Here is a 142,471-nt window from a genome sequence, read left to right as displayed (position 1 = left end):
ACATGAATGGTAGTGATATCAGTTTAATGAGCACTCTGAAATATGCACTTAGGTGAACTTGCAATCAAATCTGACTTGGCCAAATCTTTAGATAAAACTTTGTACAATAACACCCATTGGAGTTTTTTAGATGATAACTGGTAAGCATTCAATAAACATTGATTTGCATTATCGGAGGTATAATCAGGATCACTTAAATTGCCAAGGTAGACAGAGACGTGCCTGGTATATGTCCCTCAGCATTGCTACATGTTTATGCAGGTTGGGCACTATATAGCCCCCAGACAGACACCAGGTGAATAGCTCCCCCTGGGGTTGTGCAGTGCACAGCCTGCAGACAGCTTGCTAATTTCAACGCATCGGTTTTCACAGGTGAGTCACCTTGTTCATCCGTCCCCAGGACTGAGTGAGCGGGTCTGGTTAACTGCGTGTGTGGGCTCTCTCTTCCTCGCTTCTTCCTCATTCCCCACCTCCCCCTACGAGCTCATGCTCTGGTCAAAGACGTTGCCCTTCCCAGAGAGAGCGCCCTCCAGTCAAGGGGGTGCTTCCAACTCTGCCTGAGCTCTGACTCAAACTCCAAGGGCCTCCTGTGATCCTGGAGCAACGAGTCCCTCGAGACCAGACCTGAATGTTCTTCCCCTTTTTCTAATGAGGCCCTTTTGCACACATACCTGGCTCTCTTCTGACCCCACTTTTTAAGGTTTGCCTTTTAAATGCCAAGATTCGCCTTAGCTCAGCTGACCATGTCACGAATTCAAATACGTTTCCCTTTACTGGCCTCCAAAAAGGCGTCAGCTGGGTCCTTCATGTTCCAAAGGCCAATTTTAAACATCCTAGCTTTACGGGCCCAACCTTTTGTATTCTAAAATTAAGGAACCATCATTTCAGTTATGGAAAAATAATTATAAAAAGAAAAGAAAAACACGGCCCTCATTCAGCCTGACTTTGTGCACACTCACTGCATGTAATGCGGTCCTATTTCTTCCTGTTGAAGCAACAGGAGCCCTGATATTTCTGATAGAAAGTAGAAGACCATGGTCTTGAGAAAACAGGGGTGGACACTAACAAACGCGAGTCACCAGCAGGAGCAAAATACCTGCGATGGTAGTCTATTTCCAAATTAGGTGAACTTGTAATCAAACCCGACTTAGCCAACAACTAAAAGTGTGACCCTGGCCCAGCCCGGTTCCCACCTTAAGCTTTAGTTTCCTTATCTGAACCAATGCCAACAGTATAGGGTTGATGGGGGATTGATTAACTGAGCTAATGAATGGAATGTATTAAGTTCCCGATATGTGGTAGGTCTTTCATACCTCATCGCCACTCTTTCATTCATTCGTTATTTCAAGTACCTACTTATTACCGGCATAATACTAGGGTATCGCTTTATGAGAATCAAAGAAATGTAATAGCGTTGTTCCTTCATGGCGCTTATAATACATTCATTCATTCAATAAACGAGTATTGAGTGTCCACCTTGTGCCAGACAACCTGGTAGGTGTTAGAGTTACAAACATGAATAAAATAAGCCAAGGCCCCAGCCTTCCAGTAGCTCACATTCCCGTGGGGAAGATAAGACATGTAAATACATGCTACCACTTCAGAGTAAGCAAGCATTGCTTGATCTTTTTCAAAGACTCCTCTTTACATAATTTTCCCCTATTCTGGGAACAACATCAGATACATCTGCCAATTATCTCATCCCTAACATCTGAAAAATCTCTCATTCTAGGACCCCAATAGCAGTGCAGAAACGACTACCTCTTCTTCCCTGGACCTCTTACTTCTTACTCTGCTCAGGATCACATGCTACTGCCAAAGCCTTCTTCCATGGCATGAGTGTGACGTGTAATTTCAGGTGCATTTTAGAGCAGTCCAAGATTTATGGAGAACCCGTAACTTGCCAGAAAATCTTAAGTTCGGAGTTATAAGCAAGGTAAAGTCTGCTCCTAACAACTTTATGAAATAGGCAGGGTGCCCACTCAGCCAATTCAATGGCTGGTTGTTCAGTAGCGTTGCAGTTCTGAGGAAGGTGCCGGAAATGCAAAGTGGAGGTAGCATGATTCCTGCCATTAAAGAGTTTTACAGTCTGATGGAGAAGGCAAATAAATCAAACTTTAACAGGATGGGTAATAAGTGCTGTGTTAGACCATAAGATGTTAGAATCGGGGCAGCTAATCTATACATGGATGTTCAGAGCAGCTTTCTGTAGGTGACATGTGCGTAAATCACAGAGCACAAAGTCTTCGAGGAACAGTGCCCCAAGCAAGGTGTACCGGTTAATAATGCGGATTTTTTTTTCAATAGATGGAGTTACACATATGTTGATATATATGCGATTTGATATGTATGCTGTTTTGTTGTATTGACAGCAAGCTTCAAAACTTCACGTGTCAAATTTTCTGAAGGTGTTAACATCATAGATATTTTTATGCTTAAAAATGTCGAATTTCGTGCCAAAAAAAGAGCATTTGCGGGAAGTTTTAATTCATTACTTTATTTTGAAGAAAAGTGCTGCTGAAAGTTGTTGTATACTTCAGGAAGCTTATGGTGAACATGCTCCATCTCAAGATACTTGTGAATGCTGGTTTAAATGCTTTAAAAGTGATGATTTCAATGTGAAAGACAAAGAATGGCCCTGGCTGGTTTGGATCAGCGGATTGAGCGTCAGCCTGCGGACTGAAGGGTCCCAGGTTCGATTCCGGTCCAGGGCATGTACCTTGGTTTCGGGCACATCCCCAGCGTGGGGTGTGCAGGAGGCAGCTGATCGATGTTTCTCTCTCATCAATGTTTCTATCTCTCTATCCCTCTCCCTTCCTCTCTGTAAAAATCAATAAAATATGTTATAAAAAAAAAAAAAAGACAGAGCACGTCCAGGTCAACCGAAAAAGTTTGAAGACCAACAATGACAAACATTATTGGATGAAAATGCGTGTCAAACTCAAAAACAACTTGCAGAAAGATTAAACGTTGCTCAGCAAACAATTTCTGATTGTTTACAAGCAATGGGAAAGATTTATAGGAAGGAAAATGGGTGCCACATCAACTGAACGAAAGACAAATGGAAAACCGAAGTCATCAGTCAAATGTTGCTTCAACAGCACGAAAGAAAGTCTTTTTTGCATTGAATTGTGACTGGCGATGAAAAGTGGATTTATTTTGAGAATTCCAAATGCACAAAATCATGGGTTGATCCAGGTCAACCATCAACATTGACTGCAAGGCCAAATTGCTTCGGAAAGAAGACAATGCTCTGCGTTTGGTGGGATCAGGAAAGTGTAGTGTATTATGAGCTTCTAAAACCAGGTGAAACCATTAATACTGATGGCTACTGACAACAAACAATCAATTTGAACCATGCTTTGTTTGTAAAACAACCAAAATGGGCCAGAAGACATGGCAAAGTAATTTTGCTTCATGATAATGCACCATCACACACTTCGAAACCAGTTAAAGACATGTTAAAAGATCTTGCCTGGGAAGTATTAACCCACCCCCTGTATTCACCAGAGCTTGCTCCTTCAGAGGACCACTTGTTCGGATCGATGGCACACGCACTTTCTGAGCAGCACTTCAAAATGTACAAAGAGATGGAAAATTGGGTCTCTGAATGGTTTGCCTCAAAACAAGAAAGTTCTAGTGGGACAGTATCCACAAATTACCTGAAAGATGGGGGAAATGTGTAGCTAGCGATGGACATTACTTTGAAACTTGGAAGGGTTAAGTGAATGAATTCATGGAAAGAACATGGGAAACAGAAGGGCATGTTTGAGGAATAGGTGGGGTCCTTGACCTGCATCAGGTTTAGGTTCGGGGCTACAAGACAGGGAGGGAGACAGACATATTAACAGCAAATCTAGAGTGAAGTAGCACTACCGCACTGGAGAACTGCTGGGAGGAGGGATGGGCAGCTAAGTTAGGAGAGCTGAGCACCAGTCTGAGGAATGACTCGGTCACCAGGGCACCTGCATCCTAAGGTGGCTGCACAGCCTTGAGGTCTGGAAAGACATTCCTGCCTGCTCAGTGGACACGGCATGTAGGGCACGGCTATAGGTTAAGCCTCAGACTGACCTGTTGGCAAAGTCACAAACAAGTCCCAGCTTAGAGGGCACAGTCCTCTTAGCAAAATTAGGCTTGACCTTAGCTGCTTAGATCTTATCTGGGAAGCTAATGGGCTGAGGGAGGTGCAGCAAGCGCTGCCAAAACAAGTGAAACTCACAAGAACAGTGTAACTATGGTAACCACTACCTTGTTTACCTCCGACTATAAAATAAAGGCTCAGCTTGCCTCTGGATCTCTCTCTGTGGCCTCAGCCTGGCACAGGAAGATCCACGGAGAATAGAGAGAGAACCTGGCTATGCTGATCATCTGAACGCTGTCTCCATGTCCCTGGACCGCTGGGGCTGGAACCCGGCAACGGCATCCACCTTGGTTCACTCATTTAATCTCTCCCCACTAGCTAGATATTTGCACATTCTTGTCCCTGTGTTTAAACGTTAACCAAAACTTTAGAGCAAACTTCCACCCTACAGGAACTTTGGAAAAGCGCCATCTGTTCCTCGTTCAGACGCCAATGAAGAAAGAAGCCAATCAACTGCCTTTGGGGAGTTGCCCCAGGGCTGCCCGGCTCTGAGGTACCTAACCAAACTTCTGCAGGAATGGGGGGGGGGGGGGGGCTGAAAAAGATGCCCAGGGAGCAAAGGGAGCTCGGTGGGCTCCTGGATTTCCCCTCTCCAGAGGGAGGGCCAGGTGAGACAGTACTGAGTTGGAAGCCTGGGTCTCAGCCACCACCTGACAGTGACTGAGTCATTCATTTAACCTTTGCAATCTCTGCGCCCTGTGTCCCCATTGGTGGAGTAAGGAGGCTGTGGGCTCCACACCAAGGTATGTAGGGTCTACCCGGTGCCCGTGAGGCGTTTTCCACCTTCTCTTTCAATCTTCCCAAGCTCCGTGGCAGATTTTACTGGGCCCCTTCTACTCAAGACTTCCAGTTCAGAGTGTTTCACTAACATGTCCAAGGTCACGCGGCCTCAGGGGCCGGGCCACACGGCAATACGAGGTTGACTACCGCGGTCCTGGTTGGACAAGGGTAAACCTCCCCTACACTGGGGACCCGGGTTCCCATCCCTCAACTACCCCACCGCCCCCTCCTCTTTCTCCCTAAACTCCCGGGCAACGCACCCTCTCGCCACCAGCGCTCGGCCGCAGAGGAAAGGCTCTCATTCTACCTCGGGACATTTCTCACGCAGCTCTCCCGCCGAGCCTGCCCCGCCCACGGCGCCCTCGCACAGGATTGTCGAACTCAGGGAAGCGACCAGGCGGCCCCGATGACCTACACCCCAACCCCCCCGCCAGCGCTCTAGGCGCACGCGCTCCGTGCGTGCGTGCGTGCGTGCGTACGTACGTGCGTGCGTGTGAGTGAGCACGTGAGGTCCCGGAACGTGCACAGGGGGCGGAGGGGCAGGAAATGGGAATCGAGGGGCGGGGCTGCCGTTGCCATGACAGTGACGTCAGGCGTCGGGGAGCGAACCCGGCCCCTTCCCCACGCGCGCGCACGCGCGCACACACGGGCTTGCACACACACGCGCGCGCATCGCCGCTCTCCTCAGACACGCTGGAGGGAAAGGTCAAACTAAAGGCGAGGGAATGGGGAGGCCGGAGGAGCCGCCGCCGCCGCCGCCGCCGCCGCCGCGGCCATGACGGACACGGTCGAGGCGGCTTTCTCTCCGCGGACGCCGCAGAGCCGTTGCTCTCGTCGCGCCCCCTGCCCCCGCCCCCCCTCTCGTGTCCGTTCTCCCCCGCGCCCCCTCCCCCCTGGCGCTCGCGCGGCCACGTGCGCCCTCCCCCCGCCCCCCCGGCGCCTCAGGCGCGCGTCGGGCCTGGGGCGCGCGCTGGCGGGGAGCGGGTGCCGGAGGGTGGGGGCCGCCGCGGCCGGGCTGGCGGCCTGCTCGCGCGACCCCCGACCCCCGCGGCCGGAGCCCGCCAGGTGAGTGCGGTTGGTGGGGAGAGGTTGTCAGGGAGGACGGGGCACCCGGCAAGCTCAGCCCCCCGGCTGACCCCTTCCGGGGGCGCTGACAGGCGCTCGGGACCCGGCCTCTGGGGGGCGTCGCGGGGTCAGCCGGTCGCGGGGCCTTTTTGGCGCCTCTGCCACTCGAGGTCGGGCCCCAGAGCGGAGGGGGCTGGGGGCAGGGGGCGTGCAGCCCCCGGGCAGGAGTTGGCCGGGCGTAGGCACCGGCGACGGGAGGCAGGTGGGGCGCGGGGAGGGCGGGAGGGGGCGCGGGCCGGCCAGGTGCGCGCGGGGCAGTTGGGAGAAACTCTGCCCTTGGGACGAGGCGCCTCGGTCGGCCCCCGCCAGCTCAGGGGGCGGGTTTCAGCAAAACTCGGGGGGAGCGGGCAGCACCGGCTGGACGCGAGCGGGACCGGGAGGACCCGTCTGGGTGGGAACCAGCCCGGAGCGGCTCGGAGCGCGGGCAGCACCGGGGCACGGTGTGTGGACGTTGCCATGCCAATGCTCGGTGTTTGTTGCTTCTGGTTATTTTAGGACCAAAGGATAAGAAAGTTACTTGGGAGAGAGGGAGCTGCTTGCATGGCCGCGAGCCCTTCCCTGTTTATGCAGGAAGCGGGTTAATCTTTCACACACACACACACATACACACGCACCAGCTGAATCTGTGCCAGGTGGACTTTCAAAATCCTCACTGCGAACTCTGCAGCCCCGAAACAAGGTGATGTTTGTCTCGTGGGTTTCAGGTGTCGGCTCGGCGTCCCGCGGGGGGACTGGGAGGACGCCCGGGCACTTGATAGGCTGCGGCTGCGGCCCTTTCGCAGGGAGCGCTGGAGCCCAGCAAAGCCGAGTCCAGTCGGAGCGGCCGGGGTTAAGCCACCGCCCCGACCCGGTGCCACCCGCCCGTCGGGAGCGGCCCTGGAGGGGCTGAGAGGCCCGCTCGCCGCCCGGTCCTCGGCCCACCGAAGACCCGGTGCCCGGGCCCAGGGTTCCCCTCCTGGCTTTCCCGCTGTGACCAGGCGTGCGACCCGTTTTCCAGACGTTAGGATGAACTATCCATCGCGAAACTGCTCTCCGTGGAGTCACTTCGAAATGAGCAAGCGCTAGCTCTGACTTGTCTTCCCCCCCCCCCCCCCCCCCCATACTTGAAAGTTATTGGGAAATTTCAAAATAGAGTGCTTTCACATCGAGAAGGTTTTGGAGTCTAGCTTAACCAGGTTACACCAAGTGGGTAAATGTGTTTACACTTTAAAGCTCACCCAAGAGAATGCCTGGTTTGTGAAAAGGCCCAAGATGGTGATGGCAGAGGAGATGCCCGAGGGGGTCTTCGGTGAAGAAGAGATCAGCCGGGACCCTCCCCCGGGAATTTAACGTTAACTGGTGGGATCGGCCTGCCTGCGCAGGCCCCTTCCTTCACCTAAGCCTTTCTCATATGTGGGTACTCCTCCTGGTTAAGGATCTTTGGTTATTTGTCCTCTTCGAAGAGTTCTGCCAAGAGAGAAAGAGCCCTCATTTTGAAATTGAGTCCTTGTGGCCCGTCGCCAGGCTGCGGAAGGCGCTCAGTCCCAGGTGTAAGAGGCTTGTTCAGCCTGGGGTCTCCTTCATTCTTCCTGGGCAGCGATTTCTGTACCCGGTTCTGTGAAGTGATGCCCCTTTGAGATCTTGTCCTATCGGCCATTTCTGACACATGTCTACATAAGATCCTGTGGTTGGGGTACTTGAATGTTAAAGCCTAAGACACCATTCCCTGTGAGATGTGAATAAATGTTATTTTTGTTTCTCCCTCCTCTATTTTTAAGGGGAACCCTAGAATTGGGCAGGTCAGCACTTACTCAGCATATCCCCTCCTGTAGGTCTCATTGACCTTGGTGGCATCATGGAGGTCAGTGTTCATGGAGACAAACAGGTTTTGGTTTCCTTCAGGTGATAGACATAGGGGAAAGCGACTTGAGACATGCGTATCTTGATATTTTTTAAAATAATTTTTATTGGGCATGTATCGTGATCATTACCAAAAAGAATTCATTGACCTCTTTTGGGGAATACATTCACATTTCTACTTTACATTAAAAAAGTCACTCCATTTCTTTTTTCAAGTTTTCTAGTATTGCTGTACATGCTACCACAGATAGACAGCTGGTTTGGGGGTTACATTTTTAGAACTTGGGAAATGGGGAGAAGGCAGTAATGCTGGGATGAAGTTGGCCTGTGAAAACAGCTGTGCTCACTTTAAGAAATTTGCTATTTACAAATACAAGATTACACAACAAATTAAATAGTGGTTAGTTATGTTATTATATGAGAAGTCCATATTTTACAAAAAAGGGCTGACTAAAAGGTGCCATCAAATAATTAATGCTTTTTTAATGCTACTTATAAAATGTGTTTTGTTTTATGAAAAATCAGTTGGCATACAACAATTTAGCAACAGATTTTTGGCATAATGCAAGATTTATCAGTGCGTTCCTTGAATTGGCTCTTTCCCAAAAATGTTTGGGGATAAAATTAGTGTTTATGGGCTTCTTAAATGCAAAGTTGTGCTACTTATGTGTTCCTTATTAATGTTTTACCCGAATGGGAAAATTGTCATGTGATTTGTGCTTTACCATTTAAGGAATACATTGAAACCTAATTAAAATGCCAGAATTTTATGGTCAGGTTTGTCTGGAGCCCCATCCAAGGTAGTTTAGTTACTGAGGTATCAAAAGCACCTTGTTACAAGATATTCTCACTAGGACGGTGGTCCTGCAGCACAGCCCAACAAGTGGCTACAGCACATTTAAAATAAATAGATTTGGTCTAAAGTCCACATGTAGAGAAAACCATTACCTTGAATTTTTCTCTAGGTGCAAATTACTCTCCAGAATTAAAGGCTCGATTTTCCTAAGGTGCAGTTCTATTTAGTCACTTGTGAAAAATTCTATTTTGATAAAAGAAAAACTACATACTCTTTAAACTTTCAAGGGAGTTTTTTTTTTTTTTTTTTTTTTTAGTGCAGTCGGGTTTATTTGGAATCACAGGATTTATAGGATAAGAGCTAAGCGTGCAGGTATATTAGTGTTCAGGTATCCTTTGAAAGCTTTTTGATAGTTTTTGTTTTGTTTCATTCATTAGACAAAATAATTTTTTTCATGTTGACTATCTGGGTTGAGAGCCCAAATTTAGGTTAATGGGTACAGTTTTATTCCTCTTAGCATAATTGAATATTATAAAAGTGTAGGGAACAGTTTGAATGATGCCACTGATTTTTTAGTACAGGCTCTTAGTTCCACTATTGGACAAATGAGTAAAAATGAAGATGGAAAATGTGATATTAAAATAAGTTTGTTTTTTTTTAAACCCTAAGGGACTATCTCAAAGGATTGCTAACTTTAGAGCATGGCAAGGTAAATAAGTTCATTACTGAGATTTATCATTAATGAGGATATGTTATTTTAAAAATTTTCAAGTACGTGCAAAAAAGAAAAGTAGACTGCATTTAAAAAATATTTGTGCCAAAATCTGTGAGAAAAGAAGTAATGATTTAGAAATTTTAATTAGAATTTAAGGCTGATTTATGTTCTCAATTTCATTATTTAACCCAGTGTCACTTTTTAAATGTCACTTAATTTTTCTGTTCCCAGTTTTTCTGTAAAATGTAGTCAGCAGCGCAACATGCTTTATGTAAATTGGGTTTTGAAGTAATATTTGCTAGACTTATTAAGCATAAAATATTACCTAGTACTAATATGTATGTGTAAATCCACCAAGTGGGATTTTAGACCTTGTAATCTGCAGAAATTTGGGCAAAAGTTTTAAAAATAAGAAAGGCTGAGTTCAGAATTTTAGTCACAGATGACACTGTAAATTGCATTTCACTCATTCTGAAAGGATTTTCTTTCACTGTTACATATTTATCTTTTCCATATTCCAGCCATGCTAGTTTTTAGTGTTGGGTCATCTTATCTGTAGCATCAGAACATTCAGAATGATAGAAACCCCTCTTTGTTTTTCCCCAACTGTCTCATCTGGGAGATTGTTTGAATTTCAGTTATTAAATGTGATTTAATTAGAAATATCTTAAATAGAAAGGTTATTGCAACCCTCACAAGCTAGAGAAAAATATAAGTTTATCTTAAATTTATGAACATTTTTGTATATGTGGACAATTAGACACAGTATGTATAATTTAAAAATCCTATGAGCATTTGTTTTAAGTTAACTTTATTTGACGTGTTGTTAAAATCAACACAGTAATTGTATAGTCTCTTAAAAAATATCTACTCATGGAATATATTTCCGAAACTCGCCCTTACCTTAGAGCAGCGGTCGCCAACCTTTCGGTCCGTGGACCACTAGTAGGTGACTGCTGCTCCAAAGGTTTCCTTAAACCAGTGGTCATCAACCTTTAGGGCCTCACGAACCACCCATTGGCGACCACTGCCTTAGAGTATGCCCAGAAATGATCCACTGAATGCTAAGTTTTGGACTGAGTTTATGATATCATATGGGGATGGTATTTTCCTAACAATGATGTTTATATTGTTTCTTTTAAAGTAACATTTCTTAAACATGTTTATACGTGAATATATTGTACATATTGATCAAATGATGTACTGAAGGATTAAATTTATATCCTCTGCTTCTCTCCCCTCTTCCTCCTTTCAGTGATTGTCAGTAGTTGGCCTTCAGCCACATATTGTAAGATAACTTTTAATGCATGATAGGGTGGTTGTTGGTTGTTTTTTCCGTGTTTTATCTGATGGAGAAAAATGAGATTGTTCTGTAGCTCTTAATATGTGTTAAGCATTGTTTTGAGAATTTGTTTTAAGTTAATCTATTTATAACGGGGATGACAATTTAAAATTTATTGAGACTTTTTAAGTGATTTTGTTCCCTGAAAATGTTAGTGCAAAGAACAGGGGAGGATAAAGGCAGAAGGAAGGATGGTAGGGATTAGATTGGATTAGATTCGATTGTATAAAGTAAATCAAATTGTTTTATGTAAAACAATATATCATTAAATACCTTTTCTCTAGGATTGTGACCTTGCTTTTTTATTAGTACTTCTCACTGTGAAGAGTCAAGAGTAGTAAATTGTCAGGTAAGACATGCATGTCTTGACTCAGTTTTACATGTTCCTGCTGGGAACAGATTAGATGGCCACGAGAAAGAAGCAGTTTCACAGTGACAATCATTCTCAGCGATCACATTTAGAACTCCTAATTTTATAAGGTGAGAGAACAGGTGCTCAAACGACAGGTGGGGAAAGATTTTCACATATAAAATTATTGTAAGGAAGTTCAAGTACATCAGTCTTGAAAAGTATTACAATTATCAGTTACAATCATTTACATATATAAAAAGCTAATATGACCGTTCGACCATTAGCTATGATGCACACTGACCACCAGGGGGCAGATGCTCAACACACAGGCATGGAAACATGGAAAAGACTGAAGACTTTCAGAAGGAAAGTGGGGGGAGGGCGGGAAGAGATTAACCAAAGATCTTATATGCATACTAGAGGCCCAGTGCATGGATTCGTGCACCAGTGGGGTCTCTCAGCCTGGCCTGTGCACTCTCACAATCCAGGACCCCTCGAGGGATGTGGGATTGCTGGTTTTGGCCTAATCCCCACAGGCCAGGCCAAGGGACCGCACAGGCCAGGCCCGGTGCACCTGCGGGAATTGGGCTGAAACCTACTCTGACATCCCCTGAGGGGTCCCAGATTGCGAGAGGGTGCAGGCCAGGCCGAGGGACCCCACCAGTGCACGAATCCGTGTACTGGTCGTCTAGTATAGTCTATATTTTCCAACACTGTATGAGTTTTGAATAATCTGTGGCCATTATGTCTAACTATAAATTTTGACTTGTAGATTAGAAAGTGTGGTCACTTAAATTATAATTGAACTCGAGTGCAAAAGCTGATAATTAGTCTTTATATTTCTTTTTCTGTACTGTAACTTTTTGTCATTAATTTTGAAGGCCTCATACTATCTCCTTAGTTACGTCTAGTTCTGTAATTGAATATAAAGTACGAGAATGAATCCTTATACCTGAGAAGTTAGAATCACATTGGGAGAGGCATGAAGTATATAGAACATGATTGGGAAGATGTAATGACTTCTTTCTAAAGCACTGAATTGAAACTTAGGTAAGAATTGAAACTTAGGTAAAGACTTAGTAGAATTGAAACTTAGGTAAAGGCTTCTGGAGGAAGTCAAGCAGGCTCATTCCAATTTCAACCAGTGCAGTTAACATGATCAATGTTAAGTATGGAAGTGTGCATAATATTTCATTTGAGTGCAGGGTTCTGTTGTTGAAAATAAAGTGTGATAGCCACTATCATTAGCACATTTGATCTCATCACTGTCCCTCTTAAATCCTTGCAATGGTTGGGTCTTTTTATTATGACTTCTAAGACACTTATTTATCTAGCTACAGCTTCATCTTCATCTCACATCATTGTTTCCCTGGCTTACCTTGTACACCTTGCATTCTGGTTCAGTTTAAATTGCTTGTTATTCCCTAAGAGGAAAATGTTACATCTCCATGCCTTTGCACATGGAACTGCTGTCATTCTTGCCATATTAGGTGGAACTCTGTTCCCTTGGAACCTTGGTCATAGCTCCCTAAAAGCACTTACTTTCATTGTTTTGTAACTGTGGCCTCCCTTGAGAGCAGAGACCATCTAATTTATCTTTGTATCCATACTACTTGGTGTTTGTTAAGTATTCAAAGGCCTGTTGAATAATTGCATTTAGAATTTGAGAAGTGGTAGAATTACGTTAATGCACACTCATGTGAGTAAAACATCTCAGATCTTGTCAGTGCAAAGTATTTATAGTGACATAGTGTCACATACTTATGCTTTATAAAAAGGCTCCCACTTACACATATGAAGAATAATAAAGCCAAAATATATATTACATAGAAAGATTAGATTAGATTAGTTGTGCTATTGGCTTAAATGAAGTGATGTATTGGATTCAGTCATCTGATCACATCTATAATAATAAAAGTGTAATATGCTAATTAGACCAGACAGCTGAACGTCCTTCCAGATGTCCTTCCAGATGAAGCTGTGGTGGCGGGGGCCAAGGCAGAAACAGTTAGAGGAGATCAGGCAGGCAGGCAGGCAGGCAGAGGGGTTAGGGGCGGTCAGGCAGGCAGACAAATGGTTAGGGGCGGTCAGGCAGGCAGGCAGGCGAGCGGTTAGGAGCCAGCGGTTCCAGATTGTGAGAGGGATGTCCGACTGCCGGTTTAGGCCTAATCCCCAGTCGGATATCCCCTGAGGGGCCCAGATTTCGAGAGGGTGCAGGCCAGACTGAGGGATGCATGCACACACACACACACACACACACCCATGCGTGAATTTCATGTACCGGGCCTCTAGTTTTAATAGTCATTCTGTACAGTCTTGATTGCCGATAAACATTTTTCTTCATATATGATTAAAGCTAATAAACTCAAAAAAGGCCTTCAAATATCAAAGTATGGATTTTAGTAATACCTACCCATAGAGGTTAAAGAATGGGTCCTGAAGCAGTCCTGCCTGAATTCATATCCCTTTCCCACCTGCCCATAGCTGTGTGATCCTGTGCAAGTTACTTAGCCATTCTGTGCCTCTCTTTTCTGACCTGTAAAATGAGGATGTTGATCATACTATTTTAAATGGCTGTGATGAAGGGTATACATGAGTTAATGTATGTTGAGCACTTAAGTATGCCCAACACACAGAAAACATTCAGTATATGTTATCTATAATTAGTTTCTAGTGGCTTCTTAAACAAATAAATGTTTATTGTGCATCATTTCCATCTTTTAAAAAGAGTTGCTTTAATACACAAGTATCTAATTTAAAAGAAATTTAACATTTTAGTTATATTTTCAAACTGGCAACTATTTTATCTCTTTACTGACTCATTCTCCCACCTCCCAGTGGAATGTAGGCTGTTTTTGTCAGAGGGGTTGACATGGGAGATTTGAAACTATGTTCTCCTGATCCTGCTGCAGAGCATTGTGTTCCCATGACCTGTGCAATTCTTGGTAGTGCCCACAAGAGAGGAGAGATAAATAACAGGCTAGGCATCCAGTGACAAGTTCAACAAGCCTTAACCTGTACCAAATATGTCCTAAACTCGCATGCTCCCTTGCAGAGGATAGGTGTTCAGCTTTTTTTTTTTTTTTTTACATTTTCCTTTACTTTTTTAGCTTGGAAGAATAGATGTTTAAAAATCTGAATGTACATTCATTCCAAAAAGGCACATACAAATTTACTTTAAAAGTAAATGAACCTTTTTTTAAGTTCATATTTTATCTATGTACCTTCAGTGAGGGCAATAAGTAGGGTGTTAGTAATTTATGTTAGTACAGTGAAATCCTGTTAAATATGTTCATTTAGGATGCAGAGAAAAATTTAAGTGAAGAAGAAATTTGTATCCCAAGATATTTTGCAAAGAGTAGCTATAATAAGAAATGAAACACACATAATAGTGTGTCTGTATGGCCCGCTATGGCTTTCTCGTGTGTAACAATCCTATATAATAAAAGCCTAACTTGCAAATCGACCAAACGGTGGAATGACTGGTTGCTATGATGCGCACTGACCACCAGGAGGCTGTTGCTCAACACAGGAGCTGCCCCCAGCCCACAGAGGGAGGTGACCAATGGCAGGGGGCGGAGCCAACCAAGGCGGGTGCCAGTGCCGTGCACCCCCACCCCACCCCCCATCGCCCTGCTGGTCACCCCACAGATCGGCCCTGATCGCCTACCAGGCCTAGAGACCCTACCTGTACACAAATTTCATGCACCAAGCCTCTAGTTAAAATATAATGAGAAATTAGTGCATAACTTTAAACTATTTTAGTAAAGGAAGAAATTTTGAAAAACACTTTTGAGTTTACTATATTAATTGAGTGATTTTAACATGAGGGGTTGGGATATAAAGATAAGTCAGGTGTTATCTTTATACACTACTTATCACCTACTGGGGAGACCAGAGTGTGCAGACAATGTGTGGGGAAATGGAAGCTGGAAATGGGGGGAAAGTGCTAGATTTTGAATAGAGTAAGGAAACAATAAGACAGTAGCAAGGGATCATTTTTAAATGCCAGGGGCATGTGTGTAATAGTCTCCCATGGGAAAGTTGAATACTTACTCAAGTTGATCGATACACTAGGAATTGTTGTCTTGTAATTACAACACTAGTTTAGTATTAGCAAACTTTTGCTTGATTGCCATTGTAGGAACTTGTAAAATATTTTTTTGCACCTCCTTGGAAATTACAGGAGTTAGGTCATACCAGGAAAAACAACGTGCAGAATTCTGTTTTGACTAAGCCTATTTCCTCTGTGCAAACCAAGACACTGTGGCTGTATTTAATGTTATCTAGCTGGAAATTTCATTTCCCTTCCCCAGCATGCCTTTCGGTGCCTGTTAAGCCGAACAATTCCTTGTTTTACTTTTTACTTCAGTTCTTGTTTCTTGTTGTTATTATTAGTATTACTATTTAATCAGAAAAGAGAAATACTGTTTGGACATTTTCAAATGCCTCAAAAAATGCTCAGTTACATGCAGGAGTAAGAGTTGTTCCACCTACATCCATCTCTATCATGTTGTCATCCACCCTTCTTGTTTTAGAATGTTTCCAGTTAGAAATAACTTCCCTTTGAGCTAGATCTGTTTCCCTAACTTTCACTTCCTGGTCTTTGGCAATCTAGAACTATGTATGTGATAGTCAGTCTTTTTACAAACAGTAACCCTTAAAGTATCTGAGAATGACTGTTAAATCCTACTTAAGTCTTTTTGATGCGCCAAGGGGGAAAAGCCCTAATTCTCAAACCATATGCACATGACAGTATTCAAACCTTTCTCCATCCACATCGCTAAACTCAGGACAAAGTCTGTTTGTCACTATACCTCTTAAAACATGGCGGCCAGAGCTGAACTGACTACTTCCGATGTGGCTGGACAATTGCTGAAGACAATGAAGCTATTAACTGGATACTGTGCTTCTATTAATGCAGCCTGAAATCTGCATTAACATTGTCTGGCAGCCACATTACCCTTTGATCATATTGAGCGTATGGTCAACTAAAACCTTGTTTTTTTTTTCCTGTGAACTGCTTTAAGTCTAATCTTATTCTTGCCAGTTGATGCTTTAAAAGTAAATGCCAGATATTATGTATTGCATTATATAAAATTTGAAGTGAATTTATCAAATTTCACCCTATTGGACTATGTATCTGAAGATAACAGCTAAAGCAGTTTTCATGGGGCTTTCACAAATATTTTTATTTAATCTTTGCAACAACTATCCAAGAGAAGAGAAAAATTACTTTCCACTAAGTCAGGAGTTGGCAGACATAACACTTCATCCCAGGCTTGTGCTTCCAGATCCCATGCTCATCTCATTACTGCGCACCGTGTAAGCATTCAGCTTGTCCTTTGCTGTGTGGCCAGCACCCTGTGGCTGGTACATCCAGTGAACAAGACAGAGTACAGTCCCCATCCTTCCGTGTTGATGGCCTGAGATATAAATAATTACCTCCAGGCACTGAGCACGTTCTGTTGGGAGGCTCTGGTAAAATGTAGTATTGTTCTGAATGTTTGTGCCCCTCTACCAGGGTCCTCTCTGCGGGAGGACTATATTTCCCACTCTGTTGACACCAGGTTTGGACACTTGGTTTTCCTTGACCAGTGAAAATCTTAGAGGAAGTGACATGTCAGGCATTTGAGCAGATGTTTTAAACTCCGTCTCATGCTTCTGCTGGTGGTCTTTTCTTTCTCTCATAGAACCAGCATGCTTTGGCTAGGGCCGGTCCCAGGACGACGGAGCCTTCAGACTGGGTCCCAGGATGTTGGAGCCTCGCTGAACCTGATTCACAGTAGACGTTTTATGTAAGTGAGAAACAAATGCTTGTGTCGTAGGCACCGTGATATTAGAGCCATTCGTTACCGTGGAGTTATGTAGCCCAAGCAGAGTGTATTCTGACAATATTGCAGGTGCTCTAGGAAGATCAATAAAACTTGTGCTCAAGGAGCTTGCAGTCCAGTTATTGGTAGTTGAGGAAGAAGCAAGTATATATATGAAAAGGTCTTTGAATTTGAGGATCTTTCCTGACCTTTACCTTACCCCTAGGCTGAATTTGTTGATATGTTTTAAATCCTGGGTCTGTGGCCTAGCTACTTACTGTCACAACTTATCTCCAAAATTTGATAAGCATGTTTTCTGTGTCCTTTTGTGAAGCAAATGTTTAAGAGAAGGGGCTTCTACAGTATAGCCATCAGAAACTTTCTTCATAAATCTATTAATCAGCACTTACTAGGTAACCTAAGAATCTGTCTAGTTGAATTATTTTGCCAACATATCTAGAAAAAGATTATGTGGTCCTAGGTTCCATGTGAATTTTATTTGTGAGCATTCAAATTTCTCATTGCCATAGCTGTGCCATACCCCTCACTCACTCTGCGGGGGGTTTTAGAGACAAACCCCAGGGGAGGATTCTGCGAGAAATTCCCTTACCTGAGAAGCTGAGGAGTACATGGCCAAGGTTCAGGGGTGCTCTTGAAACCTGTGAAATAATTACATGTAAATCTTTATGTAAATACACATTGTTCTGGGCCATAACTTTCATCAAATTACCAAAGGGAATTGTGAGTCTCCTGGAAGGGTATATCCCTGCTGTAGACCGAGACTAGAATACACTGGAGAGCACACATGTTTAGGGGCAGGTGGGCCAGAAAGTTCTAGAGTTTTGCATGGATTCTGCATCCATTCTCATGGCCCTTCTTTCTCATTCCTTAGAAATTACCAAATTTGCAGATGCATTTAATGTCTTAGGATGTGATTTTTCTTGATCTATAAATATGAATTAAAAGCAATTCCTTCTTTTTGCTCTCTCTTTCCTATCTCAAGCTTCAATTTCTTTTTATCCCTTTAATCCTTCTTTACCCTTCCCAGATTAAAGATTTTTTTTCTTGTTTAAAAAAGGTGACTCAAAAAGGAGTGAAATAGTTTTAGGTTATCTTTGGCAATTGATCCTAAGTAAGGCTTTATTTATTTCTGCTGAAAAGGCATTTTTAAGTCTGGACATTTTTCCTTAATACTTCTGATGAAAAAAAAATTTTTTTAATCCTCACCTGAGGATATTTTTTCTACTGCTTTTTAGAGAGAGTGGAAGCTGGGGTCTGGGGAGAGAATTATTGATGTGCGAGAGAGACATCTATTGGTTGCCTCCTGCACGCATCCTGGGGAACGAATCTGCAACCCAGGTATGTGCCCTTGACTGGGAATTAAAACCACGACCCTTTGGTGCACAGATTGACACTCTAACCATTGAGAACACTGGCCAGGGCTCAACTTTTTAAAAACAACTGTATTGAGATATAATTATTATACTTAAACTGCACATATTGAAAATGTACAATTTTATGAGCTTTGACATATGTTTATACACATAAAACCATCACCATAGTCAAGATACTGAATGTATCTATGACCCCCAAAAGTTTCTAGTCTCTTGGTTCTCCCCTACCTCCCTGTATTCCCCAGGCAACCACTATTTGTTTTCTTTACATTAGTTGGCATGTCCTGGGTACATTATACAGTCATTTTTAGCCTAGCTTCTTTTCATCCAGGATGATTATTTTGAGATTTAGCCATTTTGTAGTGTGTGCCAATCATTTCTTTTTATTGCTAAGTGGTTTTTCATTTTGCAGACATGCTGTAGTTTGTATATTCTTTCACCTCTTGATAGACATTGGGTTGTTTCTAGTGTTTGGCGTTTAGAAATAAAACTGCTGTTGCCCAGCTAGTGTGACTCAGTGGTTGAGCATTGATTGACCCAGGAACCAAGAGATCACCAGTTAGATTCCCAGTCAGGGCACAGGCCCAGGTTGCAGGTTCAGTCCCCATTAGGGGGCGTGCAGGAGGCAGCTGATTGATGTTATTTCTCTCTCATGGATGTTTCTATTTCTTTCTCCCTTCCTCTCTCTTTAAAAATCAATAAAAAATATATTTTTAGGAAGACAGAAAGCTGCTGTGAACATCCATGTACTAGTATATGCCTATGTATGGACATATGCCCTCATTTATCTCGGGTAAATTCCTAGGAGTGGAATGGTTGAATCATATGGTAGGGGTGAGTGTGTGTGTGTGTGTGTGTGTGTGTGTGTGTGTGTGTGTAAGAGAGAGAGAGATTTATTTTAAGAAATTGACTCACATGATTGGAGGAGCTGGCAAATTCAAAATCCACACAGGACTGGCCAGCAGGCTAGAACCTCAGACGAGAGTTAATGTTGCAGTCCTGAGTCTAAAATCTATAGGGTAGGTCAGCAGGCTGGAAACTCAGGTAGGATTTCTGTTCCTGTCTTGACACAGAATTCCTTCTTCCCCAGGAAACCTCAGGTTTTTTTTGTTCTGAAAGCTTCAACTGATTGGATGTGGCCCATCCACAATACGGAGGGAAATCAGTGTCAACTGATTGTGAATGTTAATTACATTACATCTACACAATACTTCCACAGCAACACCTAGACTCATGTTTGACCAAATATCTGGGCACAAAGCCTAGCCAAATTGATGCTTAAAATGTAACTGTCACGATGCCTAAACGTTCTTAAGTCCAGTTTCTGGTTGTTGCTACTTCACTAGTTTTTGTTTTTAATTGTAGCCTTCTTTTCACTGGTCTTAAACATATGAAACAATCTTTTCATTCTGGGTTAGCATCACCTTCCATCTTTTCAGCCATACCCTTTAAAAATGTGAATTATTTCAGACACTTCCCAATGTCATTACTTAACCTCTTTTCTTGTTTATTGGAACCAGCTGACAGAATTGGCAGTTTCATTTTAGAATCTGTCATACCTCATTTGAGTCATCTTTTTATTTTTTTTCTTCTTCATAGGGTTATAGCAGTTCTTAAGTATTTTAGAAGTTTAAAATGTAGGTGGATTTAGAGTCTAGAATGTAGGTAATTAGCAGAGTGGAGGTGCTGATACCCAAAAAGGAAACCGAAAGTTTGGGAGTAAAGCCCTAGCCAGGTGGTTTGGGTGGAGCGTCATCCAATACACCAAAAGTTGTTTGTTCCATCTCTGGTCAAGGTGAGAATGGGAGGCAACCGATTGATGTTTCTCTCTCCTTCTCTCTAAAATTAATAAACATATCCTCAGGTGAGGGGAAAAAAATAGAAAGTTTGGGTGTAAAGATACAGGTTCATATTTTCGGCATCACCTTTATGCCATTCTCTTTCTTTGATCAAGTCATTAACTTTTTTGAGCCTCCATTCTTAATGTGTAAAATGAAGCCATCACAAAGTTAAGTGAGGAAAGCTAAGCAAGGTTGCTGCTCTCATAAAGCTTCTGCCCCTGTCCCAGTGGGTTGACAGGAGAGGCAAACAGTAAGTAAAGGAACAAACAACGTAATTTCAGTCATGATAAGAGCTGTGAAGAACATCAGAGAAGGAGATGTACCCGCCAGCCCCGATAAAGCTCTTCCCTGGGTAGGCAGGGAAGACCGCTTTGAGGAGGTAACCTTTGAGTGGACCCTAGAAGGATATGAAGGAACCAGGCATGTGAAGATCTGTGTGACAAGTTGGCAGAGAGAAGCCTGGAGATGGCAGAGGATGGCAGGGGAGTCCGAGGGCCAGCTCGTGCAGTGTCTCACAGGCACTGTGAGGACTGGGTGTCATTCTAAGTGCCAAGGGGAGCGATTGCAGGGTTTCAGGAAGGGCCATGGCACGATCATTAGATGGAAATGTTGCCATGGGCCTTTGGAAATACGAACCTAGTTCTGAGACATCAGCAACCTACATACTTGAGTATCACTTGTATTTCTAGTTGCCCAAGTTATATTAGCGTAAACTATTTATTTTCCCAGATATATAAATCCTAGACATTCTTGATCAAAGTCAAGTCTGGGTTGTGTAAAACAAATACTATTTTATTTTATCTTTTACATTTTGTTAAAACTTGTTATGCACTTACATGTATTTTCAAAAATAATGTTCTGTGGATTGTTTTTTATATGTGGCAATTGACTAGCATAGCAGTAAAGAACACAATTTTGGTTTCAGGTTTATTGACCACATAGAAGCACTCAGCAAGCATTGACATGTCTTTATTACTAGAATACAGTGCCATCATACAGTCATGGAGTTATTGAGATGAAAGGACTTTAAGAATTATTTAGTCTTAACTTCTTCCTTTTATAGAAGAAACAACTTAGATCCAAAGAGGTTAAATGGCTCACATTATATAAACACTAGAGGCCCGATGCACAAAAATTCGTGCAAGAGTAGGCCTTCCTTCCCCGGGCTGCCAGCACCAGCTTCCCTCCAGCCCCGGCTTCGTCCAGAAGGATGTCCGGTCTAATTAGCATATTGCCCATTTATTTTATAGATAAAAATTAAAAATAAAATGAGACTCACAGTCATAGGATGAAAGGTTCTTGAGACGGAATATGGAACCAAGGAAAAGACAGTGACATCAGTTTGCTTACTGTGTGCTGCCTTCCTTGTTGCTCGTTTGGTATTTTACACTTATCCTTTAACTAAGGCTGTTGGGATGAATTAGACAGTCCCTCCCTTAGTGTGGAAACAGAAGTCAACAAACAGTTGCCACACAAGTTAAATGCCCTGATAGAGGCAAGCTCAGTGTGTTGTGGAAGGACGCCATGGGTGTGTCTGTGAGGTGCTCCAGGTTCAGGGTCTGTTTACTTTCAGAGTCCGAGGTGCTTGGGCCTTTATTTTGGTGAAATGTACATTATACTGCCTCAGCTCTTGGCCTTCCCTGTGCTATTTTGCACCACCTTCCTTCCCACCCCCCCGCCCCCCGCCATAGCCCTGGACCAAATGTAGGTGAATTTGAAGTCCCTGCATTGGACTGTACCTCACAGCCCCTGTCTGACCAGTAAAACTTGTCCTGGCAGCCCTCTCTGTTCCTGCCACCTGGGAGCCCTGAGGCCTCAGTGTGGACCCACGGCCAATGATAAGGCACCTTGATGTCAGATTGGCTTGTTTTAAATAGAATTACATTTAGAGACTAAGAATAGTTGATGCAGATTTTATTTGAAAAATTCTGAAAGTAGGAATGATTCTTTTTTTCTTTATTTTGGCTCATTTGCCATATATGTTTTTGAGGGTGGCCATTCCTAAGAAAACTAGTACATGAAGTTCACTATTGATGTGCTAACACTTTCTGAATCTTAAAATAAGGAACCAAAATACATTCAGACTACAAGTAGGTAAAGTAGCACTGCTATAATTATGGAGAAACAGTAGTTTCTTTCTAAGCCTTCCTCTTTTAAGAGCTTATAATTTTCTTTATAACCTAAACATTATCCCTTGGATAGGTATGTTTTTATTCTTGCTCTTGATTCTGTATTATAAAGTTTGGTTTAAAAAATGAAGATATTAACTTTATGTCTTCCACACAAAGAATGTTCATATTTGTATTTTTTTTTTGGGGGGGGGGGGGGGGGGGTAAGACTCAATTCCATACCCCTAAGCCTGCCTTAGTTTGAAAAGTAATATATTTTTCTACAAGGAGTATCTTTGACAGTGTGTGTGTGTCTAATATCAAAACCCGCAAGTATGGCATACACTGTCTAGAATACTGGATGCTCAGTTCCTGGTGACTGTATTATATTTGCACGGAGTATTAGATGGCAGCTTGTTTTGGCAGTCTAATGTAGTGGGTGATCGGGCATTCTCCATCTCTTGGGTCACATGAGGATAAAATGATCCATCTCCCAGGCCTGATGAGGAAGGAACTAGAATTTGAGAAGTATTTTTTATGAAGAGTGAATAAGCTGTCCGTAATGAATGATTTTAGCATGCATAGAAAACATCGTCAGCTGTACTAAATATAACACTGTCATCTCTGGGAAGGTCTCTGCAGTAATTACCCATCTTTCTCAGCTGACAGCGGAGGCATGTAGCACAGGTGAGAGCAGGTGTGGGAGAGCCAGGCCTCGGGACTCAGAGCCAAGTCCACCAGCCACTCTGTGGCCCTGGGCAGACTGCTTTCTGTCTTGCACCCTTCATTACAAAAAAGAGGATAGTAATGAGTCCCCCCCTCACAGGGCTGTCGTGAGGATTAGATGAGTTAACATACGTGACACACTTAGAACACTGTCTCAGACATAGTAAGCACTAGATGCGTGTTAATTGTTCCTATGATTCATGTGTACGTATAATACATTTTAAGTGGCTGGTTTTACTGGTGAAGTTTTCATAGAGAATTTGGCATTTGAACTGGGCCTTGAAGGATAAGCAAGATTTATAAATTGAAAATAGGAAAATCTATGTTAACAAAGTTGCAAAGAGGAGGTAAAGAATCTTCTTCCCTCGCCCTCCTCCCCCTACCATTTATCACATACTGTCTGTGCACCTAACACCAGCTCAGCATTTGACAAGCATTACAGTATCTTCCTCAGTCCGCACAATAATCCTACAAGGTGAGCATTCACATTCTCATGTCACAGAGGAGGCACAGAAAAGTCAAGTCACTTTCCCAAAGTCACAAAGTTAAATGTTGGCCTAGTTCTGTCTACTGTAAAGCTCAGGTTCCCACTTATTATCTAGTACTGCCCTCAAAAATGTTGCCTATCAGAAAATGATTCCAAACAACATTTCAAAGGGTGACTGTCATGGTTGGAGTTCCAAATGTTAATTGAATTATGCTATTAAGGATGCTGCAGTCACTTGGTTGCAGGGAGAGACTCTGGACACTGATGCTGGTCATTTCGGAAGGTCGAAGAGACAAGCGCTTGCCAGTGCCTGTTGGATGTGTCCTTGTCATTCTAGCTGGATGGACATACTTGTTTTTTCTGGATTGAGAATGACAGTATTTCGGTTGTGAGGTGTTTATTATTTTTTAGTAGAAATTGCGCACTTTCCCCACTGGCATCCTGGCTGGTTGACTGGGACTTCCGTGCTTTTCACACTTGCAGTGACTAGAATTGACTGCTATTCAAGCCCCTTTTCCGTTCCCTACCTCAGAGGAATGTCCACCTCTGCTTCCCAGTCTCCAACATTTAGGTGTTCACGTCTGTGAGGTTTGATTGGAATATAATTAGAATGTTCCTAATTCTGCTGCCGTTTATTCCATCTTCTAGCTACTTTGTCGCACTTTTTTTTAACTTTAAGGGCATGTTATTGGGACTGGCGAGGCCCCGAAATCAGGATTTTAAAAAGATTCCCAGGTGATTCTAATGTGCAGCCAAGGTTGAGAACCACTGGCCTAGATGGATCAGTGGTTATAAGAACCATGTGCATCAGAATCACCTGGAAGGCTTGTTAGACACTGCTGGGTCTTGTCCCCTAATTCCTGACCCGGAAGTCCGGGGGGTGAGCCTGAGAATTGCTCTCTGAGTTTCCTGGGTGGTGCTGATGCTGCTGGTTCGGGGCCACCCTTTGAGAACCACTGGCTTAGATCAAGCCGTGTGTCCTGGGAGTGCATGATGATGCTTTATTCTGATTTGTGCAGAAAGGGACCTGCTTCTGCCTCACAAGCCTAAGCCTTTACTACCCGAAAGGGCGTTTGTGTGTCTGATCTGTGATCATGCAGCACAGTAGAGGTGACAGACACGGGGAAACAGTTACAAAAGGTCTAATTCAAGAGTCATTTATGTATACATTTTGATAAGTTTCTTAGGCAAACTTTTCTTTGATAATTAATTTGAGTCTCTCATAGAGCATTCGAAATGAATAATTGCTTCCAGAGATGAAATATTTATTACTTTAACAGTAAAGATTTACGCTGCGTGCAGTGGGGATAGCAGTTCCCACCTTGCCTGCTTCTCAGAGTGTCACTGAAATCCGTCTGAGAGGGTGGGCTGTTCTGCAGGCATAAGATGTGGTGGTGACGACTGGATGCACTTTACTCCCCCTCCTCGGTGCTTTCCCCTCCATCATCTCATTGATTGTTTTCAGGGATTTTTGGAATTTGGGGAGGTAGGTGGGACTGTATTACTATTAATTATATAATTATTCCCTGCGACTTTTGTCACAGCCTCACATACTTCAGTTTGCCAGGTTTATTTGTCCTCAGAGGTAGTCACCACCAGGTAGGTGGTTCCTGGGTAGTGGCTCATCGTCCTTAATGGCGTAGCTTGGTCAGACCATGTCTCTAGTGTGTACCTTCTCCCTCATTTATAAAGTAGAATTAGCACCTCCCCTGCTGCTGGTCTAACGTGAGAAACCGTCTGAAAACACCGTGAAGCCTTTTTACAGACGGCAGTTAGTAATAGTGAGGAGGCCTCAGACAACAGGAAGCATGCTCTTTCCATCAGTCCTAAGCAGTGTGTGTGTGTGTGTGTGTGTGAGAGAGAGAGAGAGAGAGAGACTTTTTTTCCAAAATGAATTGAGTTTACTGATTCAGATATTATTTTCTTTCCCTTTTGTGTGTCTGTTGTTTCTTCTACGGAGAGTGTATAGAGAATGGTAAGTTTTATTGAATGGGTTAGAATCATGAATGGAATGTCTTTTAAGGTATCTATGTTGTTTTTGTTTTTTCTTTTAATGTGGGCGTTTTCTGCTCCATTACCTGTTTTCCACTGACTTGTGAATTCTTGCCTTCAGCCAAGTTTTTCCCTGTCACTACTATGTCTCCCTGCTGCTACTCCTTGAGCCAACCCTTCCAGCTACCCTGCCTGTTTCAGAGTTCAGGGTAAAAATTGTGGCATCCCGTTTTTAAGAGGTTGCCTAGGCACCACTGAATTTCAGCAAAATTAATAGCTTTCTTTAGTGGCTGCAAAATCTAGGACAATTGAGAATTACCTGATTTTGAGTTTGTTTTTTTCCAACATGTTTATCTTATATTATTACAAAATATTTCTTGTTAACTATTTTCTTATGTGTTCTAGTAAAATTTCCTAAACTCAATAAAACTTCCTTATCGTAGTACTATTAAGGGATAATGTCTTCATTTTGGGTTGTCTATTAAAAGAGGTGTATTTAGGTATCTAGTTGTTTGTAACATTGTACTTAAGAGATGTGAAGTATGGCAGAATCAGGCAAAATGCGGTGTGGCATCTGTTATATGTGGATCCTCATAAACTGGGCAGGTGGAGTTGAGGAACATTCTAGTTTCTGCACAGTAGCACTGTTCCAGCCAGCACTTCAAGAATGATTCATTTCTGTCTGGATAGATTACATGTATGTAATGTACAGTTTGCCTGTCTTTATAAAAATTTGTAAACAGAAAAAGTGCTAACACTAGTAGTAAGAAGGGTAACTCAATATGCAATATGTTTGTGACAAAGAAAGAAATCATTAAGCATGCCAAAAATGGTCAATCTTTAGCCTCAGCTACAACCTCATTAGATTTCACCTGTATTTGATTATGAATAAAAGAACAAAATTAACATTTATGAACTATAGATTACATATTATACTTGAAGATTATATCTAGAATATATCAATAATTATAGAAGGTATTTTATAATTGATTTTCTTGTAACATAATTATTCACTCTGTACATGTAATTTTCAGCTATCTTTAAGAATACACTGTGTACAAATGTACAGCATTTGACAAAGTTCCCAAACAACCCTGAAGAAAAGATTCTATATATTATGTATGTGAGTAAATATCATAACTGAGGTAAAAATTTCTGTCTTCTGATCAACCTTTAAAAAAAATTGAACTGAGAACAGAGAGGGAAATTGAAGGAGAAAGTTGTAATTACTGGTTCATTGCAACTTAATATGCAGCATCCTAATTAGTTAAGCATCATGTACCGTCCTAGGCATGAAATAGCTTTTTTTTTTTTCCCTAATTTAAATCTGGAAATTTTCCATTGTAGAACAGCTTGACTAGTCTTTGTTGTAAATAGCCACTGGACTTTTAAAGTATTTGTCTTCAGAAACAATGAAGGTCATCTTGTGTCCATAGAGACCACATGCACTTTCCTCATTACTTCCAGCATTATTTCTATAATGGGTAGTTATTTACGACATTTAAACACAAAAAGAATTTTTAAAAGTAACCTTTAAATATCATCACAGGGTAAATAGCGGTGACTGAAATCCCTTACTCCATGGTTTCTCAAAAAAAATTGATATTAGAAAATTAGTACTCTTTCAAAAGTGTGTCTGTCGGTGTTTTTGGTAGTTATCCTGTAGGTGTGTGTGTGTGTGTGTGTGTGTGTGAGTGTGTGTGAGAGAGAGAGAGAGGAGAGAGAGATAGATGCATGCTTGTGTGTGTATGTATATATGGTTATTTCTTGGAAATCACTGGGATTTAACTATTTTATAATTTTTTTTAAGAAACAGTAAATTTACATGTTTTAGATTAAAGTACATCTTGGTTTCGATGGAATGCAGGTTTACTGTATTTAGCCTAGTCTTTCTGTCTTTCAGGAACCTGGTGTGGGAAACAAAATGGTTTCAGTGTATCACTTTATAAACAAAGCCAAGGTCATGAGTTTAGTCCTCTTCTTATCTACTTTGCTTTATTTCCATGCACTGTACGTCCCTAACCTAACTCAGCGGGGGAAAAACAGACTGCTCCTCAGTGTAGACCCACTGCCAGTGCACCGCTCTACTAGCAAGCTGAGCTGGGAGACTTTTGTTCATGAGAGGAGTCACTTTTAATAACATGAGGGCAGCAGGCACAAAGTGAGGCTTTGGGGGCAGATGTATGGTCACTAATCATTAGGGTTGTCATTCTAGTGTGTTTATTATTTTGAATCTCTAGATTTAGGGAGAAAAGAGCTCATTTTTGCATATAATAAATAGAAAAAAACGTATCTTCATGTGGGATAATTGGGTAATACTTTAGTGCATACTTGCCAGGGTAAATGCATAATGCATATTATTTTTCTTAATTAAATTATTGAGGGAAAATTACGATTGATGAACCACTTACTGTCTTGACAATTAATATCATTGACTTACCATTTTTATTCCAAGATGTCACAGAAGCCATTCAGCACTGAAGAACCTGAAAATCACTAGATGAAGATGGTGACTGGCAGCGTTTGCTTCTTTTCCTTCTGTGAGTTTGTTGTTCAGAAAGTCTGTGGTTGTAAACATCCCCGACTGGAAGCTGTAAGACAGAACTAAGCTTTCAGTCAGATGTTTGCTACTACCAGCTTTTCACAGACATCGTTTTGGTATAATTATGCCGAGAAGTGGAATTGGGGAGGCTATGAAATGTGTGGGAGCCACTAGAGACCTTTACATCCCTCATTGACTGCTCTGGGTGAGTGCATGTGTTCTGAGAAGTCAGTGTTGGGTGCTGTCCTGACAACGGGATATCCTGTTGCAGATGCTAGCTGAACTTCCCAGACTTCACATCCTGCTGCTGGGCCTCAGAGAATTCCCCCGCCACACACTATGGGTTATTTCTGGGTTTGCCCTATCAGTGGACTTTTAATTCTCTATTTCTTTTTCTAATAGGCTGCAGTTTAACCTCTGACAGTTCCGGACACTGCTTCCTCCTTAAATTCTGTGTGAGCTCTGGAGAATAAATTTACCATCACCATCCAGCAGCATACCGCCTAGAAGTTTCAGTTTTCTCTGTAGGGAAGAGAAGTGTGTATAGACTTTGTCTCCCTCCTCTCAGCCCCCTCCACACACACACATACACACACACACACACCTCTCCAGCTTCTTGTTCTGCTCACCCTGAATGATGTCACAGCTTCTAATCAGAACTCTTCTCCAGAAAATTATAAGACTTCAAACCACTGAGCCTATTTACAATATTTACCATTGGTTATATTTTACTTCATCTATTAAGTATATTTTCCTAAGTAATTTCAGGGTGTAGCTTGCCTTTTCCTCAGTAGAGTATGAATGCCTCTGGGCAGGTGTACTGTGTCTTTTTTTTTGGTAATTGTTATTGTTAAAGAGTATTACAGTTGTCCCTCTTTTTTCCCCCCCATTGCCCCCTCCACCCAGTTCCTGCCCTGCCCCAGGTCTTCACCACCCTATGTCCATAGGTAATGCATATAAGATGTTTGGTTAATCTCTTCCCACCCCCGAACCCCCCTTTCCTCTGAGATTTGTCAGCCTGTTCCATGTTTCCATGCCTCTTTATTCATCAGTCTTGTAGTTGAGCCTTGATTAGTGTCACTGGGAGGAATTGGCCTTCAGGCCAATTGGCTTTGAGGGCCAGCTGTGTCTACAATGGAAGAGCTGCTATGCAGGAGATACCCCTATAGAGCAGGACTTGCTTCAGTGGGGCTTTGATGCTCACTGAGTCTGCCCTTGGAGTGTGTCACTTGTGGATTTGTAGAGTTATAATCTGGTATGGTCTGAAGCTGTCCACTGGGTCACTGGCTGTGGGGCCTACCAGGACGTGCAAAGTCAGCCACTGCCTGGGGTCACCCAGCAGGAGCTACAGAGAGATCTGCAGACGGCTGCTATTTGTATTAAGGTAGGAAGTGCCCAGGCAAGGCCGAGCTATGAGGCAAGGCAGGCTGGTGCTAGTGCCTGGGCCTTTTATTGATAGGTTTGGGGCACACTGACTTCAGCTGCTGCTTGTTTAAGAGATTTTAGCAAAGTCTGAAGCCTGAGCCAGAACAGGCCATTCATATGGAAAAGTAGTTGCAAACAGTTTGGGTGGGGCTGCAAATTGGATGGGGTGGGGTTATGGCTGTCAGTCAGTTCTGCAATGAGGGAGGTCCCAGCATAGAAACAATGACCCCTTCAAGCATCCCTGTCTTGGAAAAAACCGCCCTGAGTTCCTGCCCTGATGCCTGTATGTCCCTGGGTTCCCCCAAAGCCACTGCCCAGTGCTGGAACTCAGAGGAATTGGGACCATAAGTTCATGTGTGGGCCATTTAAGAGGGACACCTGGGACTCCAGCAGCCTCCATGTCACTCATCCACAATTCCCACTGGTTTTTACAGCCCGAAGTTATGGGGACTTATCTTCCTAGCTCTGAAAGTCTGGGCTGAGGGACTGGGTTGTGGCTGGAACCTCCTGCTTCTCATGGGAGGCCTTGGAAATATCCTTCCTGATTAAATAAATGCCACACATGGGTGTTGGACCAGCCTGTTCCGCGCCTTCGCCCCTCCTACCAGTCTCAATGCGCTTTCTTCCTTCCTTCTCTAGTTGTAGGACATCCATTTAGCCAGATTTCAGGTGGTTCCGAATGATAGTTCTGTATTTTAGCTGTAATTTTGATGTGGTTGTGGGAGGCAGAGAGTGCTGGCGCTTACCAGTGCCACCATCTTAGTTCTCTCTACTGTGTCTCTTTTTGTGTTTCTCCACAGAGCTGACTAACAGGGCTTTTCTCATAGATGACATTCAGTGTGGATGAGTGGATAATGTATAATTTTTATGATAGCTTTTTTCCTGAGTTTAAAAAATGTTTCATTTCTATTTCTCTTTCAGACACTGGGAAACATTTCTGTTCTAATTTTTTGCCTCATTAAAGAATTGGTATTTTTATAATTTATTATTAAATTACTAAACATCAGTCTGTTTTAGGTTCAGTGCATAATTAAGCCAAAAGGTAGTTCTTGCTAATCTAATTTTACACGCATCTCTTCCTTGATTAGATTACAAGCTTTTTTGAGGGCATGGGCATAAGTAGAGCACCTTGCATGTAGAGGACTCTGATAACAACTTAATTGTATCATAGGAGTGTCTACTATTTCCTTGTGTTCTTTATCCAAGCAAGCAAATGGCAGTTTGGGTCATAATGCAGCTACTCTAAATGCCTGTGCTACAGCATTGGCTTTTAAATGCTCCTTTGTTAGAGTGGTAGTTTACAATACTTTGTTAGAGCGGATGGAAAGAGGGTAGTTAGTTGCTTCAGACACAGGTAGCTTTGCAAATTGTAAGTATAATCTTCATGCCTGCTGATTAGCATGTATCAAGCATCCCTTCCTACTGAACTCTTAATAAAGCAGATTTACTGTATTTTCTGTGACTGTGTTTTGGCACCCTGGCAGCCTTAGATTCCAGATAGGAATGGATGGAGCCATTTTTGAAAGCCCAAGAAATGGTCCCTGGCAAAGGTAGAAAGAATTCTCTGGTTAAAGGATTGATTTGTTAGATCAAGTGACATTGTTTATTTCCAATGAAAAAGTTACATAGCTGTGAAATTCAACAAGATGGAAAGAAACTGCCTCGTTTAATAATTTGCATAGCTGAATTTGAAAGGTAGCCCAAATCTAAGCTAAAAATGGGGTAGGTATTCTGCATAAAGCTGTTATGCTCTGCCAGATAGGCAGTTATCCTTGGATGCTATGGGATTACTGGAACGTGCATTATGTCACATTTGTTCTGTGTTATTCTGCCCTAATGAGTTGGATTGGAGACCATGTTGGCTTTGATTCTGGATGCCCTTGCTCCACTGCTGGAGTGCAGCCTTGCAGTCATTTGCAGATGACTTCTGTATGCATTGATTTTGAAGATTCACAGAGTTCGCATTGGCTTGCAAATTTAGCAATTGATTATTTCAAATGAATGCCTTAAAATGTTAGATCTCAATATTTGCCAGTGAGCCTGCAGCAGCTGGTTTCCCCACCCTTTGTTAGTGTTTGAGGAAAAGTGTGACAGGTCATAAAAAGCTCAGAAAGTTTTACTATCTATGGAGATTTTTTTAAACCTAATATTAAAAGTAAATTATTTTTAGTTACTGACGATCATTCTGAAGATGACAGGTTTTTTTCCTTAATATTTGCTTTGAGATAACTTAGGGATTACTTTTTTAAAGAAAACAACTACAAAAGTGTGTCTTCAAATTCATTTCCAATTAGATATGCTTGTGTACAGATATTCGTGGTTAAGATTACATTATTCTATGGGTCCTCATTGGTCTCAGGACAATGAGCCTTAAATCCCAGCATGCCTTTCTTATTGCATGTAGCACATTCTGACTCTGACATTCACTCCTCTGGTTAAAACTTCGTTCACTGAATGAATGTGCCTTTATTTGCTGTGCATATTCAGGAAAAAAAATTAAGTTTGAATATCAATCTGAGCTTAATTACTTTTTTTTTACAATTGTGCTGTTTCAGATCATCTCTGCCACAGTCTCCCCAGCCTGGTTAATTATAGGTGGGCATATGATTCATGTTTTGACGTGGCCTTTTTAAAAAACCTGTAGTATACTCTAAACCTCCCAATAACTGAATGTTTGTTGCTATCTTTGCTTTGGCTTTCAACATAGTTGGTGAAAACAGCCCACTGATTTTCAAATATTTATGTGTATCGAAGTTACTTGGAGGGCTTATTCATTAAAGCACAGATTGCTGGGCCCTGCAAGAGTTTCTGCTTCCACCGTAGGTCTGGGGCAGGCTTGCGACTGTGCATTTCTTCCCCATGAGTTCCCAAGTGCTGCAGATGCTGCTGCCCCGGGTCCAGGCTTCCAAAACCATGGAGCTCGTCCTACCATTTGTCCCTGTTCGGTATTATGTCCAATTAGTGACTGAAGAAAGAATGCATAAAACCCCCAACTTGAAATATGTAGTAATCCAGAAGTTTGATTTTAAAAAGGTTTGTTGGAAGCCTGAGACCCACTTTTCTGCCAAATGAAGTATCACTTTAATGGTCTAGTGCACAAAAAACCTATTTGAATATATTTGCAGAGAAAAGCAGAAGAAAAAAAAATTATTGCAATAGGAGTAATTGAAACAGAAAAACAATTTATTCCTGGAGGGAAAAATAAAGGGGGTGTGTGTATATTTAAATCTTGAGAGCTGATGCTTCAGGAAAAGCAGATGGGTGAGAAGCCAGGTAGAGACCTAGGAGGTTCCCTGGGTCCAGGATGCCTGTGAAATTCCAGATATTTTTAGAGTTTTTCTGGCAGTGGTTCTAATGTTTAATTTTATTTCCAGATGTGAGGATTTTCTTCTTGATTCCAGTGTCTTGATGAGACCACTTTTAATGTTTAAAATCCGAGGGAAGCAGAGAGAGGAGGGGGCTTTCTGTTAGGACACTTGGGGCCATCGAAGGTGGGAAGAGAATCAGAGGCGGTGAGGGTGTTCCTCAGGTGAAATGGTCTGAATTCTGAGTGTGGTGGAGGAGATGGGGAGAGGCAGCGGGGCAGGGAGGGGGGGAGCAAAATGAGGAAAAAGAAAGGCCACAGCTAAGCTTGGAGCTCTGCAGAGATGTTTTATTAACTTTGTCTTTTACCCCAAACAAGAATCTTCTTAATGCGGAAGAATGGGTGATTGATGCCCTTGCCATCAAATGGGTTCCTATAAATGCAAGTTCAGTGGTTCTAAACAGGGGGATAAAGGAAGATGAAAGGCTGTGAAATCTGCCACAATTAGCTCTGGAACATTTACAGGATGTCTGCATATATTGCCATAAATTACTGCAGTGAAAGAATGCCACTTCTGCCTTTTCCTTAGATTCCCAACTTTGTCTCAAAATAGCTTTCATCTTGACTCGTGCCTCATTTATGTGAATCACAGTAACTGTTCTTTTTTCAACAGATTCTATAAAGTTATCTTTTTTAAATGTAATAATAATTCCTGTGTACCTTAATATAAATTTGAGTCTTGGTTAAAGGCCAATGTAAACATAGGAAAGGGTTTTGTAAGTCCTGCTTTAGACCAAGTTCAGTTCATGTAAACATCCTACACTCAGCTGTAATACATGGATTGGCTGGGAGGTGGATGTTTACTTCAGCTGTCTTGGAATGTCAGCCATTAACACCGACCGATGCAGGACTTGGAAAGAAGAGTATACAGGGGCGTGTTTTTTTAATGTAATTACTGTACATTTAAGCTACTGTCCTATCTTTTCATTTGTGTTTTTCTATCTCTAACATGACACACAAGACTTTGCATATTCAAACAAAAGATTGTCCTTATTTGGTGGTTGGGTCTTATTTGTAGGCATCTCTGTGTGCTTTAGCAAGTGTGGGCTTTGACATCATACTTCTGTAGCCATCTGGGCTCTGTCCCTGAATTTGCTAAGTGATTTGGAGGAAGAAAAGGAGCTCGTTTTCACACCTCGGTGCTTTTCTCATTTGCTAAATAGGTACAGCACCTACTTTACCAGATTGTGGTAGGATTGACCTATATGATGGAGGTAAAGTGGCTCATTAGTCAGTGCCGTCACATTACGTGCTCAATAAAAGCCAGTTGTTATTAATGCTAACTACAGTGTTCAATAAATCACTGCTGGCACATTTCAAGCAGACAGCTTGGTTTTATTTTAGCAATAAAGATGATGTCAACTTTCTGATTTAATGGAAATGGTTTGCACTTTGGATACCACCGTAATTTAGTGGTAAAGAATTTTGAAGCCCAGCTTGAACTCATATTCTGGTTCTGCCATTTATTAGCTACCAGTATGTTACTGTGGGGAATTGATTAACCTCCCCGTGCCTCAGTTTCCCCAATCTGCTAAAATGGTATAACATTACCAACTTAACAGGATTGTTATGAAATTAAATGAGTTAATACCAGTAGTATGTTAGAATAATTCCTGGTACATAATAAAGTCTTGATAAGTGGTAGCTATTATTATTTTAAAAACATGTTTGTCATATGTTATTTTTCCCCCAGGATCTAGTTGTGTCATACATTTCTAAATTTAAAGAGAATACGTGATAATTAGTTCTAAATATGTATTGTTTTGGCTTAAATGGTACTTGCATATTTTGTGCTTTTATTGAAAATACTTAAAATTATTTTTCTTTAGCTTTGTTTTTCAGTTCCATGAAATCAGCTTTACTTTTCATTTTTTTTTAGTAACACATCCACATTTTGTATAAGTAAGAAACAAAACCACCACCACAAAGCCAAAATTACTTAACAAATGCACATCATTCTGGCTGCGTGGGAAGGGCTGTACCCTTGGCTCAGTCCAGAGTTAGGATCCACATTTGATGCTCCTCCTGGGGAAGACGCTTCATGTTAGGAGACATTCACAACTAACGAGCAGTGTGAGCTGAAGGCGTGGAGACCTGTTCTCGAAAGGTGAGTGCTAGCGTTCTCATTACGTGGTACTTGTTCACTGAGCTAGTTTTTCAGTATTTTCTTTATTAAATGGGGGCTGTTCTGTTATGTTTTCAGATGTAAAACATATCTCAGTGAGTTTCACATAGTCATTTGAAACTTGTCAAGTGCTTACATTACTTGCTAATTTATAATACTTCAAGGAAAATATCACAGTGCATTAGGGAAGCATCACATAATCTAAAGGTAGTTTTATGAAATGTGTTTTTCAAATTAAGCCTATTTGGGAATCCCTATCAATTTACCTTTGAACCTCAGTGAATTTTCTTTTCTATTCTCCAATATAAAAAAAATGTTTGTGTGTTGTGTGCTTTAGGCTGTCAAATGGCCTGTAAGTTAAATTCCTAATTCAAGTGTTTTTTAATTCATTGCTCTTTTTTCTTTTGCTAAATGGTCATGTGTTTATATCTTTATAGTATATATTTTCTGATTATATTATGGGGTCTTTGATTATGTGGGTTATCAGCTTTGTCTCACTTTCTCACTTAGAAAAATCTCTACATTAAATAAGTGAAAATTGGAGTATTTATCTTATTTTAATGAATACAATTCTAAGTTATACTGAGCTAACCCCCACCTTTATAAGAAAATACATATCTTGATTTCTTTAAAAACTGTACATATATCAGAAATGTAATAGAAATTTATTTTCTGATGAACATGTGCTTATCAGTTTTAAATGTTACAGAATTTAGGTAAATGTTAAAATGTCCCCATTTCTGTCAATTGCCATTTGTTATTTATTGGTTGATAGAGAATATTATAAAATTGGATTTCTTGGATAATACTTGGATATGTTCTGAAATAAAACAGTTTTCTGTCCTTTGAAGATTTAATATCTCTTCCTTATCATAATTTTGTAAGCCTTTGGCATAAATTATCTAACTTCTCCCTGTTTCATTATATCTTTCTCATTTCATTGATTCCCAATAGTCGAATTTTATGGTTCCAAACAAATGTCGCCTACAGGCTTCAGTAATTAAAAATGTCAGTTAAAATGGGTGATCTGTGATATATGAGAACTTACCTTTTAGTTCTATTTATTTTAGTTTTTTTAAGAAGTGATTCTACTTTTTGATAAAGGTCAAAGTGTTATTCAGTGCAAAATAATATGCAAAGTTACAGTAAGTAACTATATGATCTCTTCTTATTGTTAATGGCTTAATATTTAGGTTTTTAAAAACTAGAAATATAGTAGTATCAAATTCTGGATGAAAATGAAAGATTTTTCATTTGTTTTTGTTTTTTTTTACTTTTAAATCTTCACAGAGCTACCAGTCAGTACATTATGAAACCAATAGCAGTTTCACATTTAGCATTTTCATATGTATATAAATTAGGATTACTTTTTTTATTAGCCTTAACTTCCTTGAATTTAATGGAAAAGAACCAGTCCCAAAGGTGTTTTTATAATTTAATACACATTATTCCTGTGAGGCTGAGTACAACATAAAACCGTTCCATGAATCCAAATCTTAGCACAGAACCTGTCCTGCTGCTTAACTGTCTTGGGACTAACCAGAAGCAATTAGAACTGGTTTAAAAGAGCTGGCCTTTCCTGACTTAATTCAGAGTGATTCTGTAAAGATTCTTCAGCTGTTTGTCCTAGTGTTCAGTATTTGTCTTACTGTATAAAAATATTTAAAAGGGTTTGGGCTTTTTGTTTTGGTTTTTTAAAACTAGTTTGAGAAAGTTTCTTTGCTACTTGTTCTCCATGCAAATTTATAAGAGCTCAAATTCCCAAGAAGAAAGGATTTTTGTAAGGTTAAAAGTATCAAAGGTCCCTAAAGGTAAACAGTTGCCTTAATTTTGACATTATAAGTTTTTCTTATCCTATAGGTTATATGTGAAAATATTTGGGGCATCCTGTTTATATTTATCAATCACTTGCTTAAAACAATCTTCTGTGTATAGTCAGTAGCACAAAAAGATTTCATGTTAACAGAATGCTGAGCTACTTCTGAGTAAAGGTATGAGTATGAATGAGAAGTACATTTTGGGGACTGGGTATTTGACAAGCCCTTATTTTCAGATAACTTTCTAAAGTTTGATTACTAATCTACTATTTAGAGTAAAATGTGCAGGTGCCCCTTTTCTGTTCCCATTCAGGTGCCACAGCCCTCCTTTCTGTAACACTGTACCTGTGATATTCCTGCATTCTCTTCTGTGCTTATACACACATGTACCCTGGCTGGTAGGGTGGTGGTGTTAATGTCACCATGAAGTTATACTATACTAGAGACCCAGTGCACGAATTCGTGCACGGGTGGTGTCTGGCCGACCCTCCCCGATGGGGGCTGATCAGGGCCCGGCTGGCCAGGAGGAGAGGCTGAGGGCGGTTGGCTGCCTGGCCCCGCCCCCGATCGGGGTTGGGGGTAATTAGGGGAGGGACGGCGGGTGGTTTGGGGGCTGATTGGGGCCTCCATCGGGCCCGTTGGCCACCGCAGTGCACGTCATAGCGACCAATTGTTCGGGTCATTCCGGCCGTTTCTTCATTCCGGTCGCTTTGCTTTTATATGTATACTAGAGGCCCAGTGCACAAAAATTTGTGCACTTGGAGGGGGGGGGTCCCTTAGCCCAGCCTGTGCCCTCTCGCAGTCTGGGACCCCTCAGGGGATGACCACCTACTGGCTTAGGCCTGCTTCCCCGGGGGATTGGGCCTAAGCTGGCAGTCAGACATCCCTCTGGCAGCCCAGGAGCCCTCGGGGGATGTCCACTTGCCAGCAGGGAGCAGGCCTAAGCTGCAGTCAGACATCCATAGCACTGCTGAGGAGGTGGAAGAGGCTCCCACCACCATCGCTGTACTGGCAGCTGTCAGCCTGGCTTGTGGCTGAGCAGAGCTCCCCCTGTGGGAGCGCACTGACCACCAGTGGGCAGCTCCTGCATTGAGTGTCTGCCCCCTGGTGGTCAGTGTGTATCATTGTGACCAGTCATTCCCAGTCGTTCTGTTGTTAGGGTCAATTTGCATATTACCCTTTTATTATATAGGATAGAAGCCTAATGCATGGGTGGGGGCCGGCTGGTTTGCCCTGAAGGGTGTCCGGATCAGGGTGGGGGTCCCGCTGGGGTGCTTGGCCAGCCTGTATGAGGGGCTGAGGGCTGTTTTCAGGCTGGCCACACCCCCTTCAGGGAGGGGGGGGGGGGTCCTGCTGGGGTGCCTGGCCAGCCTGGGTGAGCGGCTGGTGACTGTTTGCAGGCTGACCAAGCCGCCCAGAGGGGACCCTCACCCCATGAGGGTGTGGCCATCCTGGCTGAGGGGCTGATGGCTGTTTGCAGGCTGGCCACGGCCCCCAGCCACCCAAGCTCCCAGTGGAGGCTGGCTGGAAGCAGGTATCTGGGATTTATTTATCTTCTATAATTGAAACTTTGTTGCCTTGAGCGGAGGCCACAGCTGGCCAGGGCAGGCAGGAAGCTTGGCTTCCTCCATCGCCGGGGCAACCAAGCCTCCTGCTTGCTCCAGCTCCATGGCTGCCGGCCGCCATCTTGGTTGGGTTAATTTGCATATAGTCGCTCTGATTGGCTGGTAGGCGTGGTTTGGGGCATAGCAGAGGTGCGGTCAATTTGCATGTTTCTCTTTTATTAGATTAGAGATATAGATGGATAGATAGATAGATCTTTTACTTTTTCAAGCATTTGGAGAACTTCTCATATTTAGGTATCAAATCTTCACATTCCTTATATAAATGTACCATAATGTACTTCTTTCCCTATTGTAGACCCATAGGTTGCTCTGATCTTTCACTATTATAGGCAGTCCTGCAAAATACAAATATTTTGGTGCATAGGTGTGACTATTTCTACAAGACAGTTCATAAAGGCATAATTGCTGAGTCAAGGAACATGTCTATTTAAAATATGGATAGCCCTGGCCAGTGTGGCTCAGTTGGTTGGGCATCGTCCAGTGCACTGAGAGGTCGCTGGGTGGATTCTGGTCAGAACGCATGCCCTGGCTGTGGACTTGGAGTGCAGGAAGCAGCCAATCAATGTTTCCCTCTCACATGTTTCTCTCCAAAAATCAATAAGAAAAAAAATATTTTAAAAAATAAATAAAATGTAGATAGGTACTGCTGAATTAATCTCCAAAGAGTCTGTGCCAGTTTCTACTCTGATTAACAGTGCAAGAGCACGTTTCCTTTAGGGAGGCCTTTGTCCTTGCTCCAGGTGAATGAGAAGTACAGTTTTTCAGTTTTTGCTCATCTGAATGCTACAAAGTAGTATATCTTTTGTATTTGCATTCCCTTGTCTAAAGGTGAAGTTAGCAAGTTTTCATATATTTGTTGGCTTCTTTCATTGTTAGCTCTTCTTGTTGTTGTTAATCCTCACCCGAGGGTATTTTTCCCATTGGTTTTTAGAGAGAGTGGAAGGGAGGGATAGAAGGGTAGAGAGAGAGACATCAATTGGTTGCCACCACATGCGCCCCGACTGGAGCCAGGGATCAAACCTGCAACCCAGATACGTTTACATGCCCTTGTCTGAGAATCGAACCTGCGACCCTTCGATGCGTGGACCAATGCTCTGACCACTGAACCACACCGGCCAGAGCCATTGTTATCTTCTTGATTGCATGTTCATATCCCTTGCCCATTTTCTTTAGGTTTGTTAATTTGTTCTTATTGCTTTCTAGTAACTCTGTATACTTGGGATATTTTTTTCTTTCTATATGTGTTACAAATATTTCTTCCTAATCTGTTACATGTTTTATAACTTTACTTAAAACTGTTGTGTAATCTTTGGGACTTCTGGGTTTTGTTGTCTTTTTTAGGAAGGCCTTTCTACCATAATATTATATATACATTATTCTAAATATATTATCTTTTAATGTTTTAAAACTGTATTTCATCAAAGCTAAGCAATGCCACTGATTATACAACAGCAGTATTTTATATACTCAAGAAGAAAACATAATCTTGAGAAACAATGCTTTCTTACCATCTCAGATTTTATAGTTTACCTTAAAGAGCTGCTATATACATTTATTCAGACCAATTTTTTTAAATCATAAAACCTACATAAAAAGGAAAGTCTGTTTTATCAGTTCTCCATCTTTGCATTAACAGTCCTTGGTTTGGGGTCTTCCTCTAAATTGGTCATTCACTTGAGCACATCTTTCATTTTTGAGCTCTTGAGCACTCATAGATACCACCGTGTATGTGAAGCACCTGCTATGGTACAGAGACTGTCTAGGTGCCGTCATGTCTGTTCTCATGTAACCCTGCGGCAGCTCCTTGGGGTAACTGTTTTCAGTATATTTTGCAGTTGAGGAATCTGGGACTCAGAGAAGTTAGGTTGCGTTTTCTCCCAGAGCAGTCACAGTGGTGGAGATCCCTGACTTCAGAGGCAATGCCTGGACCCTTGAAGGGCTCATGTCCAGGATGTGGGTCTGGTCATTGGTGAAGATTAAACATTAATAAGTGGAAGAAGTCCACTCTTATATGCAGCCAATCTGGAATGGAACATCCATAACTTTTTAAAGTGTGTGATTCTGATTTTCAGTATCTTTTCAGAACCAGTGTATGCTTTGCTTCCAAGTAAATGTTTACTTTTGTCCCTGTCTTACTGATAAATTTGTTGATATTTTTTGGCTCCTGTCACTTTTCATATTGTTAAGTGTTTTAGAATCAATAGGATTTATAATTGGGTCTTCACTTTACGGTGGGAAATAAAACACTGATACTAAGAGAAGTGCATTTTATTCTCTGACCTGTGTGTGAAACCGGAACCAGAACAAGAGATTATAGTTACACACGAGCCTTGAGCAAAGTTACCTGCATTGGGATCCTAGTCAGGATTCATAGTGGTCCACCTTGAACTTTTAAAGTAAAGTATGTTTTTAAACTGCATGTACAATAAGTATGATAGTGTTTTTATTATGACCCTGGGGAAGCCATTCAAACTTTTTTCATATAAAGCATTCAGACCTCAGCTTCGAACTGAACAAACAAGATAAACAGTTTGCACTGTTTGCTTATGTATAACAATAGTTGACCATATCTCCAGCAGGCAGACAGGCCACCAAGGGCCGACGTCATAGAAACTAATCAGAGTGCTCAGAACACGTGACATGGCCAGCCAGACAGGGCATGTAACCAAGGCCAGAGAGGTGGCACCCTGGGCCAGAGCACAGGTCTTTCCTAAAGCGTCAGACACCCTGGGACCACAGCGCATGCCTTGTCTTCACTTCCCTCCGTAACTGGTCCAGTGTGGGCAGCAGTGTTCATAGAAGTCGGCAAACCTGTTTGACTTGTTTCTGTCTCCTGTAGCCTTGCTGTGCAGCCCTGTTATTTCTAGCAGATACCTTGTTTTATACACAGGCCGAGCTGCTGAATTGTGTGTCCCATGCCGCACGCAGTCAGGGCTTCACCCTCTGTGAGTCCACATGTGATTTGCGGTCGGGTTGCTCTCAGTGCCTCGGAGTGTTGGAAGGAGTTAAGGGAGAAGCAGGAAGAGGATGATAGTTTCAGGACATGGTGATCATACAACAGACAGGCCCTTGAGAGAAGAAAGGATATAGCTCTGTCTTTTTATGTGATCTTTGGCTAATTCCTGAAGCACACTGGCCTCATACTCCTTGTCCTTAAATGAGAACATTGTAGTCTTAAAATAGATCCAGAGACATAGAACCATGAACAGACTGATGAATTTCAGAGGAAAGGGAGGTGGGGGAGGAGGGATTAACTGGGTTACTTATATGCATAGCCTATGGACACAGTACTGTGCAAAGGGGGGGGGGGGGGGGCGGGATCAGTACGGCGGGGGGTGGCAAAGAGGACATCTGTAATACTTGCAACAATAAAGATAAAAACTTTTCAGTCCCTTTCCCTCTGTGACTCTACCCAGTGCTCTAGCTCATCGTGGGCTCGTGTTTATGTGTGTGGCAGTAGAGCCAGTTTAGCAGTGAGTTCAGGTTAACCCACCTAGGCCCACGTGTGAAATGGGCTTCCTAGCTCCTAAATTGTAGTGAGGATTGGATTAGATAGCCCAGCTAACACTACCTGGCCCCTGCTGAGCACTGGGGAAACCCCCTTCCTCAGGCTCCATGCTGATGTCATCAGGTCTTCATAGTGTGCGATAGCTCCGTGAACTCCAACTGAGTGCTGTTCTGACCAGGCCAATACCCTTAGCTTAGCTCCCCAGTGGGCATGACCTGGCAGACTGCAGGGTGGTGCAGCCTGGCGAGGTGGGGGGGAAAGGGCAGGCACGCCCAGGAGAAAGAGCTGAGGGTGCACCACAGTCTCGCTCTCACATGTTCACGCTTAACCTGAAAACCACTGTGAGCACCTGGACATGCCGGCCCAGAAGGCGCCAAGCAGAGCTCAGGTTCCTCCTCTTAGACCTCCACTGAGGGGAGTTTACTGTGTGCACCAGGCACTCAAAGACAACCTTAGAAATGGCAGAAGAACTAAGCGAGAAACAGCCTTAGCTTCACACAGGAAGAGTTTAGTATTTTGCTTTGAATTCAGCTACATTTGCAGATAACAGTAAGGACAGTTCACAACTACGCTGTCTCCATCGGTCACACAAAGGTTGCAGTTCAGATCAGGAGAAAATATGTGTAATAAAACACTTTGACAAAATGTTCCCTTTGTGTGGAATAGCAGAAAAACAACAGTTTGTTGCTTATGATAAAATACAGGGTGTGGCAAAAGTAGGTTTATAGTTGTTCGTATGAAAAAGCTAGAGTTTCCGGTAAAATTCAGTCCAGGGCCCTTGAACTGAAAATAGCTGTGATACGTGTGTAGCGAAGGGTTGCCTAGAGATCGGCCTGTTCAAGTCCTGTACATTCCAAAGATAAGGCTGGCGCTTGACCGGCTCCGGAGAGAGAACCTCTAAACCCAGCCCTCCTGCCTCCTGTGAGCGCCTTTGTTCACAGGGGTCTTGCGCAACCCCAGGTAGTTGTGCTGGCAGCGAGCTATGGTGGGGGCCTCGCACCACGCAGGAGTAGTTCATCTTTGGGGGAGCTAGAAGCTGAATGAGGTCAGCCATGTGGGTGTTCCATGCCCATGAGACTGACCCCCGATAAAACCCTGGACCTGATGTCTTAGGTGAGTTTCCCTGGTTGACAGTGTTCCACGTGTGCTGCCCACATCGTCTCTGGAAGAACGAAATGCTGTCCGTGCCGCTCCCAGGACAGCTGGAAGCTGCCGTCTGGTCTCCTGGGCTCTCCCCTCTGTGCCTGTCACATTTGCGGGTTTTAAACTGTGTTTTTTTCTATAATAAATTGTAACCATTTTTCTGAGTCCTGTGAGTCACTGAATCGGAGGGTGGTCTTGGGGACCCCAACACATGTTTAACCCTTTGAGTGCCAAACAATATCCTAGGAACTATGCTAAAATTGCCGAGGCATTTTGAGTTAAGGTTTTTAATTTTTTTTCCCCACATAAAGAGTGAACTACTAGCATCTAATAGTGACACTGCAGGAGGAGCACGATAGCGCTCCTGGCACTTTAGGCGAAAGACAGGAGGAGCGCGACCGCACTCCCTGGCACTCTAGGGGTTAAATGGTTATATTTAAAAGTGTGCAGTAGAGACCCATAGGTGTCCTGCGAAGCCCAAATTATTTGCTGTCTGGCTCTTTACAGAAAAAGTTTGCCAACTAATGCAGAAATGTAGCAGATAAATCACCTTTGTAATTTCATGCATTGATATCATAGCAGTTAAAATGGATGCGTATCCATATAAATAAATCTCAAACTGTTTAAGTGCAAAAAGTAACAGAAGGATAATACTGCTTATGTGACTTAAGCTGTTGTGTGTAAATGCATGTGTGAAACATAAAAAAAGAACCCATCAAGAGGATATCCCCACACCTCAGGAGAGTGGTGAATTGGGGTTGGGGGTGTGGGTGGAGGGGGAAGATGGAATGGATGGTAAGACTGTTTGTCACACTGTCATTCTCAAAAACAGAGTTTGGGGTAGGGGAGGAAATCAGACCTTGTAAAATAAATGAAAATGCGGTTTTATTTTACTAATGTTTTTCATTTATTTCCTTAAATCAGCCAGCTCAGAATTATAAAATGATGGTGCTAAAGGCCTCAGCTGCTTCAAACTCCTCGTGTTCTGAGTTCAGAAACTGGCCTTGGTCGGTGACCTGCCCAAGGCCGTGTGGGTCCTGGGTATTGAGAGAGGCCCCGCTAGGCAGCATGTTAGTGCCGGCAGGTCGCTCTCCCCAGCTGTGGAAGCTCAGAACCATGGCTGTGCTTAAACCTGTCAAGTTACCTTTCAGTTTTGTGAATCTATAAGTTGAAGTCCATGAAGAGATTGGGCTAGTCAGAAAGGAAGGGAAACTTCCTGAGAATTCATACAGCGATCTGTTTACACACAGAAAAGCAGTGCTTCTCAGGGTTAATGCCCTTGGTGCTGGGCTGCTTGCTTCCCTGCTGGTGTGCGAGGGAAGCAATACACTGAATTTATATTCAGGAAGATCATCCGCTCTTTGTAGCAGACACAGAGACCATACCAAGTTTAGTTTCCACTCATATCTAGGAGATGTGAAAGGTGTTGAAATGTAAGTACTATTGGGGTCTTAAGTAATTACAGTGGTTTTTTAAATGATTTGTAAACAATTAGGGTAAAAGTGGCACTACTTTAACCACACTGAATTTATAGTTCTAGTATATAAATGTAATGACACCTTTCCTACCTACATTCCAGGAGTCACTGGGAGAGTAAAATGAGTTAATAAACTTTTTTAAAAAAGGTCTTTATAAATGTTAAAATACTATGTAAATGAGTTTTATTTAAAGTATTACTATCACTCTCCCAACTGTGATGACACTCACGTGTGCTAAATAGAATTATGGAGGGAAAATACCACGCACTCTGGTTTCCTGAGACCAAAGGTGAGTTGTGCCAGCTATAAAGAGAGAGAGGTATGCCATCCATCTAGTTTTTTCGTTGTGGTCCGTATCAGGTTAAAGGAGAGATGAGAAGAATAGGACAGTTTTTGCCCTCCCACCCCCTTTTTTCAATTCAACATTTATTGAGTAGCTACTATGTGTTAGGTAAAGGGAAGCTAAGTACTTAATATATTAATTGTGTTCACATTGCCTGACGAGGTGGTATCCTTATTACTCAATGGAAACCGAGGCTCCGGTCAGTTAATAACTAAAAACCTAGTGGGTCCAGAGCTAGCATTTGAACCTGCTGTTTCTAGCTTCAAAACATATGCTTCACAAAACAACTGACAATACAAGAGAGCCAGGATCTGAGAGTTAAAAGTGTAAAGAGAAATAATGTAGGAGATGAGTGAAGGAAGGCACTAGTATGGGCTGGCCCCGGGAGGAGAGGCTCTGACATAGGCGGGACTTGCAGGAGGCCCTGTGGAGAGCTGGGATTTGGTAGGTGAGGACGAGGGAGTGTTGGCAAGGGGACAGGCTAACGATGGCTCCCTGCCTTACTCATCAGTGTGTGTCTTGGAGAGAACACTCACTAACTGGGCTGCTTCAGTCACTGGCCCAGGACCGGTGAGGTGTGGGGGAGTACCTGGGAATGATGGGAACTCAAGAACAAGGCCAACAGGTCAGGATAAAGCCTATGATATAAAATCAAAACACACCACATCAGAGAACTGTTAAATGTTGTGTGGATAGCAACTGAGTTTTTAAATCCTTTTTGAAGTAGGAGTTAAAGTGCAGTGAGAGGTTGGTGTTTGGAAACCCTAGGGCAAGGTTCGGCAGACCTGGGTTCTTTCTGCCTTGTCCCTTCACACAGTTCACTGATTATGTGCATTTGTGTGAATATATTGAGCCTCGGTCACCACAGTTGTCCTGCCTTTAGGGTTTGGGTATAAAGTAATTGATACAAAAAGACTTTTAAAAAGATAAAGGTTGGTGTTAAGTCAGTGGTTCTCAACCTTCCTAATGACGCGACCCTTTAATACAGTTCCTCATGTAGTGGTGACCCCCGACCATAAAATTATTTTCGTTGCTACTTCATAACTGTAATTTTGCTACTGTTATGAATCGTAATGTAAATATCTGATATGTAGGATGTATTTTCATTGTTACAAATTGAACATAATTAGAGCATAGTGATTAATCACAAAAACAATATGTAATTATATATGTGTTTTCCGATGGTCTTAGGTGACCCCTGTGAAAGGGTCATTCGACCCCCAAAGGGGTCGCGACCCACAGGTTGAGAACCGCTGGTGTGAGTTGTGACAAGTGTCATTTCAAGGCAGCACACACACCGTTACTACGGCAAAGATTGTTCTAGGGAGTTCATCATGACATGCTCTAATACCGCCTTAAAGGCTTCCCCCCAGCTTTAAAGGCTTATAAAACAGGTATTTATGTATTTTATTTCTATTGGCAATGATTTTTAAAGAGAACTAAATCATGTCCTTGTAGCCAGACTTTCCTAATAACCGTGGTAACTGGAGCCAGGGGAGCCTCATTTTGTACGTCAGGCACCGTGCATGTTGTAACTTGAATGTTCATGTTTTTACTAACAAGGTAAATAAAAGGGTAGCTTTCCCTACCTGCCCATTCTCTGCTGGTCACCATGTCAGGAGGGCATGGCCCTACCAGATCAGTTTGTCCCTGCACCTCAGGGCATCCCACATTGCAGCATTGGCTTGCACAGCAGTGCTTGCAAAATTTAACCCAGGTTTCCCCAGCCGGTTTTGTCAGATTTGTTCCTTGTGGTTAGGATTGTTAAAGCAATGCCCAGGTTTTTTATGGCCTAGACCAGTGGTCGGCATGATGACCAGTTGGTCCACAAAATACCAACTTCTGCGCATGGGCCACAAAGTTTCAATCACACTGTACATGCGCACCCGCACGTGGTATTTTGTGAAAGAGCCACACTCAAGGGGCCAAAGAGCCGCATGTGGCTCGCGAGCCGCAGTTTGCCGACCACTGGCCTAGACTGTTGAGACGCACTGTCCTGCAGGGAATGAGGCAACAACAGCAGTCTATCACTCAATCTGAGGATGAGGCACTAACTCCTCCACTTAGATAGTCACTTCATCATCTACAGTGGAACTTATTCTTTATAAAGAAATCTTTTACTAAAGCCCAACGGGCAGGGCACACCTGAGCAGCCTCCCTGCTCAGCTGCGTCCCCAGTTTTGTCTGGTAGTGTGCGATGCACCATCTGAAGGCCAATCTGGCCATTCCTAACAAGGATTATCTCCAGAAAGTTCTGTTGGCAGTCCTGTGCCTTTGCCATCCTTCTATTAGGGAAGCTCTTCCTGACCTTTGATTTCAACGGCATTGCATTGTGCTCTTTTCCTATAAATCTCCCCTAATGCCCTGGTCGGGCTTCCAGGCCGTTCATTTCATTTCTCTGTCATAGCAGTTGCTACGTCACAGTAGTTCATTTACTTGTCCTGTGCTCCCTCCGCCGCAGTTGTGTTCTTTCTGAGGGCAGATGCATCCTCTTTAATGTCCTGCCTCCAGAGTGAGGCACAGAGTTGATAGTAAAAATGACGTGTGATGGCTGGATGGACAGACAACAGAAAGATGGACAGAAAGGAGTAACTTTACACCGGGCCAAGTGAATCAGTGTCACCAAGAAGGCGAGTGGAAGGAACTGACCCAGAGGAGAACTCTGGTCCTGTGGCCGCTGCTTAGGAGTGTGCCTTCGGTTCAGAGGGACCTGCTGCGGTTTCCCAGAATGCAGGCGAGCCCTAGGGAGCAGCCTGGCATGAGTCCTACGCCTTCTCCCATATCTGGTGCGCGTATTTATAGCTAATGCTGGTGGCTTTCACTTGTTAAACAGCAAGAGAAAAATGGTTCCATGAAGGCCCCCCCATAAAGACTAATGGAAATGGTTTTAATAATTAATTTTTAAAAGGCTTACAAATGACAGCTCAGCTGAGAAAGCTGTAGAAGCACGTAAGCTGAAATTTCAGCTAAAGGGTGCTGCTCTTCGGATTGTTCTTCTGGAGTCAAATGGGGGTCGTTTAAAGACGGGAAGGAAGAAGGCCAAGGATGCTTTGTTTGCTTATGTATTTCCCCTTTAATAGCAAACCATATCCTTAAGGTTTTTATGCACTTAAGTGCTACAAAATGGTGAGAGTAAGACAGAGTGGGATGAATTGGAAGCCATGTGACTTCATGCACATTTTATTGTATAACACAGTTTTCAAAATCACTCAGAATTTTATCTTCTATTTCCTTATACCCTAATTAGCATATTACCTCTCCAAGATAATTATCACAGAGCGAAAAGTTCTATGGAGGTTTTTACTTGAATTTTCTCTTCCATGTGTAATTCCATTCATGGGTTTTGATGCTTCTTAATCAGTGGCTAACAAAGTTATATTCATAAATGCAGCAATTCCTCTCTATGAAGGAGAGAATGGAACTTGCATGTACTGAGCAGCCACCATGCCCACACACTATTAGGCCCTTTTTCATGAGCTCTCGCAGGAAACCTTCATAATTACCCTAAAGGGCTATTCCTGTTATGTAGCTAAGGACACAGGCGTGGGGAGGCCGGGCAATTTCCCTGCCCAATAGCACGTGTCTCGGGCAGTGGTTATTCCAGGTCCATCTGACTGAAGTCTCGATTTTCCACTTTTTTCCTATGTTCCTGTGACTATGCAGTAAGGAGCCTTGTTATCAGCGGTAAATGTAAGAGGCAAAGAGAAGTGCCCCTAACATGTTAGTTTCCACCCCCTGGCTCCTTCATTCTCGCTCCTTTGGAGAAGGTGAACAAACCTGGCAGCCCCCCTGTCACTATTCCCTCCAGTGCCCAAATCGATGTTATAAAAAGATGATAATTTGAATAGTAATGTACGAGTTTACAGCATCTCATTGCATCCTCATTTACAAAGGAGAGAAAAAACCAGATAGGTTTGTGACTTACAATGTTGCATGGCTCATTCACAGCAGAGGAATGTTAACTGAATCCAGAATCCCTGCTTCCGCTGCTCTCCACCGCTTCCTCCGTGAGAACATGTGCGGTGCTCTGAGGATGAAATGATGACACTCTCCAGGGCTTCATCTGTGAGTTCTCGCTTATCTTAAAAAAGCTCATCCTGCCAAGGCCTGGAATCGATGAGGCCCTGGCTCACGGGCCTCCATATCCTGTGGTTATCATCTGGATGGGCAGACACCACCCTCGTTGAAAAACAGAACATTCCACAGAGGGGTGTAGGGGACGCATGCCAGTGGTCAGCCATCATTTCTTCCAAGCGGCGTGAGGGTGGTCCTCACAGAGTAGCGAGGGCCTAGAATGCCACCCTCTGCCACCACACACTTCCGGTCCTTTTCTTCCTGAGGCTCCTCACGTAACTGCTGCAAAAGCCCATCGGCTCCAAAGACCCAACTCTTCAGAAGCTGTGGGCACAGCGGGGGAACGGCATCAGCTGTACCGTCTCATCTCCGTACACGTAAGAAAACAGCTGGGGGAGGAGAGGTGGCCTGGAAACCATTTGCCCAATGCAAACAAGGCAAAGGGCAGGATGGGAACTGCACGGAATTTGCAAGTCGGTTGGTGTTGATGGTGAGGGAAGTGGAACTAGCCTTGGTTACTGGTCTTTTGAAGTCTTGTGGCAGGCTTGGTTAGCCCGCCAGCCACCTCCAGGAATGCTGTGCAGGTCAGAATGCAGAGCGACAGGGAGACACCCCACCCACAGCCCTGGAGACTGCCGAGACTCGGGCCCAGGTTTATTCTTATTTTTTACTTTTGTTAAATATTTTTTCCATTGATCTTAGAGTGGAAGGGAGGCGGAGAGACGCATGAATTGGTTGCCTCCCACATGCTCCTGGCCCCAGGCAAGGGGTTGAGCCTGCAGTTGGTCTTGGGTTTCAGCCTCCAGAGCTGGGAGAAAGGCATTTCTGTTGTTGATGAGCAGTCGGTGGTGTTTTGTTACTGCGGCCTGAATGGACGAAGACTTCCCGTATCCCTTGCGCATGCCTTATTGTGAGCCTTAATCAGAGTTGCAGGTTTAAAATGTATGTTTCTTGCCTGGCCGGGGGTTGAGCGTCGACCTATGAACCACAAGGTCACAGTTCGATGCCCAGTCAAGGCATATGCCTGGGTTGCAGGTTCGATCCCCAGTGTGGGGTATGCAGGAGGCAGCTGATCCATGATTCTCTCTCATCATTGATGTTTCTATCTCTCCCTTCATTTCTCTCTTTAAAGAAAAATTGTTTAAATGTTTAAATAATAAACTAAAAAAGTATGTTTCTCACCCTGGCCAGGTAGCTTAGTTGGTTAGAGTCATCCTAATATGCCAATGTTGCAGGTTCAATCCCCAGGTAGGGCACATATAAGAAGCAACCAAGGAAGCTAAGTGGAACAGCAAATCTCTCCCTTCCCTCCCCCACCCCCTCCCCTCTCTCTCTCTCTCTTTCTCATTCTTTCTCCCTCTGTCCTCTCTGTAAAATCAATAAATAAAAAAATTTAAATGCATGTTTCTCATGCCGAGCTATTAGCCTCTGAGGGTTATTCATTATTCATTCTCATTTTCCCCCATGTCTTGTACAAAACAGGGGCTTTGTAAATGTTCTTTGATGACTGTGTGAATGACTCAGTGAGAAAGAACTATTTGAAAATAAAAAGAAAAAAATGGGGCTAAGTTTTAAGTCACCCTCGAAGGAAAATTTAGGAAGTACTTCTGTGTAAACAAGCGCCAAGGTCTGGACACAGGCAGGGACAGGGTCACCCCCTCCAGTGTGCAGGTGGCGTTACTTATTCACAAGCGTAAGGTTAAGCAGTAGCTACAGTACCGCAGCCGCCACATTCAGGATTAGTTGCCACCTCCCAGCGCCACCTGAAAGTGGGTTCATGTATCTTTCATGTGCTCTGTACACAGCGGCACGTGAGCCGCTAGCAACACTCGATGGGTAAGCAGATGTTTCTAAAAACTTCTTTTCTTGATTCCACGCTGTACTCAGGCCTGGCAGCCAATGGATTAAACACACACACACACACACACACACACACACCAAAATTGTAAGTGCTTTGGTGGTGGTGACGTAAGGAGAATTTTATAGTCTAAATGGAATAACTCACTTCTAATCTTCATCAAAGTACAGGCCTGAGACAGACCTGGGTCTCCATCCAATCTTTCCTGCTTATGTCTTATGATGTGGGGCACGTTTCATAACCTGGCTGAGCCTCGTTTCCCTCATTTATGAAGGAGGATTAACATTGGTCCCCAGCGAACCCATGTTTCACCGTGGAGCAGAATGCGGTGGCCTCCAGGCCTCGCTCATGGTAAAGCGCGGCGAAGTCAGGGAGGTGAGTCAGGAGCACGTGTTTTGTTTTTGGTGTATGTGCATGTGTAAAATACTATATGTGATTTACTGACATGTAATTCAGCTTTTAGTGATGGCTGAATGGAGAAACCAGCTCACCAAATTCCTGAAACTTAGCAGAGGTCCCTCCTGAGCTGCCCAGACGGGTGTCCAGTGCCCCATCCCCAGCCCCTGGGTGTCACAACACAGATGTGTGGCTGGGTGGGACCAGCGTGAGTCCAGGTCCTCCAGAACGGCTGTGCGAGCCCGCCTTCCCACCAGCAGAGCTGAGGGTTCACATTACTCTCCCCTCCCCCTCGCGCGTGCCACACACACGCACACACGGCGCATGGGATGCCATGACTGCTGAGTGACCGTGTGACATGGGGCACATACAGGAGACAGACACTCCGGAGAGACACCACGTACATGAAAACCCTCCCACAGCCCGACCAGCTCGGCTCAGTGGTTGAGCATCAACCTGTGAACCGGGAGATCAGGGTTCGATTCCTGGTCAGGCCACAGGCCCTGGTGGAGGGCTTGATGCCCAGCAAGGCATAGAGGAGGTAGCCGATCCATGATTCTCTCTCTTCATTGATGTTTTTAGCTCTCCATTCCTCCCTGAAATCAATAAGAATACATTATTTTTTTTTAAAAATCCCCCCCCCCTGCCCCCAACAGAGACTGGTCCCAAGGACACAGGACAAGCCCCTCTGCCCCACTGAGCCTGTGCTGCCTGCCACCTGCCCTGCTGGGAGCCTGCACCACCCAGCCTCTCACTGTTCTCACCGTCCTTTCTCCCACTCCCACCCCACCCTGGCTTCAGACAGAGAACCACAGTGGAAACACCTGGGAGGCCAGGTCTGTCCCAGAGGTGCCCGGCCAGTGCCAGCCCAGAGGCAGCCAGCACAACCACCCCCTAATAGGATTCAGCCGCCCCGGCTGCAGGCAGGTGAAGCCAGTGGTAATTGGATAACATTCCTTAGCAGGGGCTTATTTTTATAGCCGTGCAAAGCTCCAATTCAACCCGCATTGAAGTCTGTGGCGTCGCTTAAGAACATGGGGTCAGGCCGAAACCGGTGTGGCTCAGTGGATAGAGCGTCGGCCTGCGGACTGAAAGGTCCCAGGTTCGATTCCGGTCAAGGGCATGTACCTGGGTTGCGGGCACATCCCCAGTGGGAGATGTGCAGGAGGCAGCTGATCGATGTTTCTAACTCTCTCCCTTCCTCTCTGTAAAAATTCAATAAAATATATTAAAATATATATATATATGGGGTCAGGCCCTGGCTGGTTTGGTTCAGTGGATAGAGCGTCAGCCTGTGGACTGAAGGGTCCCGGGTTCGATTCCGGTCAGGGGCACATGCCTGGGTTGCGGGCTTGATCCCCACTGGGGGACGTGCAGGAGGTAGCCAATCAATGATTCTCTCTCCTGATTGATATTTCTATCTCTCTTTCCCTCTCCCTTCCTCTCTGAAATCAATAAAGATATATTTAAAAAAAAATATATGGGGTCAGGCCCTTGCTGGTTTTGCTCAGTGGGTAGAGTGTTGGCCTGTGCAAAGGGTCCCAGGTTCGATTCTGGTCAAGGGCACATAGGATGGTTGCAGGCTTGTGCAACCAATCGATGTGTTTCTCTCACATTGATATTTCTCTCTGTCTTTCCCTCTCTCTTCCACTCTCTAAAAATCAATGGAAAAATATCTGCGGGTGAGGATTAAAACAAACAAAAAAAAGAGAATATGGGGTCAGAATCAGACAGGCCTGGGCTCCAGGGTCATTTTTGCAGCTGCTGACGAGGTTCGTACCCTCCCTGGGCCCAGGTTTCTCACTTGCAAAAATGAGCATCATAATCCCTGGGAGCTGGTACGAGGGCTGAATGCTCTGAGTCTGCGCACAGGCCATGCTGCTAGGCAGCCAGTCGTCGTCCTCATCGGGACCTGGGTTCCAGTCCCAGGTGGTGTCTAACTTCATGACCAGAGACTCGTCACGAGTTCAGAGACAGAGACTCACAGACCAACCGCTGCCCTGCATCTATTTTTTTAAACATCTTTTTATTGGTTTCAGAGAGGAAGGGATGAGAGAGTCATTGATTGGCTGCCTCCTGCACGCCCCACACTGGGGATTTAGCCTGCAACCCGGGCATGTGCTTTTGACCAGAATCAAATCCGGGACACTCAGTGCGCAGGTCGAAACTCTATGTACTGAGCCAAACCAGCCTGGGCAATAAAAATATATTTAAAAAGAAAAGAAATGGTGGGGGCCCCTGGAATGCCCAGGGGGTCAAACAAAGGCCAGCAGAGCGAGTGGAATGTGGCCTCTCACAGCAGAGACCTGGGCGGCAGCTGGCACAGCCTTTCACTAGGGGGGCTGTCTGCCAGGCCACTCAGCACCGCACCCCGATGAGCACACCGCCCTGCTGCTCCCCCGCCTGTTGCTCTGCACACCATGGGGCGCAGGTGGAAAACGGCTCCTCCCCACCATCCATCACTTCTCCCTGACCCCCCTGGACAACGGTTCAGATCCCGCGTGGACGGGGGAGGGGGGGGGGTCATGCAGAAAGGCCTGGGCCGACTGTCCCTGTTCCCAGTCCCCAGAAGCGCTGTCTGTGGGACCCGGTGGCATGCTGTTCTCTCGGCCTTGGAGCCAGGCCTCCTCTTCTCGCCCCTCTCCCCGCAGGAAGGCGGGGAGGCCATGTCAGAGGACGGACGTGAAGGGCTTGGCAGTCGCCCCCGAGGCTGGTCACTGCTGTTTGTCTCCCTTGCTTTCCTCCCCACCCACTTTGGCAGCAGCCGGATGACTCACTTCCCCAGCAGCCAGCCCTGGCGGTCGGTTCTCTGGGCCCCGAATTCGGGAGGTGGCCGCACGGTTGCTCAGTGAACGAGGAGCCCACGGTATCCCTGCCCTTGGGGGTCTCCAGGAAGCTGCCTGCTTCTGCCCCCTCCGGCGTTCCCTGCACAACCCATGTGGAGCCTAGAAAACTGCTCACAGACGGCTGTGCCCCCCACACCCTGCACCCTGCCTCTTCGCCCAGCCACATCTCTCAGACACACCCTCAGCCACTTTTCTATGGCCTCGCTCTTTTCTGTCGTCGTTAATCCTCACCCGAGGATGTTTTTCCCATTGATATTAAGAGGTAGTGGGAGGCAGGGGGAGAGACAGAGAGAGAGAGAGAGAAACATCCAAGTGAGGTTGGTTGCCTCCTACATGCGCCCTGACAAGGGCCGGGGATCGAGCCTGCAACTGAGGCACCGTGGTCTTGACCAGAATTGAACCCAGGACCCTTTAGTCCGTGGGCCAATGCTCTACCCACGGAGCCACACCGGCCAGGGCCGGCCTCACTCTGTGAAGCAGCGGTGTGGTATTTCCATGTTCAGATGAGCCATGCCCTCTGGCCATGGACACCCAGATGCCCATGATTTTTGGAAATCTGTTTTTTTTCTCTATTTTGAGCATCTAAAACGGTGCTGTGAACACAACGGCCACAAAATAAATGTTCCATTCTCCTCCCCCACCGGTTCACCGCCAGGGTACATCCCTCCCACCTGCTCCCCCTCCGTCACACGGCTTATTGGGCCCTCGCAGTGCGCCCGGCACTCCGCCGGGCTCGGGTGGCACTCCTGGCTTTTCCTCCTGTGGTTGGGACCCCATTTTCTCATGCCCCAGTACTACTGCTTGTAGTTGGCTTAAAGTCAATCTATTGCCACTTACACATCTATTAACTTTTCTCTAAACTATTTAAACACAGACAAGCGACCCAGCTGGTGTGGCTCGGTGGTTGAGCGTCAACCTATGAACCAGGAGGTCACGGTTCCATTCCCGGTCAGGACACATCCCTAGGTTGCAGGCTCCATCCCCAGTGTGGGGCGTACAGGAGGCAGCTGATCGATGATTCTCCCTCATCATTAATGTTTCCATCTCTCTCTCCCTCTTCCTTCCTCCCTCTCTGAAATCAATAAAAATCTATCTTCAACACGGACAACTGATCAAAATGTAAAACCTTACAAATAGATGGCCTCGCACATTTACACACTTAGTCAAAAACACCCTGCTTCCAATTCACCATAGCTAAGATTTGGAAACAGCCTAAGTGCCCATCAGTAGATGAATGGATTAGAAAACTGTGGTACATCTACACAATGGAATACTATGCTGCTGTAAAAAAGAAGGAACTCTTATCATTTGCAACAGCATGGATGGAACTGGAGAGCATTATGCTAAGTGAAATAAGCCAGTCAATGAAGGAAAAATACATGATCTCACTCATTCATGGATAATAAAGACCATTATAAACTTTTGAACAATAATAGATACAGAGGCAGAGTTGCCTCGAACACACTGTCAAACTACAGCAGGAAGGCCGGGGAGGGTGGGGGGTGGGGGTGGGGGGTAAGAGATCAACCAAAGGACTTGTATGCATGCATATAAGCATAACCAATGGACATAAGACACTGGGGGGTAGGGGAGGCCAGGGGATTGTCAAGGGCGGGGGAAAAAAGAGAAATATGTAATACTCTTTGTAATAATTTAAGCAATAAAAAAATACATTAAAAAAAAAACAAAAACACCCTGCTTCTTCTGTAGGAGGCTAATATCACTTCCGGATGCTTGGAACACCTTAAAAACACAGGAATTTTCGCGGTGCCCCTACCCAAGCCCATGTGTAAAAGTCACCACTATTGTTCTGACCAACCTGTTAACCCCACAAAGCATGTCTGCACGCCCCCCGGACTGCGATGTGGGACCCCGAGGGGAAAGGTGACCTGCCCGGGCGTCTGGGCGTCACCGCCTCTGTCGGGGGCCGCTGGGTTCTTGGTTAGAACAGGCCTTCAAGGTGACCCCGTGGCAATTGCTGGTGGGGGCTCCCTCTCTCAGACCAGGTTCACCTGCTGTGTCCACAGGACGGATAAGCAGGTTCTTGCGACCTTTACCTCTATGTCCTTTAAATCCCAGGCACAGGATGTTCTGCCTCAGTTTACAATTAACTTCGTTATGCCTCATTAGCATTTCATTTTAATTAGCAGGGCCATATGGCAGTTTAATCAACCAGCCATTCTCCCAGGACATTTGGCTAATGCATTAACGTGAAAAACCCATGACTAAACTCTCTCTCCACCGGGTTACGTACAAATGAGGTCGCTGGTCTCCACCTGCCCCCCTTCCTGGTTTAGGTGTGGGTCCTCCTCTTTCTGGAAATCTCTGACTCACTCATAGTCCGCTTACTTGCTCTTCTCAATTCATAGAGACACAGCATTTCATAAGCAGATACATGGAACTCCAGGGAAGAAACAGGACCCCATATATACCAATCTCACCTACCTCCTAAAAGACCTGATTTTTACCCTTTGAATCACAACTAGCATTGTAATTGCACGTTTATTTTTTTTAAATATATTTTTATTGCTTTCAGAGAGGAAGGGGGAGAGAGAGAGAGAGAGAGAGAGAAACATCAAAGATGAGAGAGAATCTTTGACTGGCTGCCTCCTGCACGCCCCCTACTGGGGATGGAGCCCACAACCCGGGCATGTGCCCTGACCGGGAATCGAACCAGCGATCTCTTGGTTCATGGGTTGCTCTCAACCACTGAGCCACGCTGGCTGGAATAAAATTGTATTCTTTCATACAATTTTAAATGGACTCTCCAACGTGACTACTTAGATTTTTGAACACCTCACTCAGACTGATTAACCCCAACTCTGACTTTATCTTTGCTGTGTGCCTCTAGGGCAGGGGTGGGCAGACTTTTTGACTCGAGGGCCACAGTGGGTTCTTAAACTGGACCGGAGGGCGGCACAAAAGCATGGATGGAGTGTTTGTGTGAACTAATATAAATTCAAAGTAAACATCATTACATAAAAGGGTACGGTCTTTTTTTTTTTTTTAGTTTTTTTCATTTCAAACGGGCCGGATCCGGCCCGCGGGCCGTAGTTTCCCCACAGCTGCTCTAGGGTCATTATTTTGAGGTCACCTGTATGTGTCCTTTATCAAGAAAGTATCTTATAAAAATATGCATGCCCTGGCGGGTGGCTCAGTTGGTTGGAGCATCATCCCCTAGGCCAGAAGGCTGCGGGTTTGATTCCTGGTCAGGGCACATACCTAAGTTGCTGGCTGGATCAATGTTTTTCTCTCTCTCAAAAAAAGAAGCATATAATTATTCTGTTTTCATGTAATGAAAATTATTCTGTTGTCACATAGCTATTAGATATAATTATAAAATTATTGACACAAATACACTCAATTATTTAAATTAATTATTGATTTGTAAGTAAATGCCATTTCGTGTTGCAACATTTATTGACACCGGTTCACGCATGTGCAGCTGTGAGCGGCTGGCGGCCGCCTGGGAGGCTCATCTCCTCCAGGGACCACCGTGGAAGCAGGATGCCACTAATTATATAATTTGGAGCAATTTATATTTAATTCCACGAATGCCTCTTCATTAACTGAAGGCATTTTGAGCGATTCCTGGCAAATGAAAAGAATAAAGATGTTTGCCGATTGAGAATGTGCAAATCACCCGGCGAAGCGGTGGAGGAGCCAGCTGTGGAGTCATCTCTCCATTTGCAAGGCTGGCCCTTGGGCAGGGAGGGGTCATTGCTGGATGCCTGGGGCCGGGGCTGTGCTCACTAACAGGGACTCCTCTCTGGACGGAGGAGGAAAATGCCATGGGGATAACAGAGAGAGCCACAGCTGCCTCAGTAACCCAGCATCCACGCCCCACGCCGGCAAGTCCACGGTTCCTTTTTTGTTCTTGTTTAGATTTGACTGATATATTCTGAGGCAACGGAGTTTTGAGACTAATTTTAAATTGCTTCATTTCCAAAATTCATTTGGGTTCCGCCCAGGAACAACCCACCTGCTAATCAATAAGTAACATTTAAATGCCGCCGCCAGAAAGGCAGTCAGCACAAAGCCGATACTGTCAGCAGCCCGGGACAACTCGCGTTTCCTGAAGGAAATCGATTCACGGCAAACTAGCGGTGACTGTAAATGTTTATCGTCCAGAAAGGAAAAGCTTATCAATGCGGCCGCTTCCAAGTTAAAGACTGGCATGGGCTCCACCTGGCCACCGTCCAGGGATGGGGGCGCGGCGGGTGCGTCCCAAGAGCCCTCCCATTGGCTTGGGTTTGGCGCTTTGCGGGGAGGGTGTGTGGGTAGTGGGCACATCCCAGAGGGCAGGCGGTCATGCGGGAAGAGCACTGGGCATGGAGAGCCGTTCCACTCCTGGGTCTTCGTGGACGTGCTGTGTGGGCTCAGCAAGCACAGCGGCTCTGAACACGCCTTCCCTCCCCTGCACAAGAATGCTAACCCTCCCTGGGCAATGCTAGTCCTGGTGCTGGGAGGATGGCATGAAGGGAGGCAGAGGGGATACCTCTGGGCATATATGTAATGGGCAAATGCGGGGTCTTAGAATGACTCCTTAGACCCCAAGAACAGCATGAAGGAACAAGACAGACAGGCTCCCGAGAAGCCGATGGCACCAGCCGGGAGCTCTGGTGCCACAGAGTGCGGCTGCTGGAAACAGGAGGGAACCAGTGGGCTCGCTCAGCAGCACTGCGCGGTGGGTGCGGGAACCAGGGTGACAAGGCCCCTTGGGCAGCTTCTCCTGTGCTCTGGCAGCTCGGGGGGAGGGCTGTGCCCACGGGTGAGTGTGACGGGTGTGGGGAGCGCAGGGCACGTGTGGGCAGAGCCGTGGGAGCACGGGCACCAGCAGCAGGGCTGTCCGACTGTCCAGCTGTCCGACTGTCCGAAGGGGAACTTCTCTAAACGGAACAGCAACAGGGGAGGTTATTCCACCATAAAAATAAGCCAGTGTTTCCCAGCCTTCTCTCTGGTGCTTCACTTTTACTTTTTTTTTTTTTTGCCTCGTCTGCAACACGTGTGCCATTTTAAGTTGACTAATTTAAAAGAAATGTATTTAAAAAGAAAACTTTATATTACTACCATAAGCGGAAAACACACACTATCATTTGTTATGAACTGAAGATAACCTTAACAGTACAAGCAGCACAGACGCACTCATTTCTTTAACTACCAGCTGTCAGGCTCAGTTCTAGTTCTTGGTACTAAAGGGTGACCACAAGGGACAAGGGCAAGCAACTGAGAAGAGCCAGTGAGAGGTCGTCATAGACTCTGTGTAGAAGAGACCGAGTGACTGAGGAGGGTGACTTTACAGGGGGTGATGGGGGACCCCCTCGGGGACGTCATCCGAGCAGAGATTTGAAAGATGTGGCAGAGCTAACCACCACCTTGGACCCGGCGCTTTGCGGGGAGGGTGTGTGGGTAACTTGGGGAACATAACAAACAAACAGCCACAAAAACAAAGTGATTGCATCTCAACTAGAGCCTGTTGCCTGCAGGAGGCGTGTGTGAGCAGAAGCCGGGGGAGGAGGGGTGTCAGGGGTGCGCTCACACCCCAGTGAGACTTTTTGCAAGGCAGCCAGGAGCAGGGCGGAGGCATTCGCAAGGTGGTCTAGGTTAGTTCTGTCGGCATGGATCCCACCCAGTCCGGCCCCTCCAGCCGACAGCATCCACTTGGGGAAACTGCCACGTGACAGGGAAACACTGACTTATGTTTACGGTTCCCTTGTCGTTCACCCTATTGACACATTGCTGAACTGAGACCAAGAATAGTTGAATCGCTGCCCCGGATTAGTTAGCAAAGGGCAGAAGTGGGAGACCAACTCTGAACTCTCTGTGCCCAGGCCCCTCTCTCCACACCAGGGGGTGGAAGCACTGGCTGGCAGGTAGCGGACCTGGGCAGGCTCCGAATCCTGTGATCCTCATTCCAGGCCCCCCGATAGCCGCTTCCCAGGAGTGGTTCAAAATGCGGAGCGGCGGAATCTGTGGAACCGGATGCAAAGCGCGGCCTCTGGCGCGAGCATGCGCAGTAGCCCGAGCCGGCCTCGCCGCGCTCGGCGCTGGGGGCGGGTCCTCCGAGGCTGACGTCCGCCACGCCGGCGTCAGCCACCCGGGAGGAGGAGGGCGAAGACTCCAGCCGCCATGTTGGATGCCGCAGATTCGCCATAACCTCGCCGGCTCTTTCCTTAAAAAAATAAAAATAAAAAGCGAAGCATCAGCGGGGCGCCCCGCTTTGTCGGTGGGCACGGGAGGGGGCCCGGAAGAGCCCCAGGCTTTTTTTTCCTCCGCGGTGGGGGCGTTGCCATGGAGACGCGAGCGGCAGGTGAGCGGGGCTGGGGGTGGGGGTGGGGGTGGGGGTGGAGGGGAGGTGGGGGTGGGGCGCGGCGCGAGGCCGCCGGCAGCTGGGGGCCCGGAAGAAGCGTGGCGGCTGCGGGGCGGCGGAGGGATCCGCGTCCCGGGGCGGGGAGCGCACGCAGCGGCGTCCTTCGACGGCACGCTCCGTCGCTGGCAGTATCCCGCCGCCCCAGGATTTTTTACTTAAAAAAAAAAAATGTAGCAAGGGTGCTGGCGGAAGCGGGGAGGCAGTGTTTGCGCGTGCGCGAGCCGTTTCCAGGACAACGGGCGGGGCTGGGGCACGCGCCAGCGACAGATCCAGCGGCCTCGGGGGCGGGAGGTTCGAATCCAGGCGTTGCCAGCTCTTCGGCCTTGTGGTTGCGCCTCCGTCTTGCCTGGCCTCAGTTTCCTCCTCTGTGAAATGGGCAGCACCTTTAGACCCGCGGACTCGGCCGGGATGCTTGGAAGGGACAGAGTTCAGTTGCGCTGCTGAAGGAAAGGGCCTTTGGGTCCTACCGGTCACTAGAGGAGGCAGTAAACGCGAGGGACTGGCCTTGCAACCGGTGACCTTGTGACACGCAGTGATACATTGGAATTTACCCTCCACCTGCTGCCCAGGTCTGCTGGGGGGAGGGGGGGGCTTGCTCCCCTTTGTTAAGCCCACATGCCACCTCCTCCAGGCAGCCCTCTCTGGTTTCTGGCTTCCCAGCAGAAGCAGATTCTCAGCCTTCTCGAGTCCAGCGTTTGTTCTCTAGGCGGAGGCCATGTGGGAAGTGCCCACGTGAGGGGCACGGCAGGAATAGAGCTTGGCGGCGGGCACTGACCAGAAGGGATGGGAAGGCATCCCTAGGCAGGGACGAGGTTGGGATGTGGTGACTGCTTCCTGGCTCTTGTTTAGAGTCAGGGTCCAGGTGTTGCCGGTGGAAATAGGGCTCCTCCAGGGGGTCAGAAGACCCAGGCATGGGAGGATGGGGTGTAGTGGTAAGATTTATCGGGGGAGAGCCCTAGCCAGTTTGGCTCAGTGGATAGAAAGTTGGCCTTCGGACTGAGGGTCCTGGGTTCAATTCCGGTCAAGGGCACATGCCCTGGATATGAGCTTGATCCCCAGGTGCAGGAGGCAGCCAATCAATGATCCTCTCTCATCATGGATGTTTCTCTCTCTCACCCTCTCTCTTCCTCTCTGAAATCAATAAAATATATATGTATAAAGATTTATTGGGGCAGAAATGGAAGACTGCCCCCAGGTGCCCAGAGGCTGTATCTCATCCGTGCCAGGGTCCAGCAGTTCTGTGCCATGACTTCCGCCCAGGCCAGAGCTTAGTCTGTGTCCGAACAGAGCATGGCTGGCTTAGTCCATGCTCCCCGCTGCGCTCTGGCCGCTGCTGTGCTCCTACAGCCCAGGCTTGCGCCCGGCCCACACGTGGAGCCCGTGCCTGGGCCCAGCAGCGGCTAGGCCTGCGAGGCTGCTATGGAGAGAAAAATGCGTGAACCAAGGGGCAAGTGAACACGTGTTAGGGCAGCGGTTCTCAACCTGTGGGTCGAGACCCCTTTAGGGGTTGAACGACCCTTTCACAGGGGTCACCTAAGACCATCGGAAAACACATATACAATTACATATTGTTTTTGTGATTAATCACTATGCTTTCATTATGTTCAATTTGTAAGAATGACAATACATACTGCATATCAGATATTTACATGATGATTCATAACAGTAGCAAAATTACAGTGATGAAGTAGCAACGAAAATAATTTTATGGTTGGGGGTCACCACAACATGAGGAACTGTATGAAAGGGTCGCGGCATTAGGAAGGTTGAGAACCACTGTGTTAGGGAGAGAGGGGCCTTTGTGAAACCTTACTACATTACCTTGGGCTGGGAAGGACCAGCTCTTTGGAACTGACCCATCTCTTTCCTAATCCTTTGTGGCTTGTGCTGGCCCTCCCCCTCAGCAGGCAGTTCTTTCCCCAGATTGGACACCTCCCCTTTGTGGCTGCCCTCTTGGCTCCTACTGCAGCTGTGCCTGGCAGCGGGATTTCCCCTTTATTGTTCTTTCTCTCCCTCGGTAATCCCAGCTGCCTCCTACACGCTCCAGCCTGGGCATGTGCCCTGACCAGGAATCGATCCCGTGACCTCTTGGTTCATGAGTCGTCACTCAACCACTGAGCCACACAGGCCGGGCTAGAGCTTAATAGTTAATTATAACAGTCCCTCCGCTTATCCACTGTTTCCATTATCCTGGTTTCACTTACCTACCCATGGTCAACCATGATCCAAAAATATTAAAGGGAAAATTCCGGAAATAAGCAACTGGTGGATTTTAAATTGTGCACCGTTCTGAGTAGCGTGATGAAATGTCCCGCTCGGTCCCGATCGGGATGTGAGTGAACCCTGGTCCACCCACGCCTCCCTGCTGTAGACACTCCCGCCTGCTACTCACTCAGCAGCACCTCGGTCACCAGATCGACTGTCGGGGTGTCCCAGTGGGTGTGTTCAGGTCACCCCGATTTTACTTCATAAGAACGGCCCCAAAGGGCAAGAGTCGTGACGCTGGCCATTCGGATGCACACAGAGAAGCTGCAAAGTGCTTCCGTTCGCAGTGGTCGGCACACTCATGAGTCAGCAGAGCCAAATAGCAACAGTACAATGATGGAAATTTCTTTTGAGAGCCAAATTTTTTAAACTGAAACTATCTAGGTAGGTACGTTGTTATTAACTTAATTAGGGTACTCCTAAGGCTTAGGAAGACCAACACTCAAGGGGCCAAAGAGCCGCATGTGGCTCGAGAGCCGCAGTTTGCCGACCACGGCTTTCAGGGAAAAGGTGGAAGTTCTCAGCCTTGAAGTAAGCACAGGGTATTAATATAGTCAGGAACGTGGTAACAACTATGCGCGGCGCCAGGTGGGCACCACACTTACCGGGGAGAACGCTTCGTAAGTTATATAAATGCCTAACCACATGCTGCGTGCCTGAAGCTAAAATGGAATAATACTGAATGTCAACTGTAATTGAAAAATAAAAAAATTAAAATTCTATAGAAAACATATTTATTGGTGATACAATGAAAGCTTTCTCTTTGATATTAAGAATAAAACAGGAATAATTTTTATTGTCACTTTTATTTCACCTTTAAAAAATTAACTTATTAAAAAATAAGTTTTTATTGATTTCAGAGAGAGGAAGGGAGAGGGATAGAAACATTAGTGATAAGAGAATCATTGATCAGCTGCCTCCTGCACGCCTCCTACTGGGGATTGAGCCCACACCTCAGGCACATGCCCTGACCAGGAATCGAAGGTGACCTCCTAGTTCCGTGGTCAGCAAACTGCGGCTCTCGAGCCACATGCGGCTTTTTGGACCCTTGAGTGTGGCTCTTCCTAAGCCTTAGGAGCACCCTAATTAAGTTAATAACAATGTACCTACCTATATAGTTTAAGTTTAAAAAATTTGGCTCTCAAAAGAAATTTCAGTCGTTGTACTGTTGATACTTGGCTCTGTTGACTAATGAGTTTTCCCACCACTGTCCTAGTTCATGGGTTGACGCCCAGCCATTGAGCCACACTGGCCAGGCTCTATTTCATCTTTTATTGAAGATGTCAGCCAATAAGAAAAAGCAGATACAGTCTTAGTACTCACAGAGAATATGATTGTGTATGGGAAAAAAAATCTGTAAGTAAAATAGTAGACCTCATAAAAAAAGATCTCAACTCAATTAGGAAAAAACAGTTGTATGTGGGGGTCGTGGGGAGGCCGAGGGGTTGAGGGGGCCGGCCCTGGCTGAGCCCCTGCTCACACCTGGGCCCCTTTAACCTTAACCTGCGCGGCTGAGGCCGAGGCTGCTGAGACGCGCTCAGAAGGAGCCGCCTGTGTGAGGTGGTGAAGGGGGGGCCACGGAGGTTGTGCAGGGTGTTCAGGGCTTATTGGGGTGAAAGGGCGCTCCAGTTGTGGGTGGGAGGCGGGAAGGAACACGTGTCCCGTTGATGGCAAGGCTCCTCTCTGGAGCCCTCCGCAAGGGGTCCCCCGAAAGGAGAGACACCGAGTCCTTGACGGCTGGGAGGGACGTCTACACAGACCCCCCCGGGGATGGGTTGTCACTGCGTCATCGAGCGTCATGGCCAGACGAAGGGCGAGGACGGGGCACTTACAGAACTCATTACTCTCATTAGTTATTGTCGCCTCCGGCTGTGCCTACTGTGTAGGCCACACCGCGTCTGTGTGTGCAGGGAAACAGTGCGTGCAGGGTTTGCGTGCAGGGTTTCGTACTGTCTGGGGTCTCAGGCCTCCGCGGGGGTCTAGGACCGTGTCCCCCGGGCACTGTGGTCTCTTCTCGCTCAGCCTGAGGCCTGCGGTGCAGACACCAGCTCCCCGGCTGCTGGGGCCCCCCCCTCCCGGTGCCGTGCAGGGTGGGTGCTCATTCACACGGGCCTCCCTGCATCTGTTCCTGTTGTATTTTATTTTAGGGTTTTCCCCAGACGTGTTTTGTTAATTTTTTACTTTTTTAAGTATGTGAATTTCTAGAGTGAGTGTATGTCTTATATTGTAGCGAAAGGAATGAACTCTCTCATTTTCTGGGGATAGGCATGTTGATAGGCACGGGTGTGAGCTTCCAGGGAGGCGCGGGTGCCCTGGGGAGGCCTGGGGCGTCCTGGGGAGGCCAGGCTTCAATTCCTGGTCTGGACACATGCTCTGATTGTGGGCTCAATCCCCAGTGTGGGGCGTGTAAGAGGCAGCTTGTCAGTGATTCTCTCAGCATTGGCTAATATGCTAAGTGTCCGACCGGTTGCTATGATGTGCACTGAACACCAAGCGAAGACACTCAATGCAGGAGCTGCCGAGCTGCAGTGATATGGCAGCGGCGGTTCTCGGGTGACGTACCTCGAAACCAGAGAGGAGGGAGCCCGATTCCTCCCCGGGCCGCGGTTCCACCTTTGGCCGTGGGTCATGTTGTTGCTGGGGCACTGTTGGCCCGAATCTGGTTTACTGCACACTTGGGTTTGCGTTCCACACCCTGTATGACAGCAACTTCTCGCACTCTGGGACCCCTCAGGGGATGTCGGAGAGCCGGTTTCAGCCCGATCCCCGCAGGCCAGGCCGAGGGACCCCACCTGCTGGAGGGACCCCGCTCACTCCGCAGACACCCTTCGAGCCACGGCGCCACTCCAGGTGCGGCCGGCCGGTTGGGGAGGGACCGCGGAAGGTTGGCTCCAGGGTGTCTCCAACCCGTCTTGCCCAGTCCCGCCAGCCACCTTCTGATTAATTTCCTTTTTTTTAAAAAAATATATTTTATTGATTTTTTACAGAGACGAAAGGAGCGGGATAGAGAGTTAGAAACATCAATGAGAGAGAAACATCGATCAGCCGCCTCCTGCACATCTCCTACTGGGGATGTGCCCACAACCAAGGTACATGCCCTTGACCGAAATCGAACCTGGGACCCTTGAGTCCGCAGGCTGACGCTCTATCCACTGAGCCAAACCAGTTTCGGCCTGATTAATTTCCTTTTAATGTGCACAAATCCGTGCAGCAGGGCACCAGTGTAAAAAACCCACAAAAACCCTGCAATCACTTTAAATTATTCTCACGAACAAAATTATTTATGTTCCTGGAGGCGGGTCTATGCCATACTCGTTTCTAAACATGCCGAGCTGGCTCAGTGTGTGATTTACGTTCCAATTCACTAAATGTTGAATTGTGAGATTAATACACATAAGTTAAGGTTACTTTTTCCCTAATCAGAACAGAATAGCCGAGGTGTCTGGGAAGTACACCGAATGCTCAGGTCGTGTCTGAGTCCCCAGGAAGCGGGAGCGGACTGGTGGCCGCGAGGGGGCGGAGGCGGCTGGAGCGTCCCCTTTCCCCGAGGCTCTTCCCGCTCGAATGGAAAGGTGTCTTCTGGGGAAGGACCTTCAACAGGTTTGAATATTAAAGGCAGTTCTTTCTCCTAGAATTAATGTTCAAGTTCAGACACTGCATCACCGAGGCGGGTCCCAGCCTTTCACTGAAAGTTTGCAGACGGATCTGCATGTCTCTGACCTCGGCCTGCAGTTCCGCCCCGGCTGTTATTCCGTCTCCTTCCAGGGCGACCCCGGGAGCCCGGAGCGCACGGCAGGCTTCCGAGCCCGGGACAGCGATGAGTGGAAATGTGTCCGTCGGCGGCCTCTGCCTTAGCAGTGTGGGCAGGGACTCTGGTCGGCCAGGGCTAAGTTTCCCAGCCCTTCACCTTCAGCAGTGAGGAAAAGGTGGGCCAGCCGCACAAGGGGACCGAAAGAAACCCAGACAGCGAAACTGGAGATGCGGGGCCGGTGGCGTGGTGGCCGTGGGCACTGCTGTCCCCTCACATCCACTGTACAATGGGAGAGGACTTAGCACCTAAAAATTATTTATTTTTATTCATTTTTAAAAGTATACTTTTTATTGTTGATAGTATTACAGATGTCGCCCATTTCCCCCTCTCTACCTCCTTCCTCCCAGCCCCTGCCCCCCTCCCCCAGGACTTCACTACCCTATTAGCACATTTAAATATATATTTAGTGATTTCCGAGAGGAAGGGAGAGTGAGAGAGACAGAAACATCAACGATGAGAGAGAATCACTGATAGGCTCCCTCCTGCACACCCCCCACTGGGAATCCAGCCTGCAACCTGGGCATGTGCCCCAGCCGGGAATCGAACCGTGACCTCCTGGTTCATAGGTTAATGCTCAACCACTGAGCCATGCCGGTCAGGCAGCACATTTTGTGTTTAACATGGACGTGATCCCAGAGACGTGGTCACTCTAGAGGCAGCTGTGATGACAGAAGGCTGCATGGGGGGTTAAGGGGGCTCCCGATATCCTCAGAGCTAACCACACATCTGCTGGGGTCCTGCTGGCATTTAGAGAATGGGGGCTGCTCCTACTTCCATGAAGTGTTTGGGGTGTTTTCCCTTCGGCGGTGACAGTGTTAAATGTGCGCCTGCCCAGGGCTCTCGCTGGGAGCGGGCTGAAAAATAACTTTAAGAGAATGATGCCAAGTTTCAGCACGGAAGAAATGTGGATGCCTAAAATTAAAGTGCCACAGCGGGCCCAGCCTTAATTATAGCCGATCCCCAGCATTTCTCATGTTATTTTGTTAATCCGGTTCCAGCAAAGGAACACTCACAGGATTTCTCTCTTGCTTTTAATAAAAATGTTAACTCGGTGAGCTGTGGAAGTTGGCGCGCTCGTCGGCATTTTATGAGAGGCGTGATGATCATACCACAAATTAGGGCCTGCATTTATTGGGAATGCTGCTCCTGAGCCTCAGAGCTGGGGAGGGCCCATGGAGATTATTTGTGGGTGGGGTGGGGGGGGAGGACAGGTTCACAGGGGCCTCTCCAGGCTGTAGGGAGGTGGGTGCTGGGTGGGGCTGTCCCACGTCCTTGTGTTGGTCTAGGTGACTCTGTCCGTCTGTCTACACAGTAGCCTCTGGATGAGGCCTGAAGACCAATTCCACGTTAAAGCATTCAAAGGCCTCTTCTGTTAGGGCCCCTCATCTTTCAGAGGGAAAACGGAGGCCTGAGGATGTTCAGAGGCTCACACAGTATCCCCTACACTGGAGGCGAGCCAGTCGGGGGTTGGGGGCCCCGGGCCCTGACTCCGGTAGGCGCCTGTCCAGCTGCTTCTGGGAGGTCACTGAGCTGGACACATGGCACTCAGGGTGTCCCGCAGCCCCCACAGCCCCCCACAGCCCTGTGCAGGTGCGGACACGGAAGCTCCATGGGCCAAATACCTGTGTCAGGGTCATGGGGCTGCTGGGGCTCAGGTGGGCTCTGGTCTGGGCCTCCGGGCCTTCTCTGACCTACCGTGTCGTTTTAAATAACCTTCACCTGGGCATCAGAATCTGTTCCCCCAAAATCTTCTACTTTGCACTTCCCCCTGTACATTTTTAACAATTGATATGACTGCCCTGGCTGGTGTGGCTCAGTGGATAGAGCGTCGGTTTAGAGACTGGAGGGTCCTGGGTCTGATTCTGGTCAAGGGCACGTTACCTCCGTTGCAGGCTCCTCCCCGCCCAGGCCCTGTTCAGGGCACCTGCAGGAGGCAACCAATTGATGTGTTTCTCTCACATCGATGTGTCTGTCTTTCCCTCTCTCTTCCCCTCTCTCTACAAGATCAATGGAAAGACATCCTTGGATGAAGAGTAACAAAAATAAAAATTAAAAAATTGATGAGCTGCATGTAGAGAAGTGTATGCAGAATAGATGGACAGCTCCGTGCTTCTCCGGTGAGCGCAGGGTGTAGTGCCCCGGCCGGCCACCAGAGGGCGCCGCTAGCACGTGTATGGTGCCTGCCCATGAATGTATGCGGGCCCTGTGTTTGGTGTTGGTGTTTTCGCTCTGGGAGAGTGGATAGCATCCCCACCCGGCAGGCCCGTTCTCCAGCTCCCTGCTGCCCCTCGATGGATTGCTGTAGTAAATCCTAACAGGCGGAGAGCAAAGCCCCCTTTCGCAGTAGCGACCCTTCTTAGTTGTAATTTACTGTTCGAACTGTCTCTGTAACCATAATGCCAAGTTCAGATTGGGGACCAAGGCTTGCGTTCCTCACAGGGACCAGCTCGCCTGTGACAGGAAATAGCGCATTTCCCCTGGCACGGTGCTGGCCGCCGGGTGGGCAGGTGGGCGGGCAGAGATGCGGTCAGCGTGGAAGGGCAACTCGGCCAAGTGTGGACTTCTTATCTGGCTGGGCTCCGGGGCAACTCATGAACTTCTCTGTGCTCAGCGTTCTCCCTGAAATGGGGCAGATGGGGGGTGGTGCTGGGGGGGGGGGTGATCATGGCCGATCGCCTGCTGGGCACTTCCCAGGACAGCAGGAGTCAGGTGCCGTCACAGCAGTGACGCTCTGGGCCCACAGAGGAGGCAGTCCGAGGCCATCCTGCAGCCGGGGCGGCCGGGGCGGTTGGGTGCCACTCTGAGTCGTGGAAACTTAAGCTTTTCCTTCTCACAGCCGACATGTGGGGATCCCGGAGCGTCCGGCTCCGGGAGCTCCTGGCCTTCCCTGCCCGGCCTCCCCGAACCACGGGCCCTCTGGTACTGGGCACGGTGCTCCGCTGGCCCGTGCACCACATTCGGGGTCTGATCTGCTCTTCCTGGCAGGGGTGGGTGAGCGAGGAGCTTGCCCTGCCCCTGGGCTCTCCCCGGACCAGGAGCTGCCACCCCCTCCAGAGGCACCTGGGTTGCCTGCCTAACCTTGAATTTGCCCTCGCCTCTCGACACACAAGGCTGAGGGCAAGGCCCGCCTCTGTGCTGCCCCCCAGGCCAGCTGTGCCCCCTGCCGGCAGGAGTTCCTGCTCCTCGCTGCCCTTGCCCTGCCTGCTCCTGGACCATTTCAGCTCCCTTCCCCCAGAAGCCTTCCCGGTGCCCCAGCCACAGGGAGGTCTGCACCCACCACGTGCGCTCCTGCGGCAGGCATGTGGTTGGCATGTTCTCGTGTAGACCGTGCACATCCACGCATGCACCCACAGCTGCTTTCCTGCCTGGAGTTCAGTGACCATGTAGCTTTGGCGCCACACAGGCCCGGAGCTGGTCTGTTGGGTCCCCGTTCCCTCCTCTGTCACGTGGGACAATACCTTCACGGCTGCCTTGCTAGCAGGGCCGTGGGACACCCACGGGGGCTCGTTTCACGTATAGATTCGTACGTTTGTCATGAGTTTTCAGCAAATGGTAGTTGTGTGTCCTATTCCGACAAAATCAGTGTATCATGGCCACTTACTGACAGGGGGCACTAGTGTCTTAAGGAAGGGGTGCCTGTAGGGCCAGCCAGGGCCCTGCTGTCAGGGTCCCTGTGAGGAGGAGTGTGGAAGTGCCCAGCACTCAGAAAAGGTTCTCCTCCTCCCTTCCCTGGAAGTCGGGGTGCAGGGTACTTCTGGGGGACAGCCAGAAGTGGGGCTCCCGCCAGACGGCATGGTTGAGGGTGCCGAGTGGGGCATGGGGCCTCATGAGGGGAGAGCAGGGGTGGGCGTTGGGCTCCCCCAAGTCCACGGCCAGCCTCCCCGGCTCCGGGCCATGCAGTGGGTGCTGGGCCTGGAACCTGCAGCGCGGCTGAATTTCCTCGATCCCGTGACTCACCTTCAGCATCTCTGCCACCGGGAGGCACCTCGCCCTGGTGTGATGATGAGCCTTCGTTTATTGGGTGGTGTTTCTCTTAGCTAGTGGTGTGTGTATCGGGGCCTCTTGAGGTAGAGATCTTGGGTTTGAGGAAATACCATAAAACCATCTCACAGGATTGTTGTGAGGGTTACACAGGCCGGCGGGAGCCTTGCTGGGTGCCAGCGCCGGAGGGTTTAACTGGCGTAAGCTTCCTGCTCGTTACTCTTCCTCTGTGAATCCGTTACTTGGTTACAGCAAGTTCCCAGTCCGTGTGACGATGACGTGACACAGGGTGTATCCGTAGCTGGTTAAAAGTTTGTAGAGTAGCGCGGCCGGCGTGGCTCAGTGACTGAGCGTTGACCTATGAACCAGGAGGTCAGGGTTCGATTCTGGTCAAGGGCACATGCCTGGGTTGCAGGCTCAATCCCCAGTGTGGGGTGTGTGCAGGAGGCAGCCGATCAGTGCCGATCAGTGCCGATCAGTGATTCACTGTCATCATTGATGTTTCTATCTCTCTGTCCCTCTCCCTTCCTCTGAAAGCAATAAAAAGATATTTAACAAGAAGTTCTGTAAAATAAACGAAATGGAAGGAAAATGGTTGGTCCTATCCCAGCCTCTCTCCCTGAAGATAAAGGAATAAGGTATTTTAAATTGTACTGAGCTGCTCAACGTGTGGCTGTGTTCTGGACGTGAAGCAGAATAGCTCTACGTTGCTCAATATCCCCACTCCCCCTGGGAAGCTGCCAGCTGTGGGGAGCGGCCACAGCGTTGGGACTGATGAGAGGGCACGGTCCTCTCGTGGCAAAGTCACGTGCAGGTCCCAACGTGGAGGGCAAAGCCCTCCCAGCACAATGACAGCCAAAGGCTATGGTTGTGAGCTTGACCTTATGGTTCGAACCTGTGGGCCACTTGGCTGAGTGATATAGGCTGCGGGAGGTGCAGCAAGTGCTGCCAAAACAAAGCTTGATCAGGTGCATATAATTGAGTGGATCTGAAACCCGCGAGAACATTGTAAACATCTTGACCACGCCCTTGCTTTGCCTCCTGGGATCTGGCTATAAAATAAAGACTCGGCTTGCAGGCTGTGGCGCTGTCTCTCCATCCAAGAGCAGTGTCCCATCCGGCCCCAGCTTTATTCTCTTGTCTGTCTTCTTTAATCCTTCACCTTCCCCCCCCCCCCGCCCCCCGTTCACCCTGGCCATGCTGAGCGCAGCACAGCCAGCTCTCTCGGATTTAATAACCTCGGGGCAGGTGAAGAACAAGGAGCAGAAACGCAGCTCTGGGAGGATCAGCCACCCTCCCCTCCCGGGGAGACGATGGAACGGACGGAGCTGAGGCGCCCAGCCCAGCTCGCCTTCGAGCTAATCAATCCCACGGAGCAGAGAGGATGATTTATACGGATCAGGGATGAAGGGAGAGACTTTTAAAAAAGCTATTGCTTCTAAGTAACGTAACGTAACGTAATAGTCTAATGATGTGGCACTTCATCATCTGTGGCAGCTGATAGATGCTTAGCTCGGCCATGACCATCGTTGCTCTTACACCGCAGCGTCCTTGTTGCGGGAAGACGGCGGTGGGCGGGTGGGGCTCGGCTACAGGTGATGTTCCCAGGTGGCGGGTGGGGAAGGTGCTCACAGCGGTGTGGGGTGCACAGCCCATGTCCCGGATCCCATCCCCTCCATCCTGAGAGCTGGGGAGGGGGCCTCACGAGCAGCTCCAGGACGGGTGCTTCCCGGGCCCAGAGGAAGGGGTGGGACCCGCCGGCTCCCAGTGACCCTGCCCAGAGGCCCCGGGGCCCAGCCCACCTCCTGGGATCTGGGAGCCCATCCCAGCTCATGACCTTCTCCAGGGAGGAGCGGGGTCGGAGGCCCCACGTGTTCCTGGGCCCCCAGACCGAGTGGTGTCAGAGGTCACAGGACCCAGCTGATTGCAAGTCAGAGTTTGGGAGCCAGGCCTTGTTGATGCGGCTGTTTTAAGGCTTCCCTTTTACTAGCACAGAGGAGCTGACTAACACTGGTGGACAATTCACGGGCCCGAGTGGTCAAACCCGCACTTCCGGGGCTTCCCTTTCGCTCAGGAGGACTGCGTGCTACTTGGGCCCAAGAGGCATCCACATGGTGCATCCTCCTCACCGGTAGCTGGCAGCATGGTCACGTTTCAGGGGACGAGGCCCGTTTTTCTCACATTCGTCTGCTCTAACACGGGAAATCGCTCCTTGGTTGGCATTTTGGCAGGTTATCATCCTTTATCCCTGGGAAGGCAGCCTTCCCCCACTTGCTTCACGTGCGCGGGCTTTTACCGTCTGCACGCGGCTCTGCGGATGCCTCTGAGCCGTTCCCTCCGCACCAGGCCCAGCGCAGTCCCAGGCTGTGTGTGCGCGGGAGGGAGCGCCGTGCACGCTGCCCGGCCGTGCAGTTGTCTGTGTCTTCAACAAAGGTCGCATCGCTAGCCAAGCAGAGCGGCTCCTTCCAGGGCTGGCGGGGGCCACGTGGACTTGGGGTTCCTTAGGAATGTTTCTCTCTCATCGAGGTTTCTCTCTCTCCCTCCCTTCCTCTCTCTAAAGCCAATAAATAATACTTAAAACATTCTAGCTTTTCATGGTGATTGGATCCTAAGTTTAATGTTCTTACCTGTGCCTGTAATTACTCTATCAGACTCGGAAGTCAGGGACTTGTCCCCAGCCCGTCTTCCTGTCTAGCACAGTGGGTGAACACCATGGACTCTCGGTAGATATTTGTGGACGGTGATGACACTTGAAATAGGAAGTGAGTGGCTTAGCAAAGCGACAGATCCCACCCTCCTCGTTCCTGGTTTCCGTGCCAGCCAGCGGAACGGTGTCTTGGCGCTTGAGAAATGCTACTTTGATCGGTTCCTCCTCGCGCCTCATTTAAAGAGAGTGCAGCTGGAATACCTCATCGCCGCCAGGCAGCGCATTCATTTGAAGTTGGGTATAATTCTTCACGTTCCATGCTCGTTTTTACGCTGCCGTGTCGTTGCTGAAAGCTAGGCTGCGGAGCAGCTCTGGGTAGCAGGGAGTCCATATGGACTTGATCCAGAAGGACCCAAGTTCTGAAAACGGAGGGAAGAACTCTCCGGCAGCGAGAGGTTGGATGGGAGCTGCCCTGGCCCTGCAGGTGTCCACGAGAGAGACGCCCGGTGGGAGGCGGGCGACTGCTCCAAGGGCAGCCTTCAGGATTTCTCTTAGGTGGACGGAGGGATCATTGTTTCTGTGAAGGTGAAATAATATGTATTTTTTCTTACAGAAAACCCTGCCATCTTCATGTGTAAATGCTGTAACCTTTTCTCACCGAGTCAGTCGGAGCTCCTCTCCCACGTGTCTGAGAAGCACGCAGAAGAAGGGGTTAATGTTGATGAGATCATCATTCCCCTGAGGCCTCTGAGTACACCCGAACCTGCCCACCCAAGCAAAGCTGGAGATGGTAAGGGGGCCAGGTGCTGGGTGGGGGCCGCACCCACGGATGTGTGTCTGTGACGATAGTGCTGAGTTGCTCTCAAATCCTTTGATTCTAGGTTTCCGTCTGGTGTCTGGTTTTTGTCTGATGGGCATAGAAATGTGGAAAATCTAAATATCTAACCCAGAAGGCACAATAACTGTCTAATTGTGGATCTGCTCAAATAAGACTGTGTTTGAATTCCCTGTCCCTTTAGGTGCCTGTTCAGTAGATGAATGAACGATTGAATGAATGAATCAATGAATGAGTGAATGAACAAATAAGTGAATGAATGAATGAATGAACAAGTGAATGAATGAGTGAGTGAGCGAATGAATGAATTAGTGAATGGATGGAGGTGGCATCATCCAGCAGATTAAAAAGCACGCGCTGCTGTCAGATAAGCTCTGGCACCCACGAACGGCAGTCCCTGAAGCTTCCCTCAGCGTCACTTTGCTCACCTGGAAGGTGAGGCAGATTGGCCTGGCGCAGGCGGCTGGGAGGGTTACGTCAGAGAACATGGCTGCAGCTCCTGGATGCCGCCTGGCACCGAGAGGACAGTAAAGGGAAGCTGTTCTTAGGACATACATGATGCATAACATGCACGATACATATTAAAAACAGCATTTCTGAATGGATCACACACACTTGGAACAAGGATTCAAATCGCCAAAAGCTTTGATCCGCACAGACTCCTTCGTGGGCAGGGTCAGTGTGCGCGGTGAGGTACACCGTGTGCCCGCCCAGACGTCCCCGCGGCCTGGCCTCCGATGCAGCCGGTGGGTGGGCAGAGAAAGCGTGCAGGCCGGGGAACCAGGTCCCCACAGACAGAGCCGCGCACCCGGTAGAGCGGTAAGTCGCCGAGACAATGGGAGGAGCTGTTCTGGCCGCTGTCAGCGCGTCAGGTGAGCACTGAGACCCAGCACTGAGCAGTCATGGCGCACGAGGAGGACAAGCAGCATTTCTGTCGTGGTCGAGTTCCTGAGCCCAGCCTGGCCTGTGAGACCGCCCTCTCCCCGCCGAGAACGCAGCTGGGCCGTCACACATGCTCAGTCTCACCTGGTGGTCACGTGATGCTCTCTGCTTTGGGGGAGGGGGAGGGTGACAGAGGTCTAAGTTGGGCACCAACCCTCTACCAAATAATCCAGTTAGAAATAAAGGCCAAGACCTGGACAGACATCTTCCCAAAGATGATGTCCAGATGGCGACAGGTACATAAAAGGTGCCCATGACCAATCATGAGGGCAGTGAGAGCCGGTGCTAGCTACTGTGAGATAGCGCCTGGCACCTGCTAGAACGGCTGTCAGCAGCAAGGTGAGCGATCACGAGCTGGCGAGGGCGTGGGGAGGGTCCCTGGTGGAGGGAATGTGCGTGGGGCAGCCACTGTGGAGAAAGCAGTATGGCGGTTCCTCAGAATGAAAAACAGGACTGCCATGGGGTCCGGCAGTCCCTCTGCTGGGCATGTATCCCCAGGAAATGGAATCAGCCTCTCAGAGAAAACAGCTCCCCTCCCCCCCCCATGTCCACGGCAGTGGGAGGCACAATAGACGAGCTATGGAAACCACGAACGTTATTCAGCCATAAAAACATAAGGGAATTCTTACTTTGGCAACATGGGTGAATCTGGAGGACATTATGCCAAGCAGAATAAGCCAGACACAGAGACAGACCCTGTGTGGTCTCACTTGCACATGGAATGTAAACTCGCAGAGTTCATGGAGCCAGAGAGCAGAACATTGGTGGCCAAGCGGGGGATGGGTGGTGTTGATCCAAGTGTACAAATTTTCTGCCCAGCTGGTGTGCTCAGTGGTTGAGCATCGACCCATGAACCAAGAGGTCACGGTTTGATTCCCATTCAGGGCACAAGCCTGGGTTGTGGGCTCGATCCCAGCAGTGGGTGTGCAGGAGGCAGCCGATCAATGATTCTTTCTCATCATTGATGCTTCTATTTCTCTCTCCCTCTCCCTTCCTCTCTGAAATAACATATATATAGATATATATATATATCTATATATAGATACATATATAGATATATATAGATATACTGGAGGCCTGGTGCACAACATTTGTGCACTGGGGGAGGAGGGTCCCTCAGCCAGGCCTGTGCCCTCTTGCAGCCTGGGATCCCTTGTGGGATGTCCACCTGCTGACTTAGGCCCGCTCCAACCACCGCCGCTGTGCTCACCAGCTGTAAACCCGGCTTCTGGCTGAGCGACGCTCCCCCTGCATTGAGCATCTTCCCCCTGGTGGTCAGTGTGCGTCATAGCAACTGGTCGTTTCTCTGTTTGGTCGATTTGCATATTAGGGATTTATTATATAGGATATAAAGGAACTTTAGGTGTGTATATACCTGCCTCGGGTTGAACAGCTGTAAACGCAGGAAAATGCATAGTCTCTTTTGTAGAATTCGTAGGGCAGGTAGCCGTCTTCCAGATTCCCATGGAAAGAACTTTGCGAAATCCTGTTACCAAGCGGCTCATTCTCCTTGTATCTGGCTTTGCTTATTAAGATTTTTTCCTGCTGAAATGCAATGTGAGTCAGAGATAAAGTAATTTGAATTTTTCATTCCGTTTATAAATCATAAATGAACAAGTGATAATAGGGCAGTTGCATTTCCCATGGGATGATGTGTGTGGGTGTCCATAAGGCACACGTGTCCTGGCTCCCCGCTTCTCTCCTTACTGTTGGTCAGGGATAGCCCCGTCCCCCGGCCTTGGTCCCGAACCCTCCCTTCTCCTGGGGGCCCACCTCCCCCACCTTTCCCACCATGAACCCCCAGGCCCAGGGCCTCCCTCTCGCCATCCTGCAGGCCCTGGCCCATCGCTCTGCCTGGGGGCCTGGCAGGGTCTTTGCCCAGTTCCCCTGCCTGTTCCTAAGGCTCAGGCAGCTCGAGGTCGCCTCTGGGAACTCGTCCTTTGGCCTGGGGCGGGGGTAGGAGGTCTTCTCTGGGCTCCCGCAGCCCCACCAACACCCCGGTTCTGTCCTCCGGATGCATCCTGTCCCTGTCCTGCTCTCCTGCTCGTCAGGGACGCCAGGGGAAGGCGGTTTCCGCTCTTTGGTCCCAGGTGGAATCAAATCCTTACCATTGAGCTACTTCCATAAATTGTTTTCCTTATTAACTAATTTGCTTCTGACTTAATTCTCCTGGAATACATTTTCTGTGTATGCGGAGACTGGGTGCCTGTGTCATTTAATTGGAAAAGGTGTTTCTCGTGAGTTAATAGCTCAGACGCTTTAATATGAGGACATTCCTTCCAAAGCCTTTTCGTCGGAACGCCCAGCCCCCCTCCTCTCCTCTGTGCGGCCCGTGGAATTCGAGGCTGGCGGAGGCTTAGTTCCTCTCCAGCGCTTTCCATTCAGGTTTAACCTTCACAAAGCATTTTAGCTTGAGAGATACTTAATTAGACCTTTAACTGAGCAGTAATTGATTTATCATTTTGGTCTCCCTTTACGACACAAAGGTCCCGCAGTCCTCTGCCTTATTTTACAGCCTTTTCATCTTCTCAGGCTGCAGGAGGCCCTCCGTCCTCTCCCGCTTCCTAATCAAATCTGGCTGTGGCCCCAGAAAGAATGGCCTAACGGGCCAAGCTCCTGTGCATAGGTATGTGTGGGTATAAGAGAATGTGTGAGTGTGTATATGGGTGTGTGTGAGTGTGAATATGGGTGTGTGTGTGTGATTGTGTATATGGGTGAGTGTGTGTGATTGTGAATATGGGTGTGTGTGTATATGGGTGAGTGTGTGATTGTGTATATGGGTGTGTGTGTATGTGATTGTGTATATGGGTGAGTGTGTGTGTGATTATGTATATGGGTGTGTGTGTGTGTGTGATTGTGTATAGGAGTGTGTGTGTGTATATGGGTGAATGTGTGTGTGTACACATTTGTTTGTCCCGAGGGAGGCTGGGCAGCTGGGCTTGCTAGAGGAGGAATTTCTGTGGGTCTCCAGAGAGCCCTGTTTGGCTCCTATCCATCTATCCCTCTAACCATCTGAGCTTCAGTTCAGGGTTGGCTGGAAATCACTGCCAGGGAGGTGGACTGTCAGGCCCGCCCCTGCTCGTGTTCCAGGTTCTTCTAGATCAGGGGTCCTCAAACTACGGCCCGCGGGCCACATGCAAATACAAATATTGTATTTGTTCCCGTTTTGTTTTTTTACTTCAAAATAAGATATGTGCAGTGTGCATAGGAATTTGCTCATAGTTTTTTTTTAAACTATAGTCCAGCCCTCCAATGGTCAGAGGGACAGTGAACTGGCCCCCTGTTTAAAAAGTTTGAGGACCCCTGTTCTAGATCCTCCAGTTGGTTTGAGCAGAGATCGAGCCGCAGGGGCACTGTCAGGCCGGCCGGCCGTGGCCTGAGGCGTCACAGAGCCCTTGGTGTGTGATCTGCTTTAAAATGAGGAAATCAGGGAACAGGGCCCTGATGGACAGAACATCGAGGCCCCACCCATGTGATTCAACAGTGGCCTGGCCGGGAAGGGCCAGCTTCTTCAGAGAGAGCCCGTCGGAATGCTAACGGCCGTGTCCGCCACGTGACAGCTGTCATTGGTGGGCCGCCCCCTGAGTGCCGGGCCAGCATTTTGGTGGATTTCTCATATTAACTGACTCTATAACATGGAATTGGTTGTGTCTGCTGTGGTAGAAACCGAGGCTCGGGGGTTTCGGAACCCAGGTCGGCCCCCCCGCAGCCATGTTCTCAGCACCCCACATGCTGGCCACACGGGCCTGTCCAGGGCCCACTGCGGGGAGCGAGGAAACCCAGATCCAGGCTGCGGGTGCGGCGGCTGCTTCGGCCCTCGCCCAGCCTTGGGGACATGCGTTTCTGTTCCCGGACTGAAAATTACATGGGCTGCGCCATCTCTTCAGGCTTCTACGAGGCTAAGATGAGCTAATGGCGGGAAAGGGCCTTGCGGCTTGAGTGATGTACATTGTTGATGATGTGGGGCTCTGGCTTTCATCGTGCTCACCTTGTCTTTGATGAAATAAAGCCCTTGGGCGGGTCCTCTCCGCCCCTGGCTGGCGTTGGGCCCGGGTCTGCGAGGACTGCCCTCTGGCTGGGGGCGTGGCCTCCACCCTGTGGACGTGGGACGGGTGGAGATGCACTTTGCTCACCCCTTTCTTCCTGTTAGAAACTCGAGCCATAGAAACGAACTATTGTCCAAACGTTACAAAAACGAGTAAAGAGGGTCATTCATTCAGGTGATAGGGGCCACAGGTGCCTCCTGCAGGTGGGGTGCCAGCCGGGCGGTGCCCACTCCCTGCGGCCAAGTCACGTCAGCTGGGACCGCGCCTCTCCACGCCACCGCAGCACGGTGCTCAGCCCTCTTTATAAATGTTTTCTTTTTTTTATAGATTTTTTAATAAAAATGTATTTTATTGATTTTTTACAGAGAGGAAGGTAGAGAGATAGTTAGAAACATCGATGAGAGAGAAACATCGATCAGCCGCCTCCTGCACATCTCCCACTGGGGATGTGCCCGCAACCCAGGTACATGCCCTCGACCGGAACCGAACCTGGGACCTTTGAGTCCGCAGGCCGACGCTCTATCCACTGAGCCAAACCGGCTTTGGCTAAATGTTTTCATTGATGTTAGAGAGGAAGGAAGAGGAAGAGAGAGAAATATCCATGAGAGAGAAACAAGGATGGGTTGCCTCCTGCACGCCCCCTAGTGGGGATTGAGTTCAAAAACCTGGCCTGGTCCCTGACCTGGAATCCCACCCTGGGAGTCTTGGTGCCTGGGACATTGTGCATCCCACTGAGCCACACCAGCCGGGGCTCGCTCACCCTCTCCATCCCCACCTCCACGCTGGAGACGAATGCCTTAACAGCGAATGCTGTTCCAGAAGAAATGCAAGTTGTGAAATGACTTGAAACTTGCTCTGAAGCAGCTCTGACCCTGACATTTAAATCGCTGGGTCGCTGGGCACCTCGAGAAATATTAGGTCTCTAGTCCTCTGGTTTGCGGTTTCAGATTACAATTATTTTCTCTCTTTTTGGATCAGAACAGTTTGGCTGCGATAATTACGAGGCCTTGAAATAATCGGACTAGCTGTGTCCTGCGTTCAGAGCATGAAAAGCCTCGCCGCCTCCGAGCACCCTCCCCAGAGGCGTCCTCGCTGGTGTCTGAGCCTGGGTCTCAGTGGGGGTGGGGACCGGCGGCTGGTGGTGCCCACGTGCCAGAAGCAGCCTGTGCAGAGGTTCTGCTACAGTGACTCCAAGTCACTGCATTCCACACTGGCTGCGCAGGGTGGGTTTCCAGTTGTGAGTACGCGAAACAGTTTATTCTTCTTAAAAAAAATGTTTTCATTGATTTTTAGAGAGAGAGGAAAGGAGAAGGAGAGAGAGAGATAGAAACATCAGTGATGAGAGAGAATCATCGATCGGCTGCCTCCTGCGCAACCCACACTGGGGATCAAGCTTGCAACCCAGGCATGCGCCCTGACTGGGAATGGAACCAGTGATCTCTTGGTTCATAGATTGTCGCTCAACCACTGAGCCACACCAGCTGGGCAACACAGTTAATTCTTGTATTATTATTTATTATTTATTGCATTCTTTTCCACCTGAACAACTGTAACCTACTTTTGCCCCACCCTGTATATTGGCCTACAGATGCAAAGATATTAGTACCGAGGTATTGTTTGCAGCCTCACACTTGTCACTCCTAGTAAGACGTGACCCTGAACTGATTCCCACGCTAGGTGGTGCGTGTATGCCCTGCCCAGGGCCCGTGTGACTGCATCGTGCCCTCTGCTTTCCCGTAGAGCTGTCCGTTACGAAGAGGAAGAGGGGCAGGCCCAAGGGGTCCACCAAGAAGCCCAGCGCCGAGGAGGAGCTGGTGGGGAGCGTGGTGGGTCCGAGCGAGGCCCCTCCGCGGGCCCCGGAGGAGGGCAGCAGCCCGGCCCCCGGCTGCCTGGAGTGCCCCAAGTGCTCGCGCAAGTTCTCCAACCTGCGCCAGCTGAGGAAGCACATCTGCATCATCGTGCTGAGCCTGGGCGAGGCCGAGGGCGAAGCAGGTAACTGCCGGGCAGCGGGCGTGGTGGTGGGCGGGGCGGGGTCTCTAAGAGCTATAACCGCTCCTGTCAGCTTTCCCGGGTCCCGTCCTTACTTGGAAATAGCACGGATTTATACAACTCTCACCTCTGGGAAAGAGCTTATTTTTGTCATGATCATAGGCTATGACTGAGCGAAATCTTTTTTTTTTTTATTTTATTGATTTTTTACAGAGAGGAAGGGAGAGGGATAGAGAGTTAGAAACATCGATGAGAGAGAAACATCGATCAGCTGCCTCCTGCACATCTCCTACTGGGGATGTGCCCGCAACCCAGGTACATGCCCTTGACCGGAATCGAACCTGAGACCTTTCAGTCCGCAGGCCGACGCTCTATCCACTGAGCCAAACCGGTTAAGGCTCGAGCGAAATCTTTGATTGAACGTGCCCTGGGGTGGTTGGAGCCCGGGGAGCCCAAGTCACGGGTGACTCGGTAGGTGATCTGGGGGTGCAGAGGGTGAAACGGTCTCCACCCTCGGTGAGGTGAGGGAGATGCATATCTGGCAGTAGATACGGGCAAAGGGATGATCTTCACGCCTGCCATTTGGTCGATAAAATATTTCAAATCGTGGGCTCCGCAGAGAAAAGAAGAGCCGTCTGGTTCAAAGTCTGAGAAACCCTTTCAAAGGAGAACTTTGTGCTTTGAAAATAATTGTGGACTCACAGGAAACCGGGAAGCCCGTAAAGAGGTCTCATGTACATTCCCCCAACCCCCCCAGTGGCTGCATCTCACATCACAAGGCACAAAATCAGGCCTGGCCAGGGAGCTGATGCCCCCATAGCCCTGTCACCCTCACACACGCAGCTTCGCAGCTTCGTGCAGCCGCCCCTGCAGGCAGGAGACAGCAGGGTCCCGTCACCCCACCCCCACGCCCAGCAGCCATCGGTGTGCTCCAATTCGGTAATTTTGACATTTCAAGATCAGCTGAATCCCACAGCACGTGACCTCCTAAGATTGGCTTAGAAAACTGCCTTTTCAGACCCAGTTTCAGAATTTTATAATTGAGAAAGTTGGGGTCCCCACGGACCATCGTACAGAGCCACACTCATTTGAGGTGGGGTCAGGCACCCTCCCACGTCTCCCCCTCCTGCCCTGTGGCCAGCCGTGCTCTACCCACTAGTGCAGGGGTCCTCAAACTATGGCCCGCGGGCCACATGCAAATGCAGATATTGTATTTGTTCCCGTTTTGTTTTTTTACTTCAAAATAAGATATGTGCAGTGTGCATAGGAATTTGTTCATAGTTTTTTTTTTAAACTATAGTCCGGCCCTCCCAACGGTCTGAGGGACAGTGAACTGGCCCCCTGTTTAAAAAGTTTGAGGACCCCTGCACTAGTGCCTTAAAACCAGTCCCCTTTCTGCTTCGTGGATGCAGATTGCATTCATTGTAGTACACATCCTATAAGAAGTAGGAATTCCGCTTCAGTGGCTCTGATGTTTGTTTTCTGAGCTGTCATCAGTTAGGCAGTGTCTGTGGCCCTGGCAGGCACGGCGCTTCCTAATAAGATGGTCAGCTTCTTCTGGCAATGACCTGTCTACAAACCGGCCTCGAGTTCCATTGATTTGAGTGACTAAATAGACGAGAACAAATACCGACAGGAAACGTAGACGCTCTGGGTGTTTCTCCCTCGCTGGCCGCTGCCGACGCCTCTGACACATGCAGAGATGACCTTATGCCCAGCTGCCCGTGGCTGACGTCCACAGCGATTGCCCCTCGGTTGCCAAGCACAATATGCCGCATTTAGGGAAATTCTCACGTCATTGTTTTCATTCGTGCTCTGTAGAGAGCAGCTTAGCGACATTTCACACAGTTGGCCTTGACTCTGTAGCTTGTTAAAGCAGTTAGAGGAAAACAAAATAGACGTCTCCCCTGCCCTGCGCCGTGGCAAGTTAAAATAACACCTTTGATATGCACTCAGCTTTTACTTCATTCTGTCTTTGAATAGTCAAAGGAACCAGGAAAGCAGGTTTCTTTTGATGCCATTCTGTGCAGCAGCTGGTGTTTTTGAACAGCATTTTGCAGCCACAGAAGTCAGTACGTGGGGCCTACACAGGTACTCCTGAATCTTCCAAGCTTGTGGTGCCTGGGGTCACGCTGTGCAGAGCGGCAGGGGTGCCTCCTCTCGTTAAGTCCTTCTTAAAGGAGAAGGGCACTCAGGTGAAGATTTTACCTGAGAGGCACTTGCAGCCTTCATGATGATTCTTTTTTTTAAAAAAAACAACATGTTTTTATTGATGTCAGAGAGGAAGAGAGAGGGAGAGAGAGAGAAAAACAGCTATACTAATAAAAGAGAAACATGCAAATTGGCGTCACTCCGCTACGCCCACCAGCCAATCAGGATGAGTATGCAAATTAACTCAACAAAGATGACAGTTAATTTGCATATGCAGGCGCGGAGCGAAGACTGAAGACAACTGAAGACTGAAGAGGCTTGCCTTCTCCATTGTGGCCAGAGCGAAGGCCTGGGTCCCAGGTGCCAGAGGAAAACTGGTGCCGGCAGCCAGAGGAAGGAAGGCCTATTGCACGAATCTCTTCGTGCAACGGGCCTGTAGTCTCTATATAAAAGCCTAATATGCAAAGTGTCCCCTCTGGAGTTTGACCAATGGGAGTTCGATTGCTTGCTATGACGTGCGCTGACCACCAGGCGGCGATGTGGAACGAAGGAAGGGAGGCCTCGGCTGGCAGCTGCTAGGGACCCTGTCTGTGCACGAATTTCATGCACTGGGCCTCTAGTCAATACTGAAGAATCATTGACAAGCTGCCTCCTGCACGCTCCTCACTGGGGATGGAGCCCACAACCCAGGCATGTGCCCTGACCCGGAATCAAACTGTAACTTCCTGGTTCATAGGTCGACACTCAACCACTGAGCCACGCTGGCTGGGTAAGGGGAGACCTTCTTGTCCAGCATCTTGGAGACCAGCCTGGGGCTGCATTGCTCAGTGACCACGTGGGGGGAGCTGCCCCGTGGGGCTGGGAGGCAGAGGGAGCAACCCTTTGCATTTGGCTGTCCGAGGCTCAGTGGGCTGCCTGCTGCATCCTGCCTGGCGGGACCTGGTGGCAGGCGATGGAGCCTGAGACACAGCCGGCCTTTAAGGGATGGTTCTCCCCAAGACAGGTGGCTGCTGTGGGTTATAACCCCCGGGTTGAAAAGCAACGCTCTCTCCCGTGACAACCGATTGCTGAGGGTGCTGGGTGATGGCCCTGGCCCGCAGCCTTAAAGCCGGGCAGGTGCGCCGCTGCGCCTGGTGCTCTGGGCGCCAGGAGCTGGCTCAGCAGATGCGAGGGAGGTCCCGCAGCCGCAGGTCTCGCCGCCTCCTCTCCCTCCTGCTCCTGGACTGGTGCTGAGTGTCTGCCCAGGAGGACAGAGAGGGAACAGATGACAGATGTGAGAGAGCAGGGCGGGGCCCATGTCTGTGGGGAATCCCGGAGGGCTCCATGCCTGGCCTTGTGGGGCGGGGAGGGGCAGGGAGGCATTTTCCCTCCTGTCAGTTCACCAGAAGCCTGCAGCGTGGGGCATGGCGCCTTTGGGGAATGCTGGGGTTCTCCGCAGTCAGGATGCAGGGAGACAGGGTCACGGGGAAGACAGAGGCCGCGTGCCCGCCTGTGCTGGTTTCCCGGCCTCTGTCTGTGGGGACCACAAGCAGGGGTGCACCTGCCTTTCCTCAGAGCGAGGGAGAGGGAGCGGAGGATGGGAGCAGGCCGAGGGAGGGGCGCGGTGCAGCTCCGCAGGTCAGATGGAAAGACTGTGGGCCAATGGGGTTCTGAAACTGCCGCCGAGTGAGCAGAGGGATGCATCAGTGGGGAGCCCGGGTAGAGTCCGTGTCACTGCGCTCTGGCCGCTGTCCTGGGCCTCACAGTAACGAGGCCGATGGCACTCGGCTCCTGGGCGCCCGAGGTTTAATTAGTTCTCGGCAGGTAGGACAGGCACTTTAGAACATTTGTCACCGCAGTGTGGGTGAAAAACGAACACGTGGGCATCTCCACCCGACCGCTCGCACAGTTAGCGCTTCCTCTGCCTGTGGCCGAGGGGGCCTGCCGTGTGCGTGTTCTGATGTCAAGGACTCTGGGGGGCTCACGAGGCATCCAGGGCCTGGGGGTGACCTGGGCAGGGTGACTCGAATGCGATGGAGAACCAGAGACGAGGCCCGAGGTGACGCAGGAGCGGCTCGCTCAGGGGACCCGTCCGTGTGCCTCCCAGATGCATCTCCGTCGCGCCCGTGGAAGGTCACCTGAGCCTCCCCCGCTCGCTGCTGTGACCACTTTATCCCTCTTGGTGTTGGCTCTTAGGTAACGAATCTGACCTTGAGCTGGAAAAGAAGTTTAAGGAAGAAGATCGAGAAAAGGCCCCGAGGCGACCGCGGACACAGAGGACGGAGAAGGTCCAGAAGGTCTCTTTGGGAAAGGAGGCCGCGCAGGGGCCCGGAGCAAAGAAGCCCATCGTCAGCGTGGTGTTAACCGCACACGAAGCTATCCCAGGTGACCTTCCCCAGGTGACCCGTCCCAGGTGACCTACCCCAGGTGACCCGTCCCAGGTAACCCATCCCAGGTGACCCGTCCCAGGTGACCTACCCCAGGTGACCCGTCCCAGGTAACCCATCCCAGGTGACCCGTCCCAGGTGACCTACCCCAGGTGACCCGTCCCAGGTGACCCACCCCAGGTGACCCGTCCCAGGTGACCCACCCCAGGTGACCTACCCCAGGTGACCCGTCCCAGGTGACCCACCCCAGGTGACCTGTCCCAGGTGACCCGTCCCAGGTGACCCACCCCAGGTGACCTTCCCCAGGTGACCCGTCCCAGGTGACCTACCCCAGGTGACCCGTCCCAGGTGACCCACCCCAGGTGACCTGTCCCAGGTGACCCGTCCCAGGTGACCTACCCCAGGTGACCTACCCCAGGTGACCCATCCCAGGTGACCCGTCCCAGGTGACCTACCCCAGGTGACCTACCCCAGGTGACCTACTCCAGGTGACCCGTCCCAGGTGACCTACCCCAGGTGACCCATCCCAGGTGACCCGTCCCAGATAACCTACCCCAGGTGACCTACCCCAGGTAACCCGTCCCAGGTAACCCATCCCAGGTAACCCGTCCCAGGTGACCTACCCCAGGTGACCTGTCCCAGGTAACCCATCCCAGGTAACCCGTCCCAGGTGACCTACCCCAGGTGACCTGTCCCAGGTAACCCATCCCAGGTAACCCGTCCCAGGTGACCTACTCCAGGTGACCTGTCCCAGGTGACCTACCCCAGGTGACCCGTCCCAGGTGACCTACTCCAGGTGACCCATCCCAGGTGACCTACTCCAGGTGACCTGTCCCAGGTGACCCGTCCCAGGTGACCTACCCCAGGTGACCTGTCCCAGGTAACCCATCCCAGGTGACCCGTCCCAGGTGACCTACTCCAGGTGACCCATCCCAGGTGACCTACTCCAGGTGACCTGTCCCAGGTGACCCGTCCCAGGTGACCTACCCCAGGTGACCTGTCCCAGGTGACCCGTCCCAGGTAACCCGTCCCAGGTGACCTACCCCAGGTGACCCGTCCCAGGTGACCTGTCCCAGGTGACCCACCCCAGGTGACCACGAGAGTTGAGGAGTGACAGCACGAGAGTCTCTGGGCGAGGCTGTGCCAGGGCTGCCTGGGATCCTGGGCAGCTCGCTCACTGTCGGGCTCGCCGTTTAATCACCCATGAATCAGGGCCGCAGCAGAGTGTCACTGCCAGGGCTGCTGTGGGGCAGGTAGAGAGGAAAGGTGCCAGGGCTGCTGCTGTGGCCACTGGCTGCAGCCACCTCTTCCTCCCTTTCCCTCCCCTCCCGTTCCTTCCCCTCCTCTCTCCTCCCTCCCTTACCTTCCCCACCAGGAGCAGTGCCAACCACAAGCTTCTCTTTGCTCCGACCCCCTCTCCTGGACGCCCTCCCCTCACCCCTAAGTGTGTGGTTCCCTCTGCCCTCGTCCCCTTGTGCGGTTTAGCGGGCTCCTCAAGTGCTTACAATACTGGGCATTTCTGTCTGCCTCTCCTTTCACAGAAAGTAGCAAGTGGACATATTTTACTACTTTTTAAAAAAGGTCTCTTCCAGGAAGGGTTAGACTAAAAGCAGTTTGTGATCGTAGATTCCAAAGTAAAATAATGGTGTATTTTTTCCAATCCATTTGGAGTGATTGGTGTCAAATAAAAATCAAGTTTAAGATTTTAAAAATAGCTGCAGCCTTTTAAGCATCTATTTTCAGTGCTAACAGTGACTCATTATTTAACGTGAAAGTGCTGAATAAATGCCTCTTAATACCTCAGTGCCGGGTACAGGGACAAATAGAGAATGATCCTGATAAAAGTTGGTGACTGGAACTTTCTGGAAAGCCACTTTACCTGCCTCCCCCCCCCCCCAAAGCAGTGTGGGTCTGGGGGAAGTGGCCACAATACCGTCTGAGAAGCTGACTAGTGCTCTGAGATGCCTGTCAGTGGGAGTGAAGGGGTGATTCATTGCCTTCGCTGTCACAGAAACAGGGTAGGCCAGAGCCTCTCCTTTACTGCACTCGATACATGCATGTGCGTGTATGCACCCGCATGTACACGCGTACAAAGTGTCCGCTACTCTAAAAGGCCTTGGGCCATTTCCCATGTAGAATGCAGGGCAGCGACCTTTGTGTGATTCCTGGGTGAAGCAGAGGCCCGAGTGGTGGGGAAGGCCCTATGGGGATGGACCCAGGCCGCCTGCCTGCCTGTTCACCGCTGGCCAGCTGATCCCACTGCTTACACGGTCCCGATGCCAGTTGACTTTTATGCAGTCCCACATGTGATTCATGTAACGCACTGCGGGTAAACATACGCATGTATCTATCAATATGTTTGTGTTTTTAGTTAATAGATCAAGTGAAAATGGACCTCAGGATGCTTTGATAGGCTATTAGAAAAAGTGCCCCCCCAATCACATGCACACATGTTACATGTATGAACTGAAGGGAAACTGATGCCATGCAGGGTACCGGGCAGTAAGGAACCCTACTCCCCAGGCTCTGCTCCTGCGCCAGGCTGGGGCGGGGCCGCTCACGGCTCCTCTCTAACATGCGGTGCCTTGTGCCTCCACCTCAGGTGCCACCAAGATTATTCCAGTGGAGGCGGGGCCCCCAGAAACAGGAGCCACAAGCCCTGAGGCCACCTCCGCGGACCTGGCGCCTCGGAGAGGGTACCAGGAGTACGCCATCCAGCAGACACCGTATGAGCAGCCCATGAAGTCCAGCAGGTACCGTGCCGGTTCTGTGTGACTCAGCGAGGCTGGCGCCAGTGTCCCCACAGAGGGCGCGAGCACAGCACGCTAGGTTAGCAGGGCCCTGCTTTGTACGGGACATGATTTCTTTCTTTCTTTATTTTTTTTAATGGTTATTGATATTTACAGAGAGAGGAAAGACTGAGAGTGAGAGAAACATCTATGTGAAGAGGAGAACAAGCATGTCAAACTCGTGGCCAGCAGGCTGCATGCCTTAGCCATGCGGCCCGCCAGCCATGAGTTTGACATGCTTGGAGTAGACCATCGAACAGCTGCCTCCTGCACGCCCCCTACCAGGGATCAAGCCCACCACCCGGGCACGTGCCCTAACCAGCAACCTCCTGGGCATGGGATGACACCTAACCAACTGAGCCATGCTGGCCAGGGCAAAGACATTGGTTTCTTTTTTAAAAAAAATATTTTTATTGATATCAAAGAGGAAGAGAGAGGGAGAAACATCAATGATGAGAGAGAATCATTGATTGGCTGCCTCCTGCACGTTCCCCACCGGGGATCAAGCCTGCAGCCCAGGCTTGTGCCCTTGACGGGAATCGAACCTGGGACCCTTCAGTTTGCAGGCCGACGCTCCATCCACGGAGCCAAACTGGCAGGGCAAGGACATTGGCTTCTTGACTTAACTGAAGAATCAAGCCCTCTGTGGCCAGTCTGCAGCCCAGGGAGGGAGTGTGTGGTCTGCACAGGCCGCTGGCCGGTCGGCTGTGTGTGTACCTGCGGCGGCAGCACGCTGAGCCCCGAGGAGGCTTTTCTGGGGTCCCCTCTGTGTGTGGGAGAGGGAAGGGGGCGTCTTGCAGAGAGGACAAGCGTTAGTGCCACTTGGACCTGGGCGGCTCTAGACTCTTCTACTGGAGGTCAGCTCAGCAGATGGCACACCTGTGACGTGTCAGGGACGGGGGGTGTGAGGGACCCGACATGGCGGCTGCCGATGCAGCTGTCGTTCTCCCGTGACCTGCGGCAGGGGGTCTCGCCTCCGAGTCCGCAACACCAGCCGTGTGTCCGGGGGAGTCTGGCTCCGTGCAGTGGGGGGATTGGGTGATGAAACACGTGGCGTGTCTGGCGCATGCGGTGCTCTTACTGTACCGGAACATGATGCCGTGGCCGCTGCGTTCATCCCCAGCCTCAGTCCACCCTCTTGCAGATTGAACAACGGTGTTTATCGATGAAGTGGTGGCAATACTCCTTCCTTTGGCAAAACTGTAATGGAATAAATTGAAGATCATTCTGGTCTCAGCGCAGGGTGATTTGTAGACCTGAGCTAATTACCTTCATTGTATTTCAAGGCCTGTTGCGGGGGTTCAACTAAATGCTAGTTCAATTACAGGGAGATATATTCAATATTTAATTAACAGATCTAGGCTGTGTTTCTACTGTCACGCACGATTATAGTTACGAAAGGCTTTTGTATGACTATTTTGCTTTGTAAACTATAGATAGAAACTTTTAGGGTACAGCAATATGTCCATTAGGTTCTATCAGTTAGGTTCTCATACAAGTAGGGTACAGATTTATTATATAGAAAATTTTGGAAGTCCAGAAAAGTATTTAAAAGAATCATTTGTAATTTCACTACCCTAAGATAAGCACTGTTAAGATTTTTAATGTATTTCCTTCCAGGCTTTTTTCAAGCCATATATTTTATTTATTATTATTTTTTAAATAAACATTTATTGGTGTCACTTATAGGCCATATATTTTATAAAATTGAGGTTGTATTTTATGAGGAATTTTGTATCTTGCTTTTTAATTTTTATTTATTTTTTGCTTTTTCGAGAGGAAGGGAGAGGGAGAGACAGAACCATGGATGTGAGAGTGGTTCTCACACTGTCTGCCTCCTGCACTCCCCCCACGGGGGATTGAGCCCACCACCCAGGCATATGCCCTGATCAGGAATCGATCCAGTGACCACTTAGCTCTTGCATTACAGAAGGAAACTCCGTGATGTGTTTACTTAGTCAACGCCATGAATCTGGGGTTCCTGCCTTGGGAGCCCTTTGCACCGAATTAAATGTCGCCTCCTGGACGCCTCTGTCATTTGAGAAAGGTCCAAATGTGTTCGCTTGAATTAGCCTCGGGTGCTGGCGGGCCAGCAGCGTTCACATTTGAGTATTTTCGTTCCCCCCTGAGCTGTACCCTCCAGTGTCTGCGGACTGCAGTCCATTCATATGTTTAATTTAAGGACAAGGCAACCTGTGTGGGCCACACTCAGCTGCTCAGGGTGCATGCAGTGAGCTGCGTTCCTCTTCCTCCTCCCACCTTCTTGTTCTGGGCCTGGACACAGACCTCTCTGCTCCAGCTCCTTCCCACCCACCCTCACCCGGGTTAGCTGCATCTCTCTCTCTCCACCTGCTCGCATTGCCATCATCACACACACTGAGGCCCAACTGAGTGCTGACCTGCCCCCCCCAACCCCCACCACCACAGGGAACCCCCCTTCCATCCCTGTGCCCTCCCCGCTCCTCCAGTCCTGCCCGCTGATGAGTGCATGAGTGTGTGTGTGTGTGTGTCACCCGTCCACGCTCAATCCCGCGTGGTTCCCCTTTGGGCCCTCGATGTCTGGTTCAGGCGAGTCCCCGGCGGTAACGGTGCCGTGTCTGTCCCCAGGCTCGGGCCCACGCAGCTCAAGATCTTCACCTGCGAGTACTGCAACAAGGTCTTCAAGTTCAAGCACTCGCTGCAGGCCCACCTGCGCATCCACACCAACGAGAAGCCCTACGCCTGCGCGCACTGCAGCTACGCCAGCGCCATCAAGGCCAACCTCAACGTGCACCTGCGCAAGCACACGGGCGAGAAGTTCTCCTGCGACCTCTGCGCCTTCACCTGCCTGAGCAAGGGCCACCTCAAGGTGCATGTGGAGCGGGTGCACAAGAAGGTCAAGCAGCACTGCCGCTTCTGCAAGAAGAAGTACTCGGACGTCAAGAACCTCATCAAGCACGTGCGCGACGCCCACGACCCGCAGGACCCGCAGGTGCGCGAGGCCCTGGACGGGCTCCGCCTGCTGACCCGCGAGGGCAAGCGGCAGCTGCTCTACGACTGCCACGTCTGCGAGCGCAAGTTCAAGAACGAGCTGGACCGCGACCGCCACATGCTGGTGCACGGGGACCAGTGGCCCTTCGCCTGCGAGCTCTGCGGCCACGGGGCCACCAAGTACCAGGCGCTGGAGCTGCACGTGCGGAAGCACCCCTTCGTGTACGTGTGCGCCCTGTGCCTCAAGAAGTTCGTCAGCTCCATCCGCCTGCGCGCCCACATCCGGGAGGTGCACGGGGCCGCCCCCGAGGCCGCGGCCTTCACCAGCTCCATCAACCAGAGCTTCTGCCTGCTGGAGCCCGGCGGGGACATCCAGCCCGAGGCGCTGGGCAGCCGGCTGCCGCTCGCCGAGGAGGGGCTTGCCCTCCAGGGGGCCAGTGCACCCAGGGAGGAGGTGGAGCCCCAGCCGGGCCGGAGGGAGCCGGAGGCCCCGCTGCAGGAGCCTGCGCTGGCCAGAGGCACTGCCCTGCCCCCCTGCGAGCCGGCAGCCGCGGGGGGCTCCTCGGGCCTTCCCTCGCAAGGGGCGGTGTCGGATGAGTTGTTGTTGAAAAGCGGTACCTCCTCTGGCGAAGACCCTGCTCCCGGGAGGACCCCGCACCCCCAGCCCGGAGGCTCCGTCCAGTCTCAGGGCGCAGAAGTCACCCCCCTGCTGCCCACGGCCGGAAGCCCTGCCGCCAACCAGGACACCCAAGGCGCCGAGAGCCCCCCGTCCCACGGGCCGGATCCCAACAGGTGTCTCGGGTCAGACCCAGCAGAGGCCGCGGACCTTCCTCTGGTCACCGGTGAGGAGGCCACGGCCCTGCGCCCGCCGGACTTCTGCGGCCCCGGCCCCGAGCGCCGGGCGAACATGAACGCCTTCCTGCGGATCCTGGACGGCCTGGCCAAGAGGCGGATGGACCCCGGCCTGTGCGAGAGGATCCGGAAGGTGTACGGGGACCTGGAGTGTGAATACTGCGGTAAGAGAGGCGGCGGGGCGCTGGGGGCCTCCCGCCACCCCCCACCTCGCTCGGGTCACCTCGTTCTCGCTGTGAGCCCACTTCTCTCCCGAGAGCTGACCCTCCTTTCCAGAGCGATGGTGGCCCCGCGGTGAGGTCCTTGCGGAGGCGGCCAGGGTGAGGGACAGCGAAGTATGGGCTCAGGCGGCATGCAGAGGCCCTGCCCGCCTCTGCCAGGGTGCTACCCAAGGAGAGCTTCCTGCTGGCCCGGGCCGTGGGTCCCGTAGGGCTTTACGTGTGGCCGAGGTCCAGAGGAGCAGAGAGGGCACGGATGAGGCTGCAGCGCTTTGCAGGGAGCCCCCGATAGAACCTTCCAGACACAGAGCAGGCTTGGCCTCCGCCCGAGAGCTGGCAGGGCAGGAGCAGGAGGCCCAGCTCTGGACCAGGGACCCCAGAGTCCCTGGCGTCCAGAGACCCTTCGATATATGTGTGTGCATCACAGTGGTTGGCACCTAAAGGGTCCCCTCCTGGCTCTGACCTCAGGCGAGAAACGTAGCACCTTTAATGTTTGCAGGCTCCCGCCTCTGAAAAGTAAATTCCAGACAGAAATGTGGCGGAAAGTGTGAAGGGGAACCCGGACCAGCAGGAGACGCAGATAAATACAGTAGTTACTAAACAGTAATAATGTGAAAAAGAGTCAAGTTCAGCATAAAAGAAACTTCCTTGTTCTCACGTGAGCGTGTTTTTTTAGGCAAACTTTTTTGGTACCAAGTGCACTTTGACATGCATGTCCGCACCCACACCCGGGAACATCTGTATCATTGCTCCCAGTGTCATTATTCCTCCATCACCAAAAACTGCCTTAAACGCCATGTCATTCAGAAACACAGTAACATCCTGCTGAAGTGTCCCACTGACGGCTGTGACTACTCGACTCCAGATAAATATAAGCTGCAGGCCCACCTTAAAGTGCACACAGAGCTGGTAAGTAGAAGCCGGGGGCAGCCCGTCTCCCCTGGGTGCTCATGGCTTGCTCACCTTCATGCCAATGGAGGTGTCCCCGCTTCGTGTCCATCCAGTGTGTCAGCGTCCACCCTGAACCGAGAGGCCTTCTCACCACGCAGGCTCTCCGCCTTCCCAGGGCCTTCCAGGAGAGCCTCCAGTTTGATAAAAAAAAAAGATTAGAGGGAATAAAGTTGCTTTCTGTGCAAAATGTTCAGCATCGGAGAGAGTCTGCAGAACAGAAGGAAAGCCAGCTCTCTCAGCGATGTGTTAGGAATACTAACAGGGGTAACGTCGTCCCCGTAGCTGCCACCGGAGTTGTTGAAGGAGGCAATTAGATGAAGCCTGCCAAGTGATAATGAGGCGATTGGTTCATAGTCAGAGCACACTGAACCGTGACGAACACGGTTGTCTAACGGTTGTGTTATTTGTAGGAAATCAAGAGAGTATCAGTGAAGCAATTTTATTTTCATTTCATTTTATTTTTTAATATTTTCTTACTGATTTCAGAGAGGAAGGGAGAAGGAGAGATAGAAACATCAATGATGAGAGAGAATCATTGTTTGGCTGCCTCCTGCACGCCCCCTACTGGGGATCGAGCCATAACCCGGGCATGTGCCTGACCAGGAATCGAACCGTGACCTCCTGGTTCATGGGTCAATGCTCAATCGCTGAGCAAAACTGGCCGGGCCAGCAATTTTATTTTTAAAAAAGCGATGTGTTTATTCAAGGTGCGGTTCATATTCACGATGGTAAATCTGTTCACTTCTTTGGTGGGAGATTGTATAACAGCGCATGACTATTTATTTTTGCGACTCATCTAGTTGGGATGACAGTTGGGAGTGATTTGAGACGGTGTCGGGGGCACGGCGGGCCCTGGTGGGGCTCGTTTCCATGGCAGCCTTCCTATGCCTCAGGCGGCACAAAGCGAGGCTTTGGAGACTGGATGTCATGCCACCGTTTCCTGGCACCAAACACTGTGGCATGTTGCCATTAGGGTGACGTCAGGGTTGCCCAGGTTTTGTGGGTGGGCGAGAACATGCCCTCTGGGGTTAGGAACCTGGATTCGAATCCTGTCTCCAGCACTGCACAGGCTGTGTGGCCTTGGGTGTCACTTGTCCTTCCTGCGCGGCCCTCTGTATGAAATCTGTATTAAAAAGTACATATCTGTCTTACGTACGCACATACACAGGTATATATACGCACACACACATATACACATGTATATGTACACACACGTGTTTTTTTAAATGACTTTTTTCACTTCCCGTTGACATTCGATATTATACTAGTTTCAAATATACAGCATAGTGGTTAGACATTTATATAACTTATGACGTGATCCCTCGATAAGTCTAATACACACATGTACACATCCATGAAACACAACTACCAACAGCACACACATGTACACATGCACACGTGTGTTTGTGCGTGTATATAGATCCCTGGAGTCAATGGGAGGTGAGAATGGAATGCTCCAGCTGAGGAACTCGCTCAGTGCTGGCTGGCTGTGTGTCAGCGGCTGCCTGTCGCCTGGTTCTGCCTGCTACTCGGTCCTGTTTCCTTCGAGAATGGCTAACAGGTTGGTGTGGCTTCCAGGTTCCCCGGGGCCGGGAACCAGGTGTCAGGAGGCATTATTGTGACTTTGCCAGAAATGCCTGTGAAGCCAGGAGGGAGGGAGGCCGACACTGAACAGGATTCTCAGGGAGCGTGGGGTGTCGCCATTCATCCCAGGACCCAGACTGCCGCCCCACTCAGCCTCAGGACGAATCACAGGACCGGGCCTCAGTTGACCCATCCTCAGGGAGGGCGGAGTGAGGAAGGACAGGCAGCTGCCCGCACAGCCCGGCGCAGAGCGCATCACAGGCAGGCGGCTGTCACCCTGTTCCTACTGTTCCATCGTTCATTTCGGAACGTGGTGCTCTGGGTTTTCAAACACGGACTTGGGCCTGATGAGAGGAGGAAGCTGGAGGAGAGATTCACAGTCCGGGCCTGTTTTTCCATGCCCTGTGCATGTGTCGGAGGGACTCGGGGTCCCCCCAGCTATGTTCTGGCCCCTGGATGGGGGAATTGCCACATCCCAGGGGTCACAGGCAATGGGGTGTCAGGGACCTGCTCTCAGCCCTTCAGCCCCAACTCATGGGCTTTCGTTTTTCTTGATGACCTGGCGTTTAAGAAGCTTCTCTTGTCCACTTTCTGTGGTTATGAATCTCCGCCCAAGGGGCCCCTCTTGGTTTGGGCACTCGGAGGTGGAGTGACTGTGCTGCCCCCCGTCCTCCGAGGTGGCTGGGTGAGCTTCGAGATGGAAAGCGGGGTGCAGACAATGCCAGGGCGGGGCTGGGTGGGTGGGGAAGGGGTGCTCCCCTGAGGGGGGCGAGTCCTCATGTCAGCCTGGGTCTTGGTTCTCACTGTGAGCCTCGGGGCTGAGGCCAGGGGTGTTGAAAGCCCGCCGGACCCTCCCCTACGATTCCCATGCCGTGCAAAGTGAGGACATTGAAAAGGAGCCGCCACCCAGTGGACCTGGGCCCGGTCTGTTCCCGTTGTGGCAGGGCTCAGGGTGCTGGGTTTCGTTCCCGGGGACTCAGCCGTTTCTCAGCCCAGGGTCCGCCGAGGGGTTGGAAGGTGTGCACCCACTTAACACGGCTGCTTCCTGGCACCTCTCCCTCCGTTAGCAACTAGACCAGTGGTTCTCAACCTGCTGGCCCTTTAAATGCAGTTCCTCATGTTGTGACCCAACCATAAAATTATTTTCGTTGCTACTTCATAACTGTAATGTGGCTACTGTGATGAATCGTCATGTAAATATCTGATATGCAGGATGGTCTTAGGCGACCCCTGTGAAAGGGTCGTTCGGCCGCCAAAGGGGTCGCGACCCACAGGTTGAGAACCGCTGAACTAGACGGTGTGATGTACAGTCAGGGCTGCACTGGAATCAGGAGACGTGGGGCCTGGGCAGGGTCTTGGTCGGGGACATGTCGGGACCCCTGTGCCAACATGGGGAAGGGAGTCTTGAGAGAAGACGCTATTCGTACAGCGAGAGGGGCTTGGGGTTCTGGCAGGCTGGAGGCAGACCACGCGTCCACGTCTGGGATCTAGGGTGACCGCTTAGCTTCCTGGAGCCTCACTTTTCTCATCTGTGAAATGGACATGACGCCCCTGTCCTATTCTTGGGGTGGTGAGGGCTAAGTTAGAAAACGTGTAGAATAAGGAGGTCGGCCTGTGTTCTGGCCTGAGTCACGGTCCATTCCCGATCCCTTACGGGGCCGCTCACTGCGTTCGGTGGACCTTGGCTACTACCCTAAAGGAAAGGGGATCGAACAAAACAGAAATTATCCGCATCTCCCACCTTATGTTTCTAAGTTAATTTCAAATGTTTCATAGGTGTACTTAGGCCAGGCAAGTGCTATTTTTGAGACCTGTGTTTCCGTACGTTTATGTGTCAGTGTGTGCGGGGTGGCGAAGTGACATGTTTGTCAGTCACTGACCTGTCAGGGCACCGTTTATTCGGCTATAAAGGTGAACTAATTTAAAAAGTCAACCAACGATCGGTGCCAGCAAAGCAGAGGAAGGAAAGGGAGCTGCCGCCAGTCCCTCTGGGAGTCGTGGTCCGTCCGCGGTGGTTTCCTTCCTCCAAGTGGAGGGAAATGTTCCGACCTTGAATGATGGGACACAGCTGTTCCTTTCCCGGGCGACGGGAAGGTGGACCTTTCTTACCTGGTCACAGGCCAGTTCGTTTCTGTGTCGCCCACGGGCGCGTGTCCCCAGAACCGGGGACCTCGGGCCACCAGAGTGTCCCCTGCACAGAGCAGCTTCCTGGCAGCTGCCCGGGGCCCGAACCACAGGGGCGCGGCCTGGCAGAGCAGAGCCGCTGCGGGTGAAGGGAGACCCTCGAGCTGAAATCCCGAAGGGAGCCCGATTCCGGCTCCTTCCTCACTGTTCACAGTGGGAGCATCCCCTGTCCTGCCTCCTCCGTCCTGCGTGTCCCTCGGTGAGGACTGGGCTCTGGGTGTTGTTGCTCCTTGCGGGTGGCTCAGTGGCTCACGCCTTTGTCCTCGGGGCAAAGGAACGAAGGGCTGAGTCCGCAGAGGGCGGCGGTACCGGTACCGTAGCCGCGGCCTTTGGTCCCTGAGACAGTGTTCAGTGCAGTCTCCCACCTTATGTTTCTAAGTTAATTTCAGATGTTCCATAGGTGTACTCAGGCCAGTTAACACATCTGGTGGCGCAGGGGTGTAGACCGAGGCGAGGTTTGCCCAGAGTGAGCCCGGGGGCTGCACCGCGGGCCGTGGCCGTGGCCTCCAGCTGCTGCCTCCCTCCTTTCAGAGTCTTGTGTTGCTCTGAAGGTCACTTTCCCTGGGAACACGCAGCTCCCAGGGCCGGGCTCTGTCACCGCCATCACGGCGTGCAGCTTGCATCAGCTGCCTCTGCCAGGAAGGCTTTAACCACCGCGCTTTTTAAGTTTGCTTTGTCAGTCCGGGTTTTCATCTCCGGTACGGAGCGGAGGTTTTGAAAAAGAAATAAATGAGTTCTAAGAGCGCACCCTTTCCCACCGCCCATGTCCTTCCGCCTGCCTTCAAAGGCATCGGGAAATGAGGGGCCCTGATAAGCTCTGAGATAAATTGCTTTCAGACGATCAGAGATTAAAAGGAAAAAAAATCAAATACCAAGGACTCAGGGGAGATCACCGCCAACTCCTTCAAAGCTTCTGAGAGCCTCCGTCAGCTCTGAGGACGTGGGCGTGACGGGTCTCCTCCGGGTGGGTGCCGGGCCCACGCATCCTTCAGATGTCACGGTGACATTGTGCGAGGTGTGCCATGCGGGAGGCCGAGGTGACCTGGGAGGGTGGGGGCAGAGGACAGTGACGGGAGCACACAGAAGCCTGGGGCCGTGATGCGGTCTGGGCAGAAGTCCTGGGCGCTGGCTGGGCCTCGCGCTGGCTGCCCGCACCCCGGACACCTGGGCCTGGCGGGCAGGCTTGGGCCCCAGAGGTGTGAAATGCATCCACAGCAGTTGGTTGTTCGGAGGGACTTGGTTATTCGTTTTATTTTTTTATGTTTTGTTTTTATTTTTGTTACTCCTCACCTGAGGATATTTTTCCATTGATTTTTTTAGAGAGAGTGGAAGGGAGAGGGAGAAACAGAGAAACATCAATGTGACAGAGACACGTCAATTGGTTGATCGGTTGCCTCCTGCACGCACCCCAACCAGGGCTGCTGGGGAACCTGCAACCAAGGTACGTGCCCTTGACCAGAATCGAACCCGGGGCCCTTCAGTTCGCGGGCCGATGCTGTAGCCACTGAGCCAAACTGACCAGGGCTGTTTTGTTTTTAAATACAAAGTACCCTTTTCTTAAGTGTGCTCTGGGAGTACCAGCCTCCGGGGGCGTCCTGCGAGTCCACCAGGCAGTCTGGCCCCGAGGGTCTGTCCTCTGAGGCTGAGCTGCGGGAACACAGCCACGCCCACCCAGCAGCGTCGTCACACTCATCCAGCACTCGCCGTGCTGGGCACTGGATGTGCTGTTTGGACACACTTTACTTTTTAGAGCAGTTTTAGGTTCAAAATTGAGCAGAAGGTACAGATTCCCCGTGTGCCCCTCCCCCACACGCCCAGCCTACCCTGGACCAGCCCCACTTGGTCTCGGTGTAGGGTTCCTTCATGCGCCGTTGGGCTTGATGTGCTCACGTTCTATGGAGGTTCGCATCTGTGTTCATGGCGATACCGGCCTGTGGTCTTCTCTGCTGGTAAGGCCTTTGGTTTGTCATTAGGATTAGCCGGTGAGGCGGCGGCCGGGCCGGGTGAGGGCCTCCCTGCAGCCTGGGCAGGACTTGGCTCTGGGCGGGGGAGCCCAGCTGGGCACCCGCACACTCGGCTCCGACATGGCCTCAGTTTCTTAATCTGTAACATGAGCACAACAATGCTGTACACGAAGAGTCTCCTACACTCTCCTCTCTGACCCCCGTGCACGCCGTGCCCTGAGCGCTGGGGACGCGGTGTGCGCTGGCCTGTGTGGAGACGCGAGGCCGAGCCCTCCCCTGCAGCCTGGCCACCTCTGCAGGACTGCCACCTCTCACTGAGCCCAGCCCTCCCTCTGACCCGGGGTGGCCTCGTTCCCTGGCCGCTGTGGAGCTGGCCAGCTGTGCGGGCAGATGTGGGGCAGGTGCAGGCCTCGCAGGGCAGGTGCAGGCCGTGCGGGGCAGGTGCAGGCCGTGCGGGGCAGGTGCAGGCCTTGCGGGGCAGGTGCAGGCTGCACGCACGTCCCCGGACAGGTGCACTGCGCATCTAGCTTTCACGGTGGGAGCGGCAGCGGTGGGGGCAGCGACCTTTCCACAGAGCCGGGTGAAACCAGACCGTCAATTGATTGCGCTCTCTTTCTGTTAAGGACAAAAGGAGTTATTCTTGTCCTGTGTGTGAGAAGTCTTTTTCAGAAGATCGGTTGATAAAGTCGCACATCAAGACGAACCACCCGGGTAAGGCTGTGCAGCTTGGAGGGGGAGATCGATAGGAAAATGCTCACACTCATTTCAGAACAGCGATACCCATCGGCTGCACCACAGGGAGCAAAGAGGGAGGACGAGAGGCGTGAACCGGAGGGAGACCGTCCTCTCTGTCTAGAGCCGGAGCTTATATCATTATTTGCCTCATTTATCCTCTTATCTCCCCGCGGTCACATGAGCCCCTCCCCCTCTCCAACATGAACTTCGAATGCCTTGACGTGGGTCCCCTTGGGTGCCCCTGAGAAGATGCCACCCTGGAGCCAGGCCTGCCCAGCGTGGTGGCCTGTGGGGTGTGGGCTTCCTCCCAGGCCCAGGTGCCTCCGTGAGCTGGAGTGACCGTCACCTTTGGTCAGTTCCACGCCACTCAGATGCGGGAAGGTGAGGCCTGGGCCTTCATATCTGTCACTCCGTCCTCTCTGCCTGGGATTCATCTCCAATCTGTCCGATTAACTCCTGTTTACTTTTTATTTTTTAAAAATATGCTTTTATTTATTTTAGAGAGAGAGGAAGGGAGAGGGATAGAGAGAGAAACATTGATGAGAGAGAAACATCTATTGGCTGCCTCCTGCACGCCCCCTACTGGGGATTGAGCCCTGACTGGGAACTGAACAGTGACCTCCTGGCTCACTGGTTGATGCTCAGTTGCCACTGACCCGCACCCGCCAGGCAGTTCCTGTTTCTAGGTTCCTCTCAAAGCCCCTCTGGGGGAGGCTTGGTGGCCCAGGTGTGGGGCAGCGCCCCCCGCCCCCGCCCTGTATGCCCCCATCACACTCACACTCCTTGTGCTCTAGTCATCGGTACTGTCCCCGCGGCCCCTGGTCCTCAGGGAGGGCTCCCAGGTACCCACAGCTGCGTCCTCAGTTGTCACACCTGTTTTCTGTGTCAGCCCCCACGCTTTGTTTTTCCCTGGAACATTCTTTGAAAGTATATCCCAGACAGCATGTCATTTCCCCACAAACAGCTTTCAAGGCGTCTCTAATGAGGATCCTGTCAACATCACCGCCGGGCCAGCATTGAAACAAGCGGGGTCACACGCATCCCTCTCCCACCGCGTGTCAGGCCCCTCCCCGTTCCCCCAGTGACACAGGTGGTTGTCCTTTACGCAAGACCCACGCCTTCTGCTTCAGGCGCAAGTCACTGAAGTGTCGTGTCTCACAGGACACCCGCCCCCGCTGCCTGTTCCCCCATGACATGGTTTTGTTGGGGGAACCGGTCGCGTTTCCTGGACAGTGTCACATTTATCCGATGTCATGCACGTGCATATTTGGATTTGAGACCTGATTAGGTTCTGGGGTAACGGTTTAGGCAAAGCTCCTCTCGTGACCCCCAAGGCACGCCCCTGTCGGCCTCCTCTGTGCTGTGGGCCTGACCCATGGGCTCAGGAGCCCCCGCGAGGGTCCCGGCTGCTGCGATGACCGCCCGCCTTTCTTGCAGAGGTCTCCATGAGCACCATCTCCGAGGTGCTGGGCCGGAGGGTTCAGCTGAAGGGGCTGATCGGCAAGAGGGCCATGAAGTGCCCGTACTGCGACTTCTACTTCATGAAGAACGGCTCCGACCTGCAGCGGCACATTTGGGCTCACGAAGGTGAGTTCCCGCCGTGCAGCGTGGCGCCTGCACGCTTCCATTGGGAGGAGCCTGGAGGCAGCCATGTCTTCGGGTCTCCTGCCGTTAGAACTCCTCTCGCACACTCAGAAGCATGCCCATCCATCCCTTCGACCAGGGCCCAGTTACGTATTTAGTTGCAGTTGCGGGGGTGAGCCATGTGCAGGTCTTCATAGCTCTCCTTAAAGACATCGCAGGATGCCCTGCTCTAGGCAGCAAGGGTGCGCCTCAGGCACAGCAGTACCTCCGGTGCCCACAAGGGTGCGCCTCAGCCACAGCAGTACCAAATATTTAGTATTTAGTATATATTTATTGATTTCAGAGAGGAAGGGGGATGGAGAGAGAGAGAAACATCAATGATGAGAGAGAATCATTGATCAGCTGCCTCCTGCACACTCCCCACAGGGGATTGAGCCTGACCGGGAATCCAACCGTGACCTCCAGGTTCACAGGTCGATGCTCAACCCCTGAGCCACGCCGGCCGGGTCCCATTGGTTTTTTACCAAGGCCCTTGGTTGTTTAATTTTGTTCAGTTTAAGGCATTGGAGGTGGATCTGAAGAGCATCTGGTGGAGGAGCTGCTCAGGGCTGTGGGGAGAGATGTGTGGACAGCGCCCTGCAGTGGCCTGAGCAGCACAGCGGGCTGAGAGCTGCAGGGCTTGGGCACAGAGGCCGGGACGCGGGACATGTGCTTGAGGAGGAGGAGGAGGTGCGGAGGGGAGGCCTGGAGGCTCAGGAGGGGAGGGCAGCCCAGTCGGGGGCGCAGCCGGGAAGAGCGGGCGTGGAAAGTGTGCGGCGTGTTTAGGGGAAGCCCTGCGCTTTGTTCAGGGTGGGGTGGGCACACACACACGGAGACGTACACGTGTGGGCATGGATGTTCTGTCTCCCCGGCAGGCGTGAAGCCCTTCAAGTGCTCTCTGTGCGAGTACGCGACGCGCAGCAAGAGCAACCTCAAGGCGCACATGAATCGCCACAGCACGGAGAAGACCCACCTCTGTGACATGTGCGGCAAGAAGTTCAAGTCCAAGGGGACGCTGAAAAGCCACAAGCTCCTTCACACTGCGGACGGTGAGTACGTGCCTCCCTCCCGTGTGGCCTGAGGCTGGCACCCCGGGTCCAGCAGCAACTGTGGGAGTCGGGCAGGTGAGGGCACGTCTTGTGGAATTTATGTTCTGAGAGGCAGCAGCCGCGGCCCCATGTCAGTCAGTGCTAGAGCCGCGCCTGACACCACCAGGGCTTGTGTGTGTGTATGCCACGTGTGTGCGTGCGTGTGGACAGTGTGGGAGAGCGTGGAAGGGTTCTGGAAATGGGACATCCCCAGAGGCCTTGGCCTTTGGCTCTGCAGCTGCAACCCTCTCAGCCCTCCATCCCCCCGAGCCTGCGAAGCTGGGGGCGCCCCTGATCACCCCGCCTGGTGTTCCCACTGGGGGCACTTTTCATCCAAGCCCCGCCCGGTATTCACGTTCAGTCCGCAACGTGGACTGAAGCACAGACTCTGTCGGGCAGATCTGACCTTAGTAAAGTGTGACGTGGATTTCTAATTTCATTCGTTCGTTAAGAGCCATGGACTGAGTTCTGACTATGCCGGCCGTGAGGTAGGTTCTGGGGCACAAGGTCGATGAGGAGCAGTGCCTGCCTTCTGGGAGGCGATTGCCAGTGGGAGGAGAGCGCGCCGTGGACAGGGCAGGCGCAGTGATGGGAGGAGAGCGTGTGCCGTGGACAGGGCGGGCGCAGTGATGGGAGGAGAGCGTGCGCCGTGGACAGGGCAGGCGCAGTGATGGGAGGAGAGTGCGCCGTGGACAGGGCGGGCGCAGTGATGGGAGGAGAGTGCGCCGTGGACAGGGCGGGCGCAGTGATGGGAGGAGAGTGCGCCGTGGACAGGGCGGGCGCAGTGATGGGAGGAGAGCGTGTGCCGTGGACAGGGCGGGCGCAGTGATGGGAGGAGAGCGTGCGCCGTGGACAGGGCAGGCGCAGTGATGGGAGGAGAGTGCGCCGTGGACAGGGCGGGCGCAGTGATGGGAGGAGGGTGTGCGCCGTGGACAGGGCAGGCGCAGTGATGGGAGGAGAGGGGGCGCTGGGAGGCAGTGTGAGTCCTGGTGGGCGGGAGGGCGGTGGGCCTCGGTCACAGTGGCCAGGAAGGTCATCCTGAGGGGCTGGATAGAGCAAGGAAGGCAAATTGTAGGAAGACAGGCAACTGAACCTAAAAGGCCTTTAATATTTTTTGTTTTCCTTTATGTTCTGTGAGGGACTTGTGAATACTCTGTGTAATAAGGCTAACAAGCTATGTTTGTAAATGTGTTGTTACTTAGTGTAATTACATGTAAGAGTAGGAGTTTATGATAAATATCCAAGTGATTGCAATAAAGATCTTTTATTCCAGAACTAGAGGTGAGGTTGCCATGGTCCGACCTTTAAGGACATTCTGGGGACCCCTCCCACCGTGGGAGCTTTCGTGGGATCCTGGGCAGGAACTGGGCTGGGCTTCAGGGAGTCAGTGGGAAAGACTGAATGCTTAGCTGGGATTTGTCAGATTAAGGACCAGGGATTGCCTGAGGCGGAGAAAAGCCGGAGCCAGAGCTGTTCCCACGTGAGCAGAGGCTGGGGAAAACCCATAATCAAAACAATAAAAATACAGTGATAGCGAAGCAGCCGTATCCTGAGTAATGGGGCAATACGTCACGCGACTGCTTATGAGTTCCACATCTGCGGGAACAGTAAGCCTTCCTGACCACCTAATTCTCTCTGGTGCGCTGCAGGGGGGGCGTGAGCTTGACCTCTCTCGGCCCCTCTGAGCCTCGTGCTGGGTGTCTGGGAGGCGGTGCAGGGACAGAGCTGCTGGTGCGCTCTCCCTGGCTGGGCTCGGAGCCAGTCGCTTTCCCCTGGGAGCCGGCACCTTCTCCCCGATGTTACTGGAGACCTTGTTCCCACCTTCAGGCCTCTGCCCCAGGGTCCCTTTCCCGGACACCTTCCCTAGAGACTGTGTTACAGAATCATCCCCCGACCCCCAAACCAGCTAGGCTCCCTGTGTTTCTTTTTTTTTTTTTTTTAAATATAGTTTATTGATTCTAGAGAGGAAGGGAGAGGGAGAGAGATAGAAACATCAGTGATGAGAGAGAATCATTGATTGGCTGCCTCCTGCATGCCCCCTATTGGGGATTGAGCCTGCAACCCGGGCATGTGCCCTTGGCTGGAATCGAACCTGGGCCCTTTCAGCCCACAGGCTGATGCTCTATCCACTGAGCCACACCAGCTAGGCTCCCTGTGTTTCTTAGCGTCCCTCCTTGGCTAACCTTTCCCTCGTGGGCTGCCCTTTCCTTCTTCACCACTTTTGTCTCCGCCGCTGGGCCCTCCACCAGTCACTCCTGCTCTCCTCCCCTCTCCTGCTGTTCCTCCTCAGCCTCCTGCTCTTTCTCTTCCTTGCGGTTTTTCTGCATCTCCCGCTGGACTGGGAGCTCGGCGACCAGGGGTTTTGGACTTTTCCTATATTTGTTTTGTATCCCCGGCGCCTAGAACTGTGTCTTATGTGTAGGAGGCTTTTGTGGATTGAATTTTTGTTGATTAAACGAGTGGAAAGAAGCAGCACCAACGTAAGTATGCCGCGCGGAGGGGCTGGGACACCGCAGCCTGGAAACCTGGCAGGGATCCCCGTCTCGTCTCCCAGTCCCATGAAATTGATGCTTGTGGATTCGAGGTTTTAAAACCCGGGAGAGGAGCTCGCTGTTCAGTGGATCTTCGCGGCACCTTTTAATGCAGCGGAAAGGGATGCAGCCATCACCCCGTCCTCCACCTGCGAGGGAGCCTAGTTTTCCACAGTTATCGGCGCCTTCACGTGCCCTGTCCCTGTTTGTTCATTCCTGTTTCCCCGAGGACTCATCCCCGGGCCTCCTGAGGGCTGGGTCATCTGGGGGAGGCTTCCCTGAAACAGGTGTGCCTGTCAGCAGGCACAGAGAGACATCGGTCTGTGAAGGGCCCGATGAAGCCCTTTGTACGGACGCCGACAGCGTGCAAGAATTCACCGCAAAAAAGCCGTGCTGTGCAGCGCCCCCTCTGACTTCAGAGAGCGTAGACGGGGTGTGCGCTCGAGTTCGTACGTGGTTCTGCTCACCTGTAGCGGGTGGGTGGGGGGTGAAGGCTGCACACGGCGCCTTTATGGCACGTGCTCAGGCAAGAGTCTCTAGTCATGAGTTAAAAGCTCTTTGGGGCTCAGCCCAGTGCCTATGGAGCCCCCCAGTCCAGCCGCCCTCCCATGCGGAGGTAAGAGGGATTCTGGTGGGACTTGCAAAGAAGCATTATCAGGCGTCCAGCACCCTCCCCCGTGGCGGGCCCGGCCGCCTTGTGTCTGCGCCCCTCCCTGCCGGTTCCCCTGAGACCCTGGACTCCCGCTGACGGGCGTCCTCCAGTGCCCGGGGCTCGGGCCTGGCGCTGCCTGCACACGCAGGACGGGGAGCCTGGCACCTCTCACCTGCCCTTCCTTCTCCCCAGGGAAGCAGTTCAAGTGCACGGTGTGTGACTACACGGCGGCCCAGAAGCCCCAGCTGCTGCGGCACATGGAGCAGCACGCCTCCTTCAAGGTAAGGCGCCCGGGAGCGCGGGTGGTCCAGCTGCAACGCACGGCCTTTCCGAAGGGAGGGGCGCCCTTGGCCTCCGGGCCCCAGGGCTCACGGAGGAAGGAGCTGGGCCTCGGACTCCGTTCAGGAGGGTGGCATCCTCTGTCCTTGGCACACGGAGGCCAGGAGGCGTGTGCAGGAGGGGGCACACGGGGAGGAGGGGGCACACGGGGAGGAGGGGGGCACAGGAGGAGGGGGCACATGGGGAGGAGGGGGGCACACGGGGAGGAGGGGGCACATGGGGAGGAGGGGGCACACGGGGAGGAGGCGCACTCTTGGCCTCAGACACAAGGGACTTGGAGGAAGGAATGGGGCATTGGGGGCAAGCACATGCGCCCTCAGATCCTGGATTCCTTAGTGAACCCCTGCCCGACAGATGTGAGGATGCCCATCCGCCTGCTGCAGAGCTGGGGATGGTGCCCGGGAGTGCCCACCCCAGTGCCCAGCACGCGCAGGGGCCGGGAGAGGGCGGCCGCCCTGTCCTTCTGTCCCTCTAGTGGACGCTCCTTTAATGCAGATGCTAGTATTCACGTGGCCCTTGCTTCTGGTTCGCTTATTGACAACAACTCCACTCCAGCGAATTTGCCTCATAAAGAATTGGGCCTGGCGCCTGGCAGCTGACCCCTAGCATGGCTGCTGCTGCTGCTGCTGGTGCTGTATGGACGTGGGCACGGGAAGTGACGTCTGAGGTGTTTGCTGGGACTGTGCTCGCTGGGCGTGAGAGGGGCCTGTCGGAGAACCCCAGACCCCCCCTGGCCCCTCCCCGTCCTGGGCAGGGGCCTGTCGGAGAACCCCAGAGCCCCCCTGGCCCCTCCCCATCCTGGGCGGGGCCTCTACTTCCCCTAGCCCAGGTCGTGGCTCAGATGGCGGGACTGACAACGCGGGATGAGTGGGTCCCCGCCCTCCGCCCTCATCCTAGCTGGTAGCACTCTCTCCCACTCCTCAGCCGCCCCGTCTCAGTTCCCAACTCACCCCCCGCCCATGGGATCACTGACCATGCCTAGCACGTGCCTGCACAGAGCGGGTGCCCAGGAAATGCTCGCGTGCCCCCCTCCCGCCCGCACCGAGGCAGCAGGCTGCTACTGTCAGCAGGAGGCTACGCGGCTCCCGTCACCAGGAGCTCGGCCTGCCCTCTGGGAGGTCTTCTCCACGCAGCCTGGCTCACGGGAGGCGGGCGATGCGGGGCCCTCCGGGCTGTGTCACTGGGAGAAGGAACAGCGGGCAGCTTTGCGTGAGCCCTTCCTTTGCTGACTGCATACATCCTGGCCCTGTGGTCGCTCTGTCTTGCCTGCAGCCCTGCCCCCTGCTGCCTGTGTGGCCTCCAGCCTCCCTGCAATGCGGGGACACGGCAGTGCCTCCTGTCCCTCTACAGAAGGCGCATAGTCAGTGCTCACAAAAGGGCTGGCACACACATCGCAGATGCTAGCTCTGCCCACACTCCACCCTGTGCTTCCTTTCTCTGCTCATTGGAAGGTGGTCCTGTCTGGGCGGTGCCGTCCTCTTTAGGGGCCTTAGTGAGACGCGGTGCCTGACATGCCTGTGTGCTGGAGGGTGGGACCGCCCCCCCTCACCTGTCTGGGACATCCCTGGGAGACGTGCCTGGCCACACGGATGTGTCGCTCACCACAGAGCCTCTGCCAGGCCCATTCCCGCAGGGAGCGCTTCAGAAACTCTCTTTGCTCCCAGAGTGAGTGTCTCCTGCCTGGTGCCGCCCAGCGCTGCGGGCCTGCCCTGCTCTCAGAGCCCGCTCCCCGGACGAGGGCCTGGCCCGACCCGTCTTTCCCTCCACGTCCTGCTTCCCGCCGTTTTCTGCCTCGAGCTGAGACGCGTCCCAGGGCCCAGCGCTGGGCAGCGTGCACTTGGTCTGTGGTCTGTGAGGCTCCAAGTGCACCGGGAGGAGTGGGAGAGAATGCACTGGAAAGCAAGTCAGAAATGTGGTGTGTGGCTGTGCAAGTCTGCAAAAAACAACAACGAAAGAATCAGCCTGAAATCAGCAGTTTTCTGAATCTGTCCATTTTGGAAACTGCTCAGGGAGACGTACTGCTGACCGTGCTTCTTACCGCGGACTTCGCTCCGAAACAGGCCTGGCCTGTTAGACAAATGTTCTGGCCCTCCCTCTGCCCACGGGCCCGGCCTGGGCCTGGCCTCTCTCCTGGGGCCGGAACCTCGTGGGGGAGGCGAGCTTGTTCTCTCGAAAGGGAAACCAGGCAGACCGTCGTCCGGAAGACACTGTGACGTGGCATTTCTGTTGGATGTGTGTGTGACACCAGCCGGTCCTCAGTGAGCCATGCATTGCGTTGTCAGAGTAGAATGTGCTCAGCTAAGTCTTTTCACCAACGACTGAGAAGCCACGTGCTCAGGAGCAGGTGGTGTTCTGGGTTCTGTCCTGTCTCTGTTAGACGGAGCTGGTCTCCCTCCAGAAGGGCCTCTCCCAGCCGCGCATGGGGGCCCGTGGGCCCGTCTCCACTCCCCTCGCTGCTGTGAGCACACGAGCCCACAGTCGCGTGTCTCGTTATCAAACTCAAGCGAAACCCCTGAGCAAAATGCCCACGGAGGTCGAGCTCAGCAGCCGGAGCGTGTCCCCGGGTCAGGGCGTCACTGAGCCCCGGGCGGGGAGCGTGGGCAGGAGAGGGCTGGCGTTCGGTCTGCTTTTCGGTTCTCAGCTGAGTAGGAGGTGAGGGATCTGAGGTCACAGTTCCCCTTCCTCCCTGCAGCTCGTGTAGTTCGAGGAGAAAGAAGGACATGCAGGGCGGGCGGTTTATTAAATTGTCAGAACTGAGCTGCCGCTGCTGAAAACCTCACGCCACCTTCTGCTTCCTTGGGGGTGAGATTTTTTAAAGCACTTCTGGGGAAAAAAAAAAGGAAATTGGATCGACTTATGTTAAATTAAAATCCTGTCTGTCTAATAACTCGCGCTATCGTCTCAGAAATATTGCATTTTTGCCAGCACAAGTGATTACTGAAAAAATCAATGATCGGAGGATGCGGAAGAGTCCTCCAAGCTCCGGCGCGAGAAGCAATTAGCGCGATCAGTTTACTGCTGTTTGTGGTGATGAGGGAATGGCCTCCGTGCAGCCACTTTCGAACCTGTGGTCCCCATGGTTTCACAGCATTTACTCCCCTCAGTCGTTTAATTAGTCTCTGGCCTTGTTTTACAGCAGAGGCGGCTCTGTGCTTGCGGAAGGCCGTGAAGACCTGGCCTGGGCCCGGCTGGGGTGGCTCAGTGGTCGAGCTCCCCATCCTTGGGGCTCCATCTGGGCTGGGCTCACCTTCCCCTAACTGTCCGCCTCATCCCCACAGCCTTTCCGCTGCGCCCACTGCCATTACTCCTGCAACATCTCGGGCTCCCTGAAGAGGCACTACAACAGGAAGCACCCCAACGAGGAGTACGCCAACGTGGGCGCCGGGGAGCTGGCCGCCGACGCGCTCGTCCGGCAAGGTAGGCGCGTGCTGGCCCGGGGCCCGCGCAGTCCCCGCCAGGCCGAGTTTCCGCGGAGCCTCGACCTCTGGTCACTTAATCCTGGCCCCTGAACATGCTGTTAATGCTTCATCGTCGCCATGCCACCCTCCTCCTCCTCGTTACTATTCACCAGGGTTCCTTCTTGGCCGTGTTAGAGCAGCCTCGATGGAAATGGGAAATGAAACCGTCATAATGTACCCACAGAGCCCCTCTGCCCCCCAGCTCATTCGTCTGCACTGCCTTCTGCGCTGGGTCCAAGCACGCACTTTGCATACACGGGCGGTCACGGCTTCCTCTCGCTATTTTACACTGACTGGCATGGACATGCCGCTGCCTTTTGGTCTTCCTCATTGTCATTTCTAAGGCTCTCCGTGACACAGCCCCGGGCACCGGGCCTCTCTCGTTTATCCACGCTCCTGCTCCTGCAGCTCAACGTTGTGGGGGTTCCAGGCTTTTCTTGTATTGCAGTGACAGAGACTGCTGTGGCAAGCATGTTACAGGGGGGCTTCTTTAGGTTACCCCAAAATATTTGCCGAGTCCTCAGATGGCTTATTCTGAAAAGGAAAAACCATCCAGAACATTTATACTAAGGGGATGGATGGAGCCTCTCCCATCATTGAGAAGTTTGGAGTTCCTTTGGCTGCTTTTTTCAATAATTAGTCACGTATTCCCACTTGGGAGGGTTTAGCGCACACGCTGTTGCCGTACAGAGAAATACCGTTGTACTTATGTCTGCGCTTTGTGAATTCAGCTGAAAGTGGGTGCAGCCTGTGGGATTCCAGCTGCCGCTCTTTCCCGGAGGTCAGAAGTCCAGGACGGGTCTCCTGGGGAAAGTCAGCTTTGCCAGCGAGTCTGTACGCAGCAGCTCTGGTGGGAATCCATTTCCTGGCCTCTGCCAGCTTCTAGGGTCAGCCCCTCCCTTCACCTTCGGAGCCCGAGATGGCCAGCAGCCTCATGTCCCAGTGCTGGGGCCTCCCCTCCTCCTCCCTTCTTGCAGGGGTCCTGGGGGTTACATTGGAGTCCTCACCCCTCTCCAGATCCTTAACCGCATCCCCTCTCTGAAGCCCTTGCCACAGAGGGTGGCATTCCCGCTGCAGCGATAAGGATGCCAGTGCCTGTGGGGCCGTTCTGCCGCCTGCAGTGCCTGTTTGTGGGACTGAGAGAAAACTCCCCTCCCGGGAGGTTCAGGCAGTGGCTCCGGGTCGAGTGAGCCAGCGTGCATTCCGGCCTCCACTCCCCAGCCCGGAGTCCAGGCCGTCCCGGGAGATAGATTATTGAAAATGACATTGAATTTCCAGTCATATCAGCCACCACAAAGGAGCACGCGGACTTCAGTGCCTGAAACTCCTCCAGAATATATTGCGTTCCCCAAAGAGCGAAGGATGCCACGCTCGATTTTGAAAATTGCTCCTGGAATTCTGTTCTTCTGCCTGGTCATCGGGCCTGATGGGGAGATGGTGGTGTGGGGAGTGCCGTTCTCAGGGTGGGCGCTGCTCATCAGCCCTGCAGGGAGGGTCACCCAGTTGCCCCCCTGACCTTACTGTGCCTGGCCTGTAATGTCATGAAGTGAGGGAGGAATTAATTTCTCTCAGCTCTGATGTCGGCTCATGGCAGAGTTACACCCTTGGTCTAGATTACAGACTTCCGCTGGTTCTTTAATTAACATCACTGTGGCCAAGTGGAAGTTTTAATTAATGTGGCGACGTTATTATATTAATTTTAATTTAAACGAAATGTAAGGATGTTTTCCTCCCTCAATTAGTTTTCTGTAAGGAATCTTTTTTGTTGCTGTCAATCCTCACCTGAGGATATTTTTCCCATTGGTTTTTAAAGAGAGTGGAAGGGGGGCGGGGAGAGAGATGTGAGAGAGACACATTGAGTGGTTGCCTCCCACATTTGCACAACCAAGGGCCAGGGATGGAACTTGCAGCCGTGGCATGTGCCCTTGATCAGGAGTGGAACTTCGACCCCTCAGTCCAGGGCCGAGCTTCTGAGCGGCCAGGGCAGGAATCGTTCATTTCACGTGAACGCCTAAGTGTAGCCTTGGGTGGTTTGCTTTTGTTCGTTGCCTCGTTCTTGTCTTTATAGAACTAGCATCAGTTTCACCAAGAGAAAAAGGTGACGAGTCTCACACCTCGGAGAGTTTTAAAAAGCAATAATAGGAAAATAGGATTTTAATAGATGGTTAACAGACGATAACAAAGCTTTCTTATCCTCTGGCCATGAAAAAGCAGCTCGTTAGGTTTCTCCTAAAAAGAGGAGAGCACGGACCATCAGGAAATAGCGTCTCTCCGAGCCGCCTCTCCTGGGGTGCGCTCGGGGTGGAGGAGTTGGCGTCGGTGGCTCTCGCTCTGCCAACCCCGCCCTCGCCCTGCTGACCCTGCCCTCAGTGTAAAGTCACCTCGGTCACTCACAGTGTCTCAGGCAATGAACACGCGGTGTTGTTTGGGGAATAGTGACGACAAAAAGAATCTGTGCAGACACAACCCTCATAGGTCTGACTGCCTAGCACATCAACAACAACATATCTTTAAAAACATATATTTTCAACCCGTGGCTGGTTGAATCTCGGCTGTGGACCCCGTGGCTATGGGGGCGGACAGACCAGTGCGCTCTGCAAGTGTCACTCAGTGAGTGGAGAAAACACATCATGCTTAGAAGCCTCTGCCCCCAAAGCATGCCCGTGGCTCTCCCGTTCGGCGCCCGGGGAGCTGGGATCGCACATGAGCACCCTCCTCCTCCCACGTGGGGGCAGGAGGGGCTCCGCCGCTGACCGCCTGCCTCTCCCTCCGCGCAGGCGGCCTGAAGTGCCCCGTGTGCAGCTTTGTCTACGGCACCCGCTGGGAGTTCAACAGGCACCTGAAGAGCAAGCACGGCCTGAAGCTGGTGGAGACGGAAGGGGAGCCCAAATGGGAGGTGAGGCTGCCGAGGCCGGGCCGGCCCGACCTTCTTCGAGGATGTGTCCCAGGCACCGGGTTCCTGGCTGGGAAGCCTGGGCACCTCTGCACATCCTGTCTCCTGGCCGCGGGGCGAGCCCGGGAGGTCGTGCCTGTGAGCTGCTGCTCCTCCTCCTCCTCCTCCTCCTCCTCCGGGCCGGGAACGCCTGAGTGACGTGGCCGGAATAGAGTGATCCGGGCTCTTCCCAGCCTACCCGTCGCTGACCCGTGCTTACAGAGCACGCCTGGCTCCTGTCCATCTTGTGCGAAGCCCTCCCTTTTGTTCTTCGCTATTGTTGACAGTGATGCTTCCCTCAGCGTTCCCTGGGCCTCCGCATCCCCTCCAGGAGGAGGTCTTCATTCCCGTCTAGCGTGGGAAATTCTGCTCGCTCCGTCACAGGAGCTCTTTCTTCACTCATGAGCCCTCACTTTGCACAGATACGTCTTCTGTGTGCACTTTGTTTATCGTGCCCGTCGTATAAAAACAAAAAGGCACGAACAGCTAAGACGTACTGAGCTCTGACCCGGCGCCAGGACCGGGGCTGCAGGCTTTGTACATATTACCTGATCGCCACCCCCCTCTCCTGCCCTCCGCCACCCCCTCTCCTGCTCTCCGCCACCCCCTCTCCTGCCCTCTGCCACCCCCACCGTGGTGCCCTTCCTCTGCCAGCCACGGGCAGGAGGCGCTGGTGTGGGGGCGCTGAGAGGCGGTGCTGGCGCCGTGGGCAGAGACAGGAGCCATCAGGGGAGCGTGCACAGGAGTCCCCGGCACCTCCATCTGATCTGCACGGCTGTTCCCGGGCAAGGGCGTCAGCAGGGGGCTGCCCACCGGAGCGGGGCTAGAGCCTCCGTGTCCGCAAAGGGAAGTTTTCTCCCTGGGAAGTGGGGTTGTTATTGGAGCAGCTGGCTCCTCGGGGAACAGGGAGAGGTTGCAGAGTGCCCTGGCTTTGTCTTCTTGCCTCCTCCCGGGACTCGGGGGGCAGGGGGCTGTCCAGAAGGTCACTCGGGTGTCACGTGATGTGTTTGCTCAGCCAGCGACAGAGACTCCCGAGGAGCCCGCCGCCCAGTACCTGCACATCGCGGAGGCCGAAGAGGACGTCCAGGGCACGCAGGCCGCCGTGGCCGCGCTGCAGGACCTGAGATACACCTCCGAGAGCGGTAGCGTGGGTGTTCCATGTGAGGGGGGGTCCTGGGGGTGCGTGTGAAGGTGGTCAGGTCACTAATGTCGTTGTTGCCGCGGTCATGTGCCCATCCTGCCCTTTACACAGTACCCACCTCCCCGCCTCTCACTGACGGATCCCCGGGGGGCAGACACCCGCCCTGAGGATGCTGATGTGGGCGGAGGCATCGAGATGTGCTGCCAGCATAGAGCAGGCCCTGATCTCCCTCCTCGTGAACGATGGCCGGGCTCAGGGCTCCGTGTCCTGGAGAGCCACGGGGGTCAGGCCGATGGCGAGGGCAGGCGGGTATCTCAGGATCCACCTATAACATGGATTCTAATCTTTTAATTTTTAAAATATACTTTTTGATTTCAGAGGGAGAAGGAGAGGGAGATAGAAACATCAAGGATGAGAGAGAATCATTGACCGGCTGCCTCCTGCACGCCCCCTGCTGGGAACCAAGCCTGCACCCAGGCATGTGCCTGACAGGGAATCGAACCATGACCTCCTGGTTCATAGGTTAACGCTCAACCACTGAGCCCCCGGCCGGGCTGGATTCCAGTGTTTTGAGATGATTCCAGTAGAAGCCAAGCTTGGACACTGAGTCATTCCCGGGTGTTTTGCCCGGAGCCTGTTGCTGACCGCCTGCCCGTGTGCCCGGGGCCCCCACCTCTGCCTTGACGCCGGGGCTGGCGCTGCCCAGGCCTCCGTCTTGAGAGGTGGTCTCGTGTCACCACACTTGGGTTCAGAGCCTCTGGGCTGGAGCTCTGGCTGTTTGCATTCGGGGACCTTCGGGACCAGCGGCCTAAGGGGTCCCGTCTGTTTCTTCCCCGTAAGGTGACCGGCTGGACCCCACAGCGGTAAACATCCTCCAGCAGATCATTGAGCTGGGCAGCGAGGCCCACGACGCCACGGCCGTGGCCTCCGTGGTGGCCATGGCTCCGGGGACGGTGACCGTGGTGAAACAGGTAAGGGCCCTCGCCTCGCCTCCAACTCACTTCCCTAATAGAACCACATGCGTGGGTCTAGCCCAGGGGTGGGCAAACTTTTTGACTCGAGGGCCACAATGGGATCTTAAACGGGACCGGAGGGCCGTAACAAAAGCATGGATGAGTGTTTGTGTGAACTGATACAAATTCAAAGCAAACATCATTACATAAAAGGGTACGGTCTTTTTTTTTTTTAGTTTTATTCATTTCAAACGGGCCGGGTCCGGCCTGCGGGCCGTAGTTTGCCCACGGCTGGTCTAGTCTCATGCGTGTCCATTTCTACCTGTGACTATCATGGAATTGTGTTTCCAGTCGCTCCGTGGATGGAGGTGTGTTTCGGGGGAAGGTGTAATAGATCTGAAAATTCTCGGAACTTGTCATGCATTTCCTCTGAAGATCCCAGCGCGGCAGGGAGCAGGATGCGGACACACTTGGGTACATGGTCATGAGAAGTCCCCTCAGGGCCTGAGGCACAGTGAGCCCACGCGTGGGGCAGCCAGAGAGCCAGGAGGGGCCGCATGGGCTGGCCTCCTAAATCCCAGCACCCCCAACCAGACCCACACCGTGTGCCTGTGCCGGTAGGAAGAAGTGCTCCGTTTCTGAGTGAAGGTCACACCGATGGGCTCACTTCCTCCTGTTCCAGCCTCAGGGGCTGCCTGCCTCTGTCACAGTGCAGAGCGTCCGATCAGCAGACCGTCCTTTTGTCTGTCCGCACTCCTCTCTCTACTGTCTCCTGCTTCGCTGTGCAGAAGGCCGAGTCTCGGTTACACAAATACTTAAAAACCAAGAACACAGTGAGCCTCCCAGAGCCTGGATGGACAGGGCATCTGACTTAGAGTCCAGGGGGTTGGCCATTGAGTGGCGGCCGGCGGCCTCGGGCTGTGGGTCCATGCCCGCTCCCGGCCCACCTGTCTCATCTGTTCACTGAACAGCAGGAGGCGTGTTTGGCACCTGTGGGGTCAGGGCCATCCTAAATCACCGGTGCCCCCGAGTACCCTCGCCCCCCCCCCCCCCCATGTGGAAATGACGGGCTGTTCAGAGGAGAAAAGCATTCGCCGTGTGTTCCCTCCCCCACCCCCCACCCTGTCAGGTGCTCCCCCCCCCCCCAGAGTGAAATGAATCAATATTTACTTCTAAAGTCTTAGTTCACAGTACATTTTCCCATTTAAATGAAATTGAAACAAGCAGTAAAAGAAGGAATAAGAAAAAGGTCTCAATTCACTCCAGAAAAACACATCAGACGAGATGCACTAATAACTCCACTCGGAGCAGCTCTCTGGCTCCTGGTGAATTCTGTCAGCGACTTGGCGTCCCTCCCAGTCCTCCCCTCTGTGGAGCCCGCCCCCGGTGCCTTTCCAACTCCTCTCTGAGGGACCGTGGCCCCTGCCAGCTGCCAGCCCCTCCTGCCCACAGGGCACGGTGTAGTCATGGTATAGTCCTAGCCAGCTGGGGTCTCCAGCGTGGAGTCATGGCGTGTCACCCGGGTGGGCAGGGAGGGGAGGCCCCCCCTGCTGGCTGGGAAGGAGGCGCCATGAACAGGAGCTCGTGGGAGCAAGCCCACCTCTCCCCTCTTCCCTCTCCCCTCTCCCCTGGAGTCACTGCCACCTTCGCACCTGCCCTCTCTGCCTTGGCCCACCCTGCCCAGCCTGCACTGCGCCCCCTGGTGGGAGCGGCCCAGCCCTGCACCCAGGGCTCCATCTGCGGCTGTGTCTTCCCCAGCAGATGGTGTCCCACTGGGCACCGTGGCCTCTGGCAGCCAGTGGACCCTTATTCACGCCGCACCTGTACCCGGGAGCGAGTGCAGCCCGTGGAGAGGCCTGCGTGCGGTGGGCACGCGCTCTGGGGTGTCCCAGATGCTCCGTAAGCCGTGGGTGACTGTTGTCATGGCCGGACCCAGAGGCAGGCCCTGCGTGACGTGACCTCTCTTGCCTCCCGCAGGTCACCGACGAGGAGCCCAGCTCCAACCACACGGTCATGATCCAGGAGACGCTGCAGCAGGCGTCCGTGGAGCTGGCCGAGCAGCACCACCTGGTCGTGTCCTCAGACGACGTGGAGGGCATCGAGACGGTGACCGTGTACACGCAGGGCGGGGAGCCCTCCGAGTTCATCGTCTACGTGCAGGAGGCCATGCAGCCCGAGGAGGAGCCGGCGGGGGCGCAGCTGGCCCAGGAGCTCTGAGGACGCCCAGCGCCAGGGCCGGGCTGCCAGGCCCTGCAGGGCGCCAGGGGACGAGGAAGGCGGCTGCTGACCGGTGCTGTCCTTGCTGCTCTTCTCTGTGCTCCTCCCATCCGCCGGCCGCCATGGGGGCTCCTTGTCCTGCTTTGGGTGGGCAAGGTGATTGGCATCCGCAGCAATAGGGCCTCCCCCCAGCACAAACCCCCCCCCCTTACCCTGAATGATCTGCTTCTGAAAAGACTTCTGCATCAATTCTTCAGACAGAGCTCACACCGCATCGCCCTCTTCCTTCCAGAGACCCGCCCCAGGCCCCATCAGCATCTTCCCGAATCCCAGCCCTTACTCCTGACCCCACTGAGGTGCTGAATCTGCATTTGGGACTGCGTGCAGCCTGGTGAGAGGCGGCACCACAGAGCCAGGGGCCTGCGGGGAAGAGGAGGGGCAGGCTTATCACAGAGCCCCCAGGATCAAAGTCCGCCCCCCACCCCAGGATCAAGGCACTTCTCATGGGAGTAACCACAATCCATGACTCTTCCTCCGCCGTCCCAGGTGGGGCCTCAGCTTACAGCCTCAGCATTCTTTCGCTTTTTTAAAAAAAATGCACTTTTTACTCTTCACCTCCTAAGGAGGCAGGTGGATGGAATAAAATCAGTCTCTGCCTGAGTATGTGTTGGATGGTTTGCGTCCCCCTCCTGAATCAAGATTCCCCCCTCGACCCCCTCTATCTGCAGCCCAGGGCCCCTAGAATGCAGCCCTGATGCGCTTTCTCCTCTGAAGCCTTTAGATTTGCTTCGGGGCCCAGTGTTGGGGTTGGTGACCTTACCTGTCATCTGTGCCAGCGTTTGATTTGCCGCCAGCCCAGACGTGGCAGCACCTGTCCGTTGGCTTTGTACACTTTGTGCCCACGATCAGGCCTTCCCGACACTGTCGTGTGATTCAGGTGCCAGTCCAGCTGCTCGAGGGTAAGGCCTACACCTTCTGGAGCCCCTGCTCTGTGCACAGCACTGCTGACATCTAGGCGAGGCCTATTGCACCCTGCCCAGCCCTGGGTCGCCTGACATCACCCACCGTCCCACTCACCAAGGTCAAGATTTGCTCCCTCTAAGGACCCTTTCTTGAAGGCAACCTTGTGCAGGTGCATCAGCAGGTGGGCAGACAGACGCAGTGGTGGTTGGTGTGATTGAAGAGGGCGGAGTCCACAGCCCCACGCACTTGGCCTTCACTGGTGCCGTCCTCTCGCCCACCCCCAGCAGAGCCTGAGGCTGCTCTAATACAGGGAGGAAAGTGACGGCTTGCCCTAAGCCAGGAAGGGAAGTGCATCAGGCCTTCAGGGGAAGGAGGGACACTTCCCGAGTGGGATGAGTGGAGAGCTTCCTGGAGGAGGTGGCCTGTGATCGGGGTTAGTAGACGAGATAGGCTTTGCACTTGCGAGGATTGGGGTTAGGGGAGGGGAAGGGAATTCCTAAGTAAGTAAGAGTGGAGCTGACCCCTGGGGGCAGCATAGTATGGGCTCAGTGAGCCATAAGCCTTCTGTTGGCTGGTGGACAGCCCTAAGGGGAAAGGCACAAAGATCAACCAGACGCCAGAACCTAGAACAAGATGAGAGATGATGGGTATGGATTGACTCAGTAAGCCATGGGGAGCTGGCCATTTGGTAGACCCAGGGTGTGAAGGACAGAGGAATATTCCAGAACAGTGATCTTGTCCACGCATCAGGTGGGCTGTGCACATAGTAGGAACACAATATTTCCCCTCTCGTTGTCCATGGTGAGTTCTAGGAGAGTCCCATGACAAATGGCAGCCCAGACAGGGATGTGTTACTTGCTCGCCTGTGAGCAGAGCGAGGTTCGCACCCAGTGCTGCCTATCGGTGCAACTGCATTGTGCTCAGCTGTCCTCCCTCTCCTGGTCCTGTCACAGCGCCTACTGTGTGTTCATTCACTCAGCGATGCAGCAAAGACTGACTGACTACCTCCAGCAGCCAAGCAGGCACTGGGCTGCGAACTAGGAACACAACTTACCAAGGACACAGGTCTGGGCCTCAAAAAGTCCACCACAGCGAGTGGGCGGAGGAGGGAACAGGTGATGGGAAGGCTGTGAAGGTGTCGGCAGCGTGTCTCGGGTGGGTACCACACCCTCGGGTCCAGGCAGAGAAGGGCCAGCATCAGAGAGGCTTGGACTAAGGTGACCTGCCCAGGAAATGGCAAGTGTTGACCACAAGAAGGAATACACCTGCCCAGAGGTCTCTTTAGAACAGCGGTTCTCAACCTGTGGGTCGCGACCCCTTTGGCGGTCGAATGACCTTTTCACAGGGGTCGCCTAAGACCATCCTGCATATCAGATATTTACATGACGATTCATCACAGTAGCAACATGACAGTTAGGAAGTAGCAACGAAAATAATTTTATGGTTGGGTCACAACATGAGGAACTGTATTTAAAGGGCCAGAAGGTTGAGAACCACTGCTTTAGGGTAACAGAGCCCAAGTTCACAATCAGAGGTGAACAGCCCTCATTTACAGAGGCCCGTTGTCTGCACCGCATCCCTGCCCACTGGGCCTGAACCTTATCAAGGGGGCCCTGGAATCATATTTGACCAATAGGCTGAGACTTGCCCCCCTGCCCCCGCCAATCAGAGGGGCACAGCTACCTCTCATTTACCGACCAATCAGAGCGGCTCCATCGTGACCAGTCAGGATCCATGATTCTGACCAATCAGGACAGTGCTAGTTGGACCAAAACCAAGCAGGCAATTCTGGTTCTCAGAGGAGGGCACCCTAAGTTTCCCTCCGAGGCCGCGTTTCCTGTTTGCAAAGTGTTTACCTGAGTCAAGTTTCTCCTTCCACCCCTCACCCCACAGAGGGGCTCCTGGTGGCATCAGGTGGGCGGCTGGCCTTTTAGGTGACCTAGCAGTGAAGGCCGGAAGAATGTGGGCCCGCCCAGCCCAGGGCCAAACTCCGCATCCCTCCCATCACTGACTCCGCCGGAGCCCGCGGTAAGTGCCAGTTCATCCTCGCAAACCGAGCGGGACACAGGCGAGGCGGGCGGTTAGGGCGCGTAGAGCCGCAGCTAGGAAGAGGCAAAGCCAGTTGAGGGCGGGCTGTCCGGCCTGGAACCCGAGTCCCTACCCCTGACCCTGGGTTGCAGCCAGAAACCCAGGGACCTGGGCGTCTGGTCCCGGGAGGAGGCCCAGCCGAGGGAGGCTGGGCTCCTGGGTGAGGCCCCAGACGTGCTGGGCATGGGAGGGAGGGAGGGAGGGAGGGAAGGAAAGGATTTGCCACTTAATGCCGTTCACATGTTCTGAGGCGCTGCTGCCTCCCTGAGAGCCATTAAATCGCCTGTGGCTTCGTCCCAGCCCTTACCCGGCAGGGCTGTCCGGGGGTTTGCTCACAGCAGTGCTGACCAGCAGGCTGTTTATTCTTGTGTTCCGCCCCCAGCCCACCCTGGGCCACTGGGAACCTAGCAAGTTCACTGGTCTGTGATATAGGACTCCTGTGTTGGGTAGGGCAGGTCGGGGGTCTGGTTCTCCAAGGTCCTTTCCTGGGAAGGGGCTGGCTTTTCTGATTCACATGGTACAATTAAGGCAATTATTAGCTCCCCCTGGGCCTTTGACTCGGTACTTTTTCATCCACCTGTTTGCTCAGGATTTTGGGCCAGGAGAGTGAAGGGCGGTGCTGAAAGGCCGGATGGGCGCCCCTTCCTGTTTCATAACGTGTCCTGTGTGCCTGCTGAGTGCCAGGGCCCGTACCAGGGTCTTCAATCTTCCCATCCACCGGTGTCTACGACTGAACCGTGGGCACCAGGACAGCACTGACTCGATGCAGGCTGGGTGCTCTCATTTCATCCTCACAGCAACCCTGCAATTTAGGTGCTGGCGTCAGAGTTTTATCGATGGGGACTGTCAGCACAGAGAGGTTAAGAAACTTGGTTAAGGTCACCCAGGAAGTAGCAGAGCTGGAATTTGAGCCCCGGCAAGATCTGCACTCAGAGTCGAAGTGCTGACCGCCAACCCTTCTCCCCCTTTCACACCCGAGAAAATGGAGGCTCCCTAAGTAACCTGCAGCGGGTGACGCTGGAGGCCAGAGAGTGCTGTGTCTGGGACACGATCCAATGCGAGGCTCCCTGTGCCATGCCGCCTCCCCGGTTACCTTCCAGCCCTGACACCAGCAAGGCAAAGCCTAGGAATCGTGTGGCCCTGAGGCAAGAGCAGTGTGAGCAGGAGCCCCGGGCCAGAGGGCCCAGGGCCAGCCCACAGACCATCCAGGTCCAGGTGGGAGGCGGGCACCAGCCCGGTGGGGCTGGGGAGGAAGCCCAGGGCAGCGCTCACTGGCCTGGTCCTTGAGGGACCCAGGCTCTGTCCTCAGGCCAGGCGCCTGACACTGCTGTCTGTGGATCCCCCTCCCAGGCTTCCACCTGACTCCACCTCGTGGCACTTGTGTGATTTGGAAGCTGAGTCACCTCACCACTGCACAGCGGGCGCTGGGGGAACATCCCTGCCAGGTATTGACAGGGGTCTCTGCATCCAGTTAGGGCGGCACCAGACGGGGTAAGGATGCTGATGGGGGTCACGAAACAGCCCCAGGGGCACTGAGGCTCCCAGATGAGGCCGGTGCTGTGCTCTGCCCATGGTGGGGGTGGAGGGCGGGCGGGCTCTGGGCCTGGAGACCGTGCCCAGGGAGGAGGTGGTGGCCCTCCACGTGGCATGCAGAGCGCATCCCTGCTGCCTCCCGTGCTCCTGAGTTGGACTCATTTTTATAATCTAACTACAGGGCCAATTTAGTAAATTAATGTTTCTTGTAATAAGTATTCAAAATTTATTAGCTGTTGGCACTGATGGTTTTTTCCCCTTGTTCCTTGGTTCCACCTTTCAAAGCTGGAGAAAAAAAAGACTGTTTGATTCCAAGTCCATCTCCCCACCCCACCCCTTTTAAAATTTCTGCCAAGGGCCATTTGGGTATTTCCTGACTTTGGATGAAATCCAGGTCCATCGGTCCCCTCCCAGGCTTAATGGTTTCAGGTTGTAGCAGGAAGAATTTGGGGAAGAAAAAATAAAGTGTGTTACTTTCAAGGTGGGGACACATTTGGTTATGATTTTAAAAATTCTTAACCGCTCACCGTCACCTTCCCGGCTGCAGTTTAAGGCTTCGGTGGTTTGTGGGAGATAACAGTTGTTACACTCTCTGTGGGCCGAGGAGCCGCCGATGGTTTGTTATATTAACTATCAGAAAACAGACAAAAGGAAAAGGCAGCTCCGTGTAGACAGAGGGAGGCCGAGTCAGGCCCAGGTGCCTCGGGCGCCCGCCGTCTCCCCCAGCGCTCAGCGTTGCTCCTTTCATTCTCTGCGTTGTTCTGACGTTCCCAGAACCAGACGGATGGGGAGTGAGGGAGCGATGTCCCGTCCCGGCAGCAGCCCACCCCGCGGGGCTGGTGATGACCAGGGGAAGCTATTGAGGGGAGGCTCCCTGTGATGGGCACTTCAGGTCACCCGGACGGAATGAGCCTTGGAAAATCCCGAGGCCCTGGAGGAGGGGTGCTCGGCTGGTCCGTCCCTGTGGGCCACGGCGTGCTGGGGGAGACGCAGTGAGTCTGCCCAGTCTGGGTTGGAGTCCTGGGCCCACCACTTGCTGGCTGGTGCATCCCGTAGTCTCTCTGAGCCTCAGTTTCTTCATCGCTAACATGGAGCTCCTAGTAGCACCGTCCTCACTGGGGCCAGGTTGATGTATGTCCATTTCCTGGCAGAGTTCAACTAGGGTTACTATCCTCACAGTCGTCATTTTTATTCTGATATTTTATTATTTTTATTCCCTGCGTTGAACACGTGAAGGGCAGAGGCGCCCCAGAGGCTGGGGGGAGCTGGGGTGACTCCCCAGGGCAGCGATCGGGAGGGACTGAGAGGTGGCTGTGGTCCTCAGGGCATTTCCTTCTCAGGACGGGTCACCCCTCCAAACTAGTCTCCTTCCTCCTTCGGTAACAGTGCTTTCAGCATCTCTACAGTAGAACGCACTACTGGGCTGTTCTTATATGGTCACAGTTGACTGGCACGGGCCCTCTGCTAGGACCCTGCACCCCTCCTGCCTGTGTCCCCCCTTTCCTGGGTGTGAGATCGCCGTTTCCAGAGGTCTGGCGCCTCTGAGAGGGGCACATTCACTTGCTGGAGGTCAGAGCCCGCAGGTGGCGGGCAGGGGCTAGAACTCGTGCCCGCCCAGCCCCAGAGCCCTCCCCACCGTGTGCTCGCTGCCTCTCAGTTATGCTGATGCCTGTGGAACCTCATGCAAGGCCAAGGTGGGAATGACCCGGTGAGAACTGGCGCTGTGGAGGCCATACACCAGCAGGGGGAGCTAGGAGCCTCCTGGTGACCCAAGCTGCTGACCTGGGCTTGGTGCAGCCTGGCAGTGGTGCGGATGGAGCAGAGGGGTGGCCCTTCGCTGCTTTTCTGACAGGCGCAGCACCAGGCAGCTGGGGACGGTGGCAAAAAGCAGGCTTCGAACTTGGGAGAACCCGTGTCCCTGCCTCGGCTCCATTGGCCGCGTGCCCTGGGATGCACCCCTTTCTGTTTCTGTGCCTCAGTTTCCTCTAAGTGGGGTGATGAGACCCAAATCCATGGCTATTGTGTAGGTCAGGGGTGGGGAGCTCTTTTTCTGCCAACGGCCATTTGTTTATAACATCATCCACAGGCCGTACAGAATTATCAACTTAAAATTCGCCTGCTGTATTTGGTCCAACATTTAATTAGCTCACCCCTCATGCCTCGGCAGGGCCAGACCAAATGATTTCGCGGGCTTTATACGGCCCGTGGGCTGGCCGTTCCCCACCCCTGGAGTGGATGAAGACGTCTGTTACCTGCCCAGTGCCTCACCTGATGGGCAGGTGCCCCCCTGCTAGGATGCAGGGAGCATTGCTGGGGGCCAGGAGCCTTGGGCCCTCCCCCATCTGTCATGACTGGGTGACCTCAGTTTCCTTGTGCGATGGTGAGAAGGCCGGGCCTGGGGGACCTCCAGGGCCCACACCTGGGGAAGGAAGGCATCGGTGTGGTGTGGAGGAGCTGGCATTCCCTGGCATCGGAGGGTGGGGTGGAGAGAGGCCCTGTGCACAGCTCATGGGTCTGTGGTCTCGACAGTTGCTCACCCTCTGAGCTTCACTTAGCTCCTCTGTAAGTGGGGGTGTCCTCGGCACACAGTGTGTCCTCGGGCCTCTTGGCTGCAGGGTAGTTGTGGGGCACGGTTATGGTGTCTTGGCCAGGTTCAAGCCTCGGACTAATGAAAGGCCAGGGTCCTCTCACTGCCATGTGCAAGTCCCAGCTGGAGGGCAGGGCCCTCCCAGCACAATCATAGCCAACGGCTGTGGTTGTGAGCTTGAACCTATGGTCCGAACACGTGGCCCCACGTGCCTTGAGGTAGAGTTCAGGTGCATGTAGTTGAGTGAGGTTGAAACTCATGAGAATGCTGTAAACAACGTGATCACGCCCCTGCTTTGCCTCGTGGCATCTGCTACAAAATAAAGACACGGCTTGTGGGCGCTGTCGCTGTCTCCTCATCAGGGAGAGCCAGGTGGCGGCCCCGGGGGCTCCCGCACCGCGTTCCGAGCCTGTGGTCGGGGCCGGTCCGCACGCAGGGCCAGGAGCGTGCATCTGCTCAGGTATTTGTGTTTTAGTTTGACTTCCAGAAACCAAGTGCTTTTACACTCCTGTGTTAGAGAAGGATTGACTGGAGTCTCTGGTTGAAGGTGACAGCCCCGATGGAGGGGACCCTGCCACTGGTTCCCCCTGTGCCTGGATCTCCTGCTCGGTGTCGGGGTCTGGGTGGGGAGAATCTGTGTCACCTGTTGACCCCTTTCTGTCCTGATAGGGAAACACCCAGTCAGACCAGCTCTGTGGCTCCTAGTGCCTGTGCTGCTCTAAGGAAAATGAGACCTTGCTGTGGAGGGAGAGAGCCTTTAATTAAATCACTGGGAGACTAGAAGGATTGAGTGATCAGAAGCAGAGGTGATTCGGGGGCTGGCGCTCTGTGGATTAATTAAGATGCCGCTGGGCTCCCTGCTCCCCGTGACGGGACCTTGGGCACCAGAGGCCTGACCCCCGGGAACATTTAGCTGACCCATGGGGCCTTGCTGCGCAGTGGCCACTCCCCCAGGCTCCCCTCCCGCCCCTTCCCTCCCCTCCAGCCGCCTCCCTGCCAGCAGCTGCCTGTGCTCACAGGGAGGGCCGTCTTAATTAAGTGGATGATCTTTCTGGAGCTGCAAAAGCAATTAATGTTTTCTGCCTGGGATAGGAGTGGGGGGAAGGGCTGACTGGGAGTGTGCCCAACACACCCCACCAGGAACTGGGGGAAGGGGAACGCAGGAAAGTCGCCCCCGAGTCCTGCCCGGGGTCCCTTACAAGCCTGGGACATCTCCAAAGGCCAGTCACGGGGCCGGACGCCTGATCGGCTGCTGCAGGGGCAGGGGCTGCGGGGACTGAGCTCATGTTCTGGAGGACAGGGGCAGGGGCAGGGGTGAGGCTGGAGGCAGTGAGGGAGGGTAAGTCACCACACTGTAGCTGTCTGATTCCGGGCGGGTGGGAGGAGAGGCCTGAGGGAGGATGTCAGCATTTGTCAGGCTTGTCAGGCGCTTCTGGTCCCAGGCGGGCGAGGGACGGGCGGTCCTCCAGAGGCCCGTGACAGGGAGCAGGTGCCGGGGCTGGGGCTGCCGAGCTGGCTCCGGCTCTGCCATTTGGCTGCAGCATGAATTATTAATGGTGCACGCACACTCCACACACAGGCACATGCACACTCACATACACCCACACAGGCACACTCACACACACAGGCACACACACTCATATACACCCACACAGAAACACGCACACTCCACACACAGGCACATGCACACTCACATACACCCACACAGGCACACTCACACACACAGGCACACACACACACACTCATATACACCCACACATAGAAACACGCACACACACACAGGCACATGCGCACTCACACAGGCACACACACACAGGCACATGCACACGTACACCCACACACAGGCACACTCACACACACATAGGCACATGCGCACACACACACACAGACAGGCACATGCGCACACACACGTACACACATACACAAGCGTGCATGGCTGAGCAGTGTTGGCATCCTCAGTGCCTGCCCCCTGTAGTGGACGACAGTGCCATTGACCAGGGAGAGGGTGCCCCTGCGGTGGCCGTCGCTCTGCCTGCATGTTTGTGAAGATGACCCGGAGCAGTCCTGGTTCTCAGCCCTCCTGGGAGCTCTGCTGTCCCTGGTTGGCCGTCTCCCCGCCCCTCACCTCGTTCCCCATTTTCCTCCCTTCCGCAGTCACTCCTCTACCGGAGGGAAAGGGCCTGCCCCTCACTGTGTGCCTGTCCCCGGGTCCCCGGCTGCTCGTGGCTGGAGCTTTCCAAGCCTGGGACCTGCACCAGGACTGACCGCTCTGTGCCAGGAACTGATTGACAGCGTGTGTCTCTCCGGGTGCGTCGTCAGGAAATAGAAAGGGGCAGACAGGAGAGCCTTTTCAGGCACAGCCACAGAATGAGCAAGTGAATAAAAAGGGCACACGTTCCAGAAAGTTCTCAAGCATTTACAGCTGTCTCCTTCCTGTGTCTGGAATATTCTAAACCCTCCCATGCCTCTGGAATTCCCTCTGCCTGCAGTGCCTCTCTCCTCCTCTTTGCAAGACGACTTCATCCTCACCCTCGGGGTGTCTGCTCAGATGCCACCCTGAGAGGCAGCCCTGACCACCGTCTGAGCAGCCCCCCCCCCCCCGCCGCCCGAGGCTGGTGCTGCCATCACAGCAGCCAGTTCACTCTCCTCACAGCAGGGATCCCACCTCCTGTCCTGCGCTGTTGGCACTGCGAGTGTCCTCCATGGCACTGCGCTCTGTGGGGTGGGGCGTGGCATCGGTCCCCTCTGCGTCACCCACAGTCCCTGGCCCTGCCCGCCGCACTGGTCCTTCAGGTGACCTGTGAGTGAGTGAGCCGCTAGAGCAGCGGTTCTCAACCTGTGGGTCGCGACCCCTTTGGCGGTCGAACGACCCTTTCACAGGGGTCGTCCTGCATGTCAGATATTTACATGACGATTCATAACAGTAGCAACATGACAGTTATGAAGTAGCAACGAAAATAATTTTATGGTTGGGTCACAACATGAGGAACTGTATTTGAAGGGCCAGAAGGTTGAGAACCGCTGCTCTAGAGCCAAGCGAGGTGCGAGGCCGGCGGCCCCCTTTCCTGGGGTGAGGTTAGATGAGAGGTGGATGACGCTGTGGGCACCTTGCAGGCGTCCTGGCCATGTACCTGCCCAGAGCTGATCCCAGGGTCTCATAGGAGTTCCCTAAAGCCTGTCCCCCTGAAATCCCTCAGCACATTAACACGTGTAGTTTTTTTTAAAAAGGGAAGGTATTTATGTGCAAAACCACTTCTCTCTGAGGCACCCGGACATAAATCTCCTAATTTATGGTGAGCTGACACCCTCCAGGAGCCAAAATCAATGCGCGTCACCGTAAATCCAAGCCGGGCCTCAGGGTTGTCACCAATGGATGGCCTTCGCCTTTGCATGGGGCCCGGCTGGTGGGAGGGCTCCTGGGAGCCCCGGTGGCCCCGGCCCGGCTCCCTCTCGGTGCTCACACCTCTCAGGGCCGGCGGGACCCTGCAGCTAAGTCCCTCCTGTGCACTGGACAGGAGTCACCTCCTCCTCCAAAGCCCAGTCAGGCGCCACCTGCCGTGCAAGCTTCCTGGAGCGCCACGTGGAATCGACTGCTCCTACGTGTTGTCCTGGGAATGTGTCTATTTGTAAAAATACATCTTTATTGATTTCAGAGAGGAAGGGAGAGGGAGAGAGAGTAACATCAGTGATGAGAGAGAATCATTGATCGGCTGCCTCCTGCACGCCCCCAACTGGGGATGGAGCCTGCAACCCAGGCCTGTGCCCTTGATCGGAATCAAACCTGGGACCTTTCAGTCTGCAGGCTGATGCTCTATCCACTGAGCAAACCGGCTAGGGCTAGAATGTGTTGATTTAGAACATTTTCAACATCTCAGAAAGAAACCGCACTCTCTTTAGCTAGCACCCCCACCCCGTGCGTCCCCCACAGCCTAGGGGAGTCTTATCCACCCCATGAATGTACTTCTTGTCCCCATTTGTCTCTAGATCCCCCTGTTCTGGGTTCAGCTCTTTGGAATATGAACTAGTTTAGCCATTGCAGTTCTTTCCCGTTCTCTCTCCCTGTCGCCCAGGCTGCATACGCAGGGGAGGCCTTTTCTCTCCCCAGAAGATGAAGTGTGGTGGGGGGAGAGGGACCTCAGAGAGTTCCTGTGCCCCTTCCACCATGTGAGGTCACAGCTGGAAGACAGCCGTCTGTGACCCAGAGGCTCCGGGAGTGTCGAGGGTCAAGGTCTGAGGACACGTCAGCCCACATGCCTCCCAACCAGGCCCGGGCCTCATCTAGCAGACCTGCCTGGGTGGGAGTTTCCTCTCTTCTGAGCTCAAGTTCTGATAATTAAGTCGTCAGCTGTCCCGCCCTCTGGCTGCTGGACGCCAGAGCCTCTTTGCTGCGAACCAGGAGGTCCCAGCGTTTGAACGAGCTCCTCCTTGCAGTTCATCCCTCTCACCAGATACCAACCTGCCGGCCTTGACCTTGGACTTGCAGCTGCCGGACTGGGAAGAATACATTTCTGTTGTTTAGGAGCCGCCCAGTCTGTGACATTTTGTTATAGCAGCTGAACTAAGACACATACCCAGGGTGAGGAGTACCTGGCCCAAGTAATGAGTCCAATGCATTTCCTCGGTGTCATTATCAGAGAGGGCGTGACGTGCCCCAGTGGGTGCTGTCACTCACCAGCGAGGTGACTTTGGGCATTTATCTTGTCTGTGCCTCGGAGTCCTCTGCACAGCGTGTGCAATAATTCCTTCTTTCTCTCCTTCGATAAGTGAGAACGAGGGGATCCACTTGGGAAGTAGTTTTGAAGCGTGCATCCCCGAAGCGCCTGCCTCTTTGCAGCAGCTGTTTCTGCAGATATCTAATCATTTCGGCTTATCACGGAAAAGCATTTTCCAGAGCCCTTCGAATGACACCCCGAGGCCGTAAAATTATACATCCTGTTGTAATTCGGCTCAGGGAACCTTGACTGATTGCCCGGAGTGTCCCAGGCGCATTTGTGTGCTTTGTGGTCGTTAAAACAAAAATCAATAAATGGCCCGTGGAGCATTAAGTAAGGATTCAGTGCGGAGACATCACGATGCCACTTCCTAGGGGACTTCGTAGTGTCCCCGGGGTCCCCTAACAAGCTGCAGTCGGGGCATCTCTGATGGCGTGGACTCTGGATGACCATGTGGGTGACCCCGCCTTGGTGTGACCGTTTGCTGATGGAACACTGGCTGCTCCAGCCTCACTTTGCAGAGTTCACGTCGAGGTCAGCCCCTCCCCTCCAGCTGCTGTTACTCCCTCCGCCCGACCAGAGCAGCACGAGGTCATTCCTGAGTTTCCGGGGGCTCCCAGGCCCTCACAGACAGTTCTCAGGGTTCCTTTCCTTTGGTCCGAGCAGCTGTGAGCCACCGGTTTGCACTGCAGAGCCTGTGTCATCATCAAAGCTTCAGGTTTCTTATCTGCAGAGTGGGGCCAATGAAGCCGCTGTGCATCGCTCCACAGGCTTGTGTTAAATGAGATAATTCACATGAGACTTTCTTTGTCAAACCTCAGGCACCAGGCAAACACTTTGACCTTCTCTGAAAGCAATCGCCCAAAATTACTTCTGCCCTCGGCAGGGTGTCGGGTGCCTCCCCCACGCCCCCGTGGTACCACGTGCCTCCCAGAGCCAGGTGGTGTCTGGGTAAATTTCCCCTGGGCCGGCGCTTTCGCACATCAGCGATTAACTGGCGGAATGCCAGTTGGGCGACTACTTTACATGTATTATCCACTTTAATTGTCACACCTTTTCAACAGCCCTGGGAAGTGGGTATTTTATAAACTATCCCTGTTGACAAATAAGGAAATGAAGGCCTGGAGAGGCAAGTAACTTGTCACCATTCCTCACTCTGGACTCCAGCCCAGCTCCCTCCAGCCCCAGGCTCCTGGCTTCTGTTGTGTCACACCCACTGTTTTAACCAGATAAATTCAGTCTCCTCCAGAGTGGCCTCAACGCCAAGTGCACGTGTTTGCACGGTGCATTCCGGAGTGCTTGCCAGACCTCCGGGGACCAGGTCTGTGTTATCACCCCACCCAGCAGGGGCCGGTCAGGAAGGATCGGGGCAAAGACTGTCCTGGGTGGTAGTGTCAGACAAAGGCACAGTGCCCAGCGCGCTGTCTGGCACAGAGGAGGGGATCAGCAATGGTGTCTGCTCTTATTATTGTGTCAACATTCTCTGCTTATGCTTTTGTCCTCTCCGAGAGCCTGTTAGTTTCTTGGCCACTGAGATGGTTTGAGTCAAGCTGTGTTTCAGCACCGCGGACAGCTCTAGACCCACAAGGCAGCCAATGCTACCAACCACTAGCCAGGGCCTTCTACCCAAAGGAACTGCCTCTTGTCTCACACCTGCTGCCCCCACAGGCTTGGACTCTCTTGAGCTTGGGACCTGAGTCCACTCTGCCTGCAGACACTACATGTGAGACTGCTGGGCACTGTCTTTATCCTTCTTCTCACCGATTCCTGTCAACCAGGTCCCAGCATACCTCGCAGCCAGCAGTGCCTGAGTTATCTCATTGAGGAGACACAGTTGCTAGCTAGCACATTTGCTGCTTTAATTAGGCTGGTTTTAACAAGCTCGAAACTTGGTGTTTGCTTTTTATCTCTGGGATGATTTAAAGCACCATAAAGCTGTGAATTGTCATGGGCAGGGTCACATATCCGCCAACATCCATCTGCTTCCTCGGAAAACGAGCTATCCCAACCTTGGACTAGTGTGTGCAAGGCAGACAATAAAAAGAGATTGCCCTCGGTTCATTCTTTTTTTTTTTTCATGGCAAACAGGTTTTTTTCAACTAGCTCTTGAGTTCTTGGCAGTATACTTAAGTCACTGTTTTGAACTTCCTTTCATTTCCAACCAATAAAAAAGTTAACATGCTGTAACTTTGGGTGATTGCTTTCAGAGAAGGTGAAAGTGTTTGCCTGGTGCCTGAGGTTTTACACAGAAAATCTCATGTGAATTATCTCATTTAACACAAGCCTGTGAAGCAATGCACAGCGGCTTTTATTGGTCCCATTTTACAGATAAGAAACCTGAAGCTTAACAAAGTTGAATGCAGATGGGAGGATAAATGAATGAAAAAAGCATTTATTGCACATCCACTTTACCGCCATATAATAAAAAGATCGCTTGGAACTTCTCCAGGGTGTCTTTTTTCTTGCAAACGTGTTGCTCTCGTGTATTGAGTTTTGATCCTGGTAGTTTACCTCAATAGAGCATTGTGGGGAGCCGGCATGGCCATGGCATACTCATGCCAGCTCAGCCTGTTTCAGTGACCCTGAGTGGGGGCGGTGAAAGGCTTAGAAAAGACAAACAAGAGAATGAAAACTGGGTCTCGGTGGGACGCTGCCCTTCTGATGGACAGCGCCCAGGCCCACAAGCCGTGTCTTTATTTTATAACAGATGCCACGAGGCAAAGTAGGGGTGTGATCAAGTTGTTTACAGCATTCTCGTTGGTTTCAACCCTACTCAACTACATGCACCTGAACTCCATCACTCGGGCACGAGGGGCCACGTGGGGCCACGTGTTCAGACCATAGGGTCAAGCTTACAACTACAGCTGTTGGCTATGATTGTGCTGGGAGGGCCCTGCCCTCCAAGCTTGGACTTGCACGTGGCCACGAGGGATTGTGCCTTCTCATCAGTCCAAGGCTTGAACCTGTCCAAACACTGTAGCCACGCCCCATAGAGCGTCTTGTTGTACTTATTAAGGTCACGTGGAGGGGCCCACAGTGGGATCAGCCACGTGCAAGGTGAAGTCATCAAAGCTTTTGAAGGTTTTTTGTTTTGTTTTTCCCTCGAATTCCTCTGCTGGTCCTGAATCAGAACAGGCTTGTTCCGGGCTGGTCTCCGATGAGCCTGATGACTGAGTCAGTGGTTGCAGTGGGGAGAGGTGCCGTTTGGGGGCGGGGCGCTCGGTAGATACATCGGAGGCTCATCACACCTGCCTGAGGAGAAAGAGAAGTCCCTGGCTGTGGCAACGACGCGGGGTGGCTGCAGCTTCAGCTGGGACAGGACCAGGGGGTTGTGGCTCCGCTCAGTGCCTGCGCTGCCTCCCTGATACCTTTGTTCTCACACAGCGTCTCCGTCCCTGCACGGGCTCCCAGACACTCCAGGTGACATCCCATCAGCTTAGCAACCCCAGAGGCGAGGCACGGACCTCACTCAGTGTTTCTGGCAAAAGTCCCAGGATGGGCTTCGCTGAACAAATGTTGGGTGACCTTGAAGGAGGTCACCAAGAGGTGACTCGAAGGCTGTCCTCGGGCCGGCAGAGGCTCCCTGCCCTGCCCGTCCCCGGAACTTACGCTCTGCTGGTCGTTCCCACAGCGGGAGGCGTGTTCAGGGACGCAGCCTTGAGAGGAAGGTGGCCGTGACCAAACCCCGCTAAGGCCTCTGCATGGACGTTGAAGATTCTGGCTGGGATCGGGGCCATCTCCTCCTCCTCGGGCCCGAGACAGGCCTCAAAGGTAAGCTTCCTGCTTGTGAACCCGCCACCGGCCCACCTGGACGGGCCGCTCTCCCTTCCGTCTTTCCCACCCTCTGGGTATGGGGCCAGTTTGGGAACCAACAGGTTTGAATCATGGGATCAACCTGAAGCCATCACTGTTGTTGGCGGCGGAGTTTCCCCAGGGGTCAGGGCAGGAGATGTGCCTCCCACCATGGCCCCTGTGTGGTCAGCCCCGAGTGAGCCCCAAGGGCTGAGGGGGGCGGAGTGAAACCGCCCTGCACTGCGGCTCTCTCTCCATAGCGGGACTTCTACCTGGAGCTGGGTTTCTGCCCTGGAGCGTATCAGGCACAGGCGTGGCAAACTGCAGGGCCATGAGCTCGTGGCTACTGGCCAGCTCAGGACAGCACTGACCTGACAGTGTTCAATGCGGGGCTCATACAGAAGGTCCCCATTTTCATCTGACGGCTCTTGTGATGAAGCCTGGCTCACAGGTTTTTAACTGACAGGCTGTGTATTCGTTTTGGAGGAGTGACAGCGTCCAGAGGCCGGCAGTGGGCAGTCTACGCCACCATTGCCGTTAGCCTCACGAACTGGGGGGCTTGGCTTCGGCATTTTGTCACCGGTCTTGTCAATTTCTAGGCTGGTGACTTCACCCCAATCTCTTCGGGCTGTTTCTCTCCTTAAATTCAAGTTATTTCCTTGGACAAGGCCAGTGCCAGGAATATGAATATTGTTGTTTGTCGACTTGTGTAACTGCGGGGAAGTCATTTTCTTGCTGTGATGTGAAATTGACTTTTCATCTCTGGTGACCAGCCAGCGCGCCCACCCGCCCCCCCGTCTCCTGTCGGGGGGGCATGGAGGGGTGGACGTGGCGCTGCGGATCACGTGGCTAACTCAGCAAGGACGGGTCTCTGAGAGGGCTTTGGAAGAATTATTCTAGAAGTCATCCATGACGCTTTCTCGTTTAAACGATGAGTTGTAATGTAAAGGCTCTAGGCTTTTCATTCGCCGTGTTGGTGGGGGCAGGGGAGGGAGAAAGTCCTCTCTTCCTGAACATCCCAGTGCTTCTCCCTAAAGCACCCTGCACACTAGGCCGTCCTGGGAACATCCGTGTGGTCTTCCTCTCACACGGGCCTGGATTATAAACTCGAGAGCACTCACCGTTCAGCCATGCACTTAGCACTGTAAGGCGGGCCTGGGTGAGAGTCACCTGCAGAAGACACGGTTTATTGGGGCAATTAATGTTGCAAGTCCCTTTAGCTGCTGGGGCAGGAGGAACGGCAGGACAAGGAGGACAGTTAGAGGCTCCATGGGAACCGGGAAAGGTGGTGGCCCTGGTGCGGGGCAACAGCACTGAGGGGCAGGGGGTCTGGTTAGGGTTACATTTTGTAGATGGAGCCTGAACGGTTTGCTGATGGATGGTGCATGAGGTGTGGGGAGGGGTTAGGGATGACCCTGAGATGTTTGTCTTCACCGATGGGGGTGCCACATGCTTGGAGGGGAGACTGGGAGGGGGACAGTTGTTTTGAACATGTTAAGTTTATATATATTAGACATTAGTTGGATGTGCTATGAAGGATTTGGGGAGATGAGTTGGAGACAGGCAAACAATTTGGGAATTGTCCCCCTATGATGGTGTTTAAAACTCTGGGCCTGGAGGGAATTAGCCAGGGAGAGAGGGGGAGAGCAGAGAAGAGGTGTGAGGCCTGGGACCCGGGTTCCCCAGCATTTCAAGGTCGGGGAGATGGGGAAGAACCTGCTGAGGAGCCCAGGCAGGCCAGGCCCGTGACTAGGAGAGAGATCGGAGTGCGGAGGCCGCTGAAGGCAGCTGTTGGGGTGGAGCGTGGCCACATGTACCAGCAGCTGCTGACTAACCAGATGGGGCCCCGGCCTGGGCTCAGGATGGCGAGGACAGGACGGTGTCTCCCGTCCGGCCCGGTGCTTCTAAAGGGGAGGCTGCACCACCGAGCCGGCCGCGGTTTCACGCCATGAGCACATCTTCCGGGGCAAGTTTGAGGGAAGCTGGCAAACCAGAGTCAGGAAACGTGCTTTGCTGTCCCCTTGGTTAAACTTACTTTCTGTCTAAACCGAAATCTTCATTTTTTACGCCTTTTAGCGGAGTGGTGATGACTTCGGCTGCAGCAGGAACAGGCATTTGCAAGAGCGCCTCTGGTTTGCTGACTGTGCAGGACAGCAGAAACGGGACTTTGTTCCCGTTCCATTTGCCAGGCGGCTGCTCTTCATTTTCAGCCCCACCTGCCTTCCATCGCTTGTCCCCTCCTTTCCCTGCCGTTCCCACGGCTTCTCCTCCGGGGTTAACAGGGCTCCCCCGGCCACACGTCCGATGCATCTCACATCCTCTCCATCTGTGGAGGCGTTTTCCGGGCGCGTTCACAGCGGGTCCGGGTGGTAAATGGGCTGTCGGGGCTTCCTCAGCTGCTGCCGGTGACAGGGCTGATGGATGGGCCTCTGCCGAGCAGCTCGGCGTGTGCAGTTACACGGCTCCCCGCCACGCCTAATGGCTCGGAAGGAGGGCGCCTCATCCGCTTCCCCCGCCGGCTCCCAGTGGTGGGCAAGGCTGCCAGGGCCTGGGCGCTGACTCAGCCGGGCACCTCCACCAGGCTTTCCCCGCACAACTCGGGGGGCCTTGGGGTTGAGGGCACGGCCGCTGGGGAACACTGAGGGGGGACCCCCTGCTCAGTCACGTGGTAGAGTCAGTGTCCCCGTCTGAAGGGACGGAGACGGCCTATTCCTGGGGCTTCTGAGACGCGGCCCATCTCCCCCCAGTCCCCCCAGGGCAGGAACTTGGAGGGACAAGGCCTGGGGCTGCGGGTGGGCGCGGAACCAGCTCTTCCTTGGCTCAGGTGACCAGGTCCCGGCAGGTCCTGAGGAGTGGAGACTCCGCAGCCCTGGGGAGAGTGCATCAGGAACTTACTCTACATTTTGAGGGATTTTTTGGGGTTTATTTTAGATAATTGACACATCAGATCTGGACTCCTCTGTTACAAGCAAAACAAATGTGAGCCCCAGTGGATTCAGAACAGAGGGATTTCCTGCTGCTCACATAACGGAAAGCCAGGGGACTCAATTCAGGTGCCGGCTGGTTCAGAGGCCTGGGCCATGTCCACAGCTGCCTCCATCGTCCCGGCTCCTCCTCTGTTCTCGGGCAGGTTCTTCCTCCTGGTTACCGGACAGCTGCCACAGCTCCAGCTCCACCTTCCTGGAACTTCAGACCCCTGGAAGGGTTTCTTTCCCAGACACGTGCTGTGTCCCACAACGGGTGGGCGTGGCCGGGCGGGCAGGGCTCCTTCTGCAAGCAGGTGTGTTAAGGGCCTGGTGACCCGCCAGAGGGAAATTGGGTGCTGTTAGCACAAACAGGACAGGTGAATTCTGGGTGGTGAAGACATGCCCACTGTCCACTGTACCTTGAGAGAAAACTCACTGCAATCAGGGCGCTAACCACTCCCCCATAATGTTGTCCTTGCCCTTCGAGGCGGACACATAGCAATGATGGGAAGGCTCCCGCCAGATGCTCTGGGAATCACAGGGACGAATACATGAATAAATGAACGAATGCTTTGACTTTTCCCCTTTGCTGAAGCCGTGCAGCTCACGTGACAGTGGATGTGAGGATTTCCGAGGGATGGGCATGGTCCGTCGGGGAGGGGTGGGTTAGAGGAGAGTGCCCCCGGGCTGAGGGAGGAGGGGAGGGCTGGGTAGGAGAGGGACACTGTAAGGAAGTGGAGGCGGCCCTCCCCACAGCGTTGCCAGGGCCCGGCCTGGCTGTGCCTTCCCGGGCTGTGGTTACTCGGGAACGAGCTGCGTTCCCTCCTGTCCGGCCTGGGAAACTCATGGTACCTCCCGGGGCCTCAGTTTCCCCGTCTGTAAGATGGAGACGCTGCCTCACGCCTGGCAGGTTGCCATGGCGACCAGGCCTTGTAGGAACCCTCCTGTGAGCGGGAGAGTCATGGCAGCGTTTTCCCGTGCAGCCCGTCACGTGGCCTGTCCTGGTCGCTGCTGGAGCCTTTGTTTTGTGTTGGCAGTTTGTGTGGGTGACCGTCCCCTGGTCTCTCCGTTTCTCACTCGGGGGAGTTGTTGGGGCCCGGCTGTGCGATCAGAGCTGTGATGGTGGCTTCGCGCTGTTCCCTTGGCATCGGCGGCCTTTCCTACAGTCCCGTCGCTTCGGAAAATGAAAGAGAACACAGAGCCGTCCTCTCCCCGGGGTTCGGCGCTTCTCCGGGTCCCGAGGCCTCTGGTGGCGATAAGTTTCTGAGCCCTGGACTCCCATTTCCGGGGCTGGTGGAGCCGAGGATAGGAAGTGGGGCTCCCTCGGGCCTGGCTCAGAGCAGGGCCTGGAGGGTGCTGTCTTCAGTCCCCCACTTCCCTCTCTGTGCCCTCCCTGACCTCCCGAGTGACCTCCTGACCCTCACCCACCCCGGAAGGTCATCACCTCGGGGAGCCTGGGTCACGCCCTCCCCCGGCGCCTCCCGGGAACACTGCGCTGTGTCCCGTCTGCGGGGACGCTTCCCGGAGCGAATCCTGGAGAGCAGAGCTCAGGGTGGGCTCCTGGCACACAGGCCCCCGTCAGTACCTTGGCAAGCCCTGCTCTGACGGCCCTGCTCACATAGTTTGTGAATTCTCCATCTCACTAAGGGCTCTGAGGACTCTGGTTTTTATCCAAGGGCCCATTATTTTTTTCGAAAAACATTGTTTATCTTGTCCTGCTTTCCTTTTCTTCCCCTTCTGGGCTCCTGACTACACCCGTGGTGCTGTCCTCCAAGTCTCTGAGGGGGTTCCTGCTGGGGGCCCACGTCTCCCTGACCCCAGTTCCCAGCCAGGGAGTCCCCACCTGGGGCCGGCCCGAGGCTCACCTGGGCACGTCCCTGCTCTCGGGAGTTTCAGTCTGTGCCTCTGTCACTGGGCGGGCAGCCTTGGGCAGAGGCTACCGTGGGCTCACCCTCACTCAGGCTCCTTCTATGCGAGTGTTTAGTGCAGTGATGGCGAACCTATGACACGCGTGTCAGAGGTGACACTCGAACTCATTTTTTTTTGGTTGATTTTTCTTTGTTAAATGGCATTTAAATATATAAAATAAATATCAAAAATATAAATCTTTGTTTCACTACGGTTGCAAATATCAAAAAATGTCTATATGTGACACGGCACCAGAGTTAAGTTAGGGTTTTTCAAAATGCTGGCACGCCGAGCTCAAAAGGTTCGCCATCACTGGTTTAGTGCAAGGCTAGAGCCCAAGAAATGATACCAACAGCAGCCGAGTTCATATCCACAAGGCCATGCGAACTATCAGGCACTGTTACTGAATTCCTGCAACAGACCCTGCAGTGACAAGCAGGTGATCTCCATAGCACCCCCCCTCTTAATTGTCACCATCCTTCTGCCCCCACCCCCCACTCCTCAGGAACAATGCCCTCCCCCCAGGGGTTCCCATCCTCAGGTAAAGAAAACACACTGTACAGTGTCCCCTTAAAACAGTTACGTTTGCAGGTCTGGCGACAGTGGGAGCTTATACTTAAGACAGTGATGGCGAACCTATGACACGCGTGTCAGAGGTGACACGCGAACTCATTTTTTTTGGTTGATTTTTCTTTGTTAAATGGCATTTAAATATATAAAATAAATATCAAAAATATAAATCTTTGTTTTACTATGGTTGCAAATATCAAAAAATTTCTGTATGTGACACGGCACCAGAGTTAAGTTAGGGTTTTTCAAAATGCTGCTGGCACGCCGAGCTCAAAAGGTTCGCCATCACTGGTTTAAGGCTTTTGCCAAATCTCAGGACAACAGAGCACCCTCTACAGAGCAAGATTGTGTTAGGTGCTCCTCGCTCCGGAACGCCAGCCCATCCCAGGCATGATCCAGGCTGCAGGGGAAGGACCCAGGAGGCTGTGCATGGAAAAGCCGTGAGAAGACATGTAATGTGGGGAATGGTTTCATATTCCTGCAGAGCTGTTTGAACAAAGATTCAAAACTGCAAGAACATACAAATGAATCAAGGGAAACCTTAAAAATAGACTCTGACATTTTAAAACAATATTCCAGGTGGATCCAGCAGCTTAGGAAAAGGGGGCCTGTCTTCTCTCTGTAAACAGCCTCAGACACGATGGGGGAAAGCGGGTACAGTTAACCCCGGACTGGCCACTCATCTCAGCTCGAAGCACGGGGCCGCCTGCTGCCTCCCCTGCCTGCTCTCGGGAGGGCTCAGCGGTGTGGCCTCAAGGTCAGACGCAGTAGGTGTCAGGGTCTGGAAGAGCGTAGGGCGGCAGGTGACCAGAGAGACGCTGGAGGAGTGAGGCTGGAGGGCAGTGGTGCGGGCTGGCTGGACTGCGTTCCATCATTCACCCGCCCGCTCCCGTGCCTGTGCCGAGCTCCTGTGCAGGAAAGCAGAGTCCCCATCACCCCGGGCCTGGTCCAGGGGGCCAGGTCCCCATCACCCCGGGCCTGGTCCAGGGGGCCAGGTCCCCATCACCCCGGGCCTGGTCCAGGGGGCCAGGGTCCCCATCACCCCAGGCCTGGTCCAGTGGGTAAGCTCTAGGTGACGAGGGAGGAGGAAGCGGGAGGGGTAGAGAAAGTAGAGAAGGGTGGGGAGGAGGAGGAGAAGAGGGAAGGAGGGAAGGAAGGATGCATTAACTGAACCAAACCAGGCTTGGTTCAAACAGATTGAACAGCTGAACCTACACGTAGGAGATTGAAGTGCCAGCTTGAGAACAAGGTGGCCTAGAACAGTGGTCGGCAAACTGGGGCTCGTGAGCCACATGCGGCTCTTTGGCCCCTTGAGTGTGGCTCTTCCTAAGCCTAGGAGTACCCTAATTAAGTTAATAACAATGTACCTACCTGTATAGTTTAAGTTTAAAAAATTTGGCTCTCAAAAAGAATTTCAATCGTCGTACTGTTGATGTTTGGCTCTGTTGACTAATGAGTTTGCCGACCACGGGCCTAGAATGAAGCCGACGAGGAGGATGAAGGATGAAGCGGGTGGGGCTGTATCTCCCCAGGCCGGCTTGCCTGAGGGCAGAGAGGCAGGGGTGCCTAGACACGTGCTGGAACCTGCACTGGCTGTGCCTTCTTTCCGTGGAGAACTGGTCCCCCTTCGTGTGGCAGGAGGCGTCCCCTGGTCTCAGGAGCCCCAGCCGCCGGGCAGGGTTCTTCCATACGGACCGGACCGCTGCTCTGGACACTGTCACAGCCGCCCCCCACTCTCCCTCCCCACCCCGGTCCTGGCTGTGCCCTCAGACGTGGCCTGGCTGTGCTCTGCGCCTGACCATATCCACCCAGCTTTCCTGGAGAGCGGGCCTCTGCTCGCAGCAGAAGGGGACTTAGCACATGCAGGGGCGGGGGGACCCATACAGTGGGCTGCGTCCAGCCCACTGCGCTGGGCACTGCAGGCCAGACCTGCCTCTCGGCCGTGTTTGCGGATGTTCCGTGGGCCCCGCTGCTCAGGGTGGGCCGACCCCGAGATGAGCAGTGGGGTCAGCAGGTGACATTTTGGGGTCTGTCCTCAGGGGCGTGGGCAGAATGCAACCAGATCTTGAAAGTGGCGATTGCCCTCACCTGTTTGGCAGACAGTACGTTCGCGTGGGTACAAGCATAAGCTGTGGCGTCAGACACGGGCTCAGCCTCTGGTCTCCTACCAGCGGAGAGGTGTGGGGAGGTCACCCTCTGTCTAACCCGCGCCCCCTTCTGTGAAGTGGGAAGGGGGTGGTGCCTGCCGACAGGGCTGAGAGGTGAGCAGCTGTGCCGCGAGGTCCTCGGTGCGGGGCCTGGCACGTCCGCACGGGCCAGTGTTGCCCCCGTCACCCCTCTCGCTGGTGCCCTGCACGCTCTGCCCTGGGACGGGCGCCTCCCCTCGCCGCCCGCAGTACCTGCTGCCACTGCTCGCTCACTCGCTCTGATGCATCCAGGGGCTGTGCTCCCGAGCTGTCCCTGCGCCTCCGGAGTCGGGGGCTGAGGCCAACGGGAAGCAGCCGGCCCTGGGGACCCGTGGACAGAGGCAAAGGCTCCTCGAATTCTATAGCAGAGAGAGCACGTCTGTGCCTCACACCCAACCAATGGCGTCTTCCTCTTGGAGACGGTCCCTTCCAGTTTCTACATGAAGCACAGAGTCCGGTCTCAGAACGTGGTTTCTTACACAGACCTGCACCCGCCAGAGGGAGGGGCAGTGAGGCTGCCCAGTGGACGGCACCCGATGTGCCATGAGAGGCGGAGCTGTGGACAGGCTTGCTAAGGAGCCAGGCGGCCCTCTGCCCCCCGGGTAGCCGACAGTCCCCCTGACCCTGGCAGACCAGCAGGAATGGGCATAAGGGGGCACAGGGTACCGGATTCCCTGCAGAATCTGCTTGTGCTGGGCTGTGCTTTGGTTTGATGCCATCAGTGCGTGGGGATGGGGAGTGAGGACCAGCCCGGGTCGCTCCCTGGGCCACTGGGAGCCCGTGATGGGGCAGCAGGTCACCCCCACGCTGGCTCATCGTTCTGAGGATCTGGGGGACATGCCTCCTTCAGTGCCAAGAATGACTGGACCTCAGGCTTGATCGGCTTTTACCTCATGTTGTACTTACCGGTGACCTGCTGTGGTCCAGGACCTTGACTGGGTCATGCGGTGCAGTGCGAGTGAAAGACAGTCCATCTTCCATGGAGCTTCCGGTATATGGTGGTCCAGGCACCAGCTACTTAATCACAGATGTCCTCATGGCTACAGAGCAGCACGTTTTGAGACAGTTTCCAGGAAGCTCAGATCTACGATTTTGGCAGATGTGTACGTCATTAGCGATGCATGTATAACGACGTTCATGGCTCCAGTGCCTATCTCCACCCTGTTTCTACTTCCTTCTTTCATGCTCCTTATAAATTAAGCTACCTGGGAGGCTGCCTTTCATCTCGCCTGGAACAAAGCAGGCGGGTGTTTAAAAGGGGACCCGTAGAAATTCCGTGAAAGCTGTTGGATGAGAGAGGCTCGAATCTTGCCCGCCTTTGTCCCACCGGAGGGATAAACGCGGATGGGATGCGATGTGTTCTCTGCTGGAAGACAGATGGTGCGATGCTTCTGCCCCAGCCGGCACTGCCGGGTCATGGCCGAGCACTCATCTGGGAGAGGGAACGTGTCCATCCTGCTCGTTGCTGGCCATTCACAACCAAGCTCGGGCCTGGTGCCCAGTAGCTGCCCGTCCATCCTCGTTGACTATTTCACGCAGCCTGAGTGCTGTTCAGGACTTTGTGATTTATAAAGCGCGCTCTGACCTCTGACCCCAGCAGTCACTCTTGTGCCAGGGTCATGCTAGCTGCTGTAACATACAGATCCCAAGACATAGTGGCTCAGATTCAATAGAAGCTTATTTCGTGTGTGTGTGTGTGTGTGTGTGTGTGTGGCAGTGCTGTGAGGACATTCCTGGATGGTGTTTGGCTTTGCTCCGTGTGGTAACTCAGGGCCCGGCTCTCACTGTGGTCGGAGCTTTGGCCAGGCAGGAGCACACTGCCCTGCTCTCACACTGCTGGTGAGAATTAGTCTCCTGGTCACACGTCAGAGCCCGGGAGGGCTGGGAAAGGAAGGGCCCGAATGAGCAGCTGGTTCCCCGTGACAGCTCTGTCACCATCTCTGCCACAGGTCGAAGGGTCGGAGGTTCCCATTTTATATCTGGTAGGAAAATAATGGAATAGGCTGGAGTCCCAGAAGAGAGGGGTGTGGTCCCTGCACATGGAGGTGAGGACCAGCAGGGCTCGGACACCGCTGGCCGGTGACATAGAGTTGTCTCGATCGCACCTACTGCTTATGCAAAAGCTAAAGGAAGTAGTTATCTCTTGTGGCCCCAAAATACTAGTACATATTCTAGTCACCTCCCGTGTAAGGCAAAATTCCTAATGGCCCGATTCCCGGCCTTGGTGTCCAGCGGGACCCCTGATTCAGCTTTCAAGTCTGTGGATGCCCCAGCCCCCAAACAGCGTTCACGCTTTCGCTCTCGTTGTGGTCGCTGTGGTCACTTGTGCCTCTGAACACGCCGCACACTTCTCCGCTGTTCCCTTCATGGTCCCTCTGCTCAGATTGCATCGTCCTCCTTTCTCGGCTGTTGGATCCTGCTCCCCTCGCTGTGTGGACACGGCTGCATTCTCTGAGAAGGCTGCTCTGGCGTCCCAGGTCGGAATCACCACCCCACGTCTTCTTGGTGCTCACCTAGCAACGTGACCAGCATTCCACTCCTCGGGGGCCCCGGCATGGGGCGGGGGGCGGTCTCCTTTGGAATGTGT

The 142,471-nt window shown here is 51.6% G+C and overlaps 1 protein-coding gene across 2 annotated transcripts; it reads left to right on the top strand.

Moving 5' to 3' along the window:
* Window positions 1-60,157: 60,157 nt before the first annotated feature.
* ZFAT (zinc finger and AT-hook domain containing) lies at window positions 60,158-117,239 on the top strand. Of its 2 annotated transcripts, XM_070392384.1 has the most exons (17): window positions 60,158-60,305; window positions 73,683-73,859; window positions 80,633-80,884; window positions 85,208-85,396; window positions 88,001-88,151; window positions 90,795-92,173; window positions 92,904-93,136; window positions 99,534-99,621; window positions 101,083-101,232; window positions 102,144-102,317; window positions 105,732-105,820; window positions 109,157-109,295; window positions 112,114-112,232; window positions 113,284-113,410; window positions 114,250-114,380; window positions 114,714-114,836; window positions 116,340-117,239. In XM_070392384.1, the coding sequence occupies exons 1-17, from the start codon at window positions 60,287-60,289 to the stop codon at window positions 116,577-116,579; spliced, it is 3,780 nt and encodes a 1,259-aa protein (XP_070248485.1). In that variant the 5' UTR covers window positions 60,158-60,286; the 3' UTR covers window positions 116,580-117,239. The 2 variants fall into 2 exon arrangements, with proteins under 2 accessions (XP_070248485.1, XP_070248484.1); XM_070392383.1 differs by lacking the exons at window positions 60,158-60,305; window positions 114,714-114,836.
* Window positions 117,240-142,471: the final 25,232 nt, after the last annotated feature.

The sequence above is a fragment of the Myotis yumanensis genome, unplaced genomic scaffold (genome assembly GCF_028538775.1).
Source record: "Myotis yumanensis isolate MYYU_CA2020_CCGP unplaced genomic scaffold, mMyoYum1.0.hap1 SCAF_15, whole genome shotgun sequence".
NCBI lineage: Eukaryota > Metazoa > Chordata > Mammalia > Chiroptera > Vespertilionidae > Myotis > Myotis yumanensis.
This window is presented reverse-complemented; position numbering and strand designations above follow the sequence as displayed.

Bases quoted from the DNA above. Each gene is read 5' to 3' on its own strand.
- ZFAT (XM_070392384.1), top strand. The intron at 102,318-105,731 runs GTGAGTACGTGC...CCTTCTCCCCAG, and splicing joins GCTCCTTCACACTGCGGACG to GGAAGCAGTTCAAGTGCACG. The intron at 114,837-116,339 runs GTACATGGTCAT...TGCCTCCCGCAG, and splicing joins CAGGATGCGGACACACTTGG to GTCACCGACGAGGAGCCCAG.